The sequence below is a fragment of the Mycena indigotica genome (genome assembly GCF_014461135.1).
Source record: "Mycena indigotica strain 171206Taipei chromosome Unknown Mind.scaff0002, whole genome shotgun sequence".
Classification (NCBI taxonomy): domain Eukaryota; kingdom Fungi; phylum Basidiomycota; class Agaricomycetes; order Agaricales; family Mycenaceae; genus Mycena; species Mycena indigotica.
In genome coordinates, this window is record NW_023503001.1 from 2,880,677 (window position 1) to 2,986,414 (window position 105,738).

A 105,738-nucleotide genomic window follows, 5' to 3' on the forward strand; every position below is an offset into this window, starting at 1 on the left:
ATCTTTCCCACACTTGTCAGACTGGCAGGAGACCGTCACGTGGGCCCGGGCCGGCCCTGTTCCTGACAGAATGCTAAACCTCCTTTACTGTCCTTCTTTCAAGTGTGGGGCGCTCTCTAGAAAGCTCAAGTTCTTGGAGCAATCCTTTCTGTGCTGAACGACCACTCGATGTGTCGGCACTTCGTCCAATGGGTTGAGGAGTTATCCCTTTCGTCTTGAAACTCCTGGGAGCCAACAACTTTTGCTCCATTCGTCTTATGGGTTGAGGAGTCCGCCCCTTCGCGTTAAAACTCCGGGGAACAGGTCAAAACCTGCTCCACTTGTTCACTCCGGTTAAGGAGTTCTTCAAACACCTTCTGCGCCTAATGACGCGATGAAACGACCCGATTGGAACCTTCGACCACCGAAAACGACAAGGGACCGAGTTCACGGGCCCTTTCGGTTCAAATCTACCCCGCTCGCTCTGCTTACGGGCCCGATGATCCTGTCAGGGGAACCTCCCTTTCGGCCCCTCGGAGACGCCTCCGATTCCGGTCCGACTCCGGTTCCGTCTCCGGTCCGGCCCTCCATCTCGCCCGCACAATCACCGATCCGTCAACGCCCTCCCGACGGTCGCCCTGGGACCTCGCCTGCGACGCCGCCCAAGCCTTCTGTGCCCGACAGCGGCAGCTACGGACAAGCAGTATATAGTCAGCTACCTAGCAGGCGGACCCTTAGAGTTTCTTCTCTTTGGATCCTCCCCTGCTAGGTCAGCTTCATTTGTATTCGCTTACCAATGTTCACGCTTTGGATCCTCCCCTGCTAGGACCTTGATCTCAGGCCTCCGGGGTTGCCCTTACAGCAGAAGAAACTCTCTACGGGATCAACCGGACAAGATTGCCAGGTTCGGCGCTGACTCAGGCTCGGAGTACGAGTCCGTTCCGCCCTCGTCACCGCCCCTGCCACTTGTCCCCTCCTCCTCTACTCCTGTGGTCCCCGCACCCGTCATGCCGTCCGGAGTCACTCCTACCGCAGACGCCCGGCTGGACTCACTCGAGGCGAAAATCGATAGCCTAACTGAGGCCCTTGCTTTACTCACCAACCAGGCTTCCGCTGCCGCTGCCGCCGCTAATAATGCTGGCGGACCCCAAACACCATCGCCGGAGACGTCGATTCCGACTCCGACTCCGGTCCAGGGCGACTCGAAGCCCTTTTTGGCGACATCAACCTCGCCTCAAAATTGGTCTTGCGACCAAACCCCCGTTCACCTTCAACGGCGACCGGAAACGCGGCCGCGTTCCTCTACGCGGTCCGCACCTACGCCCGCCTTGCCCCTGAGGCCTTCGTGGTCAACGGAGAGGCGAGTGAGGAAAAGGCCGTCCGCTATGCCATGTCGTTTATGGCAGAAGGACCCGCTCAGCAATGGGCGGAGCGCCACGGAAGCAAAGCCCCGTTTCCGTTTCCGTCCTGGGGCTCGTTCGTTTCCGAGTTTCGACTCCGGTTCGTCGAGGAGAACGAGCAAGATCATGCTCTCTCCAAACTGGAGACTTCCGCCTATCACATGGGCACAAAGGATGTCTACCAGTACCCGACGACCGAGGACCTGATGGACCTCGCCGGATTCAAGACGCGTTGGTCAAGGTGACCAAGTTCCGCCACGGACTTGACCCCCTGATCAACAACGGAATCACGTCCTCGAACGACCCCCGGACCTCCGGGATTACCTTAGCTGGCGCACCCGGGCCTTCCGTCAATACGAGGCCCTGGTCCGGGCCAAGCTGATCAAGTCAGCCGCCCCCAAGACGCCTGGCGGTTTGATTCGGACTCCGTTTCCGGTCAACCGCATCCCGGCTCCGGCCCCTTTCCGCCCGGTGGCTCTCGGTCGTGCCACCCGCGGCCCGCGCCCCCGCTCCGGCGCCTCCAGCTCCCGTCCCTATGGAGTTGGATCGCACCAGGGCTCGGGGTGCCCCTCGTCGCGCCTGCTTCAGGTGCGGCGACCCAAACCATCTCGCCGGGATTGCCCCCTCCCCGCCGATGTCCGCTCAATGGACATCCTCGACGAGGTGATCCAACAACTCGGTGACGAGATGTTAGCGGAGTTGATCGCCCGCTACACGGACACAGCTGCCCTGCCGGAGACGGCAGCGGAGTCGATGGCCGGAGAGGATTTTTGTCCCCCGACGAGTGACTGGTGTGCCCTCGTTCGCGTCTATAAATCGTTTTGCCTCTTTGTATGATGAATGCAGTTCCTTGCCCTACAATGAGCCCGAAACGAAAGACACACCCTCTCCTGCCCCCCGCCTCGACTCCGTCTCCGACTCCGCCCGCGACTCCGGTCATCGTCCTCCGCCGCCTCACTGCCTGGGAAAAGAAACTGCCCAAGCAGTACACCGTTGCCGCTGCCCCTGGGGCGAACTCCCTCCACCTCCCGTTAGAGCTCGAGTCCACCACCAGCGCTGAAGCTCTCACTCTCTGGGCTTGTCGACTGTGGTGCCACCTCCGACTTCATTGACACGAACTATGTTGCTCGGAATGGCATTCCGGTCCGCACCCTCGATCAGCCGATTCCGGTTTTCAATGTCGATGGCACCCCCAATGACGCTGGCTCCATCAAACAGATCGCGGACTTGGTCCTGCGCTACAAGGGCCATGCCGAACGAGTTCAGCTGGCCGTCACCCATCTTGGCAAGCAAGACCTCATCCTGGGGTATTCCTGGTTGCGGAAACATAACCCAGAGATCGATTGGGAAACCAAGGAGGTCAAGATGACACGGTGCCCCCGCAATTGCTCGACCTGCCGTGAGGAAGAGCGGGTCGAACGGACCGAGTTGCGGCGACTCCGGTCGCTTCAGAAGCGTCTCCGCTCCGGCCCGTTCCCCTCGGTCTGCGCCATGGACCTTTCTGGGTCTGATGACGGAGACGACTCCGTCTCCGGTGACGACTCCGGCCTGCCTGATCTGACGCCGGACTCCGACGGACGACGATGACGATGGTCAGCTTGAAGATGGTGACCGCATCTTCTACACCTCGTTCCGCCCCTCGGAGGAGATACGCGCTGGCAGTACTGTCTCGCAACGCCTGGCCGAAGCCTTCGCCAGGAACTCCGCCCCTCCGCCCTCCGAGATCCCGGACTGGGCTAAGGAGTTCCAGGACGTCTTCAACAAGGAGTCCTTCGACACGCTACCGGAGCGGAGAGCCTGGGACCACGCCATTGAACTCGTCCCCGACGCTAAGCCCACCAACTGCAAGGTGTACCCCCATCTCGCCCCTCGAGCAACGCGAGCTCGACGCGTTCATCGAGGAAGGGCTTTCGACGGGCCGGATTCGCCCCTCCAAGTCTCCGATGGCGTCTCCGGTCTTCTTCGTCAAGAAGAAGGACGGCGGACTCCGCTTCGTCCAGGACTACCGTGCTCTCAATGCGATGACTGTCAAAAACCGGTACCCCCTTCCGCTGATCAACGACCTCATCAACCGGCTCAAAGGCGCTCGTTACTTCACCAAACTCGACGTCCGTTGGGGCTTCAACAACGTCCGGATCAAGGAAGGTGACGAGTGGAAAGCGGCTTTCCGGACTAACCGAGGCCTGTTCGAGCCCTTGGTGATGTATTTCGGCCTGACAAACTCTCCCGCGACGTTCCAAACGATGATGAATGACATTTTTCAGGACCTCATCCTCTCCGGAGACGTCATGATCTACCTTGACGACATCTTGATCGCCCATTCCGACCTCCGGAAACACCGGCAGATTGTTCAGGAGGTCTTGCGGCGACTCCGAGAGCACAAGTTGTACCTCCGAGCGGAGAAGTGCGACTTCGAAAAATCGTCAATCGAGTACCCGGAGTCATCATCTCCCACAACCACGTCGAAATGGACCCCCGTCAAGGTCGCAGGCGTCTCCGCTTGGCCGACTCCGGAAAACAAGAAGGACATTCAGCAGTTCCTCGGGTTCGCTAACTTCTACCGCAGGTTCATTCGGGACTTCTCGACCCTTGCGCGCCCTCTTTTCGTGCTCACCAAGAAGGACCAGCAATGGACTTGGGGCGACGCGGAGGCCTCCGCGTTCCAAGCGATCAAGGACGCGGTCACCTCGGAACCGGTCCTGGCGATTCCGGACGACACACGGCCTTTCCGACTCGAGGCGGACAGCTCTGATTATGCGACGGGGCGGTTCTTTCACAATCCGCCCCGGACGGGAAGTGGCACCCTGTAGCATTCTATTCCAAAAGCTTAAATGATGTCCAGCGCAACTACGAAATCCACGACAAGGAGATGCTCGCGATCATCCGCGCACTCGAGGAATATAGACACTTCCTCGAGGGCGCCCGCACCCTGTCGAGATTTGGACTGACCATAAGAATTTGGAGTACTTCAGGAAGACGCAACACCTCAACCGGAGACAGGCCCGGTGGTCTCTGTACCTCTCCCGGTTCGACTTCACGCTGCACCACAAACCTGGCCGCGATATGGGTCGGCCTGACGCCCTCTCCCGGAGACCCGACCACGGAGTCGATTCCGACAACTCCGACGTCGTCCTTCTGCGGCCTGAACTCTTCCACGTCCCGCACTCGAGGCGTTTCCGTTTCGGTCCCGGCTCTGAACTCCTCCGTGACATCCGTGATGCCCTCTCCGGTGAGCCTGACCTGGAGGAGCCCGTCGCACTAGCGGCCCGGCAACTTCTTAAGGTTCAAGGTCAAGCTCGTGGCCCCCGCTCCTCACGTTCTGACGAGTGGGCCGTCTCCGGCGGTCTTCTCCATTTCCGAGGAAAGATCGTCGTACCAAAAGACAAGGACCTCCGGAGACGCATCATCGAGCTCTGCCATGACACCCGAGTCGCCGGACACGCAGGTCGTTTCAAGACCCTGGAGTTGGTCTCCCGGAACTACTGGTGGCCTCAGATGTCTCGCCATATCGGCCGGTATGTTGCGACCTGTGACTTGTGCTGTCGCCCAAGGCACTCCGGAGACTGCCCCACGGAGAACTGCACCCCACGGAAACGCCTCCGGAACGCTGGCATACCGTCTCCGTCGACTTCATCGTAGAGCTTCCCGAAGCCCATGGGTACGACGATCATGGTCGTCGTTGACACCCTCGGAAAGCGCCCACTTCTCAGAGTGTCATACGACGGTCGATGCAGTAGGGGCAGCCCGCCTCTACTACCGGAATGTCTGGCGGCACCATGGGACTCCGGAGAAGTACGTCTCCGACCGCGGCTCGCAGTTCATCGCGGACTTCACCCGAGAACTTTGGCGTCTAATCGGCATCAAGCCCGCCACGTCCACCAGCGTACCACCCGCAGACAGACGGTCAGACAGAGCGCGTCAACCAGGAGCTGGAGCAGTACTTGCGGATCTTCACCAACTACCAGCAGGACGACTGGGATGAGCTGATTCCGGCCGCGGAGTTCGCCTACAACAACCACGTTCACTCCTCCACGCAGCAGGTCCCCTTCATGACGGACACGGGACGGCTCCCGCGCATGGGCTTCGAACCCGGAGTCCGTTCCGCTATGGAGTCTGTGAATGAGTTCCGCGACCGGATCGCCACTGGTGTTGCTGAAGCCAAGGCCCGCTCACTAAGGCCAAAGAGGAGTACAAGCGCTACTACGACCGGAGACGCACTCCGTCTCCGGAGTTTAAGGTTGGCGACCGTGTTTGGCTAGATGCCTCTGACATCAGGACGACTCGCCCCTCGGAAAAGTTCTCCCATCGCCGCCTTGGACCGTTCAAGATAGTCGCGGAGATCAGCAAAGGTGCCTACAAGCTCGACCTTCCTCCGCGCTACTCGAAGCTCCACCCGGTCTTCCCCGTCGTCAAGCTCGAGCTCGCCCAGGATGACCCCTTCGACGGACGCCCCGGCTACGACCAGCCCCCTCCGGACCTCGAGGACGGAGTCCCAGAGTGGGAAGTAGAGGAAATCTTGGACGCAAGGGTGAGGTATAAGCGGCTGAACTACTTCGTCAGATGGAAAGGCTACGACGCATCGCACGACCAATGGGGTCGCTTCGACCGCGTCTTCGCCCGGAGAAAATTGCGGAGTTCTATCGTAAGTACCCTGGCAAGCCCACGACACATCGCCTCCGCGACCTTCGACTCGATTCCGTTCCGGTCTATGCGCCGGGACGCCGCATTCAAAGGGGGGGGTGATGTCAGGGGAACCTCCCTTTCGGCCCCTCGGAGACGCCTCCGATTCCGGTCCGACTCCGGTTCCGTCTCCGGTCCGGCCCTCCATCTCGCCCGCACAATCACCGATCCGTCAACGCCCTCCCGACGGTCGCCCTGGGACCTCGCCTGCGACGCCGCCCCAAGCCTTCTGTGCCCGACAGCGGCAGCTACGGACAAGCAGTATATAGTCAGCTACCTAGCAGGCGGACCCTTAGAGTTTCTTCTCTTTGGATCCTCCCCTGCTAGGTCAGCTTCATTTGTATTCGCTTACCAATGTTCACGCTTTGGATCCTCCCCTGCTAGGACCTTGATCTCAGGCCTCCGGGGTTGCCCTTACAGATCCGTCTGTTCTGTTCTGGGCGTGTGTTCTTATCATGGACCTTGCACGGACTGACCCAAAGTCTGGCCTGTCAATTCACAGGCCCCACAACCCATTGGTCCCGACACGAACCTTTGTTTCTCTCGCCCTTACTTGGCAAATTCTTTCCCTATACCCTCTTCTTTTCGAATTCTCGTACCCTGGCGCCGAGGTAAGGAATATCGGCTCCCCCAGATGTCGACTTCTGGGCTGCAACTTCTTTCTGCCATGGGGCGTCCACTCCGGTGAACGGCGCTTGAGGCACGGGAAACGTTGAGTCCGTCCCCACCTCTATAGCAGCCAAGGAGAGTGGAAAACCACTCTGGGAGCGCTGGGGGAAGAAGCAGACCCAGGCTCTTTTCACTAGCAAGAGACCCGTCCCGTGCGCCCGAACGTCACCCCTTTCCCAACCGTGGGAAATTTCGTTCAAAGGTGCTGGCCTTCAACCAGACAAACCCAAAACCGTGCGAATTGATGTTCAAACCCTCATACGACTAAGATGATGGGATCGATGACGTGAATCGGCCCGATTCGGCCCACATCGGCCCGAATCGGCCTGGACGGGCCCCGACGAACTGACGGGCCAAATCTGCATATACGAAAAAACAACGATGACCCCTGGAACGGGGTGGCTGCACACTGGCAGCAAAAAACCGGGGACAATAACACCCCAAAACTGGAGGCTGGACAGAGGGATGGCTAGGCGTCGTCATAACGACCCCATCGCCTCTGGGCTTCGACTGGCAACGAGACTGAACATGGGCAACGCGGGAGCACTGGACCGGACCGGGCTGACATCACGCAAACGGGAGAAGCTACGAATGGTCTAAAAACGCGCAGCCGGTGCTCAGCATGCAACTAGAAGCCAGTGTTCGGAAAATGTGAACAACAAAACACCCCGAGAAACCGGGGCGACCGAGCCACGCTGACTCGAGATGAGTCGTTCCTATGGAGGGGGTGATGTCATGGATAAGACCCAGCCTGTCCGCTCCGATGCTGGTGTCGGGCCATTGCGGGCCCGCAACACGCAGCACGTGATGACAGGGAACAGGTGCCCCAGTAGAGGAGGAACGCACACGTGGGAAGCACGTGACCGAGAAGGACGCGTCGAGCCGTCGCCGAGCCCAACTCGACAACAGACGATGGGGAGGAGTGCTGGGAGGTTTGGAGCAGCGCTTGGACCGCATGGGGTGTACGACCGCCTCCTCTGCGACCAAGAACGGGATACGGGGGAGACTCAGAAGCGTCCGGATGTCGGATCATCCCTTGCAAGGGCGTGCCTGGGGAAACAGGCGATGGGGAGGAGTGCTGGGAGGTTAGGCGCAGCGCCTGGACCGGATGGGGTGTACGACCACCTCCGCTTCGGCCAGGAACGGGGAACGGGGGAGACCCAGGAGAGCGTCAGGATGTCTGATCATCCTTTGGGAGGACGCGACTGGGGCCTGGACGCGAGAGAGGAATCGACTAAGCCCTTCGACGAGAAGGCATCTACATGCGAATGACGAAAATTTTTTCTCAACAAATCGGAATTGAATATGGAAATCGGACGATAAAACTCGGGACGAGTTTCGCCTAGTGGGGGGGTGATGTCAGGGTTCGGGTCGGGCCAACGGGCCCTATACGGCCCGACGGGCCCTCACCACCCTTAGAGCCAAGCCCTCATATATTCACAAGCTCAAAGCACTGAGCAACAACACTAATATCCCAGAGAAGGGACATAATAACGGATCGCGCTTTAGTCAGCCATCAAGCCATCATGACCCGCCATCAGGGATCATGATGCGCCGCCGGACGCCCTTGACAGCGGGCCCAATCGGCCCAGACAACCACAGGGATCAGGAGGGAGCTCCTCACTGTTGCATTGCCAAACACTCCTTAGTGTCGACATTGGCATGGCTCCTTTCCAGAGGAATGGTCCCTGGGCTCCTAGCGGAGCGACCAGGGACGACCAGAGACATCCCCTGCTCCATTCTGATCGACCCTCAGCAGGCCCGATCGGCCCCTAGCGCCCACAGTATATAAAGACCAGAGTATTACTCCTGTACCTTAGGTTTAGCATTGAAGTCTCTTCCTTTGAACCCTACTCCGGCCTGGTCCCCTAGAGCGGGGTTGCTGCGACTATACCCCAGGAAAGGGGCGTCTAGACGACTTCCAACACTCCAGGCTAGCTTGCCTCATTGACCTGAGCCCTTGGTTGGGCTGGACAGCTCAGGCTCTTGTCTCTTATGTTCACCCTTGTCCTAGCCACTTCTTCTTGCTCTCTGGCCTCAAGCTCTGGGTTCCCCTGGTACGGGGCGATGGGAGGGTGCGGGCCCGATCGGGCCCGCATGTCACGCGTCACACCGCGCAGTCACGCGGTGTCTAGGAGCCACAGCGACTCGTTTCTCCAGGAAAGGAGATATGTCGCCCCTTGGACTGGCAACCCTTCTCAAGCGCTCCAGGGGTCTCGGGCCCGCAGCCCCTGCTGCGGGGCGACTCCCCTCGACCCCCCGAACCGTCGGGCGTGACCGCGTTACGTCACGCCCCGCCCGAACGGCTTGTTCAACTGGCCCAGCCTATGCCTTGCCCTATGCCTTGGGCACCAACTCTACTAGGCAGCACTCTTTGGCTATGGACTCGTTCCCTTCAGCAGGGGTAGGACACTCTAGACGACTACTCGTATCCTGTGACACCGCTGTCACACAACATGACAGCGGGGCGTCTCGAGTCGCCCCGAGCTGTCCCTACCCTGCTCTCTATTGCAGCAGTAGCACCATCTACGCTGCCTGGCTGCCGACCACCCAGCTATGGGGGTTGAACCATCTTTCCCACACTTGTCAGACTGGCAGGAGACCGTCACGTGGGCCCGGGCCGGCCCTGTTCCTGACAAACCGCATCCCGGCTCCGGCCCCTTTCCGCCCGGTGGCTCCGGTCGTGCCACCCGCGGCCCGCGCCCCCGCTCCGGTGCCTCCAGCTCCTGTCCCCATGGAGTTGGATCGCACTAGGGCTCGGGGTGCCCCTCGTCGCGCCTGCTTCAGGTGCGGCGACCCAAACCACCTCGCCCGGGATTGCCCCCTCCCCGCGGACGTCCGCTCAATGGACATCCTCGACGAGGTGATCCAACAACTCGGTGACGAGATGTTAGCGGAGTTGATCGCCCGCTACTCGGACACAGCCGCGTTGCCGGAAACGGCTGCGGAGTCGATGGCCGGAGAGGATTTTGTCTCCCGCGACGAGTGACTGGTGTGCCCTCGTTCGCGTCCATAAATCGTTTCGCTTGTTTGTATGACGAATCAATTCCTTTGCCCTACAACGAGCTTGAAACGAAAGACATACCCTCCCCTGCCCCCGTTTCGACTCCGTCTCCGACTCCGCCCGCGACTCCGGTCATCGTCCTTCGCCGCCTCACTGCCTGGGAAAAGAAATTGCCCAAGCAGTACACCGTCGCTGCCTCCCCCTGGAGTGAACTCCCTCCACCTCCCGTTGGAGCTAGAGTCCACCACCAGTGCGTTGAAGCTCTCCCTTTCTGGGCTTGTTGACTGTGGTGCCACCTCCGACTTCATCGACACGAACTATGTCGCTCGGAATGGCATTCCGGTCCGCACCCTGGCGCAACCGATTCCGGTCTTCAACGTCGACGGCACTCCGAATGATGCTGGCTCCATCAACCAGATCGCGGACTTGGTCTTATGCTACAAAGGCCATTCCGAGCGTGTTCAACTTCGCCGTCACCCATCTTGGTAAACAAGACCTCATCCTGGGGTACTCCTGGCTGCGGAAGCATAACCCAGAGATCGATTGGGAAACCAAGGAGGTCAAGATGACGCGGTGCCCTCGCGGCTGCTCCACTTGCCGCGAGGAGGAACGCGTTGAACGGACTGAGCTATGGCGACTCCGGCTACTCCAGAAGCGACTCCGCTCCGGCCCGTTCCCCTCGGTCTGCGCCATGGACCTTTCTGGGTCTGATGACGGAGACGATTCCGTCTCCGGTGACGACTCCGGCTTGCCTGATCTGACGCCGGACTCCGGACGACGACGATGACGATGGTCAACTTGAAGATGGTGACCGTATCTTCTACACCTCGTTCCGCCCCTCGGAGGAGATACGCGCTGGCAGTACTGTCTCGCAACGCCTGGCCGAAGCCTTCGCCAGGAACTCCGCCCCTCCGCCCTCCGACATCCCGGACTGGGCTAAGGAGTTCCAGGACGTCTTCAACAAGGAGTCTTTCGACACGCTCCCGGAACGGAGAACCTGGGACCACGCCATCGAACTCGTCCCCGACACTAAGCCGACCAACTGCAAGGTGTACCCCATCTCGCCCCTTGAGCAACGCGAGCTCGACGCGTTCATCGAGGAAGGGCTGTCGACGGGCCGGATTCGCCCCTCCAAGTCTCCGATGGCGTCTCCGGTCTTCTTTGTCAAAAAGAAGGATGGCAGACTCCATTTTGTCCAGGACTATCGGGCCCTCAACGCGATGACTGTCAAAAACCGGTACCCCCTTCCGCTGATCAACGACCTCATCAACCGGCTCAAAGGCGCTCGTTACTTCACCAAACTCGACGTCCGTTGGGGCTTCAACAACGTCCGGATCAAGGAAGGTGACGAGTGGAAAGCGGCTTTCCGGACTAACCGAGGCCTGTTCGAGCCCTTGGTAATGTATTTCGGCCTGACAAACTCTCCCGCGACGTTCCAAACAATGATGAATGACATTTTCCAGGACCTCATCCTTTCCGGAGACGTCATGATCTACCTGGACGACATCCTGATCGCCCATTCCGACCTCCGGAAACACCGACAGATCGTCCAGGAGGTCTTACGCCGACTCCGGGAGCATAAGTTGTACCTCCGAGCGGAGAAGTGCGACTTGAAAAATCGTCAATCGAATACCTCGGAGTCATCATCTCCCATAACCACGTCGAAATGGACCCCGTCAAGGTCGCAGGCGTCTCCGCTTGGCCGACTCCGGACAACAAGAAGGATGTTCAACAGTTCCTTGGGTTCGCTAATTTCTACCGCAGGTTCATTCGGGACTTCTCGGCCCTCGTGCGTCCTCTCTTTGCGCTCACCAAGAAGGACCAGCAATGGACTTGGGGCGATGCGGAGGCATCCGCGTTCCAAGCAATCAAGGACGCGGTCACCTCGGAACCGGTCCTGGCGATTCCGGACGACACACGGCCTTTCCGACTCGAGGCGGACAGCTCTGATTATGCGACGGGGCGGTTCTTTCACAATCCGCCCCGGACGGGAAGTGGCACCCTGTAGCATTCTATTCCAAAAGCTTAAATGATGTCCAGCGCAACTCACGAAATCCACGACAAGGAGATGCTCGCGATCATCCGCGCACTCGAGGAGTATAGACACTTCCTCGGGGGGCGCTGCACCCTGTCGAGATTTGGACTGACCATAAGAATTTGGAGTACTTCAGGAAGACGCAGCACCGCAACCGGAGACAGGCCCGCTGGTCCCTCTACCTCTCCCGGTTCGACTTCACGCTGCACCACAAGCCCGGCCGCGACATGGGCCGACCTGACGCCCTCTCTCGGAGACCCGACCACGGAGTCGATTCCGACAACTCTGACGTCGTCCTTCTGCGGCCTGAACTCTTCCACGTCCGCGCACTCGAGGGCATTTCCGTTTCCGGCCCTGGTTCTGAACTTCTTCACGACATCCGTGATGCCCTCTCCGGTGAGCCAGACTTGGAGGAGCCCGTCGCGCTAGCGGCCCGGCAACTCCTAAAGGTCCAAGGTCAAGCTCGAGGCCCCCGCTCCTCACGCTCCGACAAGTGGGCCGTCTCCGGTGGTCTTCTTCACTTTCGTGGGAAGATTGTTGTACCCAAGGACAAGGACCTCCGGAGGCGCATCATCGAGCTCTGCCATGACACTCGAGTCGCTGGACACGCTGGTCGCTTCAAGACCCTGGAGTTGGTCTCTCGGAACTACTGGTGGCCTCAGATGTCTCGCCATATCGGCCGGTACGTCGCGACCTGCGACTTGTGCTGTCGCACCAAGGCGCTCCGGAGACTGCCCCACGGAGAGCTACACCCGACGGAAACGCCCCCCGGAGCGCTGGCATACCGTCTCCGTCGACTTCATCGTCGAGCTCCCCGAGGCCCATGGGTACGACGCGATCATGGTCGTCGTGGACACCCTCGGGAAGCGAGCCCACTTCTCCGAGTGTCACACCACCGTCGACGCAGTAGGAGCAGCCCGCCTCTACTACCGGAATGTCTGGCGCCATCACGGGACTCCGGAGAAGTACGTCTCCGACCGTGGCTCACAGTTCATCGCGGACTTCACCCGAGAACTCTGGCGTCTAATCGGCATCAAGCCAGCCACGTCCACCGCGTATCATCCACAGACGGATGGTCAGACAGAGCGCGTCAACCAGGAGTTGGAGCAATACCTGCGGATCTTCACCAACTATCAGCAGGACGACTGGGATGAGTTGATTCCGGCCGCGGAGTTCGCCTACAACAACCATGTTCACTCCTCCACGCAGCAAGTCCCCTTTATGACGGACACGGGACGGCTTCCGCGCATGGGCTTCGAACCCGGAGTCCGTTCCGCTATGGAGTCTGTGAATGAGTTCCGCGACCGGATCGCCACTGGTGTTGCTGAAGCCAAGGCCGCGCTCACTAAGGCCAAAGAGGAGTACAAGCGCTACTACGACCGGAGACGCACTCCGTCTCCGGAGTTTAAGGTTGGCGACCGTGTTTGGCTAGATGCCTCTGACATCAGGACGACTCGCCCCTCGGAAAAGTTCTCCCATCGCCGCCTTGGACCGTTCAAGATAGTCAGGAGATCAGCAAAGGTGCCTACAAGCTCGACCTTCCTCCGCGCTACTCAGGCTCCACCCGGTCTTCCCCGTCGTCAAGCTCGAGCTCGCCCAGGATGACCCCTTCGACGGACGCCCCGGCTACGACCAGCCCCCTCCGGACCTCGAGGACGGAGTCCCAGAGTGGGAAGTAGAGGAAATCTTGGACGCAAGGGTGAGGTATAAATGGCTGAATTACTTCGTCAGATAGAAAGGCTACGACGCGTCGCACGACCAGTGGGTCCGCTTCGACCGCGTCTTCGCCCCGGAGAAAATTGCGGAGTTCTATCGTAAGTACCCTGGCAAGCCACGACACATCGCCTCCGCGACCTTCGACTCGATTCCGTTCCGGTCTATGCGTCGGGACGCCGCATTCAAAGGGGGGGGTGATGTCAGGGGAACCTCCCTTTCGGCCCCTCGGAGACGCCTCCGATTCCGGTTCCGTCTCCAGTCCGGCCCTCCATCTCGCCCGCACAATCACCGATCTGCCAACGCCCTCCCAACGGTCGCCCTGGGACCTTGCCTGCGATGCCGCCCAAGCCTTCTGTGCCCGACAGCGGCAGCTACGGACAAGCAGTATATAGTCAGCTACCTAGCAGGCGGACCCTCAGAGTTTCTTCTCTTTGGATCCTCCCCTGCTAGTTGATCTCAGGCCTCCGGGGTTGCCCTTACATTAACGGAGATCGCAAACGCGGCCGCGCCTTCCTATACGCGGTCAAAACCTACGCTCGGCTTGCCCCGGAGGCCTTCGTAGTTAACGAAGAGCCGAGCGAAGAAAAAGGCCGTCCGCTACGCCATGTCCTATATGGCGGAGGGACCTGCTCAGCAATGGGCAGAGCGTCATGGGAGCAAAAACCCCTTCCCTTTCCCTCGGTGGAGCCAGTTCCTCTCCGAGTTTCGCCTTCGGTTCGTCGAGGAGAACGAACAGGACCTCGCGCTCGCTAAGTTGGAAAGCGCGGGTTATCACATGGGAACGCGGGATGTCTACGGATATACCGACGACTTCGAGGACTTGATGGACCTCGCTGGCTTCGAAGACGCGTTGGTTAAGGTAACCAAGTACCGCCACGGACTTGACCCCTTGATCAACAACGGCATCACCTCTCTCGAACGACCCCCAGACCTCCGTGACTATCTGGGCTGGCGCACTCGGGCTTTCCGACAATATGAAGCCCTGGTGCGAGCGAAGCTCATTAAGGGAACGGCTACCCCGCGGACCGCCGGGAGCTCCCGCGGCGCCTTCCCCATCACTCGTTCGGCAACTCCGTTCCCCATCCGCCCGGTGGCCCCGCCTGTGCCACCCGCGGCCCGCGCCCCCGTCCCGGTACCTCCGGCTCCCGTCCCTATGGAGCTGGATTGTACTAGGGCTCGGGGTGCCCCTCGTCGAGCCTGCTTCAGATCGGCGACCCCAACCATTTGGCTCGGGACTGTCCGCTCCCCGCCGACGTCCGCCATGTGGACATCCTCGACGAGGTAATCCAGCAACTTGGCGATGAGATGCTGGGAGAGCTGCTTGCGCGGTTGTCCGATACTGCGGCCTTAGCGGAGGCGCATTCGGAGGCTCCGGCAGAGGATTTTGTCCCCGCGACGAGTGACTGGTGTGCCCTCGTTCACGTCCATAAATCGTTTCACTTGTTTGTATGATGAATCAACTCCCTTGCCCTACAACGAGCCCGAAACGAAAGACGCACCCTCTGCCCCCTCCGAAGCCCCCGTTCGGATTCGCCGACTTGCCTGGGAGAAAAAGCTACCTGGCAGTTATACCATCTCTGCCGCTCCTGGCGTTAACTCGCTGCACCTCCCCCTTGAACTTGAGTCCACTGCGAACGCGCTCAAGCTCTCCCTCTCGGGTCTGGTCGACTGCGGAGCTGCCGGACTTTATCGACACAGAATATATCAACCGGAATAATGTGCCAGTCCGAAATCTCTCAGTACCCATCCCGGTCTACAACGTCGACGGCACCCCCAATGATGCTGGGTCTATTCACCAAATCGCGGACCTCGTTCTACGGTACAACGGACACTCCGAACGCGTTCAGCTGGCTGTAACCCACCTTGGGAAACAGGACCTGATACTCGGATACTCCTGGCTCAAAAGCATAACCCCGAGATCAACTGGGAAACAAAGGAGGTGAAAATGAGTCGTTGCCCCCCGCAGCTGCTCTACCTGCCGTGACGAAGAGCGGACCGAACGCGCCGAGGTTCGGCGGCTCCGACTCCTTAAATCACGACTACTTGCGGGCGCCTTCCCCACTGTTTGCGCTATCGATATCGCTGGCCCAGATGATGCTGACGACGAGCTCGGAGCTGCTTCGGACCCTCCGGAGCCCTCACCAGATCTCGACGGCAACGAGCATCTTGAAGACGGCGACCGCATCTTCTACACCTCCTTTCGCCCAGTTGAGGAGATCCGCGCTGGCAGTACAGTGTCCCAATGCCTTGCAGAGGCCTTCGCCCGTAACTCGGCCCCTCCGCCTTCGGAGATCCCGGACTGGGCCAAGGAGTTCCAAGACGTCTTCGACAAGGAGTCCTTTGACACGTTACCAGAACGAAGGGCTTGGGACCACGCTATCGAACTCGTCCCCGACGCGAAGCCCACTAACTGCAAGGTGTATCCGATCTCCCCTCGAACAGGCGAACTTGACGAGTTCATCGAGGAAGGACTTGCCACAGGCCGTATTCGCCCTTCGAAATCTCCGATGGCCTCCCCCGTCTTCTTCGTTAAGAAAAAGGACGGAGGGCTTCGGTTTGTCCAGGACTACACCGCCCTCAACGCAATGACGATTAAGAACCGGTACCCCCTTCCGTTGATTAACGACCTTATCAACAGGCTCAAGGGCGCTCGTTACTTCACCAAACTCGATGTTCGCTGGGGTTTTAATAACGTCCGGATTAAAGAAGGAGACGAGTGGAAGGCGGCCTTTCGGACTAACCGAGGGTTGTTCGAACCTTTGGTGATGTATTTCGGCCTGACAAACTCCCCGCGACGTTCCAAACGATGATGAATGACATTTTCCAGGATCTCATTCTTTCAGGCGACATTATGATCTACCTCGACGACATCCTTATTGCACATTCGGACCTCCGCAAGCACCGCGAGATCGTCCGGGGAGGTCCTTCGGCGGCTCGAATGCACAAGTTGTACCTTCGCAAGGAAAAGTGCGACTTGAGAAATCGTCAATCGAGTACTTGGGGGTCATTATCTTGCACAACCATGTCGAAATGGACCCCGTTAAGGTCGCCGGAGTCTCCGCATGGCCTCCGCCCGAAAACAAGAAGGACGTTCAGCAGTTCCTGGGGTTTGCTACCACCTGTAGTTGTGCACATTTGACAACTGCACTGAGTGCACTGAGTCAACCTGGTGTCAAATCCACTAGCTCCACTGAGGCCTGAGTGCAGTTAGTGCATTTGTCTTCTGTTCCCCTATAAGACTGATCAAACTTTAATATAACATCAGTATTAATAATGATTATACTTAATAAATGAATGTTAAGTTCCTTTTCTTCAGGCCGAAGACCCGTTATATAATTTGGAAGACTATATATATAGAAAATAATTAATAATCCCAATTTGGACAGAAATGATGTAGCTGGTTACAATCATCAAAACTTTTGATGGCAATCAAAAATGTTTCCACATTGATGACATTATCTAGATGCCATCAATTCCATCATCAATTCCCATAATAGTAGTCTTAAATAAATAAAATAAGCCTTTGAAGGAATGTGACATATGTGACAAAAAGCCCTGCTCAGTGTATTTGACAACCGTTATGCTAGCTGTAGCTAGTTGCATTTGTAAAAATATAACGCCTATGGCTCTTGCTAATTTCTACCGCAGGTTCATTCGGGATTTCTCGGCCCTAGCGCAACCTCTCTTTGCGCTCACCAAGAAAGACCAGAAATGGACCTGGGGAGACGCCTGGCCGCCGCCTTTCAAGCCATCAAGGACGCGGTCGTATCAGAACCTGTCTTAGCGATCCCGGACGACTCTCGGCCTTTCCGACTTGAAGCAGACAGCTCAGATTATGCGACGGGGCGGTTCTTTCACAACAATCCGCCCCGGACGGGAAGTGGCACCCTGTAGCGTTCTATTCCAAAAGCTTAAATGATGTCCAGTGCAACTACAAGATTCACGACAAGGAGATGCTCGCGATCATCCCGCGCACTCGAGGAGTATCGGCATTTCCTCGAGGGCGCCGCGCATCCGGTTGAGATCTGGACTGACCATAAGAACTTGGAATACTTCCGAAAGGCGCAACACCTTAATCGTCGGCAAGCCCGATGGTCGTTGTACCTTTCCAGGTTTGACTTTACGCTGCACCACGTCCCAGGTCGCCAGATGGGCCATCCCGATGCTCTCTCCCGCCTGGCCTGACCACGGTATCTCCGACGACAACTCGGATGTCACCCTCTTACGCCCGAACTGTTCCACGTTCGCGCTTGAGGCCGTCACTGTCTCTGGGCCTGGCTCCGAACTTGTCCGCGACATCAAGGAAGCGCTATCCGGTGAGCCTGACCTAGAGGAACCCGTCGCACTTGCGGCTCGGCAACTCTTGAAGGTCCGAGGTCAAGCTCGGGGCCCCCGCTCATCGCGTTCGGACGAGTGGGCCGTCTCAGGCGACCTCCTGTACTTCCGCGGCAAGGTTGTAGTCCCCAAAGACAAAGACCTGAGGAGGCGCATTATAGAGCTCTGCCACAACACGTGTGTCGCCGGACATGCCGGGCGGTTCAAGACCCTGGAGTTGGTTTCGCGCAACTACTGGTGGCCACAGATGTCCCGCCATATCGGACGCTACGTCGCGACCTGCGACTTATGCTGTCGTACGAAGGCCCTCCGAAGGCTTCCGCACGGGGAGCTACATCCAACCGAAGTCCCCCGAGCGCTGGCACACCGTCACTGTGGACTTCATCGTCGAGCTCCCGAGGCCCATGGGTATGACGCGGTTATGGTAGTGGTTGACGCCCTCGGGAAACGCTCACTTCACCGAATGCCATACGACAATAGACGCGGTCGGAGCTGCCCGCTTGTACCATCGGAACGTCTGGAGACACCACGGAACCCCCGAGAAGTACATTTCGGACCGCGGTTCGCAGTTCATCGCTGACTTTACGCGCGAACTCTGGCGCTTAATTGGCGTCAAGCCGGCTACCTCTACGGCCTTACCACCCGCAGACCGACGGACAAACCGAACGCGTTAACCAGGAGCTCGAGCAGTACATCCGAATCTTCACCAACTACCAACAAGACGACTGGGACGAGCTTATCCCTGCTGCTGAGTTCGCCTATAACAACCACGTTCACTCCTCCACTCAACAGGTACCCTTTATGACGGACACTGGCCGGCTCCCCCGAATGAGTTTCGAGCCGGGCACCCGCTCAGAGTTGGAGTCAGTGAACGAGTTTCGCGATCGGATAGCGAACGGCATCTCCGAGGCGAAGGCCGCGCTCGTCAAAGCCAAAGACGAGTATAAACGGTACTACGATCGGAGACGATCGGACGCTCCGAATATTCAAGTTGGTGATAAGGTTTGGTTAGATGCCTCTGACATCAGAACAACTCAGCCCTCCGAGAAGTTCTCCCACAAGCGCCTCGGACCGTTTAAGGTGCTCGCAGAGGTTAGTAAAGGTGCCTACAAGCTCGACCTCCCCCCGCGTTACTCCAAGCTCCACCCCATCTTCCCCGTTGTTAAACTCGAGCTCGCTCAGGACGACCCCTTCAATGGACGACCCGGCTACGACGAACCGCCCCCCGAACTAGAGGACGGAGTCCCCGAGTGGGAAGTCGAGGAAATCTTGGATGCCAGGATAAGGTATAAGCGTCTTAACTACTTCGTCAGGTGGAAAGGCTACGATGCTTCGCACGACTCGTGGGTTCGGTTCGACCGTGTCTTCGCGCCAGACAAAATTGCGGACTTCTATCGGAGGTACCCAGGTACCGAACTATGCGTCGGGACGCCGCATTCAAAGGGGGGGGTGATGTCAGGGGAACCCCCGCTTCGGCCTCCTTCGGACCCTCCGAACGCATCCGAGGCGCATCCGACCGGCGCCCCCTCGGACGCTCCGACCCACCCCGACCATCGTCCACGGCCTCCTTCGCCCGCACAATCACCGATCCGTCAAGACCCTCCCAACGATCACCTTGGGACAGAGCCTGCGACGCCGCTCAGGCCTTCTGCGCTCTACGTCGGCAGTTACGGATGACCAGTATATAGTTGGCGCCCTAGCAGGCGGACCCTTAGAGTTTCTTCTCTTTGGATCCTCCCCTGCTAGGTCGGTCCCTCCGTGTATTTCCTGTAGTCTTATTCACGCTTTGGATCCTCCCCTGCTAGGCTTTTGTCGGAGTCTCCAGGGTTGCCCTTACAACAACTTTATATAAGGAGGGATAAGGCCGCAAGCGGCAGGTGCCGAACCTTACATAATAAGCCAGGGAAGACCGTGGCCAGCACCACGTGATATGACGTGGCTCGTCCCAAAAGGGTTATAGAAATGCACAGCCATTCCCGATATGGGGGGGCTGGTTTCAACATGATTCTATAGAGCCAAACCTTAGGTTCGGCAATAATATCTGAAAAACTGGATATGGTCCAAAGCCGACTCAAAAACGGGATTGCCCAGAGTTGTTTTCATTCACATTTTCCACATTCATCAGATCTCGATGTCTAGAAGATGTGTCAGTGTGAGATTGAACACCAGTATGAAGTCAAAGAGTGCGTACTTGGCGATGAGATGACTTGCCACCCCTTCAGGCACCATTGAGGCTTCTTTGTGCATTTGACTACCGGACAGCTGGTTAATGTGTGGTGTCTGGGGGACTCAGTAAGGATGATTTCAAGGCGAAAATGCCAACCGTTGATGAATGTGCGCAATGAAGCCCTTGACAGGAACAAGTTGCTTGCAATTTGGGACAGCACACACTAAGTGTTCGCGGTGCTGGAGGTTGATCTCTTCAAGCACAGATACACGGTACTGGATCCAGACTGTAATCGGGTCAGTGACGGTTTATACCATGGAGTCCTATATAACACCTTTGAATGTGATCAGCATTGAGCCGCGATCGAATACAGCTAAATTTTTTTGCATGGTAGGGGAAGAAACGACATTGCTAGTCCTTCTGCAATCAACATTCGCAAAACATTCTACCCTACAGAATCCGAGATGAGACGAACAAGGAAAGAAGCCTACGATACCGTTGACGATTGAGCATCTTGACTGTACTAGTATGAACCTGAGTGCGGTAGTCTGTCTCCCAAAGGGATAGCTCAATGGCATTCTGACAATGGTTAAGGGAGCATGCTACCGATTATGAACAAAAAATCCTTTCGAAGGATTGGCTGGTCTGTCTTCCGTTTTTCATACTCCAGTAATAGCTCGCTGAGATTCCGACGACAGATTGTTGATGTGCCTTGGCGATTGCATCCATTTGAGACGGCTACTGCTTGTTGGGGCTCGAGTTGTGCCTGTTTGACATCCTTTTTGAAGTAAATTGAGTGGCCGGAAGATTCATCTTGCATCCTGGGAAGCCAGAGACCAAAAGATTCAAGCGAGTCCGTCGTGGAAAGAAAGAGGTTGCGGCTACTGTAATTCATTAGTCTATTGCTACTCTGTTTGCGATCAATGCAGCTCACGAGGTCAAGGATTTCAAACAACCTCGTGAAGAGGTTAGAATCCATGTAGCAGTCTTTCCCAATCGTGCTTGCCGAGCAAAATCGAAGCCTGAATTTACAGACTGGCGGACGATTAGTGAGCTGTGAACAGGTCTGTCACAACAGTGAGAAGTCAAGAATGTGAATAAGGGGGGAGGAACTAACAGCACATCGCCCTTGCCCAAATATCCAGTTGATGTAGGCAGCATTGGTGAAATTTCCGCTGGCTTGCACAACGGGACATTCCGGAAACGGCACAGAGGTCCTTCGGGAAAGATTTCGGTGGGCAGCGGTCCAAATTGTTTGACGGTGGTTTTGAATGAAGTCACGACTCGGAAGAGAACGACACGTATCTTGAAGCTGAAGAAGGTCAAATGGGCTACACAAGGGTCTGGAATCGGATTGAGCCATGGGGTGGTATAAAGAGAGAACTGGCCTCTAAGAAAAGTTCGACTGGAATGTTGTCTGGAGGGGACGGTGTAAAAGCTGTGGGAATTGTTGCCCATGGTCGTTCAACGCTAGTTTATATGAGAGGTGGCGCAAAAGAACTTGAAATTCGGGGGGAACGTGGTTCTAATACAGAGTGAGAAGGAACAAGCTTGCCGCTTGCGCAATGAATTTCGACACCGTGACAGAGTAAAAGCAAAATGAACATGTGATCATGGGCTAAAACTCAGGCTTTTACTCGACAACCACCATTGACGGGTCCCCACCGACTCTGCCCTTCTTCGTGCGTGCGCTCTTGAGTCTTGGATAGCTTTCACTGGAGTCCAGGGCTCATAATTTATGTGTATCCAGGTTTAATCCTTCGGCAACTCGATCCTGGGTCCATCGTGTCGCCTGCACGTCTCAAAAGACGTTGGTGCAGATCTGAGTCTTGTCGATTCAAAGCGTCCTTCACCATCCTCATATTTTATCTCCTCCCAAACCTCTCCCTTCCAAATCTGCCTTTCCTGGTAGCCGTTCTTGTGGCTTGAGCTATCTCAAAAACTCACGGTGCGTGAACCTTTTATGACGAAACTTACCGTTCGATCCATCTCGTAGTCGTATTCGCTGGTGTTATGGCCATGACCAAATTGCGGAAGAGATTTTTTTTGTCAGTGGGTCGCTCCGGTTCCATTGATCCAGTGCCTCGATTTCTTCAGACAGTGCACATGTGGGATCAAAATCTCATCCAAACCTGACTAGTCGTGACATTGGCCATTGATCCTAACAGCCGTTTGATTCTCGAACGATGTACGACGATGTTACACTGAAAGGTGGTCACATATCTCCACGCACAGTCTACCACTACCACTATTATGAACAACCTTGACATTTCTGCTCTTCTTGCCGATGGTCAAGACGCCCAGCGCGTCGCTCGCACTGCGCTCGCTCTGGATGTTCTCTCCGACTCCGTCGAGGCTCGCCAATATCTCGAAGAATGGACGCCTTTTCTGACAAAGTTGACCAACAACAACCGGAAACTCGCTGGTGAGTAGCATTGATTCCTCCTCTTTCACATTGTTAACGACGCTGTCCTAGCTGCATTAGCAGCCCTTGAAGCTGCCGGAATTGCCAAGCGAGACGCAAACTCTTCCAATGGTTCGTTGGTGTATTGGATATATCGCCATTGCTCAGCTTTGCTCAGACGCCGACGGTACAGAAGAGACCTCGCCCGCAACCGATGATCCTGGTTTGTTGAGGAAGCAATGTTCGTCATTCAAGTTGTAATTTCTCTGCTTATCTGATGCAACTCCCAGCGCTTCGTTCCGCAACGCATTCTGGGAGAAGGGTTGGATATTGAGACGATTGTGCTATCCACATTTGTTGTAAATTTGAGTGTGATCTCATCAAACATTCTTGTTTCCTGCCACCACAAACTACGTTTCAATCCGTTCCATCTACACCGTGACTACCCGCTCGCGTATACTATGTTCAAAGCCTTGGCACAGTCCGTCCTCCCAACGAAGCGTTCTCGCCCCGATGACGACAACAACGAGTCGGAGCTTTTCTTGCCCGCCAAGAAGCTCAAGCTAGAATCGTCTCAGCCGGCAACTTCCGCAACCCCGCCATCCATGACCGTGGTCCTCAACGACATTACCGCACCGTGTATCATCACTGAGTCTGTCCGGCTCAATAAAGAGGCTCTCGCCGCGGTCCGCCTAATCGAGGATATTGGGAAGCGTCAAGCCGAACTCAAGGAAGCAGCGGGAGTCCATCATCGTTCAGCCATATTGCGAACTACAGACGAAGAACGGCAGGCTAGGATGCTCAAACGTGATGTGGCTGCTGCATTGGAGGAGGAGGCGAGGCTTAAGCGTTTGTTGAAGGAACATCTGGGACCAAGCTTTCGTGGATTTATTTCGTCTCTTGAGTTGGACGACACGCGACGCCGCCCCAAAGCCCCCAGATCGCTCAAGCATGCTTCGTTGGACAAGGTCAAAGGTGCCATTTCCGGGCCCATCATCAATACGACTGGCTTGGAGGCAACAGTTCACAGCGGGCGGGTACTATCGGATGATTGAATGAAGAAGATTATGCACGCCCTACAGAACGCCATTCTTTTGTTTCACTACGGACTGGAATACACTCTAGCACTACATGACCATCAATTTCTTCATCGTGACAACTACTGGCGTCTCTTGGTTGGCGCACGACGCCGTAAGCCCAGAGCCCAACGTCAAGGGGGACGCCTTCCTCTGGGAACTGCTTACCTGACCGTAACGACTGTGACCTAGGACAAAGAACTTGAATAGTCATCCCACCGCGACGGTCGCTAAATGCAAGGTATCACGGCTCCCCACATTCTCAATATACGCATGCGATAGCCAGTCAGGACAGTAATCCTTGCACTTCCGACCGTCCGTGGGCCCTCCTACTCTGGATACACCGGCTTTATTTGGTCGACGAGGGGATTCAAAGCCAATGACCCAGTCATCTGCCGTTTGACGAGTCAAACGACGAACAGAGCTGGAACCAAAAGGCCATAGCACCGCGTTCGTAATCGAATATAGTACCCCGGCCCACCATTGTAGGAGATGGGCTTCACCCCGTGCTTTGGAAGCTATTTAACGGAATGGTGGGGTGTTAACTGAAACACAGATGCTTCCCGAAATATGGAAGCCAAGGAGGATGTTTCGTGTTTCGTTGTTTCCAAATTACCGAATGAGCCCAAGCGCTTCCACTGGTTTCCCGTCGAGATCATGCATTACGCCCTTGTAGTATCCTCAAGTAGTAAAGCTTTAGAAAGTGCAGATCCGTCGAGATGTAGATCTTTTATTTCAAAGTTCTCTAAAACACACAAAATGACCTGCCTTCCCAGGCCGACTGAAGACCAAGCTCCTTTCAAGGGCGGCTGCATCGCTGCAGCCGAAACATTTCCTTCGTTCCACTGTCTCAAGAGTCACATACAAATAAGCACCGCCGCGGGGTCCAGATCTTTCGTATTCTCCTTGATCTCTTATCATGAACCTCTTGAAGTGATTCGATTCTTCGCTTCCGAGTCGTTCGTCTTCACGATAGCCAGAACTGATCCACTCACTAGGCCTCCACCAATAACCATTTCTCCTCGTTTGAGATCGGCAATCGTGACAGCTAGGCCAACATCCATCGACTGCTCTATCCCCCACGGTAAAAACGAGCCATCATAGACTACGAACCGGAGAGCCTCGGCGGCTGTTGAAGGGTGGCTTGCCCCAGCTTGCGGACATTTGCTGCGTTCAGATCCCTCGTTGGCAGAACCTCCACCAACACCGGTCGACCTTGGTCATCAGGCTGTTGGCAGAGGCTATGCTGGGTTTGGACGCAGTGATTATTGGAATGCTGAGCTCGCAGTGAGATTATTTTTCGACAGTTCGCGTACGAAGGTGGCAACTGGGTCCGATCCCCAGTTGTTGCGGGCGGGATGCCTATGTTTGCTCCTAAGATTTCGTTGGTTGAGGGTCGCGTTAACGAGCTCTCGCAGCTTGTTGTATTCAGCGCAAGCTTCATTTTTTGAAGTGATCCTGAGATGCTACCTGGATATGATGGTAACTTTGTTCGTCAGTGGGCGTGGTATGCCGCATGTTCGCTCTAGGCTCGAACCCTCCCCACCAACTTCGATTTCGTCGAGCATACTGCGTAAGCTTTGGGTTACAGTCCTTTCCTTTCCTTTCGTGACCGTGTTTGATCATTCGATAGATGGATTTATAACTTCTTTGGAATCGACCGCTGCGATAGCCAGGCGAAGATATACCTACCCCTGCCGCCGAACGAGCGATTTGCACTACAATCGGAGAGCCTCGACGGATGTTTAGCGGGCGGATTGCTCCGTTTTGAGCGACGGTAACGTCCGAGGGGTTGTCCGTCAGACAACTCAACGGACGGTACCGAAACTTGAGCGGCCCGAGACCGTCTTGCTGTCGTTCGTTCACGAAGGTGTCGGCTGGGTCCAATCCCCAGTTTGGCGATGGCGATCAGCTCTATGCATGCTCCACAGTTGGTCAAGGGAGGCGCTAATGAGCTCTATTGAGCTTGTTGTCTTGACGCCAGTTTGCCTCGCGCAAATTTACCCCATGACGCCGTCCGGTGTAAATCGTAACTTTGTTTAACGGTGGCATGGTCGGGTCGATTCTCGCTCTGGTCTTGAGCCCCGCAGACAGATCTCGTTCAACGTAGAGTTTTGGAACCAAATGCTATTGTTGTAACCATCAGACATTCGTGTGAGATAGCGTGAAGCTCTGAGTTCCTTATCGTCCTTCAAGTCCAAATTTGCCAGTTTGCACCACAATTTGTCAACGTTTCAAACGGAACATGACTAGCGGCAGTCCGAATAGGTAGACAGCTGATTTGAATGAGGTGGACGAAAGTAAGGTTGTGCTATGGCAAGTAAAGAGTTGAACAAAGCAGCGAAGTTGGAGTTGGCTTGAACGATAGTCGCGTGGAGTCTTGAATAGCAGGTATACGGTTGCGCATGGATAACGAAACAGGCATAGAGAGGTTTATGGGAAGGAAGCTGGGAGTTTATGAGTGAGAGGGGCAAAAACGCACTTTCAGATCGGTAAATCACCACAATACTTTGAGACAGTAATATCCACAAATCTGGGTGAGAATCGAGCTTGCTGCTGTCGTTGACTTGGAAGGCAGAGGAACTACTGGCAGTGTCGAAGCAAATGAAATCGTTGGTGACGGTTGTCAGCACATTTTGTCACATCCACTGGCAAGCACCAAGAACCCTTCGCTCCAGCCTGATCCGCCTCTCTAACTACTACTTACGCTCGTGTGCGACCAAGCCATTTACGATGTTTTTGAAGCGCGTTTATGCACGTCATGGCCAGTATTTACCTTCGGAAGTACCTGGTCCGGGCGGATTCTAGCTCGATCTTATCTTCGAGGACCTTGTGCCTCATTTGGCGGAAAACTCTAGAGTCTATGGTTTACTACCAATGTGGTTCAAGCTGTATGTGGAACCTTCGTCCCAGTCGTTTTTTAACCATCTTCCAACAGGCGGGCCATACTCTTTTCCAAGTACTGTACTAGTCTCATGTCTGACGCGGGCTCGTGGGCCTGGACAACACGTCTCGAGTTCTCTCATGGTGGTAGCACATGGATTCACTCTAGATGTGCTTCTTGTACGCAATTTCCCCTACACCAATCGCCTCTTCTTCGACCGCCCTAACCTTGATAAATAACGCGCAACGGCACCTGGTCTTACAAGTCAGCTCGCCTGTACTTGTCATGCAACTCGGACTTCTGATTGTCTCCTGCATTGCCGCCGCCTCGGCGGCGTCGACCCCAAACCCTCCCAGAGCCCAGGTTATCTTGTCTTGCACTGTTCCTGGAACTGTTGCCCTCACATTTGTTCGTCAATATACCTTCGTTATCCTTCCAGCTCATGGAAACCACTGCAGGATGACGGCCCTTACTTATACCAAGATGATATCAGCCAGATGCTCCTGAGCAAAGGCGCGAAAGGCACTTTTTTCGTCAGTGAGTCGCTCCGCATCTTGCAAAATTCCGCGCCATAAATTTCTCCTAGATGGTTACAATTGTTAGCGTCCCATGTGTCTCCTACTTTGGCTCAATTCATCTAGACGAGTGCATATATGGGACCAAAGTCGCCGCTCGATTGACGAGGACATATCAAGCCGGTCACCAAATCGCATCTCATACCTGGTCGCATCCTGACCTGACCGCCCTCAAGGCTGATGAGAGTACGCTGCCCATTCTTCCTGCTTTTCGATAATGAATCTCATCAGTCACCAACGAGTTCAACAAGACGGACAGTCAGTGCAATGACTATTCATCTACAAATCCAGTCTCACTTCCATCTCAGTTGCATTGGCCAAAATCCTGGGGATCACCAGTCCTTACCTCAGACCACGTTCGTGTTTATATGTCTCCTGGTCGCTTTTTTGTGACAAGAGTTGCAGCATATGGGAACTACAACAAGCTCGTCCGTCAGATTGCGTACCAATTCAACAAAACGCTGATTCTCTGGGATATGGAGTGCGTTTTCTCTCTTCATTCGTCAGGCCGTTGGTGACATGCATTAGCACTGAAGATTCTATTGGTGCTACCGTTGAACAGAGCCTCCAATATTACGACCAGTATATTGCCAACAACTCTGTCACCATTCCGCTGCAGCATGAGACTGAGAGTGCGTCTATTCTCCCTACTCGATGGTGGTTCTGATGATATGCAAGAAACCACCGCGTATGCTTCCTCTTTTTCTCCATTGTGCACAACATAAACGCGATTCTTAGTTATCAAGTGTTGCCCGCAGCTATCGATAAACTCCAGGCAGCTGGTCTCCGTCTTGTGACGCTTGCAGAGTGTCTGAACCAAACGATGTATACGTCGGAATTGGGACCCGGGACTCGAGACGTGAGTTTATTTGTTGACCTGGGACGTTAACTGAATCGGACCAGTCGAGTTGGTTCTGTCCAGAGGAGCGGAGCTCTTCAGTTGAAATTTAAAATTAACCACGATGCATTCAACTTGAAGCTTGAAGCGCCACATCGACGAAAAGTAAGAGGTGGTGACTGAAGAGAAAATCGTCATAGTTTTTGTAGCGGATATGTAGTGACCAAAAATGTCAGAAAAATAAAATATCAATTCTCCCTGTATATTACCGACCCTCTAGACTTCTTTTTTGATACAATATCGAGTAAAATGGTCATTTTTTTAGATTCGGTATTATTTATCAAAACAAAGATACGATGATGGTACACATAGGAACAAGATCGACGGAGGATTTTGGATACGCTAACCCAAAGTCGGGTCAACAAGCTGCATTTCACTTCCATTTGTGGCACCATTACTATCAGCCGCCGCTGCAACGTTATCGCACCTGCGATCTGGTCGACGAGAATTGCGTCCCCGACAGTCCATCTTGCCACAGTCCATACACGGGTTCGGACAGAAATGACGACCGCCTTTTCCCTTACAAGTCTGGGATCCACATTTGCAGCAATGGCGCGGGGCGCGTGGTTTTGGAGATGCTGAATCTGACATGGGAGAGCCGCCAGGTGGTCTGACCGAGAGGAGAGGAGAGCCTGGAGTAGAGCCAAAGTTCATTGTATGGGCGTGAGGCGGGGGGTATTGGATGGGGATGACCCGAATCATCGAATGGATAAGGTCGTTTGCGTTGGTGTTGGGCAGGGTCATATGGTACCATTCCTTGGTAGAAAGGCAGGGCAGTCACTGGTCGAAATTGAGTCGGAGGAAGACCGTTTATGGGAGGTGGTGGGATGGCTGAGCTGCCGGCGACGACAGAGTTAGCTGTCCATGCATCGTGATATGCTTGTGTGGCTGGCGATGCGGCTGGTGGGAGTTGTTGGGGTTGCTGCGGTAGAGTGGTCGCTGTCGTGGGCGACTCCGCTGCTGTTTCGCCGAACGCGTCTTCTTCTGGCTCCACTTCTGGCTCTTCATCTTCATCTTCCTTTTTGGGTGGCGGCGCAACAACGGAAGAAATGAGGGGCTTTGGTATATCCTGCACCCCATGCTGGACGGTACGAACGAGCTGTAAGATTATGTCCTTTGAAAGCCCCGATTTAAGGCCACCCATCACGAGATTCCACAAAGCCCTCGAAACCCCCCGCGCCTGCCAACTCCACACATCGGCTCCAACACCAAGATCGCCAGCCATTAGACGAGCGGGAAACTCGCGTTCAAGTAGCTCTGGTAGAGCGGCGCGGACAGAAGAGTCGGTGCTGGCAAAAGCATGACCAGCTGGCTCACAAACATAGCTGCAGCCAATCACGAAGAATGGGCCACTAAGATCGTGGATCGTGAGCGGTCCCGAGCGAATGCGACCTCGTTGGACAAGTGGTGCGGAACATGTCGGGCAGGGGATGCCATTGAAAACAAGTGGAAGTGGGTCCCAATAGAGGAAACGATGTGAAGATGGTACCCGGGCACCGCCAGTCCCAGCTGATGCGGTAAGCGAGAAGTAAGCGGGGGAAGAGGGGAGCCAGAAGGTTTTCAGTATGGAGTAGAGAGACGGAATGGGTTGGGCAGTTGACGCGCTTGTCGACGGTTGTTGGCTCGGCTGCTGCGATAGCGAGACCAAGTGGGATTTGAACGCATCTTCAAGCGATGGGCCTGCATTCGATGGAGGATTCGGGATGTCCAACGTTGTTAACAACACGTGCAAGAAATCGTCTGGTCTTGACGCAGCCATCTCTATCCACTCCCCCCGCTCTTTCCGTGGCCTTCCTACGGGTCTCTTGGGGGCATCTGGGTCGCGTGGTGGTCGAGGGGCCGTTGGTCGTTTATCTTTGTCGATAACGCCGGCAGCTTCCAACGCAAGCGTTGACTTGTTCTTCGAACCTTTTGGTCTTCCGCGTTTACGAGGTGTTGGCGTTTGGGGCTCTTCTGTCGTTGTTGTAACGGGTGGAATGACACCATTGGGAGGCTGGGGGTCCGCAGGCGTCGGGAGGACGACGGGATAAGGAGGCGCTTCTGCCGCCATATCTCAGATAACTGCAAAGAACATCATCATGCTTGTCCAGAATTGAGAAAAAAAACTTGCAATGTCCGGTTAACCAGGTAGTTATCGCTGAAGGTAAGTGCGAAAGATGGGGTTTGACACTTATCTTCAAATTTTCCTGCTCACAGCATTTTGCCTGTTTTAGAGGTAATAGTGCCATATTGGGTAATTGTCATCAGAAGGTCAACTCATTTTCACTCCAAATCATCCTGATTCCTACCATAGCAGGTTGTCAACCTCCGGATGTCAAGAGCGTCCTGCGCAAGTCCTGCGTCGTCAATTCCTTGCCAATGAACGCTTGTTTCTCTCCGGCGGCTATAATAATCGGAATGTCATTTGCGTTGAAAATATTCTCGCACACAATCGTCAAAACCGTGCTTAAGTATTACGCTTGTAATTGACTCAGTCACTCGGGAGATTCAAAAGCGACACGGAACGACCTCGCTCTCAACGGTCTGGCCTCGATGTAACCGCCCTCCAAGTGACTGAAGGCCGCCGCGAAGCAATGAAGTAGCAATAACTTGAAGCAGCGGCGAACTTGCTCTTGACTTGCAACAGATGAACACGAAGTTGCGTACAGAACATCGTCTCTGATACGCCCTCGGACCTCCACCTATCTCGCTTCTCTATCGCGACAGAGATGCCTGAAGAGCAAGTACTTCTACACAGCTGAATTTGTCTCATGACTTGTGCCCATCTTGAACTGTTCAGTGGTGACTTCGCTTGTGGACCAGGTCCCCATATCATCTTCCCATTATGCATATGAACGCTTGATTTCGGTCAAGTTTCTTTCTTCTTGACGCTTCCGTCGATCACCATGAGCTGGTGCTATTGTCTTCAGAGAGAACCTTTCTGACAGAACACCCTTATCGCTCCACTGGCCTGCTCATCGACGAGGGAATAGTCCAGGGCACTTGCGGAGTTGCCGTTGGGATTCACGGCTGAAGAATGCGGAATCCGCTACCAATCCATGCTACAAACCTTAAATATTCAACCTTCTGGTGTGGCGTATGTCCTCATGCAGGTCGGTTACACGGCTGCGAGGCCTCCCAAGGCCCAAAATTAATCCTATCAACCTTCGAACGATCGGAAATTCGTCTATTGACTGCATATTGGACCACCGATTAAATCAGCGGGTACTCGCGGACAATCTCATAACCAGCTCCAACCTCTACCCAAGCACAACATTTTATCGACGGAACATTGATTAAGTTGGTGAGGGAAGGGAAAAATGGGCGACCCTTGAGTGAGGGGTGCGAATTTTTTTTGTATTCTACGCAGTTCCAAGGTTCCACAAAATTAACCACTAGCAAAATGAGAAACGAAGCACATGCTACTGACATGTTTGTGGGAGTTTTTTTTCTCTCTCTACGCGCATTTAAGTATGATTGCGCGGCTTTTCCGCCGCGGCACGGTGTGACGGATCACATGCCTGCGAGGGCGTGACGTTTTGAGTCTTTTCTCTTTCCGACCTTGCACCGAAGTCTACGAGCACAAGGATACACAAGCGCCGAGAGGACTATTTTCTCAAAACCCGGAATACTTAACGCCTGCCTCCACCTATGGCAACTGACACGAAATCAGGGTTGTTCAAGTTGACAGAATCAAGAAGCTTCAAGCTTTTCCCAGTCCCACCTAGGTGGAGACCGGCGCCCATAGCACCCACAGGATACTCCCTTTATCGATATGATCGCGAAGCAGCACTTACCTCGAACCTGTAGAACGTAGACCGAGTCCCCGTCGGACGGCGATAAAATTAAGGTCTATTCCTCTGAAAGGCAACTCGAATGAACAGCTGCTGGGAATATCAGCAATAATAACTCTTCGGCCCTGCTCACTTTGACTCTTCACTCCCTTGGCTTCCGAACCCCGCCGACAGCGAGCATAGAATATCCATTGGTACACCACACCACCAGCCCGCCGTTATTTTCAAGGTGTGTGGGGCGAACGAGAAATGACGCACTAATTCGTTTTGTTCAAAGAATACATCGTCGAAACTAAGCACTTGCCAAGGCCTATAACTGGTCTATATGTCACTTCTCGCCCCAGCAAGGTATTATTATATCGCCGTCCTCCCCAATATTATACCAACCTTCAAATTCACAGACCATCTCCGCACGCTTCATCCATGCCGATCTATGAAAGACCGCCCCACGACCGGAATCTCCGTGTGTCTTCCTGTTGAATGCTGCAGGTATTTCGACGCTGTTGTAACTAGCTGCATCAGCTTCTTCGAAAACTTAAAGGATCAGGGCAAACAACTACCTGCCTAATTGGCTGAGTTCTTGGCTGCTTCTCCATGATGTGCCTTCTGGTACGTCAATTGCCTGTGCCACTAACGAATGTTGCTAATATTTGTGAACAGTATATCCAGCCCACAAACATACCAAGTGGATAGAATAGGATTTAGCTCTCTGACAGTTGTCTCAAAGACGGGATCTGTCGAGTGCATTGGCCACGCGATTATCTGGACAGCTAAGGCACCATTCTGAAGAGCGTCCAAGTCTACGTTCACGCATGGACACACAACCGCTCGCGCTCTGCGACGTCAAGGCCCTTTTCTACAAGAACACCGTCATTCAAAGATTTCATGCGAACCAACAGCCTCCGAAAGCGGTCAAGAGATCTTGAGATCACTCGCGTATCGGCAAAAACATTTATGACAGCGGTGGTTTGCCAATGGCTCGACGAGTTCCATTTACCATCCTGTTGTTTCGCACGTCAACCAACGCAAACACTCTATAAAATTGACATACGGCCAGGCTAGATGACTTGCGGAACCGGGTTCACTCATTCTTTGCGATATCGTCTTCAACTAGTTTGAATCCGCCATGCCCTGCTCCCGACCAACTGGCACTGGTCGGACGCGTCGCTATCGCCAGCAGCCCCAGCCACATATCTGCCCTTTGTGCAAGAAGCATTTTTCGACTGGCGGCCATCTCAAGCGACACGTTCAGATCCATTCTGGCCAGCGCAACTTTCCATGCACCATTCCTGGGTGCGAGACGCGTTGTTCTAGAGCGGATAATCTACAGCAGCAGTACGCACTCTATTGCCTCGATTTAATGTTTTTATTGACGCTTTACGCCAGTATAAAAACGCATTCTCCGTCTTATGTTCCACGCAAGGCGCCAAAGGGTGCGCCAAAGAGGGTTCGAAATCGAGGCAAGGCGGTTAAACGGGGATGCGATCGCTAGCGCTCCAGACTTGGCTTTCGGTTTTTCCAGTGCATCCTCTTCGTCCTCGACACGCGACTCCCCACGGCCATCCACTTGGTCGTCTTACTCGCAGTCGTCTGCCGAGTACTCCCCACCGCCAACTACTCCACCTTCGTTTACTTTTCCCTCCTCGATGCCAACTCGTCCCGTAGTCCAGGTACCGGAAATACCCGGCTTTCCGCTCCTTCCGCTTGAACCTGTGGAGTTGTTCAGACCCAAATTGTTGCTGGTCGAAAACAGCAATATTACCACGCAAATGCAACCATCCTCGGCCGTCGAGACTTTCCTATCAGCGACATTCCCTCCCTATCCTCACCTCGAACTTGTACATCCAATTCCTCGAGCATCCCAGCCACGTTCTACCCTGTTGGACCTGGAGGACTCCGTACAATATGAGTCCGTTCAGACTCCGGCAACCGATCCAAACTTGGAGCCAGATTTCAACGCTTTTCAAGACTTGCTCGCATACCCTACTTTTTTAGCCTCCGAATCGTCTTTGGCAGGCAATCTGGAGGCTATGTTGGTGGACCACGGCTGGCCGCACCAGTTTCCGATGGTCGACCTTGCTAATACCTCCTACCCGCGACACCCGGGGACGAACGGGAACGAGATGTACCAGGATTTCCTCGGATAAACCCTTTTCTTCTTCAACTTGGCATATACACAACTTCATTCATACAAAAGTCATCAACCATCGCTGCATTCTACGTTATCGCTCACTTAGCCTAATCTACATATCTATCTTTGCTTTATTGTGCATGTAAAATACTGCATACGGTCTAGTCCCACCTTCCCCTCCCATTGCTACAAGGACTTGGTGTCGCCGAATTCATCATGCTGGTTCGGTCGAATTCTCAGATACGGATAAACCGATGTAAGATTCGCAGGTAGGTGAACGTGAACCTAGCTCTAGTCACCGTTCGCCTATAAACTGGAGTGATCTGATACCCTCGCAGCAACACTACCTCTCAGTTATTCCCAGTCACATAACGCTCATCGCTCACCCTTCCCCTTGCCTTCCTCTGTTGCGGCCAGGGCTTTGTCTAGTTGCCTCTCTCTATAGCCAAGCAGTGCTTTGAGGGAGTTCCACACTGATGTAAACAGGGTTTCAGGTGAAAGCGAATGCCGTCTCGAAATTGTGGCAAGCGGAGCTTGAAGAGCGTTGGCCCCAACTACCCCATAGACATCGTCCCTCTTCTGGATTTCGAGCGGAATTTGCTCTCGAACACCTCTGAGATAGAATGAGCTCTATCAGGCACCGAAAATTGTCAGTTTTGAAATACGCACTCAACGCGGGCTTGGTCTACGTCCACCAGCATGAACTGCGGAGGAAGCGGTTTGCTTGAGTCATCTACATCGTCGATTGATGGTAACCTTCCGAGAGGGGTGCCCCAAGGATCGAAGGCTAATGCCTCGCCCCAAGAAGAACGGTTTGGATTATGAGCGCCTGCCTGTGCGGCAGCAACAACATACACTTGATAGCTGATTGCAATAGAGCGGACGAGAGCCGCCCAATGAGCACGGCCCGTGGGAACCGTGAAGGCGGACGGAATGGCGATAATGTCAGCGCCCTTGCGCCGCAGTATAATGTGTAGTTCGGGGAATCTGAATGGCTTTTAGTGCAGGGCAACGAGAATCGACTGCGACGGACCGAATGTCGTAGCATATTTCCAAGCCTAGCTTGCCAATACTCCCAAGCGACACGGGTTCCGCAATAGTGTCTCCAGGGATGATTTTGAGATGTTCGCCAGTTCTCTTGCTTGGACCGGGTACGGCCGAATCTTCTGATTTTAATTGGATGTCGAAGAGATGCAGTTTGCGGTAGAACGAAGCAATCTCGCCGTCCGGCCCAATGACAATGTGCGTGTTGAACACCCGTTCGCTCCCCGGCTCCTCCTTCTTAGCTTCCTCTGGCGTTGGGAGCTCGTGAATCCCGACACTGATGAAGACGCCGAGTTCTTTGGCGGTAGCACGCAGCGCAGAGGTGTAGGTGTGAGTGGACAGCGGCTCAGCCAGCAAATAGGCCTCGTGGTTGGTGAGGCTGATGTAGTCCGACGCTTCCGGGAGAAAGACAGCTTTGGCACCGGCGGCAGCCGCGTCGCGGACAACTTGCATGGAGATGGAGATGTTGTGCGCAACACTGTTTGTCGAGCATATCTGCCCGACCGCGACGAGCACCATGAGCGTCGATTACAAGGTAACACCGGGCCGAAGTAGCAATCGTTTGGTCGCACGTGACGTCGCGACTATTGGTTACCTGCCTCCACCCTATTCGTGTCTGGCTCTTTATCTATTTCAACAACTCAAGCATTGGGCGAATGCTCTTGCGTCGCTACTGTAACGCTGGCCCTTTCCCCAGTGTGCGGTGGGTTCCTGAAAATCTTCGAGTGTTGTCTCGTTATCTTGCGCGATAATGGCCTATGGGCGAACCACTTATCATCGTGGCACCCAACAAAGAAGCTCTACCAACAGTCTTCCACACACTCAAAGTATTTATAAGCGAAATCTCGTCAAAGAAGACGCGGAGAAGCTTTCTGTCAGTCAACGAGGATGGCGGCGATGGAGCCCTTGGGCCTCCGGACACGATTTCGTTCGTTCATTTGGGACTCGGACAGTCATCTCAAGTCTCCCGAGGAACGTAAATTCCTTCGCAAGCTTGATTTTGGCATCTTGGTATGTTAAACCCGCTTTCATTTGTCTACCCCTCGTCGCACGCTTTCATGTTGTTCAAAATTCCCTGAAAAATGCATAGACAGTGTCCTGTTTGGGCTGGCTCTTGAAGTATCTTGAGTGAGTCTCTGTTCGTTCATATCGGTCATACAGTCTTGACTGATCTTGGCCTGTTCCAGCCAAAGCAACCTCGCAAACGCGTGTAATACTCCTAACACCGTACTAAGGCTTGATATGTGCTTACTCGGAGCGCAGACATTTCCGGTATGAAGGAGGACTTGCATATCATGGGAAATGAATACACATTGTAAGCGCACTAGTATTGCATCTTCAAATCGTTCACAAGATTTGTAGTATGGGAACGTGCTATGTTATCGCTTACGCCCTTGGACAAATCCCATCAACACTAGTCATCCAGAAAATCCGACCCTCAGTGCGTGAAATTGTAGTCACTTCGACATCATAAAACTCATTTCAACCAGTATTACCTCGCGTTTTGTGAGATCGGCTGGGGTATATGGACGTTTGCACAAGCTGGAGCCACTAGTTCTGTGAGTTCGTCTTCGTGTAATCCAGCCTGAAGCTCAACTACGACCAGCAACAAATGTATGCTTTTAGGTTTATGATCGGCCTGTTCGAGTCTGCGTTCTTTCCGTCCTTGTTATACCTTATGGGGAGCTGGTACACAAAGACTGAGCTCGCCAAACGCGTAAATATACTACTTTTGCTTCATTCACCACCACCATTGAAAGCTAAGTCTTAGATTGCGATATTCCATCTCACTGGCTCTATTGGTACTGCCATGTCCGGCTATCTCCAAGCCGCAATTTATAGAAACCTCGACGGGCATGCAGGCTTGGCAGGTTGGCGGTCCGCTTTCATTGTTCGCATCATGTGCATTTTTAAATCGCCCAACAGCTGGCTGTATATTGTGTGTGGCTGCATGACAGTGCCCTGTGGTTTTCTCCTCCTCTTTTTTCTCCCCGATGTTCCTGCCAACTCTCGCGCCTGGTACCTCACCGAAAAAGAGAAGGCGTTCGCTCTTGAACGCGTGATCAAACATGGGAAGGGCCAGCCCACAGGCAAAATCGATTTGGCACTTCTGAAAAGGACGTTCTCGCGTTGGCGTTAGTCTTGCTCTTGAACTCGAACTTTATTGACAAAGATTACCAGATTGGTATTGGTTCGTCCTTGGCTATGTGCTGTATGGCTCCTCTTGCGCTGCGACCGGATATTTCGGCATTTGGTTGAGTACGCCAAGCTTACTAGATCTTCTGCGGCACACTGAGGTTGATATTCTAGAGGCGGAGCACTTCAGCGTCACCCAAAGAAACGTCATTCCTAGCTGCGGCTCTCTGATCAACATTGTTGCCATCTTCATGGTGCCAGCGCCAATGTACGATTTGAATCCGAGCTGATTAGATCGATAGTGGGGCTTCCTCTCCGATCTCACGGGAAGTCGTTTCTTGTGGGTTTTCATACCCCTTACATACGGATTAATTCCCAATGGGTGAGTTAGCGGTTCCCGGTCCGCTTCGTAACTTATTGAACAACTAGAATTCTTGCCGTCTGGCCGCCGTCCATCAAGCTGAAGGTGCCTGATTATGCTGATGAGGGTTCACTATTGACCATCTAGCCTTTAGGAATTCGCTTTCCTCACGGGTGGCGTGCAACTTATGACTGCCGTATTCTACACATGGGCAAACGAAGTGTGTAAAGAGGACAACGAAGGTACGCCGATGCTTTTTTTTCTTAGCATTGCATTCCGATCTAGGCCTTAGAGAGAGCGCTGGTGTTATCGAGTATGAATGGCCTCCAATATGCTGTTGCTGCTTGGCTACCCATTGTTATCTTTCCTCAGTGAGTTGAACTCCTGCCTTTTATCTTATCGCTGACATCGGCATCTAGGACCGAAGCCCCGACATTCCGTGAGCACTAAATTTTTTAGAAATTTGCAGCTGAGCTGACTGTACTTACACGATCCACATAGGTAAAGGATTCCCAGGGACATTCGGGCTAGTTATAGCTGCTCTCGTCGTTATCGGTTTGTGTACTCTTATGTCGTGGGGAAAAGACTGAAGAGCAGCTTTTAGTAATGATCAAACTATTGGTGGACCGCGACGAGCGACGCGATCTGGCGCGGGCATCCGTCGGAGACGAGGAGACGGAGGCAGGCCAACAACGGACTAGTGGCCAAGAAGTCGACATGAAATCGAAAGAGGATGTGCCTGATGGTCTAGGCGTTGCAGTGCTGGAGAAGTGAAGATTGTTCAAGATGGTTTTAACGTAGTCAATCAACGCATGTGCTTCTGCTATTGGTCCGCGAAAGAGTGAACAGTCCAGACTCCGTATCTTGAAGCAGCGAATGAGGAGGACCGTCTAGACCTGCAGTCCAAAATTGCCATTCTAAGCTGATGACATCAATTCTAGACACATCGACTTGTCGAGAACATCGATCATGGGCGGAGGCGCAGGCCTTCCGAAACCTCGCTTGGAGCGTTATAAAAGACTCTCTGGGCGTATGGACAACCTCAACCAACCCCACAACAACAACCAATGGCCTCACCCATACCTACAACCCAAACAGCGGCCGTCGTCCCAACCAGCGCGGCTGCCATCCAAATCCGCACCGACCATCCTGTGAAGGCACAAGCTGAACTCGCCCCGGGAGAGTGTCTTGTCAAGCTGCATTGCACGGGAGTACGCACCCTTTTCTTTCTTCTTCCTGGCGACTTTTTGACGCGCTTTCCCCCAAGGTATGCCATACCGATCTTCATGCCGCCATGGGCGACTGGCCGGTCCCCCCAAAAACACCACTCGTCGGTGGACATGAAGGCGTGGGCACCATCGTCGCGATAGGAAATAACACGACACACTCGCCAGTCAAGGTCGGCGACCGTGTTGGCATCAAGTGGCTCGCAGACTCGTTCGTTCTTTTCTCTTGCCTCGCCATGGATCGAGCTGATTTCCTGTATCAGGTGTCTCAACTGCGAACAGTGCCGCAAAGGTCGCGAACAAAGTACGCTACAGCCTGAATTGAGCTCTCTGTTTCCTCATTATTGTTGCTAGACTGCCCCAACGCGAAGCTCAGTGGATACACCGTTGATGGAACATTCCAGCAATACGTTGTGCGCATAATTCCCTCCCTTGATATTTCACTTCGCTCAGTATTCATTATCAGGTCTCCTACGTCAACCACGTTACGCCAATCCCCGAAGGGTTCGACAGTAATGCTGCTGCTTCCATTCTTTGCGCTGTAAATCCATCTCTCCGATTTCATACCCCGATTGATGACTCTGCAGGGTGTTACCGTTTACCGCGCGATCAAGTACAGCCAAACAACACCTGGCGATTGGATTGTACTTCCTGGTGCCGGAGGTGGACTGGGTCATCTTGGTATGTCATATATTTCCATCCAAACCCGCAATATTTTTGTGTTAATCCTCTATTTAGCTATCCAATACGCTAAAGTTGCCGGCCTTCGAGTTATTGCTGTCGATACTGGCGCCGACAAGAAAGAACTGTGCCTCTCTCTTGGTGCCGACAAATGGGTCGATTTTAAGGAGAGCAAAGACATTGTGGCGGAGATTTTGGCCATAACAGACGGGCTTGGCGCGCATTCTGCAGTCGTGACGACGGCTAGTGTGAGTTGGCGATTGCCTCTTAAGAGATCTTATACTTATTTTCGGTATAGAGCTCTGGCTACCAACAGGCGATCGAGTATCTGCGGAGTGGAGGAACTCTCATGGCGGTGGGTTTGCCAGGCAAGGCAGCGCTCGAAGCCTCGATTTTCTTCACCGTCTTCAAAGTACGTGGTATCAGGTCACTTTTCTCGCCTGGCTGACAAATGTCCGCACAGAGTATCAGCATTCTCGGCTCTTACGTGGGCAACCGACAAGACGCGACTGAGGCAGTCGAAATCGCTGCCCGCGGCCAGGTCAAATGCAGTTTCGCGTTGAAGCACCTGGCGGATCTATCTGAGTACGTGCTTTTACTTGCTCACGTCTATTCTCGATGCTTAATACGTTTGATTAAGGGTCTACGAAGGACTCACGAATGGCACTGTTGCTGGCCGGATAATTCTTGAGATGCCCAACTAAGTAGTGCGGCGATATGGGCGACGAAAGGGAACTAATGTAGAACTTGGTGTATAGTAGTAGTTCGTTATATTCTGTTGTATTACTGCTTTCTCTTCAAAAGGATTGCATCACAAGTTGGCGACGACAGAGTCTAACAATAAGTTACCCAGTGGGTTTCACAACTTTTACTTGCGCAAGAACTGCGCTAAAATGTTGAGGACAGAAGGAAACCCCAGCTTGCATTGATCTAGACGACTACAGTATGTTTACAGGAAATTAAAAGCAGAAAAGCAAAGCGACAAAGACTCTTGAGACTGACTCCGAGTTCAATGCCGTTGCACCACTCTTGTCTTGGTTGCACTGTCTGGCTGCGGGTACACTGCCTGTATCCGCCCCGCCTGAAACCGTTTTTTTTTGCGGATATACTCACTTAGCCGCGCAGTGATGCCGTTAAAAGGCGTGCAGTCTGAAGTAAAGGTCAGAAGCGAGGTTCGTGTTACTTCTCTTTGTGATACCACAGTCTCACCATAATCCTTGCTCGACGTCCCGGCGCCCTTACGAGGGTAGGTGTTCTCATTGCTGATTAGGGGATTTTATTGATGTTTTGTAGGTGGCCGCAGCGTCGATGCCCAGAATCCTGCCTTTTGTATGGCAGATTCTCATCATCAGGGTACATCCGACAACCTTCCCGTCCAATACGCTAGCGATGCGATGGGAGCGCCGTTGATTGCATTGGAGAGCCGGGGGCACGCTCTGGGACATCAGATGTGTTGACGGTCTAGGCGCTTATACCCTGGAGCGTTGCGTGATTGAGCATCTGTATCGTCCTGCACGTCGCGCTTCGGTCTTAGAACAAGCTCCAAGAACCGGTCTGGAGGCGCAGTCGCTGCTGCCAACGACAACCGTAGATGACGAGCGCGAGCATCATATCAGTCGCCAAGATGAGGCCGGGTTGGCGTTGCCAGGGTATAGCTTATTAATTGCCACCCTCACCAGAAACGACAATCGAGATAGCTTTGGGTAGGAGTAGAGGTGCCAGGGAGCGGTCGGAGTGGGGTCGAGGGCATATTTCATGTTGTTTGTTGCATTATGTCGTAGATGGGGTCCCGGAGGAGGATGCGCCCCCTTGTCGTCGGGCTCCGGGCTTATGGTGGACTCACATTGAGTTCGCCAACCAAGCGCGCGTCGCAATGTAATAATGCCTGCAATTGTCAGAGACCCAAGTATTGGATAGCCTTCTTTTTGAAAATCTAGACATTTTCTCTACGTTGTCGAAGATCGTTGCGTGGTCGAGAGTCAGGTTGTGTGAGAAGGGAGTACTTCGAGGGAGTAAGGAAAGTAAGAGTCCGATGGTCACACAGATCGTCATGGACTTGAATGATGACGGGGAAAATACTATATTTCTGAACCCCGAACGAAAAGAAAAAGAAACGAACACCATCCTACTGTATCCTATCCCACATTGAAGCACCAGTCCAATCCATAACCATCCACACTAGAGCATCCCCGATCCAATAACCGCTGCATTCGGGACAATGTCGTCGTAGCCAGAGCCACCATATATGTTGCGTTTTTCATGGTAGCGTCTTGCATCGCGCTCAGGATGGGACACTAAATTGAGGAGCGAGCTTCCGGTGAATGGAACTAGGTTTGAGCTAAGGGCGGGCTTCTGTTTGTCGGTCGAATATGCGAAATTCGCCACGTAATCGTCGTATTGCTTGCGAGATATGACTTGACGGAGATCGTGGTGTGCATTCCTCAGGCTCTTCTTCTTGGCTGCGAGAGCTTCCCGCTCCTCCCTCAACAACTTCGCTGTATGAACTCTTCTCGCGTTGGCAGCATCACGAAGACTCTTCTCTCGGTCGTAGACGTTTCTCGCCTTAGCAATGTAGCTGAGCGATTTGCGGGCGTATTTATCGTATTTGTCTAAACCTTTCTGCGTCTTGGACATCTTCGATTTGAGACTAAGCACATCGGTGAGCGTAGGCGGCACGTTTTTGTCGGCCAGAGGGACAGCGGCAGCGTCAGGGATACCGATAGAAATGTCGCGAATAGGAAGAGAGAGGGTAGTAGATATTCGCTCCGTGCGAGACGCCGGGTCTGCCAAAGAGAGATTCAGGACACGAGAAGAATGAAGTTCTTGGCTTGGTGGGTGTGCCGAGGTAGCGAGGTAGTGGGCATTGCGGGCAGACGACATAGTAATGTTCGTGAGTGGGCAAACGAAGGTCTCGTAGACGGTGGTTGAGAGAGAGAGAATGATGACGTGTCACATTCGATTGGCTGCTCCAAATTGATCCAAAGAATACATGAATTATCGCCACGGTTATACGCTGCTACGAGGAAGACTCAGGAAGTCTTCTGGAACTAACAGTACTGTTTTACTGCAAATACATGATCAGACAAATTGGTATGTGAGATGGAGGGGAAATATTACCGGAGTGCAGTTGCGAGTTGTCCGACGTTTCTTGTTGGCTCCACCGGAATTGCCGCCCTCGTTAGTCTCCTCGCCTTTCATGTTCTCATCGGTAACCTTTTCGCCCGCTGCTGCAGATGTAGCTGAGACGCATACTGAGTGAAGCTGAGAGTTCGGGGCATAACAACGTACCCTTCACGTCGGCTGGCAAGCGCCGCTTTAGGTTGGAGCTCCGAGTAGCACGCGCAATGTAGGCTGGAAGAGTAGCTTCAGATACAGACATAGCGAGAGTCGAGGAGTAATGGACAACGTACCTTGGGTACCAGAGAGTTGAAGGCTGATGCTGTCCGACTCGGTTTTGGTAGCATGGTACAGTTCCAACATCTTGGCCGTCTCCGCTTCATCTACTTCTCGCTCCTTGGAGAGCTCCAGCACATCATCAAGGATCCCTTCAAACACGGCTTTACTGCGAGCGAGTTGGTCGACGAGGTGGTCCATATTGGTTTCTAACAAGGAGGCTTGAGAGTTACTGTATTCAACTTGAAGTTTCGATCGGCACTTTGGAATGAAAGTAAACTGTAAGGCTGAGTAAGCAGAGACAAGCCCGCATTCAATGGCGCACTCGTCTTTCCTGTTGACTTCGCTAATATGCATACGGTGAACTCAGTTCGCCAACCTGACCTAACCAAGCGCGCGTTCAAGTTGGATTGTGTTGTGGATATATATAATCATAATTTGAAAGAGTGGTGGTAGGCCGCAAGCTTTTGGTTCCAGAGAGGATAATGAGCACCTAATTCAGCCTGCTTCTTGGGTAACCGAAAATTTAACACGGCTTTGTAGTGCGAGGGATGTTTGCCTATTCTCCAGAGATTATTGGACAGTTATTGCAGCAGCAGTAGCGAAGGATGCTGGCTCGGTACAGAAACAAATCGATGTCGTGTCAATGCTGTTGGGTGATGAGTCACGTGGCAACACCAACTTTCTCCTCCCACTCACGATGCGTTCAGGGACTCTCTCGTCATATCCTCCACTGGGCATTTTGCAAGCTTTTGGCCAGCTATGAGTGTTTCTACTCTTGAAGGTCCATACACAATGATTTCCCGCGCAAACTGTCTAGCGTGCCGTTCACGACGGAGTCGTATCTTTAATTGGACAGATATGTTCCACGCAAAGCTGGGCTGGAATGCGTGTTCAACTCAGTGACGAAGCATCACAAGAACACTTCCTGCATTTTGAAGAGAAGGAAATCATTCAGAACTTGCAGGTAGCTCGTGTGAGTGTGGTTGTCACTCACCAGCCTGACGCGTGTTGATCTTCCATCTAAGAGCAACGTCAAGACGAACACTGGTAGTGGTCCAGCTACCTGAATGTGTCCCAGGGCTCGATTCACCCTATCCAGGCCGTTCGGGCTCATTGGATTACAATCATTCTTTCTCACAGCCTTCAAGTTTAAGGTCATGAAAATGTGGGTTTTGAACTCGTCGTTCGGACTAGGCTAGTGACTTTTGTGCTGGTATTTACGACTTGTAAGCGCTTTTGTCGATTATAGTCGTTATGGCCTGACTATCTCTCCCAAAGCATTGAGGTCTTTCAACGCATCTTCATAACTGTGGCGCACTGTGGAGCGCAATCAAATCACCTCATGCCTCTCGTTCAATTGTTGAAACTCGTGAGTTGCAACCGTTTCCAGAGCGCACTTCGGCGCCGCAAGCTTTTGCATGCTAGGATTGACTATTTTTATTTTTAGATGCGGATCAGCACGATCCTTGGTCGCTTGTTGGGTAGCAACGTCCGACTGAGCTTGCATCATATCAATTCGCACCCGTAAACGATGAGTATAAGAAATGACCCCATGTTTTGCAGCCTCCCATTCCCTCTGCGATCTGTGATCGTTTCCTTTATCCGTTTTTTTATTCTTTTATTTTCGACCTTCCAATTCCTTCACCGACATGCGTTTCGCTATTCCTTTCGTTACCCTTGCCGTTTCTCTCAGCGCCGTCAAAGCTATACCTCTTGTATGTCCATCTGTGGCTTTTGGTAACCGTGGGCTTGTGCTAATAGGAGCATAGGTGGAGCGCAGGGTTGAGCAAGGCCTCGCTGTTCGCGCCGACGCGACTGATGTTGATTCTTTGGTTCAATCGCTCTTGCCAGAAATCGAGAATCTGATTGAGTCGAAACTTTCGTGAGCACTCTCATTCATGCGCTCATATCGCGGAAATAACACCAACTCAGTTCGCTCATACCCCGTGCTGCTGACGAAGCCGTTGACGATGAAACGACTGATGATGAGGCTGAAGACGACGCTGAAGACGACTCGGGAGACGATGCTCAACTTGGTGCTGTAGACAATGCTGCAGCCTCATCGAACAGCACTGCTTCTGCTAGTACTGTTGATTCAAAAGCCGATAACTCGACAGCTGCTGATAGCGCATCAGCGGCCGACTCTTCAAATGCTTCGGGCGTTGAGGGCGCTCTAGAGAAACTCCTTGGACCCCTTCTTCAAGGTATGTGTGTTGCAATCTGCATCTGTTTCAGTTGGCCAACTCAATTTTCTAGGTCTAGAGGGCAAAGTTGAGGGCGCCATCCAATCCAAACTGGGAGGTCTTTTCGGAGGGAAACTCGCAGACCTGTTTGGTGGAAAGAAGGCGGACGCGGCGGTCTCTGCTCGTCAAGACAACACCGGTCTGGGTGGAATTCTCGAAGGTCTCATCCAAAAAATCCTCCCGACAATCGAGAGCAAGATCGAGGCAAGCCATTTTTATCCATCGAGTCGTCCCAATTTCTCATACAAGTTCAGGATCTTTTGAATCAGAAACTCGGCGGACTTTTGGGTGACAGCGCTGCCGCACCTGCCGCAACGACTCCCGAGCGCCGTGATGGTGTACCCGACCTCAGCGGCATATTCCAGCAACTTTCGTCTAGCATTCTGCCCGCCATTGAGTCGAAAATCGACGACCTCATCACCTCCAAGCTCCAGGGTCTCTTGGGCAGTGGCAGCATTGGACGTCGTTGAGAACGTGTGAAATAAAGGATTTGAGATTTTTTATGATACCCTACGTCGTGAGGATGTGCCCATGACGCAGATGAATATTGTAATTTGGTCGATTGTAATAAAAGCGCGGTTCATTTGGGAATCAAGTATTCAGTCAGAGTGCGTTCAGTTGGGATGATTCGGAAATTTTGAGTCTCCTACATCGATATCCTCCAGCGTTCCTCCGGCCTCAGCAGTGTCAGTGTCAATGGAGTTGGACTATCGGAGCATGGGTCAATCCGATATTCAGAGAAGATGCGCACCCTAAGGTGATTTAGAGAGGCGGCGGGTAGCAGATACCGCCCTCGCCTGTTTGTTTGTTGCTGGGGAGCTGGCGTCGGGGTCGGTCTTGGTGTGGCTTGGCAATCACCGATTCTAGCAACGGAGGCGGGATGGGTTACGACCAGTCGGGCCGTGCTGATGCGACATCAAGGCTCCGGCGAATCTTGCTGCTGAGTCGTGCCGGATTTATCACTTAGGTTGGACCTTTCACTATGTTGCCTGGAACAGCCGCGGAAGTGGTAAATCCCTTAATGTATTCGAGGAAGCTAAAAAAATGAAGCCTCGTCTCGGACGAACGATTTCTCCCACTCTGGTGGCTGTAACACAGATTCAGCTCGGGCGAAGAGCTCAAGGCTAAAGACGGACGAAATATTGGATTCTCCTTGCGCGTAATCTCGCGATTGTACTCAGGCTCACTACGAAAAGTTACGCCGTTAATCCGCAAAAGCGGTGTGCACATCATCAACTGATCGTCGTCGTCGGCTGACATCCCGTGGCTTTTGGATCGCCTCTGCACTTCTCTCTCTCTCTTTCGTCATGTCGCTACCAAGCAGCGCCTGCTATAAGAGACACGGCGTAATCTGTGTCTCTTCACCATTCCCCACTCTGGTCTTCGATTCAACTACTCATCCGACATGAGCTCCCCCACCTTGACCAGTCTTGAGGCTCCCGTTGCCTTCGACTTTGACTACCCTGTTCGCGTTTCCCGGGCTTGCGCCAACTGCAGAAGTAGTAAAACCAAGGTGAGTTTCAGCCACTTGCCTTCGGATTAAACAAACTAACCAGGACCTACAGTGTGTTACCGATTCGCAAGATCGAGCTTGCATGCGTTGCTGCTTCAGCGGTTTCGATTGTGTCTATGAACCAACAGAGAGACAACGGGAGCGTCATGCCCGCAAAGGCCATCCGAGCTCTTCATCCAAGGGCAAACCCCGCCGAGGCAGAAAACGTCTGGCTGTCCGACCACCCACCGTTATCCCGGCATCGCCAACCATTAGCCAGTACGACTGCGACGAGTTGTATTGCAAATGCCCTTCAGATTCAGACTCCTACTCACCGGCTGCATCACCTGGCCCACGCACGCCTGCTATCTTCGACACTACTTTCCTCCCATCCACTTCCACAGCGCAGTACCCAGCGCCTATCCAACCACCTCCACCACCACCAGTGGCGCGTTATGCTCCACAGTGGCTCGAGTACCCTCCACCCGAGAGTGCATCTGAGAGCAGCATTCATTTCTCTGCTGACGAATTCACCTTTGACGTCTATCCGCCCGCTCTTCCGGACTCTGCATGTTTACCGGGGACATTCAATGGAGCTTTGGCCTTCCAAAGTCATTATGTCGGTGATGCAGAGCACCGACAATTTAACGAAACCTCGGCTCTGGGACTATTCGACCTTGATCTCGACTTGAACGACTTCCGCTTTACTCTCCCTCTGATGGAGACCGACCAGACTATCTACAGTCATGTTCCATATAATTTCTGACACTTGTTGTATTTTTATTCCTGGGCTCATCGTATCATCTAGTGTATCCTCCACCTGTTTGCTTGTTCGTGTATCGTCTAAATCTTTTTTTCGCCGACGACCAAGTTTCAAAGGACGTCTATCCCGACATCGTGTCTTGGTTGCATTGTCTATGGTCGGGTATCGGGTAGCGGGTAGCGGTCCGCCTGAAACAGAAGTTTCGGGTCTTGTCTCGCGGCTCCACTAGCCAGCCCGATAAATAGCCTGGAGTTGAAGGGAGAGCTGAGAAGACGAACCGCACTCTTTTTCGTCAGTATCGACGCTTGCCTTCGACGACGCAATCAGCCCAGCCACATACCATGCTCTACTCTTTTTTGGGCTGTTGCCAAGGTAGGAATGCTGACCATAGCTTGTATGCTGGCTGATTTGCGAACGTTTTCAGGCCGTCGAGGTATTCTTGGGTTCTGCGCTTGTGAGTGTCGTTACCGTCGTCGACATCGAGTAGCTCTGACCGTTTCGATTGTAGCCCTCATGCAGAGCCCAATTGGTGACGCCGAATCCCCACCACCAGCTTCAATCCACCGCAACATGTGGTTACGTCACGCCGAAGGACGGAGCGCTGCCGATATAAGGCCAATGGATATGGGCTCCGATCGCCCGTGGACGCGAAAGCGCTACGTGGTGTAGGTCCTTCCATCAGGCAAGATATTCGCGCAGCTGCATTTGGATGCTTTCCGAGGTCGTAGACTTGTTCGATGACGACCATAGCGGCTACGGAACGCTACTTACCCGTGTGTGTAATGGGGACTTGTTGCGAACGGCGACGGGACTTCCTGTCTGATCCTTCACCCTCAAAACGATAATCAACATGGCTTTGCCAGTGGGAGGGAGTGGTCGGAGTGGGGTTGAGGGATTCATCTTGTTGTTCGTTGCATCATGTCGTAGATATAGTCTCGGAGGAAGACGCGCCCCCTTGTCGCTGGGCTCCGGGCTTACGGCGGACTTGTTCCGCCAACCAAGCGCGCGTTGTACTTACTACCTGTAGCCTATTATGTAATCAATTGGCAGACCACGTGCACTTGAAGTCCAAAGACTTGGAGACGAAAATGGCGGTCGTGAACAAATCTATACTTGCGGCGTCCACTCTACGTGCTACAACGTTACAAAAGGGAGGGATACTAGGAAACGGGTCAAAGGGAAAGAGTGCATTGTGCCTATAGTCCGCCGTTACCCATCACACTGGCCACGTCCGGAACCTCGTCATCAGCTCCTTTGCTCTTCAAATGAGCTTTGGCCTTGACCGTGCCCTGTCGAGCGTCCTCATACGTCGTGTGGCGAATGCATTCGATAAGGGTCGGCCCCGTGACATCCTTGAGCGAGGTCGGTAATGTCGGTTTTGCCTTCTCGAGTGCAATATTGAATACTTTCTCGAAACGCGCAAGTTGCATCGGATCTGCGACACGTCTGAGTTTCTCTCGAGCGGCTGCGACCTTCGTCAACTGTTGGTGAAGCAGGTTCTCGAAGTTTTCGTCAAAGAGAGCGGCGCGTTGTTTTTCGGCGAGTAATTCTTCGAGTTTGCGCTCAGAGTTGATTGCAATGGCTTTAGCGGTCGTCTCAACATCAGCCACCTCTTCAAGAATCCCTTCAAGCTTTGGCGCCAGCTTTGCAACCCGCTTTTCAAGCTTCTTCATGATGGCAGGAACTTCGAGTGTGGAGGGGAGGTCGATGGGTCGACGCGAGATGTATGCATAGTCGACAGAAACAGAGTTGGAGACTTTAGGGTTGGAAGCGAGATGCGAGCGGATCGGTGGCTGGGGCTTCGCGAGATGACTCGAAGAGACGTTGGCCTGAGTGGTACGATTGGACAAGTTGGCTGAATCGGCGGGTGAGACATTCTGAGGGGAGATATTCTCCTTCGAATGACCGCGAGTCGAGCGAGATGACGCGTAGGCTACGTGTTGAGAGACTTGGAGACGCGAAGTGTTTCCATTGATAGGGACAAGCATAGTATGTGAGGTGCGTGTGGTGGTGGTGGTGGTGGTTGGTAGTCAAGAAGTGCTCGTGACGAATCACACATAGTTCGTCGAATTTAATCCACAAATCGACAATCGTATAAAACTAGTACTCATTTCGCCACTCCTCCCAGTACCATTGCTTACTGGAAACAATAAATAATGATGTCAAGCGGCCTAAAAAGACGAACCTCCAGCTTGCTGCGTTTCGTTGGCGGGTCATTCAAGGCAATTTGCGAGCCATCTGAACCAGCGGGTTAACGATTACCCTATCTATGTACAGCAAGGGACTGAACATACCCAACACATCATCGTAAAAGCGCTTCGTCGCGCCGGGAGCAGGCATGATCATCGCCAAACCCTCAGTCTCGAGGCGGTCCGCATAGGCTGAGAGAGGTTGAGCAACACATGGCGAGTCGTCGGGAGCTCTGCGACGCACCGTTCATTGCTCGAGCTTGCATCTCCAGGTGATGGAGGTAGGCTTGCTGTTTCTCGCGTCTTTCTTGGCCGTCTACCCAGGCGAACTCGGAAGCTTCGCTATTGTACTGAGCGATGGCGGCTAAGGTACGTTTCTCGTAGGAGGAGTACATCGTACTGAGGGAGGACATGATAGGAATGGAGAGTGTTGACAACGCAGTCACAGACAAATTGCAGAATTTATGGTTCTCGATCGCCATTACTTACTTCGTCCAAGACTGGGAGCAGCTGCTCATCCATGACTATGCGAAGTGCCAAATCTTGAAAATTGTCGACGGTAATCTTGACCTCAGACTTGCGATGAAAAACGAGTGGAAAAAGAGCATTAGATCAATGAGCATTACATAATCAAATCATCGTTTCTCTTTTCTTCTCTTCCACCATGTCTCGCAAATCAAGGGCCGCATATACGAGGATTCTGCCTGCATCGCTCCCTCCTCTTGACCAAATTCCTCTAGATATTGTGATCTTTGTGAGTTCTGGCTTAATGACGAACCTCAATGTACTAGTCATCAGTAGATTCTCCAACATTGTTCGCCATTCGACCTGGCGCAGCTTTCGTTGGCAACCAAGTCATTCAGAAGAATATTAACTGGGCATCCGTCACTTTGGAAGCATGCTCAGCTCCAAACTTCGCGCGGAACCTGTCCCTTGCTTCCCGAGTGTCCCCCAGAGTCGTTCACCCATGAAGCCTATGCAGCATTCATTTTTGGTGGTGGACACTGCAGTGTGAGTCTATCTCATTTCTTATCATGCTTATCTCTCTGACCGACCAACTTCAGCATTGCTCAAAGTTGACCAATCACCTCCCGTTTTTGTCTTTATTTAGGTTCCGCTCTTGCTCTGTAAGCTTGGGTTTTCCGACATGCAGTGACAACTTGAACTTTATCCAGCAACAGTGTAAATCTGCGCTCATGTCAGAAGAGTATGTCTTCCAATCTTTTATGTCGCTTAAATTTCGGTGCATGACCACGGACAATAGAAGGATGTTCACCGATTGGGGGGACATCAATCAAACTGCATTCTGGAGCCCGTGGCTTCCTCATTTTCACTCTCAGGTCTTGGGCAAGACGTACCGCGTATATGACCGCCAAGCTATCGCCCTTGCTTGGAGAGAACTGCAAGATGCGACCGCCTTTACTGCTGGTTTAGCACGCCCTTTTCCAAATGAATTTCCTGCTAGGTCAACAGACGAATTGGGATTGGTTTGGCTGTTGCCTTGTTCGCAACCCTAACTCATGTGACTAGATCCACGCCAAACGTGAACAAGCTCTTGCATCATTAACGCTGGTCAGAATGTTTTCCTTCCAGTGAATCGAGTCCTCACTCGTAACATGTGTTAGAATGCGCAACTTGTCACCGAATGGGCCGAACATTATCTTGTAGAAAAGCGTCGAATGCGAGAAACTAACCTGGCCTTGTAAGCATCATTTCTCTCAGCGTGTTGCCCTCATCCAACCGTCATAGTATCAAGCTTGTTGCTAACTGCGACAATGTATCTGTTCGTCAAGTGCTCGAATGTTCCGGATTCCAACGCATTTTTGCGGCATTCAATCGTGACTTGGAAAAGTTGACCTTCACAGGTGTGTCCTCCCTACGCTGTCAAAGTTCAAACCTGGAACAATTTTTTTCTAGTTTGGATGGAACATCGTTATGCAGTTTTAACCGAGATAAACGGCATTCGGTTCGGCCGTCAGAAGGCTCTTGTGGACCAGGTCGAATGTCCGCATTGTCAACAGTCATTTGGTGTCGAGGCGCTTTCAGTTCATACCGTTGCAAAGTACGAGTACTCTTCTTCCTTACTACATATGATAGCGCAATGCTCATCAATGGTACAGGCACAGCGATGTTGATCCAGACCTTTTGCCGATCCGACCTCCATTCATGATGGGTAAAAAGCATTGCCGAGATTGTCCCAAGTCGGATCGTGTCTATACCGGACAAGGCTTACGTGCTCACCAACGGGCAAAGTTCGTTGCAGTGAGCTTTATTGAGTGGAGTTTGCTGATCCATAATTTTACAGGCATCCATAACTCCGTTTCATGATATGTGCATTGTAAGTCTGTCTCGCTTGACCTCAAACTTGAACTGTTCAAAGTCATTTTAGACTACCTCAAGCTATTTACATAACTAGCCAACAACTCGAATTTCTTACTTCGCGCGTCGACCAACTGTCTTCGACGGGCCGCAGAGAAGCATATATTTTGTGGAATGCCCAACCCAGCAAGCTGGAGGTTTGTCTTGCTTTTTAGGTCGCTCAACATCGACGTTATTCATTCTTGTTTCCAGTAGGCGCCGAGTGGCGAATTTTGCCCTCACGGATGGAATACTAGTTATACGATTGTCGTTTTCTGTGCGTTACATTAGATAGGCCATGTGTGATTCGTCACAAACCCGCATTCGGGCTATGCATTTCCAGTTTACAACGTTCTGACTTCTTGCTGAGTGGTTCTGCTTCCTAGTGCATTGCCTATGAAGGACACTGGAAAGATATGAGCCGCGAGAAAACCGAAGGGACTTAAATAGAGTCCATATCTGAAGAGCATAAACACAAGACGTGAAGTGGAGCCTGAGGCCGCCGGCGACAAAACCAACTCGAAAGCGCGGTGTCGTGGAGTCTGATACAAGGACAAGTCTGCAACTATGTGACCCACGAGAAGAAGAATTCGAAGGAAATTACATTCAAACGTCTGTAAGCAAAGGACAATATGCATACTAGACAGGACTCTTATCAGTAAGAGAATAAGGGTACTGATATCCGTGAGTGCGACAATATACTTAAACTTGCGCATCAACTTGAGTAGACGGTGGCTGGCGTGAAACAAGCGTCAACAGGTTTAATCGAGCCAGAAGAGGGAAGGATGACCACAAGAAATGGTGTTGACTTTTATCATCGAGGGGAGCATCTTCGCCAGCAATAACAATCACATCCAGCCGCGTATCGTCTCCCAGAGCGTCAGCCAATCTCTCCCAAAGACAGACATCATCTTCAGTTATGCGGCATTCCACTTGGAGTGCAAGCCGAAGATGCTCTGGAGGGCCCGGAGGACGGCTTAAATAGCCAATGAGAGCGGGAATCTCAGCCGGTGCAAACTCGTCAATGTCCAAAACACGCAAGCGAGTGGGGGATACGAGGAGTAGCCAAGGGAGAAAAACGATTGACGAGCGTCGGATATGGATGGTGCTGAGGGCAATGGTAGGCCGAATGCAGGTTTCCATGGTAAAGTTTACGTGTGGAACGGCGTAAACGGAGTCGAAAGCGAGGAAACGCAAGGATGGTGCACATTTCCCCAGACGCAGCAGTCCCCGTCCCGCCGTAATACCATACAATCTGAGCGTTTCGAGCCGGGGTAAGGCGGATAAGACCTGAAATGGGAGCTCGGACAAAGATAACTCCTTCAGATGGCGCAGTTGAACAATTTTTGGGAGTACAACACAGAGGGGAGAGAGTGAGAAGTGGTCACTGTCTGAATCCGGGTTGTTGTAGAACTCGAGGTTGCGGATAGATAGGGGAAGTGTCGAATGACTGGATGCAAGCAGGTCGTTGAGTAACGTCACTGCTCGTGATATGCTCCTTCTCCCGGTTGAGGGGGACATGTCAATGTGAGCAAATAGATGATATCGACTCGTAGCGATCCACCCTCGACAGACCAAAGCGCAACGGCCGAGAGCGGCGGTATCTGCATGAAGGAAGTCGACTATGAGATCACAGAGCTCGTGGGGGAGTCTCGGAGGCATAAGAGCGCGCTAAGGGAAGGTATCAGTCGCTTAGAAAGTGGAGCTCAGTATAAGTAAAACGATCAGTGTCCTTGTTTTCGCTTACACGTGAAGAAAACACGCGCATGGAACTTGAAAGATGACTGGCCACCGAACATATCAGGTACAATAACCCTCGCGATCGCCGAATGACCGTAACTGAGAACAAGGACCATCCCGCGGACCTTGGCTACAGCCTACCCCAATCATGATAGTAGAAGATGGAGAATGAACACGAACCACCGCAGGCTTTGGAATACCAGTATTCGAGAGACTGTCGACACTGCTAGGCCATGGAGTCAGCACGTAGTCGTGGCAGAGGTAAGAGTGTGGGGGCAGAAAATGATGCGGCCAACGTAAGTAAGTCTCGGCGTTATCCCCATCAGAAAACAAATGTTCGGACCGATTCTCCGGCGGGAGCAATAAGTACTGTCTGTGCAGACTCGAGTTCGAAGTGCAAGAGTTGTATAAAATAGGCGTCCCTGATGTCAGGTAGGAAAACCGAACACCACAAACTGACCATCAACTGAGTCACCTCACCTGGCCCACCGATACTTCAACGCAGTCGCACAGACCATATGAAATACTTACGATGGAGGAGGTAAAGCAAATGGCTAAACACAACGCCCATACAAGGCAATCAGGCTGGTGGACCGAGTGCGGAGAGCCCAAGCAGAGAATGCTCTTGTCCATGGTGGTTGAGAAGAAGTCGCGAAATGATCCGATCACCTTCGACTGATTAGATTGAGCCAATCTAGCGACTACAGGCTCTACAGTCAGAACAACCTGACGCAAACCTGAAGAGACGCTACTCTCTTGGTCCGCAGGCTTCGACTACATATGCCTTGACACGACGCTGTTCAGGATCACCCACACCAGGAACATCTTCAGGCATTTCTCCATCCAAATTTGTCTAAGGAGTTTCAGCTCATGACAACGTGGACAACAAACGACCATCGATACCCTGGTTCGATCGGCACCAGCGTTGATAAGAATAACCGCAGCCTCCGCATGAGCAGAGTCCATGGCAAGATGTAAGGGTGTGTTTCCTAACGAAACATAAGCGGATAACAACTTGAACGGCCAGCACAAACCAATGCGATCAGCATTGTTGAGACGTGTTTTGGCCGGCGGCACAGAAGAATTGAGGAGGAGATTAATGAACGCAGCGGATCCAGTTGTGGCCGCACGGTGTCTGCGGTTCATAAGCAAGTTCCCACAAGCGTGATCGTCACCAACAGGGGGACTTGGTTCGCGTTATCTTTGGCGTTGATCTGGGGGGAAAGGATGATTCGATAACTCAAGCAAGAAAAGGGGCAGCATACATCGGCGCCCCGTGAAATCAGCAGTTTGCCGATCTGAAAGGAATCGATGAACGCGAGCTCGGGAGCAAGGGAGCCACATACGTCGATACGCGATTTGGACGCGGCATAGTGTCTGATTGAAATTAAAATGCAGGCTATATGGAGTACGACAAGGCACACAAAGGTGTTATCCCCTTCCCGTTCTTCCTAAAGCAGACATTAAAAACGCGTGTTGTGGAGGAAATTGGGGAAATCACACTAAACTTGTTCACGTCGGCACCCGCGCCGACAAGTTCTTGGACAACTTCATCATGGCCTGCACTAACTGAGAAAGAGAAGATTAAAAGAAGAATTGAACTGCAGTGTTATTGCAACCTGCGATGTGGAGGGGTGACCAGCCCATATTGTCGACCACGTCGATTTGCGCGTCTTTGTCGATGAGGAAGCGAACGATGTCTTTAGCACCAGAAGATGCTGCCCAATGGAGCGCCGTGCGTTCATCCTATATTCCGCCTTACATCATACTTGCTTGATCAAGAGCGGCAGCTTACTGCGTCTATTGCATTGATTAACTTGGGGCTTTCAGTGACTAGAGAGCGAACTACATGGAGTTGGTCTGCAAAATAAGTGTCTATAGAGATACGGACAGATACTGAGCTTACTGTTTTGCGCTGCAGTCTGGACGGATATGGACATGACGAAAGAAAACAAGACGCGTAATTGTGACACTGGAGATCAGATCAACGTGTGACAGCCGGCGGCCAAACTTTGACTCTGCCAACCATGCCGGCCATTACGCTCCATGCAGCAGAGGAAGAACACAACCCACACTCGCTGATACCTTTCCTTCACTCTCAACCGCAAACACTTCTTACGCGACTGTACCAACGACCTTCGACATGTCTTTCTATCTTTCGGTTCTCTCTTACTTTCAGTCAACGATGTCACAACTTATACCCCCCAGACTTCTTGCACCACTTCAACAGCAGATAATCATGAACTTGCTTTGGCTAGAGAGCGCCATTTCTTCTACGACCATGTCAGCATGGGTCGTTCGGGACGCGCGCAAGAAAGTTTTATGCTTCTTGGAATATCATTTGGTTATGTTTTCTGCAGAAGTTATGACACTGCCTTGTCCGCATTGTACAAACTCCACATCATGTCCACCAATACTCCTGGCCGGCTCGTGCTGAACACAACATTCAAAATAAGCTTGCGACAGGCACTCACTGGCGGGTAGCGATTTCTTTCGGGTCTGTGCCACTATAGCGATCCCCTGACTTTTGAGCTGTATAGTGGTGCAACGGGAAGCTTTTGGGGTTCCGGCTCCACCAGACGAAAAGCAGCCGCCAATGTCTGTCGAAACATTGGATGCATATGCGCTTGAGCGGTGGGAGGTATGTTGACCGTCGTTGACATCGTCGTCAGTTTTCATAGATTCTAGACCATTCTCCACTATATGGTATCATCCGGAACAGGCCAGAACTCCATACAGCCGTCTAAAGACGTGCTATTTCTGCTAAAACAGAGCGGGCTCATGGCAAGTCACAAGTGCGTGTCGTCTGTCGAGTTGGTCAACATGTTGATAACTGCTCTCAGTGGTACCAACCAGATCACGTCCGAAGGCTTCCAGTTTCTTCTCCAGTCTCCCCATGCACAGCTATGGCAATTACTATTAGAGTACCTACGCATGGCTGAGGTAACTCTCGTTTTCCGTGACCCAAAACTATCTGAAATCCGGGTCTCAGGCGCGCAGCATGGACCTCGTTGAAGTTTTAAGCTTTCTATTCATGCTATCGACAATGGAGCTGGGTCGGGTAAGTTAACACTTGCTGTTAGCTGCCTCGTTGCTTGGTCGCCTCTAATTTCGTGCCCTTTGCGAACCAGGAATATTCGACTGCCGAAGGAGCGATCGCGAATTCCCCTCAAAGCCAAGTTCAGATGCAGACCCAAAAGGTGATGCTCGCTGATCTGCGTGACTACGGGCTGGTTTGGACACGCAAGGTACATCTGCTGTTTCCATTCCTCTGTCCAACTTTGTTTAATCAACCAAACGCGCATAGACGGCCGCCAAGCGATTCCACCCTACTCGATTAGCGACAACGCTCACCTCCTCTTCGCCTCCGTTGGCAAGTTCCGCCGGCCCCGGTGCAGGCCCAAAAGAGGGCTTCATTGTCCTCGAGACTAACTATCGAGTCTACGCCTACACGGGCAAGTCTCTTCACCTTTTCTCTCCAACCGCTCTATCCACCGTTGCCGTTATTCACTACGCCTGGAGCGCTGACCCCTCGGAAACTAGACAACCCTTTGCAAACCGCGGTTCTCAACCTCTTCGTTTCACTCAAGTATCGCTTCCCGAATCTTGTAGTCGGCTCAATCACGCGCGACAGCGTGAAGAAGGCACTTTCAAGCGGCATCTCAGCGGAACAGGTGAGTCGTGCCATCCCTTGATATCGAGTTGTATGCAGTGGTCCATGTGTCTATGCTGCCGTTATTCCAACGTCCACATAGCATTTGACCCTCGTCAAAAATGCAAAATCCTAAACCACAAATTCTAAATAACTGAAAAACTGAAACTGACCACTCATTCCGTTTCGTCTCTGAAATTTACCAAAGCGCTGACGTTCCCATGTATCTAGATTATCAGCTATCTAATAGCGCATGCGCACCCTCAGATGAGAAAGAACGTACGTTGCCTCCATTCTTCGTCACACAGATATGCTCTATACTCTTTCGTTCCACGCATGCTGTATGCCGTGAACCTCATCCCCTCCGCACTCGCCGCAATGGGGCTTGTCATTAATCTTTCCTAACGTTACAATACCAGAATCCTCTTCTGCCCGTTACAGTTCAAGACCAAATTCGGCTCTGGGAGCTCGAGCGGAACCGGCTCAAGTCCTCTGAAGGTGTGTATTCTCGTTCGTTCGTAGTGAGCTTTTCGCGCCATGTTCTCGTTCGAAACATGTGCTCATCCATTTCCACCTCTCTCCCCGATCTCATCTGGCACTCTACTCAACAAACCTAGGATATCTCTACACGGCGTTTGCTTCGGAGGCTGACTACCAACTCGTGCTTAACTACGCCAAAGAACTCGATCTCGTCATTTGGGAGAGTGCTGCAAAGAGGTGTTTCTTCGGTAGCACGGAGGGCCACCCGCGGATTAAAGCTTTCATTGAGCGTCGGACAGCAGGCGAAGACCCATATGGCCCTTGAATGGGATCTCCTACATAGGGTCTCTTCGGTTCTTGAGTTGTTCTGAAACTCAATATCCAGGATGTGGGTAGCTACAATGCCGGTGAACAAATAATTTTATTTAGTGGGCCAACCAACGTCAGCTCGAAGGCAAAACTTAACGAAAATAGGCTGACTGGCTGTCGACGACCTTGAAATCAAAACTGTGACGCCACATGTGCCAACCACTGGGTTGAACACCGTCGACGCGTGTGTACGCAGCACATAAAACTCACGAGAACGACAGGTGTTGTAATTTTTCTTGGGCAGCTCGAGAAACAACTCTGATGAGGGAATTTGAACAAAAAACCATGAGCAGAGCAGCGGCGCCCCAAATCTCGGAGAAAACCGGCCAAATTGTGGCAACAGACAACTGTCGTACTCGACTCGGGTGTTAGTCGCCGATAAACACGAAGAATTGACAGTGGTACCAAATTAATTAGCAGAGCAATAATGCCGTGTTTCGTTTCCACAACAGTTCAAGCCAGAACCTGAGATTGGGGGTCGGGTTTGCCTCTGCTTCTGCTGACGCACGGGCACAACGCAGCTGAATTGGTGAGCTACTCCGGCAATGAGTCTGCGACAGTCGAAAAGTTAGATCGCTGCAAGAACCTCGAGTTTATTTTATGCGATGCACGCGATTCCTCTTGCCCGCCGGATTGATGTACCTGAGGACACTCTCCACCGCGGACATGGTCGCACTGTCTCTGTGTGTTTGTGTGCATCTCTCAGCCAAACGCGAACAGTCACGGCTGTCACACGGAGATCCAAATCACAAACGCGATCGAACCTGATCTCCTCGGCGCGGACTTTTCCGTCTTGCTTCTTCGTCGTCGGGGAGACTAGGCCCGTCAATCAGCGAGACGGGGATCCCACAGTCTGCCAGTTCAAGCTGGAAGAGCTCGCGAATACCCGCAGTCGTCGGCGCGTTTCAGTCCAACGACGACGAGGTCACGCTTTTTTGGGAAATGAAAAGCATGCCAAGGTCACTCGATGCCAGGCGTGCGCGCCGTTTCTCTGGATATGGAGTTTGCTTTGTTTGGTTTGAGAATACAGCAGGGCTACATACAAGGCACAATGAGATACTGGTGTAGATCGGTTCGATAAGTAGCAGGGGGTAAAGCAATAGGAAAACACAAACAACCAACAACAACAATGATAGCAAGATGCACAGCTTATGTTCATACAAAACAGAGCGAGAGGGGCAAAGGCGAGAAAACGAGTCCAAGGGAAATCATGCACCATTTGCGTCTATGAGTCACCATATTCGCCGTCCGCATTTGAAGGATACTCCTCTGGGCTTGATAGGCCGCCAGAGCTCGGAGCATAACTCGATGCCGACCCATATGAATGTAGACTCGACGGCGGAGGGGAAAACGGCGATTGAGGCGAAGACATTGCGCTACTTAGAGCTCCGGACGTTCCTGGCGAACTCGATCCGGTTGTACCCGAATGAGACCAGGTACTTGGACTATATGACTGCGAGTTGTTGTGGGCTGGGATAGATCGCATGTAACCCTGTGTAGTATAGATTTGAGATGCAGGAGGCGAAAAACTCGACGCTTGTGAGACTGGACGGGCGGGAGCATCAGCCTTGTCTGTTTGAAGCCAGGGTAGACGAGCAGCTCTCGCTTCGGCAACATTGTGGTGTGGTCCTGGCTCGCGACGAGAGATCTGTAGCGGAGAGGGATATGGATTGGTTGCACGAGACCGGGAACGGTCAAACGTTGTGCCTTGAGTATAGTCATGGCCAGACCAACGAGCCGCAGACAACCCCCATCCATCATTTTCCCGTCTGCTGCCAGCGTTCCCATAATGATTATTGGAAGCCCAAGAGTTGTCGTTAGTTCGAAGGGAAGTAGCGGAGGTAGTGGTCCCGACCCAACCGTGACGCGGCTCGTTGTGGCGGGAGTAACCACTACTATGAGGAGAAACTGGGAACATAGCACTGGCATTACCACCAACGAAGGGGCTTTCGATGGGGGAGGGGGTGCCGCTATGGGTGGTCGCCCATGAAGGACTGGTCGAAACGTCGATGTTATATGGTTCTTCTTCGACTTTGCATTCGACGATGTCCGCCTCTTCGTTTTCTCTACTATGGAGTCAGTCTTGACCAATTTTGACATAATAAAACGTTACATCAAACGTGAAGTACCGTCCGGTGCTTTCTCGACTTTGGGCGGTACACGAAAGTTGGTCGAGCGGAATAGGCGAGGGTCCATTGTGAGCGCCATGATATCAGGGCGGCATGTCGGGCGCTAGAAGAAAGCTAAGAAATGGTGCTGAGCTACTAGATGCGGCCACACACCTTGAGCTTTCCAGAATGCTGGTCGGATGCGGTATAGTACGAGATGAGATGGAGGTCTGAACCCTCGATAGTGACCGTTATTGTCTTTTTGATGAGACCATTTGGTTTGAAGGTGCCGTGCTCGCTGGCCTGGCGAGGGTCGGGAATGGCGGTAAGTGGATCGCGGTTGTGCGTTGGGAAGGTCGGACGCACACTCAGAGCCCGCGATGTTTCGTCAGAAGGGTAGAGTCGTTTTTGGCTTTGTTGAATGAATTATCAAGGAATTATTTGAAAAAAAACTTCAACGTACCTGCCCCGACTATTTGTGCGCTCATTGATTTCACGATAGACCTGCACTTAGCGTTAGACGAGAAAGAAAGAGAGAAGAGACTCACCAAGAAGTTGCCCACGATACGCGACGGCGACCAGAGTAAACCATCTTGACGACGTGAGTTTTGTGATGTGAAGGTTGAGAAGAAAAAAGAACGGACCTGTCCATCGCTTGATGCCGCTCTCCTCAACGCTAAAGACAAAAACTGCACCACTTTTGATCATCGACCTCCGTTCCGCATCGTTTAGTCGGCGAGTGATTCGCGGTATTATCCCCTGACGGGCAGCGTGTATTAGTCGGAGTGCGTTCATTGTTGTCTCGACTGCGCCATAGAAGGGCGGGATGTCGCTTGGCTGGGAGGAGCTCATTGAATGGCTAAGTTTGAGGTTGTCGGACAAAGAGCAGGTAGGGAATGTGAAGCTTATGTGTACGCCCACGCAACTGGCCAGCCTTTAAGTATTGGCGTTTGTGGATCTTCTTAACCCATCACGGTGCAATCTAGATTAGCAACTCAGCAGTGCCGGCAGCAGGTCCCATTCGAGTATTCGACTGTCTTTCGTCGCAATAATTAGTCCACAAACAGTTGCAGCACCGTTCAGGTCCCATTTCCGTTATTCTCTCGTTTACAACGTCGATTGAATTTTAAGTCTAGACTTTTACATTGAGATCTGCTCCCCAATGCCCCGTCTATACCGGCATTCCATGCTGTTCCGATTCGCCAACCCATGTAAAACTAGTCATCGTCTTCATTTCACCCAAACCGAAGCCCAAGACGCCGTGTGTCAACAACGTCGCGCGGACTGAACCGACTCGCATCCTTCTCGACTTCGAGCTGCTAGCTATCGATGCATTTCGCGCTGCAGACCACCTCACGGTCCGAGGGTCCAATTTTACTCGCCTCAATTCATGTCTACGTTACACGATCCATGACACTTGCCTACTTCGGCGGATGGACCGGGAGTTTTTCGACATCGGCAACCTCGGCCAATCTCATTTTGTCCAATTTCTTGTTCAGGGCTGGCTGTGTATGTCTAACGAGGGAAAATCAGAGATTATAAAAAAAAAATCCGAAATAAATCAAAACGCACATTGTCGGACAAAGACGCGCCTCATCTTGAACGCGTTTGCAATAAGCACTGTACAATAAGCTTCGCGACGCAGTTCACGAGCTGGCGCCGCATCGTGGATGGCCCCAAGTTGATTGTTTTCTATCGATCGCACCTCTATTCGAGACGTGGCCACAGGGCCAGAGTTGTGGGTTCTGTATTGGCCCAGACAGCCAATATGTCGGGTTACCGGGTCGAGAGCCGCCAGTCGTTCAAAGGACGGATAACGGGTCAATGGCGAATACCGGCTGCCTGACTTCAAAATAAGATGCCTGTTAGCAAGACCATGTGAACAACGACCTGGAGATAGCAAGCGATGCGGTGCGAAAATGATCTCGACAGACGAGCCATATCCAGCCATGCAGTACGGCCTACGCCGTAACCTCGCCACATTCGTCTCACGCGAGCTTTGGAATACTTGGGTCGTGGGTTTTCCGGTGGATCAGCGCACTCTTGGGGCATAAGGCAACCCATTGCATGGAAGGACAGCCCTTCTGGAAATGACGAGCTTTCATATCGTACTTTATGAAACCCTGTCAGTGAAGTCAGCCCACAAGTCGTTACGGCTTCGGTCTGGGACGAGTACAGAATAGATCGAGGAGTCGTACCTCGGAGATAGGTGCCGCAAACGCGTGGATTTCCTAGCAGCAAATAGTGTACACGCCGTTGCTGCTTTCCTCCGGTGGCTCGGGACAGAAGGATGGTGCCATGAGTAGTTGGGCGTCTCTGCGAGGAGTTAGCTGGCAAAGAAACTCAACCTTTCGCCTGCTTCAGCCCATTTGCGTGCGCTCCAAGGCCCGGGCGCGATCGCTCCCAAAGAGAGAAGCAATTGAAAAGAGTACACCATTCTTGAGCTTGCAGTGGCTTCCAAGCCGCAAGGAGGGCGGTTTTCCACCGTCAAAGCGGCATACAACGGCCCAAGGACGTCCGAGGTTATCGATGGAAAGTGTAGTGTGGCTTGATCTGCGCGTATTTTCAGACATGGAGCTCCCCGAGCCCGAGGACAAGAAGGGAGTACAATAATTTCCAACTCTGCACCGAAATCCTCGCTCGATCGCGACGATCCTTACGGGGAGTGTTGAACCATTGATTTGATGTGTATGGTTGAGCAAGGATTAAGGAATCGAATAGGAAGCGTGAGACGCGCACTGAAATGCGGTATATTTGAGATCAGACACCGAGTTAAGAGCGGTGATTGCAACCATCGTCGCAACTCTCTGGGTGAATGGGATGCGCTCCATGCAAATTGTGTCAGCCGCCTTGCGCCCCGGCAAGTTTGTGACAGCGCCTCGGCCAAGAGAGAGGTCGTTTGACTTTCTGAAGTAGTAACTTGAAGTTGGCCGGGGGAAAGGATCACCGGACACCTGGGTCTTCTGCCACCTTCATTATGGAGAGATCCGGACGAGTTCTGCATGATATGTTTTGGGCTAGCGCGATATTTGGACTCTAGCTGAGAACTAGAGAGTGGTTATCGGCTGAATATCGGCAATGAGGTTGTTACCTTGGACCAAATGATGCGCCATCAATGTTAAACTTATCACAATAAGAAAGCTCTGCCAGCAATGCATTGCCGTTCGACTACTACGCGCGCTCCTGGGCGTCGTAGAGAGTGCGTGGGCTAAAAGTTTGTTCGACACCCATCATTATGCGGACCGATTCGTCGGAACATAGGTTTCCGAGAGGTTGGCGCGCTGTAAGTCCATGTTGGAGTCGCAACCAGATATGGAAATCTGGAGCCGGACGTGCAGATAAAAGGCTATTGACGCACGACGATCCCGGTGGCAGTACAAGCTTCGAAATTTAAAAGCCGAATGTAGGCGCAACCTGCATTGATGGCAAAGCATAGAGCTACGTAGCTATGACGAATGCTATGGGCAGCCTGTTGGGTCCCAGTCTGTTACCAGCCCTGCATGATGCTCAGCATGGGAGAGAGACAAAACTGTCGTATTGTCACCTTCATCTAATTGATCTAAATCAAGCATCTCCCCTTCTTCAAGCTCGAAGTCAAAAATGTCGAGGTTCGCGACAATCCGAGTCTTCGAGGAGGACTTGGGAATCGCCACATAGTTCTGTTTTATAGTTGGATTTTCAAACTCGGAGATATCGAAAAATTGCCTTTTGAAGAGAATAGCGCAAGAGAACCTGAGCAGGTTGTTTGTGGTATTTTGTCGCTATTTTCTGGATGACTGGATGGTTGAATCGCAAGCCGCGAACGAGAGGGGCCCATGCCTGAGTTACCAAGTGAGTGTTATGCGATATGGGAATACGAAAAGCACTCACCTCCAAGGCGATATGGTTTTCTTTGCAAATCTTGACAATCTCTGTGCGGGCCATGAAGGGATGGAGGTCGATCTAACTTTATGTCATGAGCGATACGATCCCTAGGCGGGTACACACACCTGGTGGACAGTTGGAATTGCGAGGCCCATATCGAGAATTTCTTTTAGATGGCGGACCCCAAAGGTGCTAACGCCGATACTCCTCAGTTTTCCCTCCTTTTGGGCATCACAAATGGCTCGCCAACACTCTGTTCGAGCGGTTTTGCCACCAATGGGTCCATGTATAAGATAAAGGTCGATGTAACCGAGACCACACTGGTCGAGTGAGAAGTCGATCGCTTTGAGGGTAGCATCGTATCCATCGTTCAATTTGAGCTTTGTCGTATAAAAGATGGCAGAACGAGGGGTGCCTGTCGACTTGCAGAAGTCCAAGATGGCCGTCCCACATTCCTTCTCATTCTCATACCAGGTGGCTGAATCCTTTGCTCGCTATCAGTCCAATTTACGCGCAGTCTATTTCTGAACTCACAATATGGCGATATCCTGCCTGTTTCGAGACTCAATTGGCTATGGCGGCAGTATTTGGAAGACAGATACGCACTTCGAGGGCCCATGTCACGGCATTGTAGGCTTCCATGCCATCCAGCTCGTATGTTCCTGAGAATCGGGGTGGCAAACGGCGACTTGGTTTAGCAACATCGCTCCTCACCGAAGCCAAGCAGTGGAATCCGATTGCCGTCCGACAGCTGTGAATGGTCAGACGGTGTGAATTCACGGGCGGACTTGTGTTAACGGCGGACAAGACTCACTTCGAGAGTTGACTGTGAGCTGAGGACCATGAGGGCAACTTGGAGAAGATGACGGAGTTGTAGAGATTCTCTCTCTAAACAATCCCACGCTGCCATACCTATTGATCGTGGTTGACTCTGACCGTCATCATCTTCCCCGCCCAACGCGACGACCGACTTGTCTTTGAGCTGGAAGTCCCGCGTTCATAAACCGACCTTGGTCAAAACCTTAATTCGGCGTTGCTTCCTGATGTCATTCGCACCTATTGCCGCTTTACCTCACCTAGTACTCTTGCCTTATCGGGCTGCCTCTGGGGTTCTCCCCCGCTATTTTGTCCCACTACACACACAAATCCGATCCTTCCCTACGACGATCGTCACCTTTCTGAATGAAGAAGGAATATCGGCTCACGCAATCCGGTGTTCAATGCCCCTGCCGTCAAGTTTCAAATCCATCCAGCCAGCCCGAAATCGACTGTCCGCCGACGGGACCCTCTGAATACCGCGTCGGGCAGCGATATTTAGAAATAATACTCCCAACGGTTCCGTGGTGTTGGCCACGCGGCTTGTGAGTTTCGTAGAAGAATCAGTCGTTGCTGCAATGTACGGGGTCAAATCGTCGGAATGGCCTATCCAACTGGTGTGATTCGGTTTGAAAAGCTGGCTCTAGCCGCTTCGCTGGTGGGCTTACTTATCAGTCAGGCAACGCCGTGCGTCAGGAACTCTGGTCAAAGTAAACTTTTTAAAGTTGTTGCCGTTGTGTTGACGCGTTTGTCTTCCGCTCTCGTAACACACTGGCAGAAGAGAGTTTTCTACGTCGAGTCTCAGCACTGGTGTGGCTGGATCGTGCGCGTTCTGGGCCAGATGTAGCACCGGTGGCTTTTTGTCGGGGCCGCAGAGAATTTTTCATCCCCGTATGGACTGAAGAGCTATATCGCGTCGTTCACATAGAGATTGAGTTGACCGACCAATGGGATCCTGAGCACAATAAAATGTGTTATCGACAACCTCGGAGAATCGCACCGGTCCGGGAGTGAGAGAAGAAATGACAATATTGAATGAGACGGGATATTCCGAGTGGAATAGTTGTGGAAGATGCCAACGGTAAACTCCTTATAGCACAGAAAACGCGGAGAGTTGCCATCAAGAAGGGATTGTCACTAGCACGTGTTGTGTGACACTCTTCCTTGTCAACAGCTCGCTCGCCCAACAACGCTCGCCACATGTCGTCTGCTTTGCCGCTCAAAGTCACACCCGCTACCCCCGCAAAGATGGCAGACGACCGCGACAATAAGACACCTATCCCACCCGTAAAAACACCGGGAGCCGCAACCATACGGCCGTCCGATATTTCAAGTCCACACGAGCTAACAGCTTTCGTGCGTCCCATTTCTTTCTTACACACCGATACCTAGCACTTATAACTTCTTTTTCTACAGGTTGAGACCCTGCTTGAGCAGTTAGACTCCAAATTTGATGAGATGTCCAGTCAGATCCTCGACCGCAGTTCGTTTTGCGCTACTTCCTCTATGCTTTGTGGTTCATTGAACTTCTTTTAGTGAATCAGATGTCTTCACGCGTCGATGCTCTTGAAGCCTCCATACAAGATATTATCAACGGCGACATTGGCGTTCCTCAATCACCTTCACCAATCCCGAGCCGGAGAAGTACCAGCACCAGCGAGGCATATTAGACCGTATGCATCCCTGCTGCACACAGTTTGTGCATTTTCTTATGGCCTATGGTGTGTTTTTGTCCTTTGCCTCCGAGGACAAAGTTTGAGACCCACCACCACAGCCATCTCCATCTTAAACATCCGCACCAAAGCCCATAAAATGCATGTCCTTCACTCCACATCCCACCCTCTTTGTTCTTCCCCGCAACTATCCAATATGAGCAAACTGATAAAACTCATCCCTCTGCCTACATCTCTCCGACGTCGTTCAGGCGTTCCATCCACCAAATCAAATCGACTTTCGTCCCTTCCTCCTATAACAGTACTTCCCGGCGTTTTGGACATTTCACAAGCCGCCGTAGACGCACTTGGGGAGCTGGAAGAGGACGCCTCTCAATCAGACTTAGCGCCGGAATGGCTAGCTTTTGACGACTCTACGCTCGATTCTCTTAGCTTGACGACAGGGTCTTCGTCTCGGCGACCTTCGAGTTGTACGCTTCCACAGACCCCGTTACCGTCCCGAGCTCCTTCCTGTTCTTGTCGGCGATTACCAGTCCCGCTCCCGATACCACCGATGCCCAAAACACCTTCCCCGCGACCACCAACGCAGGCGAATCAATTTGTCTTGGACTCTGTTAGGGACATGGGTATCCAACCTTCGCTGCACCGAAACCAATCGTATCCGCTTCCCAGACATCAGGAGCTGGACGTTGGTCGCAAAGCCTCTTTCGCTGATAGTCTGGCAAGCTCGGCCGACGAATCACTTATGGAGGCCTTCCCCCTCCCTCCCCAAGCGACATTCACCAAACGAATCTCACCTCAGGCGCTCCTCCGACAAGGGGTCAATAGGCCGAGGGTCTGTGAGGAGACTGGGCCGTTGATCATCGTGAAACGTGATTCGGGAATGAGCTCCGGGCGAAGTAGCGTCGCAACAAATCGCAAATCGGAGAGTACGATGGATGATATCCTCCAATCACTCGACGATGTTTATGCCGCCTTCAAGAATGGTGCTCCTTCTTCATCAGAAGGACTTGCCGACCTTGACATGGCCCTTCCGCCAGTCATTGTCGATATTCGTGGAACTTGGCCGGTCGCGGCGAACACGCGTACGCAAACTGGACCCTACAGTTTCCTCGTTACGCGGGTGCAGAGTCTGCAAAGTTTTGGCACGTTTGCTTCAGGATCGAGGTCGATGCCCGATCTCGTCAACGGGGCTTTCTGAGAAGGTGGGCTGGTGGCGTCGGCGTGGAGGTCTTGTGTTTGCCTGTACTGTACATCTGTCTACTTGACTTGTTTTTTTCCCTATCTTGCACACTCATAATGCATTGAATTACTCGTCGCAAAGTGCTCCGCAGGATGCACGGCCATTCTGATGAGAAGGGCAAACGAGCGCTGGATGGGGCTGTCGGCCGAACTGAAGACGGCTTCGGCGATTGGACTGAGAAGCAGCAGCGTAAAAGAAGCAATGCATTTCCCGCTGAAGATCGCGAGGTACAAGGAGGTGGGTGGACAAAACTAGAACACTTGCTTGTCGAAAATTAACTGCCAGTGCCTTGCCTGATTATCTTCGCGACTTCCTTCTTCTGCATCTGCGTTGCCACGGGGGGTCGCGTTCCCCAGACGGGTGCATTGTGGGACCAAGATGGAGCGCTGACAAGTGTTTCTCTCTCTCTCTCGCTTTCGTGTTACTCGCTATCCTCCGCCGATGCAAGGGGGCGGGCTGAAGAGGGTGTTTGGTGCTCTGTGACTGTGACTGATGCGACCTTGTCCCGACGACGACGACGAGTGGCAGCGCCATGAGCTCCTCGTCGCCTGCCGCCTCCACCGCGTCGTCCGCCAGCTCGGAATACGTGCCGAGCGGTAATGGTGAAGCGTCCCCACACGTGCTCCTGCCTGCCCCCTCTCCCCAAAAGCTTGTTGGCAAGAGTCGGGTGCGTGGCGCTGGAAAAGAAGTGCCTGCGACGAAGGAGGTCCTCCCGGGCACGCTGACGCTGGGGGTGCACAAGCTCAAGGCGAAGCCAGTGGGTTTTTTTTTATTAAAAAAAAATCTTTCATGGGGCTGATGTGGCGTTGCAGCCGTACGTTTATGGCACCGCGCAGGAACTGCTGGCTGCTCTGCGGGCTGTGTGTCTCGGGGACGCGGAGGTCGATTTCAGTGGGTCGTACCCCCTGGCTGAAGAGGATCCGGGCGTGTCGGACAAGCAGCGGGTGCAGATCGTGGTGAACGATGTGTGGCGGGCGACGGGGTACAAGTTCACGTACGTTTTTTTTCCTCTTCTACTTTTTCTTTTTGTTCTGATTTTTCGTAGGATCAAAGACCACCCACCGATGGCGGGCACGAGTGGGCACAAGACGAGACTGTGGTGCGCTCAGGACGCGGGGCGACGGCAGTCCTCGAAGCGGCCCAACGCAGACGCCAAGTCGGGCAATCGACGCAAGTATGCTTGTCGGAGCAGCTTGATGGTCGCGTGTGCCGCCAATGAACCACAAGGGCGGTTGATTACTGTCCGCCTTCATCACCATTTGCGGCACGAGACTTTTGGCGAGGACCCGCCGGATATCGCGACTTTGTTGGCGATGGTGGCGGAGCCAGCGATTGCAACAACGACACCACCCGTTTTTGGCCCATCGCGTGCTTTGGATACCAGACCACCACCTCTTGCCCGAACCCCGAACCCATCTCCTCCCGCTCCCATTTCTGAGACGCGTCCTTCCAGATCACCGCCTCTCGCCCGACCCCCAAACCCACCTCCCACCTTTGGTGCTCCGATTTTCGTTCTACCACCACCCGCATCTCTCTTACCTCACGCACTATTACTCCATCCCCACCGACAGCTATTCCCTCCCCCCATGCGCCCACCCCCAACGCCCGCCGAGTTCCAGCGCCGAATGACAGAGCACGTGCGGCGGCTGCGGGGAGTTTGCGGCGGGGCTCGAGTACCAGATCCAGTTTGGTGATCACCGTATGCTGGAGGTGCTCGAGCGGGACGCGGCGCCGTTTATGCAGCTGATGGACGAGTGCTTGAGAAGGGAGGGACGGACTTGAAATATTTTTACGTGTATTTTGCTTTGCTGGATTTGGTGGTTTGTTTATTGTGTATTTCTAGGGCATTGGATTGGCTTGTGTCTATAGTGTATCTATTATCAATCGCGCAACGTGTGTTGTCGTGGACAGAACTCGCAAAGGATGGCAGAGAAAAAGAAAAGAACGGTCATCTCGGCCTTCGTCATCGATCGATCGCAACCCACTGTCCACGCTGGCCAGCTGTCACTCAATTAGACCTTCCGGCACGCATCTGGGGCGGGGCTGTCGCGGCAAGGGATCCGGGGCACAGGACCGAAACCGCCCCGTCCTCCCCCCTCGGCTGCGCGCTCCCCGGCCGGCCACCTCTGTGCGTCTCCCTCTTCCCCTCCTCTCCCGGCCTGATCACATCTGGCAGATTCGACATTCGACTTTCGACTTTCGACACGGCCACCGCCAACATTTGCATCACGTTCTACGACCCGCCAGAAACCGTCCGTGCAGTCGGTGTTCGCTGGGGACTGGCAGGGCGGTGTCCTGGGAAAACACTCGTCCAGCGTCGGTCGGCGGCGCTTCTCCCTATCACGTAGTTTGCGGGCATAGGCGCATTGCGCGCTTTACTGCTGCACGTTTCGGGCACTCGGCGTGGCTCCGGGATCCCCTGCAAATGTCCGCCACCTCCAACTCGTGTGGAGGCCTCAAAATTGGCCATCAACATCGTCGGCGACGCGTCTCGGGTATGTCCTTTTCCTGCTCTGCCCTTGCTTCACGCGCTTACTCGACACCAGGTTTCGGCCCCTGCGCTCTTGTTATCCATTCGGCACCTGCGATGTTCTGGCATGCTTTTTCCCGGCTTGGTTTCCCACGTGGTTTTACATGCCCGGGTTTTGATGCCGCCAGACGCGCCGGGGATGTCAATGTACTATGTAGTCGGTAGTTGGAATCCAAAAATTGCTTGTTTTGTATCCCTTGTCGCGTGTCTAAGTGTCTGGAATAGCTGCTTCTTTCTTAACAAGTAAGTTTGGCTCTGAACTTTGAGTTCTTTCTTTCGTTCACGTTTGCTTTTTTTGCTTTGGAAGAGGAACGATCACGTGCAACAGTACCAACTTTTCCGAGGCAAGTTTCCGACGCGTTTCCAAAGCACAATCACGATTTTTCTCATTGCAGGTCTACACTATTCGAGATACAAAGCAAGCACGATACAAAGCAAGCACACATACCAAGCAGTTCATTCTTCAGCAAGAGGACAAACACACCATTTCTTCAAACGCGACTACCGGCACTAACATTCAAGTTTTTCTCGCGCTTCGCAAGCGCCGCGACGCCCTGATCGAGCGCGGTGACCTCGAGCCACGTGAGCCCCGCGTGCTTTCTGATTACCGCCGCCCGCGGGTCCTCCTCCTCGTCCTCCTCGTCGGCGCTGGGGCGGTGCCACGGGTCCCAGAACATGCGCTGGAGCGCCTGTCGACGGTCGTTGGGCGCGAACTTGTACAGATGGCGCACGGCGGCGAGGGACGTCAGGTCGTATTCTGCGAAAAGCGCTGTGTGTGCGGAGAGGTCGAGGGAGAGCTGGGAGAGGAAGGCGGTCAGGTCGGGGGAGACTGGGCCCGGCGGTATGGGAGATTCGTTTGCGATTGCGGGTGGGTTTGGGGGCTGAACTGGCGCTGGAGCGGGAGGGGCGGAGACGATTTGATGCTCTTCAAATTCGGTGTTGGTGTTGTTGACAGACTGTGAAGGAATGAGATGTTGAAACTTGACGGTTGGCGAAGCATACCGTAGCAGACACATCCTTTTCTTTCTCTTTCTTCTTCTCATTCACGTTCCGGACGGGTGCATTCGCAGCAGGCACTTCTGGCACTTTTGTCTTTGACAGCAACGGGTTCCGATTAAGAGGCCTTGGAGCCGGGCGCACCGGCGCAGTCTGGTTACAGTTCAGTCAGTTCTTTGTGTCGTATTTTACGCACCTGCAGTTTTTTGCGCGCTTGTTCTAGGTTGAGGGCAGGCTGCATGACGCTTCCGGACGCGCGGGTGCTGGGTCCGTCCAGCTTTTGAGTCGGACCAATGTTGGCAGAACGGACAGCGTTATTTGGCGCATCGATTTCTTCAAGTTCAACATCGTTGTCGACGATGTCCGTCCGAGGCAATGCGGCTTTTCGCGTATTGAATTTCCGGGCGGTTGTCTTCACAGGCTCTGACGTTGCCTCTTTCCTAGTCCTGACTCGTTTCTTGATACTCTTCAGCTCTATTGCCACAGAAGGAAAAGGACTTACGTCTGGCCGCCCAATGAACCTCCTCCGCCCAGGCTTCCGTTTCGCCGGCGTGCGTGCCCGCTTCCTTGTTGCGGTCAGGCTCTGCTTCAGCTCATACTCCTCTTCCTCGCTACTTTCCTCTTCATCGCCCGCGCCATTCCCTTGGTCCCCGCCCACCAATGCCGCCAGCCTCTCGCGATCCACCAGCGCCTCATCCCTGCTCACGTCGTCCGGGTTGAGGCCGAGCTCATTGCGCTGGATACGCCAGAGTGACGCGGTGCTCCCGCGCTTCATGCCGAACACGTCGTCCGCGATGTCGTTCAGCGACCAGTTGTGTTTGTTCCGCAGGATGCGGCACAGTGCGCGGTCCGCGCGGTCCAGCCCCGCGACGAGACGGACGTCTTCCGACACACTGCACAGGTCACGTTACTGCAAAAGAGAGAGGAGGGGGGGAGGAGGAGGACGCACGGAGAGCCGCGGGCGCGGGCGGGTGGGCGGCCGAGGCGGGCGCCGGTCTGCTTTTGCGGCTTGCGGGGCTTGTTAGGGACCGTAGCGTCGGGAACTTCGGGGTGGTCCGTGTTGACATCCGCCGTGGGCTCGGGATCGGGGTCAAGCTCGTCGGCCTCTGCCTCTTGCTCAGGTGCAGACGAAACAGCGCCGACGTCGAGCTGGACGTCCTCCTCTTCCGTCTTTTCCACGTCGAGGACTACCGTTTCCGCCATGAAGGTGAAAACTTGCAGAGTTGGAAGGGGGAGGAAGGAAGAAAGTTTGTGCAAGGCCCCCCGTTTAACTGGACTTGGGCTTGTCCTTGTTTGGCCGCGCACGGGCCAGGCTGGACATTAGCCTTTTCGCGCTAGAAGCGCCGACTGCGGGCGTATAAACTTCAGAGCTTAATTCGGCGGCCTTGAAAGAAGCATGCCATCATTGCCATGCCATCCGCAGCGCTGGCGGTGGAGAACCGGGGAGTGCCGTGGCCATACAACGAGGACGACTTCTCGTGAGTTTCCGCGCCTCTGACAGTAGTAAGTACACCAGCACCTGAGTGCTCGTTAAAACGTACCACGATGCGTATCGTCACACCGTGACCCGGATACAAGTGTGATAGAACAACACACCGGATTTCGCACAATATATCTCGCGGCTTGCGATGTGTGACGACTCACAGGGCTCTGTTGACAATTCTAGGGTGTTTCTACTGGCAGACAAGTCCAAGATGTGGGTGCAGAGTTATTCTGCCTTCCGATTGTTATGTATCTGTACCAACTTGAAAAAATACTATTCCATTCAACTGGATGAATGCAAAACCTTTGTTTTAACCATCATCACCGTCCCGCCGCTCTCTGCCTTGAGCGTTACTCTACGGCACTGGACAACATTCTAATTCTATTGCACTTGAAATACTATTCAACTGGACTTGTCAAACCCTGGCTTCAAAAACCATTTTTCTTTGCCCTTTAAACCTTTTATTTTGGCCCTGGTTGATAAGATAAGACAAGGAGGAGATAAGATGGACAATAAGATGCGTGGAGTTGGACATGAGGCAAACAGCACGTAAAGGCATGGCTAAAGTATGATGTCATTGCCTCTCGTACTAGGCATGGTAAACATATGGTAGTAGTGTATATAAGTAGAGTAGATTTCTGTGGAACTTATATAGCATTCAAAAGCATCCCAGTACACAATCAAATATATACTAAGATTCTCCTCACCCCGAAGGGATCATCAAAGCCGATCCAATCGTCTCCCAAAAGCCAAAGTTAGGGTACGAGGCAAAATAAACAAAACCCCGCTCGACATATCCACCACCAGGAAATGCACAACTGCACTTACGCCGGTTCGCCTTTGCAGCTTGCTGGTCACGTCGTGTGGGGTTGGGAAGCTCTCTAGGTAGCAGGCTACCCCGTCATCAGGACCTTCCGACCCACTAAAACCTGGAGCTCCGCAACGGGCTTGGTCCAATCCGCCGGGAGTGTGTCTGAGTTTAAAATTAACCCCCGCCATGTGTTCAACATGAGTGAGGGGGCCAGGGCCTTCTTCCCCCATTTTTGTTTGTTTGTCAGCTGACGGTCAAACTCGAGGTGCAGGTCAAGTTGCCTGTACCATTGGTTATGGATTTCCCTCTTGCTCACAGGATCTAGGCCATCTCTCTGGATGCGGTGTTCCAGACGTAGCTGCCATATTAGGTACGCTGACTCTGACACCACAATTCAGAATAGACGTGTCAGCGATTTGTTGACTTTACCGTTCGTGTTATATTTCTTGACTGCGCCACAAGCCAGGATCTCCCCAAATGTCACCCTCGTGATGCTCCCTGTCCTCTTCTACCAGAGCGCCGACGCCAGGTCCCAGATATCATGCTGCCCAGTCGTTGGGCACTCAGTGAGGATATGTTGCATGGTTTCTTTGGTATGGCATGACAGGCACATCTCCCGCGTGCTATACCTGGGGATGTGCCTCCAGTACTTGCCGACTTTGTACCCATTGTGTAAGATCATCCACATAAAGTAGCGGATGTTGCGGCTGAAGACCTGGTTCCTTGTACCTTTCCAGATTAGCCTCGCCGTTGGCAGGTTACCTTTTGCGTCAGCCGCCGCCTCGCAGGCCATCTTCATGTTGGCTGTGGTGTCTGGGCGGCTGAGTTTCCTTTTGTATGCAGGCAGCGCTTGTTTCCTCTGCCTCATAAGAGTCCGTTCGACAACAATCGCTGCCAGCGGTTGCTAAGATAAAAGATGTATTTTGCGAGATAATTGATTGTCCGAGGTCTTCCGGAGTTTGACCCGACGTGAGATTAAAGATGATCAGAGTGAGATTGAATGTGATAACAGGAAGATTAGGGCCGATAACGATGAGATGTAGCCCGATAACGATGAATCCAGGCCTGGTAGAGAGTATTCTTCACTCTACTCCTCCCTCCATGTCCACGATAATTCGGGACATTATTATTTCCCAGCTGCAGCAACTCCAGGGTGTAGCAGCAGTTGTCATACAGCTGGTAGCTTTCACACTCACTCTTTACAGCAGCAATGCCTATTGGGCACAGCCTTACCACACGTCTCAAATGACTGGGCGAGACTGGGTACATGAGCTAATGGCTGGCCACCCTGAACGCATCTATAATGAGCTTGGGGTACATCTTCATGTCTTTGCTGGCCTGTTGATTGAGTTTGCGGGGCATGGGTTATTCAGACTCCAGGTTTGTCTCTCTTGAAGAGCAACTGGCTATATTCCTCTATATTTGCCGGACTGGTCTCGCCTGTCGACACGTTGGTGAACGTTTTCAAAGATCAAATGGAACTATAACAAGGTTTGTGGTAGCTTTTGCACAATGCTTCTAGCTTATTACTTATCTAGATACTTCCGAACTATTCTCACTGCATTCTCCGAAGGAGTATTCTACAACAAATGGGTAACCTTACCCACAGCTGCTGATGCTCCCGCCAAGTATTTATTAAAGCACGAGGGCAAGCTATGGCCATACTTCCGCAACTGTCTTGGTGCTCTCGATGGTTCACACATTGCATGCACTTCTTCAGAAGCCGATCGTGCCAATACACGCAACCGGAAGGGCTTCCTATCTCAAAATGTCCTGGCCGTCTGCAGCTTCTCTTTACGGTTCATATATATTTTATCGGGCTGGGAAGGCTCTGTTTCCGATGCGTCCCTCTATTCCGATGCACGTCTTCATGACTTCCCAATTCCGGATGGCTTCTACTATCTTGGTGATGCTGGATTTGCCCTAACCGCAAAACTGATTGTACCTTTCCGCAACACTCGCTACCATTTATGGGAATTGTAAGGGGAGCATGTGATGTGACAGCTGTGACTGATCACGTGACTGGTCCGTGCGCAGATAGCCCTGTACTTAAGTAGTTGGCTGTGGGGCTGTTCCCCCGGCTTTGGTATCAACTAGGCACCTGGACCCTCATCCCCTGACAGGAATGGGCTATGGGAAATCAACGGTATATTGAGCAATTACCATTGTTCCTACTCATTGATACACATAGACCACAAAACCGGGAGGAGTTGTTCAATCTTCGACATGCTCAAGCCCGTAATATCATTGAACGGATTTTTGGCGTGATTAAGAAACGCTGGCGAATTCTTACTATTCCACCAGCATACCGGATGAGCCTACAGGCCCGTATACCTCCTGCTCTGGCTGCGCTTCACAACTTCATTATCGAGACTGATCTGGAAGACCGTCTTGATCCAACTGTCCGGGATGACCCCAGTCCTGGATATGATCCGCGTGCTGATATTGGTGTCTGCAGCAAACCGGTATGACGAAGAAGAATCAGAGGAAGGACGTGTGTTGAGGGACAGAATTGCGGATGAGATGTGGGAGCAGTATGAGCAATACATGGACCTTGATGAATCAGAGGACGAGACAGAAATCGGTGAGCCTGATGAAGAGGGCTACCAGTCTGCAATGAACGATGAAGAAGATGACAATTGAAACTAATTATGATTACGGTCACTGCTATAGTACTTAAATATTAAGAGCTTTCTTAACCCACTTTTTGCGCATCACTTCATTGTCCGCCCACGCCAAGTACCGGTCAGCCTTTTTAACATCGTCAAACACCTCATCCAAGTCCAATCGCTCATCTTCCGTCAACCACTCCTCCTTCTTAGCCAGTTCCAGTGCGTTATGACGTCGCTCTGGACTTGCTTGCGAGGCCAGACGGTTAAGGGAGTCACAAAGCCGTCCTGACTGCTCAGAATAGCTCTTGGTAAAGTCACCGAAGACGGTTGTAAACCCTTCGATGGCAGCGCCCGAGCGTGTGTGTTTATGAACTGTTGATGGTGGAGCGCTGGTAGAGTCGCTTTTACGCTTCTTAGGACGTGGAGCAGGCGTGGTAGGGGGTGTTTTATCGTCAGTGAGGTCAATGGACTCATTCTCCTTATTGTCATGGTCGTAGAACAAATCGTCATTGTTCTGGTGCGCAAAGTCCTGTTCCATCTTCTTTTCGTCCCATTCAGCAGAGGATTCACGCTTGTTTGGTGAAGAGAGAGAGTCGAAACTAGGTTTGGGGGAAAGGAGTGGTTGGTTGGCATCATCGAGTCGGAGTGGGGCAGGAGTCCCAAGGCCGAGCTGTCCAGTCCGGGGACGAAAGACGCTGTCACCCTTTCGCTTTTGCGGGGTCTAAGCGGGCAACAACATCATAGACTGCCCAGCCTGCATTCCGGAAGGGCTCGCAGTTAGGACGGCTGCGAACATCCTCCTCGAATAGCGCTATCTCCTCTGGTGTGATTGGATTGACACCGAGAATATCGTCCCACTTGCCACCAGAACGTGTCTTGAGCCACTGAACAGCCTTGTAGATAGCCATGAGCTGTAATATGAAGTTAGAAGGCGTTAGAAAGTAGTGTATGACGCACCTCGGCCAATTTATCCTTCAGTGTGCCCCATTTCTTTGTCCCTCCGACCAGAATTCTCTCGTTGAGGTAGTCGGCAGCATGCCTAAAGACCTGAGGCTTGTACTTGTTGCCATCGCCGGAAGCATAGGGCTCGAGAGCTTTAACCAAGTGCACGATGCACGCAATCATATAGACAGCTTTGGTCTTCGGAGAAATGGTGCTGGCATCGAGATATGGGCCATGGTGGGTGATGGTAATATGGTTATAGTGGCGGTAGCCTATGCCGGGCTTCTTGGGCGCCATAGCCCATCGCTGACCCGTCGAAAACGCGAAGGAAAGCAAAGAAAAGACGCCAATTGCTGCCAATCAATTGTCTGACACAGAATTTGATAGCTATTATCTCGCAAAATACATCTTTTATCTTAGCAACCGCTGGCAGCGGTTGTTGTCGAACGGACTCTAATCTTGCATATCTTGGACTGTTGTCAAGTGCCGTGCAGAACAGAGGGGGTTTCTACTATAGCTAACAAGCCAGTAGCTGCCTGACACAAAAGAACACAAGACCAACCGGACCGGAGCGGACAAGGTCCGCGAGTGGAGTGAAGTCCGGTTGAAGGACAAGAGAAGAGAGGAGAGTTGTCAGAGTTGTTCCGCACAGAGGAGGAGTGCAAGTAACGTTTATAATCAAGCTAAAGTACCGTAGCTACTTTAGCTGCTTAAATACTACGAGTAAGTAGAAAGGGAAGACCATAAGTAAGTACAAGGTACGGAGTGCATATGGAAAGTAACAAGCATAAGGACATACAGAGATATAAGTAACAAGGCGAAAGACATACAGAGTACAAGGTCGCCGGAGCGACCAGATCGGATTGGGCCGGAGCCCGGCGGACCCGCGGCTCTTGACGGATGCACGGATATGACAACTGTGTCATCGCCGTTAGCTGCGCGCCCCGGGAGTTGTAGGTCCGCTGGGACTGTGGTGTCAAACTGGTCGCTTGCGTCAGGCTTTGCTGCCCCCTCGTTCGCTAGCACATCCGCTCCTTCGTTGCTAGTGTTGCCCGAGTGGCCCTTTACCCATTCAAAGGTTGTTGGCGCCGTTCGCTGACGCAGACGCGCTACTGCAAGCTTGAATAGCTTGCCATTCTCTGTTAATCAGAAGTCCTCGCTTTCCCAGCACGGCAGATGCTTCGTAAGCCCGTCGATCGTCGTCTTTGAGTCGCTGAATATTTTCAATGGTACATCTGTCGGGTTGTCTTCGACTGCCGCGATTACTGCTAGTAGTTCACCTACTTGATTCGTCTGCTTGAGGTCTGGCAGGACCCTTATGGCCCTGTTGCGGGCGTCACCTGCGCTGTAGAAGACTCCTGCTCCCGCCCGCGCGTTCGTCTGTCCATTGTTCACCGCTGAGCTGTCCGTGTAAGCAACTACCACTTCCTCGTCGGGTTCTACCTCCCCGTCTAGGTGCAGTGGGTTGTGTGTGCCTCATTCGCCACCGCAGAAGATGCGGAACACATCCTCCAGCTTTTTAGTGTGTGCCGGTAGGGGGGTGGAAGACCTCTTCTTTTGAGTTCAGATGGTTGGGTTCCCGTAGATCGTTAGGAAGCGGGTTGTCCCCTGGGTGATCCTTAAGTGGGTTCCATTTGTCTGGGAGTGTATTGAGCAGGTTGTGGGCCTTCGCAAAGCACTTGTGAGGTGACACACACCTGTCGTATTCGGTCCTTGTTGCAGTGCATCCAGCGCATCTGCAGTTTCGACGCGGCCTGTGTTGGGGGGTCTTCGAGGCGGCGCGCCAGAATTTCTGTTTTCGCTGACTGTTATTACTCGGTGGTTTTCTCTTAGGCATTTTGCCTCCATACCATTGTTGAATATACTGCGGTTAGTTGTTCTAGATTTTATGTGAAACCAAATTGGTAGTTGCCGTTGAACCTCACGCTTGAAGCACAGTCCTTCTAGCCTGACATCGTAGTTGATGGCTGCCTTCATCATCTTTGCGACATCTTTCGGGAGGGGGTTAGTGTGAGAGCCGGAGTCCCAGGACTGCAAGAAGACATGGAGGCGCATCTCTTTGTCAACAACGCCACGGTCCTCGCCCAGGATGTTCGGGGCATTAAGTTCATCTGCTGCAAATGCCCAGAGCGGGCGGTCATGTCCGGTTTTCAAGTACGATTTGAGCCACATGACCGTGATCACTTCGTTTCGCGCCACCACATGCAGCAGGTTTCTGCCCCCTTCCTCCATCGGGGCGTAGATCGTCTCGGCGTTTATTGTGCGTGACTTCTTCCTGGCCCACAGAAAGTCTCTGACCCGCCTTTCCAGTTTCTTTTCGACCTCTTCTGGCATGCCTTGGACCTTCGTCAGGTATTGTGTCATGCCGCCAACAACCATCAGCACTATAAGTCTCCTTCCTTCCATCGTCGGGTGGCCGAGCTCCCACTGTTTGAGTGCGTCATCAACCTTCTCAAGTGTTCTTGTCCAGACTGATATCTGTTGTAGGTCATTTCCTACCCACGCGCCAAGGGTTCTTATCGGTTCCTTTTCCAGCACTATCTTATGGTCTGTGGGGATCTTTGTACCGTCCACTCCATTCAGGCATCTTGTCTCTCTCAGGCGTTCCCTCTTTTCGTGCTTTCCGATGGGTATGATTTCCGTCTTTGTTTTGTTGAATTTTGCGCCTGACGCGAGACACTATTCGTCAAGTATCTCAATTAGGTCCCCGTAGTCGTCCCTGCTGGACAAGTAGACGAGTGTATCATCTGCAAACAGGGATGCAATTATCTTCTGCTCTAGTCCCTGTATTTTAATTCCTTCTAGGTCAGATTGGCGGAGTGCCTCCGCCAGTGGTTCGATGGCCAAGTCGAAGAGGAGGCAGGACAGCGGGTCTCCCTGATAGACTCCCCGCCCCACTCTGTACACCGCCAAAGGGCTGTCATCCAGTGACAGGCTGTCGCTATCAGATGGGTCCAGCAGAACACGTAGCTGGGATCTGCCGGCCCACAGATCCCTGCTATCTGGGGACATCAGCCGGAGGCTAGCTCAACAACCAGCCTGATACCAGCTGGATAGGATAGCACCAACATGTATTTATGACAGCTGCTCCTAATCTTAACTATTAGTATTGGTACTCTTCATCGCTTGTCTCATAATCCTTTGCATCGTTTTCCGACATCTGATCGCTGTCCGATACTTCCTCAGAATCACTCGAAGCTTCCTCCGCTGCCAGCGCCTTCACCGTTTTCGTTATCATTCGCTTAGTTCGTCCTGCTGCCAAACTTGCGTTTCCTGAAATTGCCACGGAGACTGCGATGGGGATGGTGTTAGGTGCCTTCAGCTTTTTCTTCTTAGGAGCAGTCTTGCGAACGCGCTTGCGTGCTGGTGCTGACTCAGCATCGGAGTTGTTGTCCTCGACTCGAGGGCGCTTAGCCCGCTGCATGGTGGTTCTCGCTGTGTCTGACTTGGGATTGCCAACTCCGTCGCGAGATTCACGGCCAGACGCCTGGTGTGATCCCGTTGCGACATTGCCCACTGCCGGGGTAACTGCTCCTTTCACTCCCTTCGCGGTACTCCGATTCCGAAGCTGGGTCGCAAACTTGATGTGTTTTGCCGAACGGTCTTCGAAGAGCGGAATTGGCGCCTAGAGATTTCGGGGAAGAGTCGCGCGAAGGAGGTGGGCATTATGGAAAGAATGGAGGTTGATGATATAGCGTTCGAGTTCTTTATGTACAATGAAATGTTCGGTCTTTTCAGATGCAACACGTTCTTGAATAATAGCACGGGAACCGGTGGCGGCACATTGGGCCGCACGACAGTCATGTTGCGCATTAAAATTGAAGCTAACATCCTAGAGTAATGACTGTTTAAGTGGAATAACAGTTGAAGAGTCCATACCTTGGTTGAAATGATGAAAAGTAGTGTTTCACCATTGGGGCGAATCAACGCCGGCATCCCATATACCGGATCGCGGACCGCCGATGTCTGGAAGCGCTCCAAACCTGCAAGGTTGGCCTCGGTACCCTTTAGGATTTCCACAACATGGGCAGGAACTACAGTCTAATTGTTGTTAGGACGCTGAATGACACTGTTGTCAAGAAAATACTGACGTGAGTTGATAGCCATGAAGCGAAAACCCAAGACCCGACACGACATTCGTCCTGCGATTGGCAAATGAAGGATTTTCCGGAGTCCCATCCCGAGTTTGAGATATAGTCACGATAGTTTGTTGCTGTTGCTGCTGTCGTCGCGCTTAATTGACGCAATATACGCTCATCTTCAGCTCGTCCGAGCGGGGTCAATTTGACAACGCCTGCAAGCGACTATTAGAAGGGGCCACAAAAAGATGCAAGCATTATACCAATATCCGCGCTTTTTTGTGGTGTCCAGCCCAAGAGTTTCTGCAGGATGGGGTGCTTCTCCAAGTAATGTTGAACACCGGTACCCGCTCGGACCCATTTCTGTTTGCCTTCTGCTGCCCAAAGTCCACCAGTTAGTCGATGTTTGAGCCCTTCCTGGTCTCCCAGCTGAAGAGCAATGTCGCGACTTGGTGCCAGATGGTTTGATAGTACTGAGCAATAGCGGAAAATGGCGTTGAAACTCTCAAATAGCTCCGTCGCAAGGCCAATGAGTGGTCCGAACTCCGTTGCGTCGTCAGCAGCATGTGCAAGCAGGTGGTATTTGATTTTCGTTACGATTTTGGAAGGATCGATGACAGCGACAGCATCAAGCAGGTTTGCGACAGCTATTTCGAGGTCGGTCTAGAGTGCAAGTGAGAATGCAGGAGATATGATAGCAGAGCGGACATACACAATACTGAGTAATATCATGAATTTCAGGGACCCAAAGTAAAGCAGAGAGCTCGCCCAATGCCCGCCATGCAGCGAGATGGTTATCCGAGACCAGATCGTGCACGTGGAATACTCCCGTCTGAACAACAGTCTTGAGTTGTTTTCCGATTAGAGAATTGGCATATTGCATGATGTACTTGGCACGAATGGCATGAATAGAAAGCCCGCTTGTCTCGGTTGCTTGTAAGCGCTGCGAATACGTTGTCTTCTCCTTGTCGGACCAGCCTGTGTGCGAGATATGCCACACGTACTTGACTGCACCAAGTAGAATGGTATGCAGGAGTTCGATGGGGGTATCGCGTGTAGGATCAAGCGCTACGGGTCTGCCTCAGTACTAGTCCGTAGTAACCCAATTAGTAAATCCATACCTGTTGTTCGCAGGAAAGCACTGTAAAGCTTCTCGTCATTCTCATCCACCCACTTCATAAGCTCTGCTTTGATGTTTGCTGCTGATCGTTCGGGGTCGGCAACACTCAGTTGCGCAAAACGGGCTTCAAGACCTATGATCCATTGCTGTGTATATGCATCTTTCACGCCCGTGTTCTGCTGGATCTTCTGGAGCTTGTCCATTGTTGTCCCACCACAGACATGCCGGACTTGGAGCCGCAACTCGTTGAGGACATATTCTTTCGGTTCGCGGAACACCAGGCTGTGGTTATTAGCTTATTATATGCCAATAAAACGGAAAGCCAACCTTGAATAGCTCTTCATACCCAACATTCGAGTGCTTGTGGGCTTTCGGACCGCCGACCTTGCATTTTCGACAGAAGTAGTTGGCTTGGCCACCCATATGAGACGACACCTCGCTCTGCATCGGGTTGTCGGAAGGACCAGCGTTACAGTAGACACAGATCTTTGTCGTGACTCCTGCTTCGTCTTGGACAGTAAGTGGTTGAGTGTGCGTGGCTCTAAAATCATCAGAAGGAATACCGAAACTATTTGGAGGGGCGCACTCGATGGCGGTCTTGAATTCACGATATTGCTCAGATATGGATGCGTTGGGGGAGGTTGATACAAAATGTACATGATACTCTTGCTGGAGAAGTTTCCGGGGAAGATTCCGATGTGTCATGTACACGTTCCAATGTTTGTTCCAGGATTTGGAACGGTTACCTGACACATCGTCACCAAAATAGTCGACAAAGCTAGTGTACATCGGACAGCCAGCTGCAATGGCACGTTTACGATTGGGCATTCTCGTAGGGTGTTCTTTCGAGAATGTCGCCACTGCTGTCATGAATACCAGAAGCATTAATAGCAAATAACGCTCACCACTCCATTGCAGCACTGCTCCAATATCGAGAAGGTCCAGATAGTTTTCCTTCATCTCCGCTGCTGCAACCAGAGACGTCTTCGAATCATCAATTTCTGCTTCACCAGCCTGCTGGAAGTGAGCCTGAGTTGCGGGAAAAGATGATGATTTCGCACCATGTCAATTTTGACACTGTAACAATCTGCGCAAACAGCGGAGTTGACGGTGACCCAGTGTATAGGAACAACGAACTGGCCGTCCTGAAGGCGGCAGAGTTCATTGACATAGAAATGTGCATTGCCCGCGTCGTACATCGGACTCAGCGCATCAAGGTCCATATTTTTCCTCCATTTTTGCGCATGCCAGATCTCGCGAATGATGCCGTCGGTAGGAATTTCTGGATAGATGCGAATGTGTTTCCGAATTTCAGGATTTGCCCAATCCTGAATGGTCAGAAGAATGTCTTCGAGAGAGGACGAGGAGGACTCACATGTGCGATAAGTGCGCAAGGATCATTCATGAAAAAAACATTGCCCAGCGGCGACAGGCAAGGGAGGGTGGGGATACCAGATTTGGCGCGAATTTCCTTCTGAACACGGTTGAGGCCTTCGAGAGAAGGAACATCTTGAGCCCCCGTTTCGCGCATGATCCACAGGATAACGCGCATGAGAGATTTCAAAACCCGAAGTTGCGGCAGGTTGTCGAGAATATCGAGAAGGAACATCTGCACCATGTTCAATTCAGAAAAAAAGCAGGGCATCTCGAAAAGGGTAGAAAACACACCGTTTTATTTGGATATGGAAAATATCCAACCGTTGGCGTGGTTCTCTGGGTGCCAGCAGTTTGAATGTCCTCCTCGGTGGTCCCAGCGACACCTGTAAGGCGAATTAGCTGAGGGAAGAAGGGGTGAGCGAAACAGACATCGACAGCAGAATCAAGTCCGTGTGTCACATGTCTGCTGTCATCCCACGTTGACGACAACACTCACCCGCGTTGGCCAGTAACTCAGCGAGGAAATCCTCCTCCTCGTCGTGTTCGTTCAGCGCGTCCTCCACCATTCCATTCCCGAACCCCAACCGTTGCGCCACTCCCTCGGGGTCCCACAGACCAAAAAGCTCCGCCTGCTGATCCAGGCGGCTGTGAGCCGCTTGACCATCTTCTGCTGTGTCCAGCCCCGCACTGAAGGCTGCCCCATCCGCCTCATACGCGCGCCACATCTCAGCCTCCGCCATACTCGGCACACCAGCGACACGCTGCATTGGGACTGGGGCAAGGATAGGCTGGGGTGTTTGTCGTAGCGCCAGTCGGGTGCAAGCAGCCAGTTGGCGCTCCAACTCCAGGTCCCTCAGTCGCTGCTGGCCGGCGCTGACGATTGCCAACGCGCTCTGGTGGTCTGTCGAATCTTCGTGCTTGGTGCTCCTCCGCGCTATCCACATGTGCCGTTCTGGGGGGTTTCCGGTGGAGCAAGCTCGACACAAGACTCGCTCATCTTCGCGGCGTGTTATCCAAACTGCGACTGGTGAGTGTCCTGTGTGTTCCCGTTGCCGCTACTGATTCGCACCGTCTTCATTTAGCCCCGCACCACTTCCTTGGGCAGGCATGGGCGGTTCACAAAGTGCGAAGTTAGACGCCCCTTTCCGCACCACTCCCAGCCCTGATCCACATCCCCTTTCGCCTCCCCTTCAGCTCTTCTTCAGCTTTCCAAACCCTCCCTGTTACCTGTCCACCACATGTCTACTGTCCTGAATCGCATCAACGACTTGTTCTTCCCAAAATTGACCACAATATCACCGAGAAACGAATACTTAAGCAAGGCGGACAACACTCACAATCCTCAACAACACGTTTGTCCCCCTCACCTTCAATGTCTGAACCCTCTACTCCCACTGCCAATCGTCTCGACAATATATTCGGCGCCATGCAGCAACTCACACTAGAATTCACCTTCAACCATGGCAGCAGCCTCGATACTAGCATGGACGAGCTGCAACCCCTCCCCGGTCTCGACCTTATTCCGCGCCAGAACGCGACCGAAGCCATCCAGCGCTTTTCGCTGCCTCGCGCCAGCTTCATTCGGACCAGATGGCCGAGTGTACCGCAACGCTTGTGGTATGTTCCATTTGCTAAATCTCTGTGATATACTTGAGCTAACACTGCCATAGGAATTGGAGACTGTTGTCCTCACCAAGATCTTGGTGGAGGTCATGGCGCTCAAGAACTTCGTTGGGAACATTATCGTCGCTACGCCGCCTTATGCCATGTCGGATGCTACTCGTGTATGCGCCGTCCCACATCTTGGACATTAGCTAACTACTTTCCCAGCACGGCCTCACGAAGTTTGGTCTCGCGGCACTTCTTTCGTCGCAACTCAGTGCTTATAAAGGCAAGACCCTGGTCAATATCATCTTGGTGCGAGTTTTTTTCTCTATTCCGCATTCATACTTTGCCTCACAGTGTTTAGAACATCCTCAAACATCATCGTTTCGACCTCCCTCCCGGTATCGAGAACAACCCAGCTGATTACGAGACCGTGAAGAAGGAAATTCAGGAAATCCTTACCTAGCTCCGCTCGAAGATCAAGAAGCAGGTATGTAACATGTGTGCATGCTTCCGTATCTAATACGTTGGATGTAGGTCGCCCTTTCGGTCCAGTACACCCGCACCGACGGTGCCTTCCGGTCCGGCCAACCAGCATGTCAATGTTTATGTACTTGCTGAGGAGCTCGTGGAAGGCACCAACTGTGTCGTCACCATCGAGCTCTGCGCCCGTGTCATGCTCATTGTAAGCCGCTGTACTCTCCCCTCGTCTTGTTTTCTGAGTCAGAGGGCAGCGCGATGTTTATATGCAGCATCACCGCCACACCAAATTCTGGAACAAGGTTGACGAGTACCTTGCGGCGATTCGTATACAAGCAAAGGGCGATACCCGCATGATTACCTGGTAAGCTGGAATCATCTATTTGTCTTCCTTCCCCGCCTTCTCATCTTTTTTCAGTGCTTTCCGCAACATTCTCGAGCATGACCGTGCAACTCATGGTGTCAATAATTACACCATCAGCGCGACCATCGGCGACGCTGTTCAGCAGCAAATTTCTAGTGTCATTGATGCGACCATCATGAACGCAGCCTCCTCCGCCAACGCCAACAACATAGACACCACTGGCTAGTACTAAATAGCTCTTGTACCATCGCAAAGCTGTAGATTTGCTTTCGAATACATATTCTACATCACATTTATATGATTTGTCTGTTTATCTAAGCATGACAGAATTCTCACCACCAGCTGGCATAACAGCGCTCGTACATCCCCTTGTCCAGGTTGCTACCAGCTGGACCTGGTCACAAGCTGGTGTCATTTGCGACCACCTCCAGTTTTCAGCTGGTAACCTCCTCAATGCCATCTGACGGCGACAGATGTCAAAGATGTCATGATCAGCCGCTGGCCGGGTGGAGATCCCGTTGCGGTGTATGAGTGCTGCGAGAACACCCTATTCACTGCTACTCTTGTGTGCGCGTCTGAGTATAAGGTGCGTACAGTATTTATAAATTCCTCCAGTAGTCCAAAGGCCCTGAGCACTCTTCACAGGTAGTTGTGTTTAATTTTGTCGTAGGCCTTCTCTTGGTCAAGGATTCACTTGGTCAGCCAGATCTGGTCATATATTTGGCGCCCGGGCACAAAACCAGCTTGCGCTGGGTGGATGATGTCTGAGTAGAGTAGATTTCGTCTTATACCCCAGTCTTCGAGTTCCATCATCTTTACGATATCCTTTCACGGTGCTTCTTGCTTGCCTTCACTGGCCAACTGGCATCCTCTGAATTGGTGTTGTTTGTGACATAATTCGAAGACTACCCTCCTACCCTTGTACCTTCCTACCTCCTACCTTCTACCACCTACCCAAACCACTCCCCTAGTAACCCCTACCCTGAAACTATCGCCAATTTTCCTTCCATCCCTTTCCCACGCCTCTTTCCTTCTGCTTTAGGTCGTCTGCTCTAGATCCTTTTGCTCTAGGTTTTTTCTTCTTGGCTAGGTACACTCGGAGACGACAATCTAAGGGACCCACTCGAGAGGACACGCGCTTCGTACTTGCAAGAGAGATGTCTGGCCCAACCCAGGTCCTTTCGTAGAGTCATAGCTGCTACAAGGAGCGCAGGGGCAATCTTCGGAGAACCCTAGTTCGTCCAGCGCGGGGTGTGTCGTAGAAGGCCCCGGTGGATTCCTCTCACACAACAGGTCTCTTGGACCCCCCGACAACGGACTCTCCGGTTGGATACTGGTATGTGACGTCGCAAAGGGGTCTTCTCACAAACTCTAATATGAGTGTATTGTGCTATAGATAATTACACCCTTAGGTAACTTGTGCTTATTTCAGCGCCAGAGTCACAATGTTACATAGTGACACCTAGTGTGACAGATGTCCAGAAAAGGAAATTTCTGCCATCTGATACTATAATCATCAGAAAATGTCACACATCGTCACACAACCAAAGTTGTATATTTTATCTATATGAACAACTTTTATTGAGTAACTGTTAAGTGCCATGTCGACCAAAGGACCAGAGACGGAGTCGGAGTCGGGAACGGAATTGAAGTCGGAGAGCACTTGGGGGCGGAACACCACAGAAGGATGTTTGGGTGACCGGGGCTTCCAGTTGACCAAGATAAGACAAGAAGACAAGAGCGGAGTCGAGATGACGCTGGGAGATAGAGACCAGCAACGTTAATTTACAAACTGAAGTATGTAGTAATACATCAAAGTATTTATAATATGAGAAGTAACGGAAACGGAATAAGGGATAACAAAGTAAGTAACGAGATTAGAACAAAGTCAAGTAAAGTAGAAGGGGAGTTGCATACGAGGAATAAGGCATAGATGATTGCATAGATCATAAGTCGGGGTCATTGGAAATGCTCAGTAAATCTTCATTGCATAAAAACCAAATACCGGAGTCGATATTGCAGACGGTGATGAGGGTTGATGACGGGTGGGGAGACCGGAGATGAGACCGACACTACACAACTAAAACCCAACAACAAAACAACAAATAGTCGTTCTGTCTGAGCGATAACCGTATAACACCAGCCATGACCACTGGAGGGTAGCGACAGGAGGGTCACTCGGAGACGTCCCCGGACGTCTCCAGAGAGGTGGAGGTGTGAGGGCGTGCAGCCTGGGGCGCTGCAGTAGGCACGAGCCTTAACGGCAGTAGGCCTCACCCAAAGGAAGACCCGATGACGGGGGCCGTGGTGGCGGAGTGGGGGGGCGGAGCCATGGCGGGGCTCAGCCATCCGAACGTAAGCCCGAACGCTGACATAGGTTGGGGACACCCAAGAGGTCCAACGGGTAGAGGTTGCAGGGAGACCTTGATGAGCGACAGCCCAGAGAGGCTATAAGGCCATAGGCTCAAGGTCTCAGAGGAAAGTGGTGCGGCCACATCCGGAGAGGTCTCCGATGGCATTAGTGATCCCTGATGGTGACTCCGGAGAGACTCCCAGAAAGGGGTGGCCATGGGAGTTAGAGGTTGGGGACCACTGGATGCGGGATGTGGTGGGAGAAGTGGAGGAGGAGCGTCAGGGTGCAGGAATACAGAGACTCGGGTGGAGACACGGAGACGCAAGTGGAGACGCGGAGACGTGAGCGGAGACGCGGCGCTTGATGGGATCAAGTGACGGCATCAGGGTTTCCCCTGACAACTACACAACTAAAACCCAACAACAAAACAACAAATAGTCGTTCTGCCTGAGCGATAACCGTATAACACCGTTCCAAACGTCCAACAACCACCAATAACCGTCTCCTAATACGAGTGCAGAACCCTGGGAACAGAGCCTGTACACGGGTATGCAAGGTTGTAGGGTAGATCGAATGAAATCTTGTTAAAGATTCGTTTTGTGGTTGTCCTTAAGCGTACTATCGACGAAATCCCGCAATAGGAAAGCGCCAATACGATGCCCAGAACCGTTTATACTCGTTTGGATCAGGAACTAACTCCCTTAAACCCAAGGAGTCGTCTCAAGTCAGGAACTAACTGCCTTAAACTCTCGACCGCTAACCAAAACCAAGTGTACGCCAACCGAAACTTCTTTTATATGGCAACCGGAACCCTCAACTCTTCGATCACAATGCCTTTTTACTTAGAATGAAAGAGCTAGCAGGATGATATTGACAAGCTAGATCCCCAGATGCACCTAGTAACGCGGGGCAATCCGTGAATCACTCAAATACAGGACAGAGATATAAATACTAAAACAGAAAATAATAAGATCAGGTAAATCGCCACAACAGAATGATGGTCCATGTGCATAATTTGTAAGGTATCGTTTCGCCATAAGGCCCAGAGTCGAAAATCCAGGTCTAGATGACCGGTAGCGCGTGTTTGGTGTCAATGACCTTTGTAAATCCTCCTTTATTGCGACCGTCTATGCGTTTTTGTGAACGGTCCGCTAACCATTGTGGTTATCGTCGTGTTGCTCCACTTCCTAGCTTTCCATCGATACCCATAACTTGAGGCTAACTGCCAGACACCGTTAGGTAATTCTCTTAACAAGATAATCGCAATCTATTGTCGAGTTGTTCGGTTGGACGGTTGCGGGTTAAGGTCGCCGCGATTTGCAGCCAAGCCCTCGTTTCCACTGAGTCATGTTTCCCGTTTAACCGCACCTCCACATGTCCTTGTCCTTGCGTAAGTTCCGAAACCGCGTTCCAATGCTGTCAGGGACTGATCCGTTCGAAGCCTGGTTGAACCTTCGTCGGAGCGTTCTGAGTTCGAGTCCCAGCGCGTGCCAGACCGAATATGCCTTTTAGTTTACACTCCCTTTTGGTATATATAAAGGATTGGATGGATCCTCTATGTTGGTTGGGCTCTGCTGTTGTTTTTGGTTGTTGTAAGAGTCGTTCTGAACGGCCAGTTGCTATCAACAATGGTCGAGTCGAAACACCTCCTCGCAGATATCTCCCTAACTGGCCATTCGGGACTCATGCCAGTTCCTAGACGTGCGCTGTACCCATGAAACGAACAAAAACAGTGGTTTTCTATGTGTGTTCCAAAATGCGGCTTATCAACGGAATGCCGGAGTCAGCACGGATATAACAGTAACATCCAGTAGTAGCTAAATGGTTGTACCAGCACTAGGCAATCACTAGCTGATTACAACTGATAAGATGATATCTTAGTAACTGGACAGGCTACAGAGCTGATTGAAGTACTACTTAAGAAATATCCCTATCAATATAATATTATCTGTGTACTGCACTACCTAATAGATATCCATCAGATGTCTTGATCTCGCCATATCTCCACGAGTTCTCGATGGATTCAGATGATTGTCTTACTAGTGATGAGCTTGGAAATGGAGCACATCTGGAAACTGATCAAAAGGGGCTAAATAATCTATTTTTAAAATGCTCCAAAATACTTGAGAACATTCCAGACTTTCCAGAAGACTAATTCTATTATTATATTAATCTGGGCATGTCTAGAGACCTAGAAACACCTAGAAAGGCCAGGAATATCAGTTCTGGACCGTTCTAGTAGCACAGCCACAGAACTCCGGCCTGGGTCTGAACCAGAATAAGGGTAATCTGTGGGAATAAACTCCAATTGTGGGATACAACATCCTAATATAGAAGTTTGATTAGCCAGAATATTCTAAGAATGCACAGCCACAATGACTCCAACTGAGTCATACTGACTCCAAATGAGTCATAGTGCTTCTTTGTCACATCATTAGTTATTTTTCTGAACAGTATATAAGAAGCTCATTTGTAGTAGATAGAATAATAGTGAGCACCCCAGGAAACTACTAGTTGTGACGCTACCACTGTCACACTAGCTAGTTTTGCTATGGGTATCAACCTTAAACAGCGATTTATCTCAGAAGACTGTTAATTGTGACAGTGGTGTCACATTAGTGGTTTTGCTGAGGTTACTAACCTTCAGCGATCCTGTGTATAGTAAGACACAGTTATAGTGAACTTGTGCATAGTAAGGTACATCTAGTGAATTTGTGTATAGTAAGACACAACCATAGTAAACCCTGTGCATAGTAAGGCACATCTTAGTAAACCTGTGCATAGTAAGGCACAACCATAGTAAGCCCCAAGTAGATTAGCTACAGTAACAGTCAGTTTGCTTACCTGGTAGTTGAGTATTGGTACTCTTCTACTAAAACCCTCAACAAACTTCAATCCTTTTGTTGTTCTTTGTCCATCCTTAAAAGTTCTCTTTAATCACAACATTCAATATTTAATATCCACCAGTAGCACATCTGAATCAGTTAGCCGTTTCCTGCGGCTCGAACCCCGAACACAAACACACATATATTTTGGATTTGATTTAGTTGGTTAGATTTGATATTTAGCTACCTATCTCATTTCCTCCATGTATTACTAGGAGGTAGGCAGTTACCTAGCCTTTATATGTTCTGAAGTGATCATAGTCCCATAGCTTTAGACTATCCTAGTATACTACTTTTCTGTAGTTTTTTCTGTTTCAAATTTAATCAAGCACAATGATGTCTTGATAGCTGGGTCGAGAATGCATGGATAATTATAATCCAAGTTGGGTTATACATTAATGAATGTCTATCATCGCTTTGAGAAACCTATTGATTTTTAGACATCCCATATGTCTGTGTATGTGCCATGCACTCTATAGGGTTAATCTCCCAATAACTCACTCAGTGGTAAGGGACCCCTTATGGATTTAAGATAGGAAGTATACAGGGGGGGTCTTCTGATGAGATAATATCCCCATGAATTGTATTGCATATCATATTGACAATACAGCTATCATCTGGTAGTTGACCATAGATCTAAATATCTAGAATTCAGTCACTGAGGAGTTTAGACCTTCCCAAATACATTGATTAATCTCTGAATGCCTGTGGAGGATGAATTGGGGTCAACATTCAAAGATAGGTTGGGTTCAGAACTAGTTTACATGAATAGTAGGGCCTCTAAACTGAGTACTGGACATTGAGGTGGGTGTATGAGGATATTTGGATGTCTACTAGGACCCTGTACTATAATCAGTTGTGATTCTAGAATGTGCCACTGAAGGTACCTGAAGAGAGGGTAGGTACCTATAGAGCAAAAGAGTGTGTCTTCGCTATTACAACTGGTCAGAAAATAATTTCAAGTATGATCCAAGACTTGAATGTAGGATGGTATAGACCTTCAAATTAACCTATCCAGCACTTAAATCAACTTTATAGCTATTGTGGATCTCTCATAATACCATTATCAGTGTTATCTATCCTAAAAATGATGAGTTTACGATGACATGTCCTTTATGAATCTGGAGAATCTGAGTATACCTATCAGTAGGGGTATAGTCCACCTCCCAGAAGGTGGTGCCCTTGCCCCTATAGCATATCTCTATCCTGGGCTATATAGCACCTAAGGTCTCTAAGAACTTATAAGTTACCTACCACACATTAGTTTAAGTACCAGATATTCCCTTTGTTATAACTAAGAGCCAAATACAGTCATCATATGGTATGATATTAATCAAATAGCATGGTTTATTAATAGTACTGCTCAAGGGCTTCCTGGTAGTACTTGAATCATGTCTTTACCTCAAGTTGTCATGGAGATAGAGGCTCATCAGTTGTTGATCAGTTAGTGATTGGCTAGTGCTGGCATGACTATTTAACTGGGACTATAGGTTACTTAATGAAAGTTGCTTGTATAGACAAAATATACAACTTTGGTTTTGTGACAATCTGTGACATTATCTGATGATTGTGCTGTCAAATGGCAAAAATTTCCTTTTTTGGAAATTTGTCACCCTTGTCACGCTGATGAGTGCGGAGTGCTGTGATAAGCCGCAGTCTGGGACAGACCAGGAAACGACTATTTTTGTCGATTTTTGTTGCTCAGCGCACGTCTCAGAGTTGACATGAGTCCTGAATGGTCAACTAGGGAGTTACCTGCACAAGAACCAGTCAAAATCCAGTCAAAATCTATCAAATCGCTCTCAGTGATTCCAAAATCTTGACTAGGAAAAGTTCGCAGAGCCCATTTCTTGCGAGAATCTATCCAATTCTATGCAAAATACCCAAAGGGAGTGTATTCTAAAAGGCGTATTCGGTTTGGCGCTCAGTGGAGGCTCGAGATCGACTTCTCCTAGATAAGGGACACCCCTATCTCTGTTGGTATCGACGACTGACATCATTGGAACGTGGTTTCGGATCATGCTGGAGGATCGAGAGTGCCAAGGGACGGTTAAACAGCGAAAACCTACTCAATTGATTGGGGCCTGGACCTGTGATCAATGGCGACTCTAAAACACTGTCGAGGAACTGATCATCTGAACATTGGAAATGCGCCAGGAGAGTTGGGACAACCACCGCTGAGGCCATACGCACGAGATACGAGTTATGGGTGTCAATCGAAAGCTGGGAAGCAGAGCTATCCACTTATCCTACTCAAGATCGAGGGAATCTTCACAAGGCAAACTAGATGGTCGCGAACACGGAAGATTTACACAGGTCATTGACTCCAATACACGCGATACCAGTCATCTGGACCTGGATTTTCGACTCTGGGCCGTATGGCGAAACGATACCTATACAATTATGCACATGGACGACTTTTCTTACTCGAGATTTTCCCTGATTCTATCAATTTCTGTTTAGTATTTATATCTCTGTTTTGTATTTGGCAGGTTCACGGATTGCCCCGCTCTACTAGGTGCATCTGGGGATCTAGCTCGTCAATCTATCTTGCTAGCTCTTTCGAAATAGTAGTATCATCGTCGGAAGGATTATTGGTTGAGGGTTTCGGTTGCTGAATACAAGAGTTCCGGTTGCTGTTTATTGGGTTTCGGTTGCTGGTCGAGAGTTTAAGGCAGTTAGTTCCTGACTCGAGACAACTCAGAGGGTTTAAGGCAGTTAGTCCTGATCCAACGAGTATAAACTCTCCGGGCATCGTATTGGCGCTTCTCTATTGCTGAGTTGCGTCGATAGTACGCTTTGGGGCACAACAAATCAATGTTTTTCGCAAGAAACTCGTATCTACCCTACAACCTTACACATCTGTGCCAAGGCTCTGTTCACAGGGGCCTGTACTCGCACAAGGAGTTGACGATTTTTGGGTTTTTGTGACTTTTCCTACTCGACATTATACATCTTTCTCTCTACGAAAAGTGGAGTTTTGGTTGTTTTTGTTGGTTTGGTTAGTTAGAGAGCTCATTTGCTGTCCCCACTCCGCACTCATCAGCGCCAAACCGAATATGCCTTTTAATGTACACTCCCTTTGGGTATTTTGCATAGAACTGGATAGATTCTAGTGAGAGACGGGCTCTGCGAACTTTTCCTAGTCAAGATTTTGGAATCACTGAGAGCGATTATAGATTTTGACTGGATTTTAACTGGTTCTTGTGCAGGTAACTCCCTAGTTGACCATTCGGGACTCATGTCAACTCCGAGACGTGCGCTGAGCAACAAAATCGACAAAAATAGTTGTTTCCTGGTCTGTCCCAGACTGCAGCTTATCAACGCTATATAATTCTGTAAGTTAGGGACCTCAACTAGCCTAAGTTCCTCAATGTTCTCATTAGCTAGTGTTCTTCCTTATAAAATAACCTTGTATTCTAGTTTCTAATTAATCCCTTTATAATAATGTGATGTCACATAGTATCTAAGCCCGAGGTTACCTTGCAAGGTTTTAGCCTGGGATTTATTCACTTTATAGCAGCTTTATTAGAGTATTTATCACAGCGTAGGGGTTTTAGAGCCATCCTCTCTACTTAGAATGACTAGTAGGGGTAATGGTCATTCTAATTACGAGAGGATATGTGGAATCCACAGGTGGATATGATGGAGCCTGTCACACACAAATGTCTCATGAACTTGAACACGATGCAACATTACCTATCATTTATTCAGCACAGCCTCTGCTGTACCCTACAAGGCTTAGTTACATAGTGAGTACTCTTTTACCTACACCTTTGTCCCTTGCAGGTAACTGTCTGGGTAGTGCCTGGGTTCTTAAGATTGACCATATCGCATGTAGGCCTGATTCCTTATGTATTGGCAGCATTGACCAGGGTATGTATGTATCTAACACTTATTTTAAAATGTGTGAGTCTGATGACTATTTACAGCTGGCCCCAAGCACACCAAGCTCATTACATATGGCTTCCTCTTTACCGTAGAGAACTGGGACACTCTAAGTAGCCATGTGAATGCTCTAGAAACGATGCTGGTTGGCTATGAGATAGCAGGGAGTGGCCTGCGCTTGGCAAAAAGTCACCCACCATACTGCTTATTATTCATGCTTGCCAGTTGCTCCCTATGCTTTTCTGTCTGTGACCTTACTGTCTGCACCCTCACTGTCCCCGCTGCTCGTTGTTCACCCTTGCCTTTAGAAGTGGACTGGAGTGCTAGCAGGTTTTGGGGGGAAGCATCCTCAGTTAGCAAGAGACATGTTAATAAAAGAAAGGAATTAAGTATATAACTCAAGGGCTTAGGGGGCTGGCATGTCTGACTTGGCATTAGCAATTTAACCTAAGTCTCTCAGGCTGTGGGGCTGCCTAGTGGAGTTTCTTGCTTAGTTCCAGCAGCTTAGCATATTCTGAGCATTCCTTTTCAAGGCTTTAATTGTAGGAAGAGTCCGAGTGTTTTAATGTAAAGGGAAGTTTAAATATTAGGGTATAAACAACGTCTCTAGTCTTAAAAGCAAATTGGTCACGTGATCTTGATTATTAAGGCATTTCAACTCGTCTTTGTTTCACTTTATCATGCTATCACACTATTTCTACTGCTATAATAGAACGTCATGCACCAACCACTGGGCCTAATGAAGATATTGTAAGGGCAACCCCGGAGGCCTGAGATCAAGGTCCTAGCAGGGGAGGATCCAAAGCGTGAACATTGGTAAGCGAATACAAATGAAGCTGACCTAGCAGGGGAGGATCCAAAGAGAAGAAACTCTAAGGGTCCGCCTGCTAGGTAGCTGACTATATACTGCTTGTCCGTAGCTGCCGCTGTCGGGCACAGAAGGCTTGGGCGGCGTCGCAGGCGAGGTCCCAGGGCGACTGTCGGGAGGGTGTTGACGGATCGGTGATTGTGCGGGCGAGATGGAGGGCTGGACCGGAGTCGGAACCGGAGTCGGACCGGAATCGGGTGCGTCTCCGGGCCGAAAGGGAGGTTCCCCTGACAGATATACTATATGTTGGAATATTATTGCTAGTTCTGTAAGCAGACATCAGATGTTTCTAATATCTAAATGAACCAAGATATAAAATAAGACGGGCTACAATGAATCATGAACCGCCTTCACTTAACATGCACCTTAAGTGGAACTACTCCTTGTTCAAGGACTGTCATCTTACACAGTAACACTGAGCCCTATAGTAGAACATATATTCATCTTACCTTAGTAGATATGTGCTATTGTGTAAGTGCAAATCCTACCTCTGGCTAGTACAATAACACACTTGTATGCAGAGCAAATGTACTAGTTGCAGACCTTGAGCTATGGGCGCCTTTTATTTAAGCCTGGGTACTGAAGAACTTCCCAGACCTTGCTGCACAAACTTTTAACATTAAAGGATGATCTTAACAATCCACGCTCACTCTGGTTAAGTCTAGCAGAAAAGGCAAAGATAATCATTTATTGCAGAGCAATGTTTTCCTCCCATAATGCTATTCATCTTAGTCTAAAGAATGATGGAAACTTTCAAGAGATTTCTCTTACTATAAGCTATCAACTTAATTATCTACTAGCAAATGCTCTGAAAAAAGACATGATTAATAAGTTCTCTGAGGCTTTTAAAGATGCACCTATATATCATCTCACACCAAAGTCTAGTAGCTATGATGAGCAACTATCATTCTACTCCTCCTCCCTTTGCTCCAATTCCTAATGCTCTAACTTCTCCAAAGTCTTAAGTTATGGTTATGGTGCTGATGCTGGTATTAGGGTTAGTGCTGGGTATGGCAAGGAAGGAAGAGGCCTACCCTGGGAAGATATGAAAATATAGGGGGGCAATCCCTCCTGCATACCTCTTTTGTCCACTATTACTACTACAAACTCTTCTCGCTCTGCTGTTATCTCAGCACTATATGCACAGGAAGATATCTTCACCAGAAAGGAAGGAAGTCATGATAGAGAATGCACGGCCAAATTTTTTATAAATTAAGTATAAAGGGTCTGTCAGGGGAAGCCCTGACGCCGTCACTTGATCCCATCAAGCGCTGTGTCTCTGCTCATGTCTCCACGTCTCCACTCGCGTCTCCATGTCTCTACCTGTGTCTCTGTATCCCTACACCCTGACGCAACTCCTTTACTACTTCTACCACATCCTGCATCCAGTGGTCCCCAGCCTCCAACTCTCATGGCCACCCCTTTCCGGGAGTCTCTCCGGAGTCACCATCAGGGATCACTAATGCCATCGGAGACCTCTCCGGATGTGGATACACCACTTTCCTCCAAGACCTTGAGCCTATGGCCTTATAGCCTCTCTGGGCTGTCGCTTATTGGTCTCCCTGCAATCTCCACCTGTTGGACCTCTTAGGTGTCCCCAACCTACGTCAGCGTTCGGGCTTACGTTCGGATAGCTGAGCCTCACTATGGCTCCGCTCTCCACTCTGCCACCACAGCCCCCGTCATCAGGTTTTCCTTTGGGTGAGACCTACTGCTATTAAGGCTCGCGCCTACTGCAGCGCCCCAGGCTGCACACCCTCACACCTCCACCTCTCTGGAGATGGGGACGTCTCTAAGTGACCCCCCCTATCGCTAACCTCTAGAGGTAATAGCTGGCTGCCATTCCCATTGATCCTCTCCAACACTCCCTGGCCCCTGAGCTAGACCGACTCCTTCCCTCTCTGCTCCATGCCTCCCCTCTCCGTTTCCGGCTGTCACGTCACGGTCACACACCCGGAATCGATTCTGATTCTGATTCCCATTTCGGTTGTCACATCACGGTCACAAGTGGAGATGCACAGAGGCAGCCTCCTAGGCCTTCTAAGAATACCTGGGCTCCTCCCTTGGCATCATGGTCCTAAACCTGCCTCTCCAAAGCTTTGAGGGCTATTTGACACTCACTTAGGGTTCATTAGCGACACCTGACTTCTCCCATGCATTGTTCGTTATTATGTAGTCACTCTATTATTACTCCAGTCACTAGTATATAGTAGTGCACCTGAGCAGAAGGCTCCTTGGCTTGTTCTCTAAGGATTCCCCCTCTGCTTAGGTGAGTCTGTAGTGTCCCTTCCTGTGGTAGTAGTTTCACTAAGGATTCCCCCTCTGCTCAGAACTCTGATTTCGGGCCTTGCGAGGTTGCCCTTACAGGGTCAAGACATGCTTACCGTTTACTAGTGGCCTACGACCAGGAGCAGATAATTGTGTTTCAAGCAGAGTGGCTCCAGAAAGAAATACCAGAGGAGTTGCGCTTAGAGACTAGAAGATTTTTTGCCTCCCAAACACGACTCCAAGGTCAAGCACAACTGGATGTTATTCTGCTATTAGCATATCTACTTAGCCTGGAAGCTCGATAATCATTTGCCAGAGCTATTGCGACCATGGCATCCTCACGCTGTGATTGCAGGGTTGGGAAACCCTCTGCTGTTGGCACCCTATATAAAGCAAATGCTTGCCATCAGGAAAATCACACTGGGTATATAAGGCTGACAAGAGATGGAATTGCTTGTTCATAGTGGCTGGGCAGAGCAAGATGTTACAGTAGTTAGGCAGATGAATTCTTTGGAGGACTTCCTATACAGGTTAGTATAATCATTATTGTATTCTAAAATAACTATTATTGTTACTCCATTGCCAAAACCTCGTTCAAAGCAGTTACGGTATGATTCTGCATTAGGCCTACCAGAGTGAATAGCAGATGTTGCTTCCCAAGACCACGCAACACAAGAGGACTATGGGTAATTGATATATTATAAAACTTTGGTTTTTGTATCGAATACCCAGCTGCGACGATAACCAGGACAGGTAATTTTTTTTTCTACATTGATATTGTAAGGGCAACCCCGGAGGCCTGAGATCAAGGTCCTAGCAGGGGAGGATCCAAAGAGAAGAAACTCTAAGGGTCCGCCTGCTAGATAGCTGACGATATACTGCTTGTCCGTAGCTACCGCTGTCGGGTACAGAAGGCTTAGGCAGCGTCGCAGGCAAGGTCCCAGGGCGACCGTCGGGAGGGCGTTGACGGATCGGTGATTGTGCGGGCAAGATGGAGGGCTAGACTGGAGTCGGAACCCGAATCAGACCGGAGTCGGACGCGTCTCCGAGGAGCCAAAAGGGGGGTTCCTCTGACAGGTATGGTTGCTCAAATGAGAAGCACGATGTCATATAGATGCCAGATAAAGAGCCCAGAAACGAATTGACTTGAAGATGTATGTGACATTTGTGATAGGTGATGGTCATCCTTATGCCCATCCTTCTGTATACCTTACCATACCTCATGCGCCATGCTTCATATGCTAAACTTGAAGGACATCATTAAATATAGCAGTGTCAAACCCTCATCATCTCCAGATCCTTCACGCATCTTACCGACAAGTTTAATTTCATCATCTTTGTCCAACATGACTGTGTTGGTCATCTCCGCGGGCAGCTCCTGCTCCCTAAGCTAAAGAAGTCAGTTGGCGACAGTTCCATCTTCCTCGATATTAACACCTGCTGATATTTTTCAGATGGAAGCTCAGTTTGAATGTAAGACTCTTACTCTAGGAAGCATCAGGCCTGCTGAGACTAACAGCAGGGTGCGCAACAGCTCTATTTTGTTAGCTAGCCATAGCATAGAAGGACTTTCTAGACATGTGTTGTTCTCACTAGGTTGGGATTGGGTTGGGAAGTGCAGTCTAGCCGACGTCCCGGATATGATACCCGGGTGATCCGGCGCAGTCCACTCGGTCCAAGCAACAAAAACGATAATCTTTGCCAACTTAAGGTCTAAATAGGAGGGAAAGTAAATCTAGGATTCATAGATAATGCTACTAGTGTATACTTAAAGATGTTTCTATGATTTAAAATGTCCCACCTCCCCACCCATTAATAGCACATCAATATGGTCCTATCAGCTTATTAAACATGCAGATTCCCACAATCCCCACCTTAGGATTAAGTCCTATTCTATGAGACTGAGTTCTTGAAATATGAATCTAGCCAGTTCTACTTCTACTCATATACTCAGTTATTAGCATTCTCAGATTTAATAAATTTTAGAGAGAAGATGACAATCAAATCACATTGTTTAGAAATAGGAAGGACACACACTCGGAGGGAGAGAGGTTGCTGGGATTCACTGGTGGTGCCTCTTCTATTCAAATTTCAAGCCTGAGTTTGCTCGAGAAGGTCACCCAGAAGTGGCATTTAGTATGCCAGTCTACTTAGTTGATAATAGAGGTCGATTCCTGAGGGACCTGTTAGGTGAACGGTGGGCGAGGACTTCCAGTTATGGACAGTAGAAGACGTAGTCTTCAAGTTGCATTCAAGTTGCATAGAAGTCATGTGCATTCTACACAAAACGGAATCCAAGTGCAAGATTACTCGTAACTCTACTAGAGAAAAGACCGGCACATTCAGGTGATTGCGCGAAAAACAGTGTTTACAGTGTGTCTGACTCGGAGTAAACAAGCAGTAGTACTGGTAGGATAATAACAAATGTAGTAGATAAGGAAGGGAATAGATTTATAGGCTCATTATGACGTCAGATCCTTCTAATGTCTGCGTGAGCCTTATTGCTTAGTCAGCCATCTTGAATGTCATATTAGAAAAGGGGTGCATGAGAAAGTCCTTCAGCTGGTAAGCATAATAATCTTCCTTCAGGGACACAATCTGTGCATTGTAAGCCTGGCTTACATACTCACCTATAGATCACATGTTCTTTAGTCACTCACCTCTGTACCCTGTCATAGTTCTCAAAATACAGCAAGATTCTGTTGTATTGTCTGGTTTGCCTCAGTGTTTCCTGGTTGGGCCACCAGGTTTCCATGCATCCATGTGCTAGGGCGTTCTCTAAATTAATCCTAGCCTATATATTTTTGACTGCAATTCTGGCCGCCCAAGTATAGTCGGCATGAAATTGACAAGTGTACTCTTGTAGGCGGCCCTAGGAGTGGTGGAGGGTTGAGGAGTATGGCATGCTGCATGTTAAGCTGGTAGTAGTAGGCCAGCAACCGTTGATGTGCTTGCGCCAGGTTCAGACCCGGGCCACTGGTACTAAAAGGCACTTTGGCAAGGGTTCAAGCAGCGAACTTGATAACACTTCTTGGGCCCACAAAGACATTATAGGGTATTTTGTGAAGGGTTGTTGACATTGTAGCGGATAGTACTTATATGTATCTAGCTCATTGTAAGTAAGCGACTGGCAGTAGAAATTCAGGGGTGTTTGCCTTAAGAATTGATGCTATCAAGGCTTATTTCTCGATAATGCGCAATATTCTTGGAGGTCGGGCCTGGACTCAGATCAGCATGACAAGCAGTCACTGGTGTGACTACATAGCACTCCTTTCACTTAACAAGTTCCAAGTTAAGCAACATTACTATTGTTAACATTTTTTGTTCCAAACTGAGGACTGTTATGACCTCGTTTTACAGCCGTCTTAGGGTGAGGTGCTAGAACTTCCCCAGGGCCTATTTCAGCACTACAGTCTCCATCTCTCTATCACTTGCCAACAAACCGCAATGCTCAAACAAGAATATAAATGTATATAAATATGACCTCTGTCAGTGTCTGCTGAGAAACCTCAATAACGCAAAAACAAACAACTCCAACATGTTATCTAAGTCCAAGACTCTATCATAGCAAAGTCAAAATTGATCCCTTCCTTAGGTCTACTGCCTCCAAGTCCTCCACCTATAATTCCTGTAGGTTTGTCTTCTAATATTCCATACTCTACCCTGATATACAGTAGATTCCTGACCCATAACTTCCTATTACTTATTGCCCAAGTGGCTTACCTGCCTGTCGCACTTGTGTTCCAGCTAAATTTAATAACATCACTCTCCCTTCCCGCCCCAAGGCTACGGAAATTAGCCACACCACTAACGTGTCCCATTTCTACTTCTAATATTCTTCCTAAACCATAACCAAAACCAACATTGTCATTGCCCCAGTGGGTACAGACTAAACTGAATGAATTTGGTTTATATAAGGTCTATCCTCACAGACCCACCCATAACCTTAATGCTGCTTTGATAGTTAACGACTTATATTTGGCTAAAGTCAGAAATGTCAATAGTATGATCTCGCTCCTGACAGAACCTTGGTTTTATCCCTTCCCCAATCCCTTTGTTGCCCACCTGATGAAATATCATGTGGAAGAAGAGAATCCTCAATCCAATATTAAAAGCTGGATTTTACCAGGTTAATCTGGCTTACTTTGCCTCAGTAATATCATCTTTCTTAATTTTAATCTAAGTCTCCTAACTATTCAAAGACTCAATCCAAGACTCTTACAGATGATAATACAGGCGTGACATCCCAGACAAGGTGTATACTTACTGTCAAATCCTAGGTTTAAGAAACTTTTTTCTTTGCCTTTTAAATCTTTTATTTTGGCCCTGGTTGATAAGATAAGACAATGAGGAGATAAGAGGGACGATAAGATGGTGATTGGATCATCAGATGTCGATGCTAACGTTGATTGACCGTGTGGAGTTGGACATAAGGCAGACAGCACATAAAGGCATGGCTAAAGTATGATATCATTGCCTCTTATATTTGGCATAGTAAACACATGGTAGTAGGGTATCTAAGTAGAGTAGATTCTGTCTTGTACCCCAGTCTTTGAATTGCATCATCTTTACAATATCTTTTTACAGTGCTTCTTGCTTGCCTTTACTGGCTAACTAACATCCTCTGAATTGGTGTTGTTTGTGACATAATTCAAAGACTACCCTCCTACCCTCATACCTTCCTACCTCCTACTACTTACCCCAACTACTTCCCTACCCCAAAACTATCGCTAATTTTCCTCTCATCATTTTCCCACACCTCTTCCCTTCTGCTCTAGGTTGTCTCTGCTCTAGGTCCTTTTGCTCTAGGGGTTTTTCTTCTTAGCTAGGTACACTTAGAGATGCCAATCCAAGGGACCCACTCAAGAGGACACTCGCTTCGTACTTGCAAGCCTACTGCCCCTACGTGCCCTAGTACCACAAGTAGCTGCCCCTGCTAAGAACCCGATACCATGGATGTTAACCACGCTCGACAGAAGTGAAGACCCTTGCACTGCTTCAACTGTGGCAAAATTGGCCACATTAGTCGCAACTGCCTGGACCCCCTTCAAAAGAAACTTAATGTTAGGGCCTTGAGGGTGATAAGTTGATGAGGGTGATAAGTTCGATGGCACGTTAGCGCAGTTGATCCAGAAGTTGCATGAGGCGGGTTTTTAAAGTACTCCTCTCCCCTGGCCAAGGAGACAGAGTAATCCAATACCAATACAAAATATAGATGATTCACAATACTCAGTAATTTAACTGTGACTTCTGATATGCTTCCCATAGACTTCTTCTATAGTACCAATGATAAGCCACAGTCTGGGACAGACCAGGAAATAACTATTTTGTTGATTTTGTTGCTCAGTACACGTCTCAGAGTTGACATGAGTCCTGAATGGTCAATTAGGGAGTTGTCTGCCAAAGAACCAGTCGAAATCCATCAGATTGCTCTCAGTGATTCTGAAATCTTGACTAAGAAAAGTTCGCAGAGCCTATTTCTTGCTAGAATCTATCCAATCTGATGTAAAATACCTAAAAGGAGTGTAAACTAAAAGGCATATTTGGTTTAGCATGCACTGGAGACTTAAAGTTAACTTCTCTTAGATAAGAGATACTCCTATCTCTGTTGGTATTATCAACTGACATCATTGGAACATGGTTTCAGATCTTGCTGAAGGATCAAGAGTGTTAAGGGATGGTTAAATGGGGAAAACCTACTCAATCGATTGGGGCCTGGACCTGTGATCAACGGCGACTCTAAAATACTGATGAGGAACTGGACACCTGAACACTGGATTTGTACCAGGAGAGTTGGGACAACTACCACTGAGGTCAAACGCACAAGATATAAGTTATGAGTGTCATTTGAAAGCTGGGAAGCCAAGCTATCAACTTATCCTACTCACTACACATGATACCAGTTATCTGGACCTGGAATTTCAACTCTGGACTATATGGCAAAAACGATACCAATACAATTATGCACATAGACTACTTTTCTTACTCATGATTTTACCTGATTCTATCAATTTCATTTTAGTATTTATATTACCGTGTTGTATATGGGAGATTTACAGATTGCCCCGCTCTACTAAGTGCATCCGGGTATCTAGCTCGTCAATCTATCTTGCTAGCTCTTTGAAAATAGTCAAAGGATTTATTGGTTAAGGGTTTCGGTTGCTGAATAAAAGAGTTCCAGTTACGGCATTATTAGGTTTTGGTTGCTAGTTGAGAGTTTAAGGCAGTTAGTTCCTGACTTTAGACAACTCAGCAGGCTTAAGACAGTTAATTCCTGATCCAACAAGTACAAGCTCTCTGGGCATCATATTGGTGCTTCTCTATTGTGGAGTTTTGACGATAGTATACTTTGGGCATGCAAAATTGAAGTTTTTGCAAGGAAACTTGTATCTACCCTACAACCTTACATATCTGTGCCAAGGCTCTGTTCACAGGGGCCTGTACTCACACAAGAAGAAGACAATTTTTGGGTTTCTTGACTTTTCCTACTCAACAAATTGCATATTTCTCTCTACGACAAGTGGAGTTTGATCATTTTTGTGGGTTAGTTCAAGTTTGGTTAGAGAGCTCATTTGCTGTCCACCCTCCGCACTCATTACCGTGCTGGGAAAACTACATGAAACCTATCTTCTCTAAGAATTTGCTCAAAAAAATCTGTTCAAGAGGCCACAATGGAGCTCGAGATGGCGAAGGAGAATATATGCATAGCATAGGGCGTGGTTTGAAGTAAAGGAATGAGTGCTTTACTGTGGGAGCATATAAGGAAATACTTTATACCTAAGTACTGACATAGATTCCCCCTTGTCCTTATACTGCTGTGCAGTTGTGGCTGATCCTAGTGGTCTAAATTCAATTTACAGTTGCCACTTGCACCAAAAAGAGTACTAGTGAGATGAGAGTGCAGAGTAATGTTACTGCACCCACATCTCTCCCCCCCCTTGTAATGCTCCTCTCCAGCTTCCTCAATACTGTCAGAGGAACCTCCCTTTCGGCCCCTCAAAGACGTCTCTGATTCCGGTCCGATTCTGGTTCTCCGGTCCAGTGTCACAAACAACACCAATTCAGAGGATGCCAGTTGGCCAGTGAAGGCAAGCAAGAAGCACCGTGAAAGGATATCGTAAAGATGATGGAATTCGAAGACTGGGGTACAAGACGAAATCTACTCTACTTATATACACTACTACCATGTGTTTACCATGCCTAATACGAGAGGTAATGACGTCATGCTTTAGCCATGCCTTTACGTGCTGTTTGCCTCATGTTTAACTCCACGCTGTCAATCAACATCAGCATCGACATCTGATGATCCAATCACCATCTTATCGTCCATCTTATCTCCTCCTTGTCTTATCTTATCAACCAGGGCCAAAATAAAAGGTTTAAAAGGCGAAGAAAAAGGGTTTTTGAACCCAGGGTTTGACATTACCCCCCCTTCAAGGTCGACGTCCTCGTCGACAGAGGGCATTAAAGCGCGTTCATCATCTACCCCCCCCTTCAGCCTCCACAAAATGGCCAGT

General features: G+C 51.1%; 21 protein-coding genes across 21 annotated transcripts; 11 read left to right on the top strand and 10 right to left on the bottom strand.

The window, feature by feature from the left end:
- Positions 1-22,238: 22,238 nt before the first annotated feature.
- Positions 22,239-22,723, top strand: MIND_00209800 (uncharacterized protein; the record flags this gene model as incomplete). The annotated part of the gene is made up of 4 exons (XM_037358993.1): positions 22,239-22,410; positions 22,462-22,521; positions 22,568-22,630; positions 22,680-22,723. 4 exons carry the CDS (start codon positions 22,239-22,241, stop codon positions 22,721-22,723), a joined length of 339 nt encoding a protein of 112 aa, XP_037224088.1.
- A 3,794-nt stretch (positions 22,724-26,517) lies between these two features.
- On the top strand, positions 26,518-27,875 carry MIND_00209900 (Carbohydrate esterase family 4 protein; the record flags this gene model as incomplete). Its single annotated transcript, XM_037358994.1, has 10 exons — positions 26,518-26,757; positions 26,808-26,882; positions 26,936-27,110; positions 27,156-27,182; positions 27,233-27,280; positions 27,330-27,405; positions 27,453-27,556; positions 27,603-27,612; positions 27,663-27,783; positions 27,828-27,875. 10 exons carry the CDS (start codon positions 26,518-26,520, stop codon positions 27,873-27,875), a joined length of 924 nt encoding a protein of 307 aa, XP_037224089.1.
- A 467-nt stretch (positions 27,876-28,342) lies between these two features.
- Positions 28,343-29,872, bottom strand: MIND_00210000 (uncharacterized protein; the record flags this gene model as incomplete). The annotated part of the gene is made up of 1 exon (XM_037358995.1): positions 28,343-29,872. One exon carries the CDS (start codon positions 29,870-29,872, stop codon positions 28,343-28,345), a length of 1,530 nt encoding a protein of 509 aa, XP_037224090.1.
- Positions 29,873-32,721: 2,849 nt separating this feature from the next.
- Positions 32,722-33,742, top strand: MIND_00210100 (uncharacterized protein; the record flags this gene model as incomplete). The annotated part of the gene is made up of 3 exons (XM_037358996.1): positions 32,722-32,930; positions 32,982-33,028; positions 33,096-33,742. The coding sequence occupies 3 exons, from the start codon at positions 32,722-32,724 to the stop codon at positions 33,740-33,742; spliced, it is 903 nt and encodes a 300-aa protein (XP_037224091.1).
- Positions 33,743-33,962: 220 nt separating this feature from the next.
- On the bottom strand, positions 33,963-35,289 carry MIND_00210200 (Nitrilase-like protein; the record flags this gene model as incomplete). The annotated part of the gene is made up of 4 exons (XM_037358997.1): positions 33,963-34,069; positions 34,113-34,339; positions 34,396-34,713; positions 34,760-35,289. The coding sequence occupies 4 exons, from the start codon at positions 35,287-35,289 to the stop codon at positions 33,963-33,965; spliced, it is 1,182 nt and encodes a 393-aa protein (XP_037224092.1).
- A 369-nt stretch (positions 35,290-35,658) lies between these two features.
- Positions 35,659-39,878, top strand: MIND_00210300 (Pantothenate transporter Liz1; the record flags this gene model as incomplete). The annotated part of the gene is made up of 27 exons (XM_037358998.1): positions 35,659-35,781; positions 35,861-35,898; positions 35,958-35,980; positions 36,034-36,085; positions 36,133-36,211; positions 36,261-36,329; positions 36,377-36,487; positions 36,542-36,905; positions 36,952-37,029; positions 37,081-37,160; positions 37,209-37,288; positions 37,336-37,372; positions 37,422-37,509; positions 37,560-37,638; positions 37,687-37,706; positions 37,769-37,822; positions 37,872-38,002; positions 38,287-38,478; positions 38,535-38,704; positions 38,757-38,797; positions 38,848-38,906; positions 38,960-39,034; positions 39,081-39,174; positions 39,232-39,422; positions 39,473-39,586; positions 39,638-39,759; positions 39,815-39,878. 27 exons carry the CDS (start codon positions 35,659-35,661, stop codon positions 39,876-39,878), a joined length of 2,628 nt encoding a protein of 875 aa, XP_037224093.1.
- A 1,474-nt stretch (positions 39,879-41,352) lies between these two features.
- MIND_00210400 (uncharacterized protein) lies at positions 41,353-42,054 on the bottom strand (the record flags this gene model as incomplete). Its single annotated transcript, XM_037358999.1, has 1 exon — positions 41,353-42,054. One exon carries the CDS (start codon positions 42,052-42,054, stop codon positions 41,353-41,355), a length of 702 nt encoding a protein of 233 aa, XP_037224094.1.
- A 2,165-nt stretch (positions 42,055-44,219) lies between these two features.
- MIND_00210500 (uncharacterized protein) lies at positions 44,220-45,283 on the top strand (the record flags this gene model as incomplete). The annotated part of the gene is made up of 6 exons (XM_037359000.1): positions 44,220-44,285; positions 44,340-44,452; positions 44,503-44,654; positions 44,706-44,774; positions 44,827-45,017; positions 45,068-45,283. The coding sequence occupies 6 exons, from the start codon at positions 44,220-44,222 to the stop codon at positions 45,281-45,283; spliced, it is 807 nt and encodes a 268-aa protein (XP_037224095.1).
- A 935-nt stretch (positions 45,284-46,218) lies between these two features.
- Positions 46,219-47,071, top strand: MIND_00210600 (Zn(2)-C6 fungal-type domain-containing protein; the record flags this gene model as incomplete). Its single annotated transcript, XM_037359001.1, has 2 exons — positions 46,219-46,326; positions 46,379-47,071. 2 exons carry the CDS (start codon positions 46,219-46,221, stop codon positions 47,069-47,071), a joined length of 801 nt encoding a protein of 266 aa, XP_037224096.1.
- A 2,134-nt stretch (positions 47,072-49,205) lies between these two features.
- MIND_00210700 (uncharacterized protein) lies at positions 49,206-49,670 on the bottom strand (the record flags this gene model as incomplete). Its single annotated transcript, XM_037359002.1, has 4 exons — positions 49,206-49,208; positions 49,254-49,306; positions 49,363-49,449; positions 49,502-49,670. 4 exons carry the CDS (start codon positions 49,668-49,670, stop codon positions 49,206-49,208), a joined length of 312 nt encoding a protein of 103 aa, XP_037224097.1.
- Positions 49,671-49,903: 233 nt separating this feature from the next.
- MIND_00210800 (uncharacterized protein) lies at positions 49,904-51,572 on the top strand (the record flags this gene model as incomplete). The annotated part of the gene is made up of 11 exons (XM_037359003.1): positions 49,904-50,011; positions 50,059-50,268; positions 50,322-50,384; positions 50,433-50,464; positions 50,522-50,744; positions 50,788-50,829; positions 50,883-50,959; positions 51,007-51,122; positions 51,175-51,319; positions 51,378-51,509; positions 51,563-51,572. The coding sequence occupies exons 1-11, from the start codon at positions 49,922-49,924 to the stop codon at positions 51,570-51,572; spliced, it is 1,140 nt and encodes a 379-aa protein (XP_037224098.1). The 5' UTR covers positions 49,904-49,921.
- A 745-nt stretch (positions 51,573-52,317) lies between these two features.
- Positions 52,318-53,277, bottom strand: MIND_00210900 (ANK-REP-REGION domain-containing protein; the record flags this gene model as incomplete). Its single annotated transcript, XM_037359004.1, has 1 exon — positions 52,318-53,277. One exon carries the CDS (start codon positions 53,275-53,277, stop codon positions 52,318-52,320), a length of 960 nt encoding a protein of 319 aa, XP_037224099.1.
- Positions 53,278-54,103: 826 nt separating this feature from the next.
- On the bottom strand, positions 54,104-55,307 carry MIND_00211000 (26s proteasome non-atpase regulatory subunit 10; the record flags this gene model as incomplete). Its single annotated transcript, XM_037359005.1, has 10 exons — positions 55,262-55,307; positions 55,151-55,215; positions 54,975-55,101; positions 54,780-54,924; positions 54,702-54,732; positions 54,621-54,653; positions 54,535-54,569; positions 54,390-54,490; positions 54,259-54,344; positions 54,104-54,208 (listed from the first exon to the last, which is right to left on the bottom strand). The coding sequence occupies exons 1-10, from the start codon at positions 55,293-55,295 to the stop codon at positions 54,104-54,106; spliced, it is 762 nt and encodes a 253-aa protein (XP_037224100.1). The 5' UTR covers positions 55,296-55,307.
- Positions 55,308-59,081: 3,774 nt separating this feature from the next.
- MIND_00211200 (uncharacterized protein) lies at positions 59,082-60,816 on the bottom strand (the record flags this gene model as incomplete). The annotated part of the gene is made up of 5 exons (XM_037359006.1): positions 59,082-59,922; positions 59,970-60,088; positions 60,139-60,376; positions 60,428-60,473; positions 60,513-60,816. 5 exons carry the CDS (start codon positions 60,814-60,816, stop codon positions 59,082-59,084), a joined length of 1,548 nt encoding a protein of 515 aa, XP_037224101.1.
- Positions 60,817-63,422: 2,606 nt separating this feature from the next.
- MIND_00211300 (Aldo-keto reductase) lies at positions 63,423-64,738 on the bottom strand (the record flags this gene model as incomplete). Its single annotated transcript, XM_037359007.1, has 9 exons — positions 63,423-63,460; positions 63,509-63,623; positions 63,670-63,783; positions 63,835-63,906; positions 63,954-64,313; positions 64,363-64,380; positions 64,435-64,490; positions 64,543-64,579; positions 64,643-64,738. The coding sequence occupies 9 exons, from the start codon at positions 64,736-64,738 to the stop codon at positions 63,423-63,425; spliced, it is 906 nt and encodes a 301-aa protein (XP_037224102.1).
- Positions 64,739-65,844: 1,106 nt separating this feature from the next.
- Positions 65,845-66,314, top strand: MIND_00211400 (uncharacterized protein; the record flags this gene model as incomplete). The annotated part of the gene is made up of 3 exons (XM_037359008.1): positions 65,845-66,000; positions 66,061-66,127; positions 66,181-66,314. 3 exons carry the CDS (start codon positions 65,845-65,847, stop codon positions 66,312-66,314), a joined length of 357 nt encoding a protein of 118 aa, XP_037224103.1.
- A 5-nt stretch (positions 66,315-66,319) lies between these two features.
- On the top strand, positions 66,320-67,518 carry MIND_00211500 (uncharacterized protein; the record flags this gene model as incomplete). The annotated part of the gene is made up of 2 exons (XM_037359009.1): positions 66,320-66,365; positions 66,419-67,518. The coding sequence occupies 2 exons, from the start codon at positions 66,320-66,322 to the stop codon at positions 67,516-67,518; spliced, it is 1,146 nt and encodes a 381-aa protein (XP_037224104.1).
- A 541-nt stretch (positions 67,519-68,059) lies between these two features.
- MIND_00211600 (uncharacterized protein) lies at positions 68,060-69,908 on the top strand (the record flags this gene model as incomplete). Its single annotated transcript, XM_037359010.1, has 5 exons — positions 68,060-68,317; positions 68,373-68,554; positions 68,606-69,250; positions 69,404-69,688; positions 69,737-69,908. The coding sequence occupies exons 1-5, from the start codon at positions 68,093-68,095 to the stop codon at positions 69,906-69,908; spliced, it is 1,509 nt and encodes a 502-aa protein (XP_037224105.1). The 5' UTR covers positions 68,060-68,092.
- Positions 69,909-70,581: 673 nt separating this feature from the next.
- MIND_00211700 (uncharacterized protein) lies at positions 70,582-72,289 on the bottom strand (the record flags this gene model as incomplete). The annotated part of the gene is made up of 5 exons (XM_037359011.1): positions 70,582-71,046; positions 71,093-71,239; positions 71,283-71,543; positions 71,589-71,979; positions 72,036-72,289. The coding sequence occupies 5 exons, from the start codon at positions 72,287-72,289 to the stop codon at positions 70,582-70,584; spliced, it is 1,518 nt and encodes a 505-aa protein (XP_037224106.1).
- A 2,192-nt stretch (positions 72,290-74,481) lies between these two features.
- On the top strand, positions 74,482-76,023 carry MIND_00211800 (DDE Tnp4 domain-containing protein; the record flags this gene model as incomplete). Its single annotated transcript, XM_037359012.1, has 4 exons — positions 74,482-74,760; positions 75,504-75,526; positions 75,572-75,845; positions 75,904-76,023. The coding sequence occupies 4 exons, from the start codon at positions 74,482-74,484 to the stop codon at positions 76,021-76,023; spliced, it is 696 nt and encodes a 231-aa protein (XP_037224107.1).
- Positions 76,024-80,559: 4,536 nt separating this feature from the next.
- Positions 80,560-84,619, bottom strand: MIND_00211900 (uncharacterized protein; the record flags this gene model as incomplete). The annotated part of the gene is made up of 12 exons (XM_037359013.1): positions 80,560-80,766; positions 80,814-80,975; positions 81,026-81,228; positions 81,277-81,676; positions 81,726-82,081; positions 82,135-82,415; positions 82,480-83,147; positions 83,195-83,461; positions 83,509-83,742; positions 83,802-83,893; positions 84,007-84,528; positions 84,580-84,619. The coding sequence occupies 12 exons, from the start codon at positions 84,617-84,619 to the stop codon at positions 80,560-80,562; spliced, it is 3,432 nt and encodes a 1,143-aa protein (XP_037224108.1).
- Between the last annotated feature and the right edge of the window lie 21,119 nt (positions 84,620-105,738).